This window comes from Mytilus galloprovincialis, chromosome 4 (genome assembly GCF_965363235.1).
Source record: "Mytilus galloprovincialis chromosome 4, xbMytGall1.hap1.1, whole genome shotgun sequence".
NCBI classification, from domain to species: Eukaryota; Metazoa; Mollusca; class Bivalvia; order Mytilida; family Mytilidae; genus Mytilus; species Mytilus galloprovincialis.
The window spans coordinates 1,519,713-1,663,891 of NC_134841.1; the positions used below are offsets into that span (position 1 = coordinate 1,519,713).

General features: G+C 32.9%; 3 protein-coding genes and 2 long non-coding RNA genes across 9 annotated transcripts; all 5 read left to right on the plus strand.

Annotated features, from left to right (window-relative positions):
• Positions 1–4,257: 4,257 nt before the first annotated feature.
• LOC143070453 (uncharacterized) lies at positions 4,258–11,028 on the plus strand. Its single transcript, XM_076244736.1, has 3 exons — positions 4,258–4,369; positions 8,182–8,443; positions 10,753–11,028. The coding sequence occupies exons 2-3, from the start codon at positions 8,183–8,185 to the stop codon at positions 10,972–10,974; spliced, it is 483 nt and encodes a 160-aa protein (XP_076100851.1). The 5' UTR covers positions 4,258–4,369; position 8,182; the 3' UTR covers positions 10,975–11,028.
• A 2,169-nt stretch (positions 11,029–13,197) lies between these two features.
• On the plus strand, positions 13,198–20,281 carry LOC143071096 (uncharacterized). Its single transcript, XM_076245188.1, has 2 exons — positions 13,198–13,569; positions 19,038–20,281. The coding sequence occupies exons 1-2, from the start codon at positions 13,327–13,329 to the stop codon at positions 19,809–19,811; spliced, it is 1,017 nt and encodes a 338-aa protein (XP_076101303.1). The 5' UTR covers positions 13,198–13,326; the 3' UTR covers positions 19,812–20,281.
• A 16,054-nt stretch (positions 20,282–36,335) lies between these two features.
• On the plus strand, positions 36,336–43,194 carry LOC143071092 (uncharacterized). 4 transcript variants are annotated; one of them, XR_012976787.1, is made up of 4 exons: positions 36,336–36,417; positions 39,020–39,261; positions 41,092–41,310; positions 42,362–43,194. XR_012976787.1 is itself a non-coding variant. In XM_076245186.1 (4 exons), the coding sequence occupies exons 1-4, from the start codon at positions 36,909–36,911 to the stop codon at positions 43,102–43,104; spliced, it is 1,275 nt and encodes a 424-aa protein (XP_076101301.1). In that variant the 5' UTR covers positions 36,861–36,908; the 3' UTR covers positions 43,105–43,194. The 4 variants fall into 4 exon arrangements, 2 of the variants coding, with proteins under 2 accessions (XP_076101301.1, XP_076101302.1); XM_076245186.1 differs by lacking the exon at positions 36,336–36,417 and adding an exon at positions 36,861–36,979; XM_076245187.1 differs by lacking the exon at positions 36,336–36,417 and adding an exon at positions 37,054–37,142.
• A 4,954-nt stretch (positions 43,195–48,148) lies between these two features.
• On the plus strand, positions 48,149–64,289 carry LOC143071094 (uncharacterized). The gene is made up of 5 exons (XR_012976789.1): positions 48,149–48,352; positions 51,852–52,081; positions 54,034–54,243; positions 58,798–59,007; positions 62,832–64,289. It is a non-coding gene; the product is annotated as an uncharacterized LOC143071094 (long non-coding RNA).
• Positions 64,290–71,169: 6,880 nt separating this feature from the next.
• LOC143071095 (uncharacterized) lies at positions 71,170–83,303 on the plus strand. 2 transcript variants are annotated; one of them, XR_012976791.1, is made up of 5 exons: positions 71,170–71,328; positions 75,010–75,248; positions 76,990–77,196; positions 78,889–79,098; positions 80,297–83,303. It is a non-coding gene; the product is annotated as an uncharacterized LOC143071095 (long non-coding RNA). The 2 variants fall into 2 exon arrangements; XR_012976790.1 differs by lacking the exon at positions 71,170–71,328 and adding an exon at positions 71,334–71,454.
• The last annotated feature ends 60,876 nt before the right edge of the window (positions 83,304–144,179 follow it).

A 144,179-nucleotide genomic window follows, 5' to 3' on the forward strand; every position in this document is an offset into this window, starting at 1 on the left:
AAAAAAATAGAAAAGATTTTTCAATTTCACATTCATTAGCCATGATGTTCAGTGGTTGTCATTTGTTGATGTGACAGACAGTTGCTATTTTGTCTGCTCTAATTAAAATGTCCTAATTCAAGCCAGCAAAATAGTACTTCTAAAGAAATGGCTATTTTACCGGCACCACCAATGTAGTGAATTTGTTGGCGGTGCTGGAAAAATAGAAAACATTTTATTTTGTTGGCATGAGGTAAGCAAAAAACAACTGTTTAAAAAACACATGTCATTCAAATACTAGTAACTGACTATAATTTCAAAAGCAAGTTTAATTTGAATAATTTAAAGTATTGAGACTTCAAATTGTTATAAATAAATTTGGTGTATTTACTGTCTTCTGATTGGCTAAAAGAATTGGCTTTATTTTCAATGTTATCAATTTTTATGGAGACACGCCCACTCTAACGTTGTGTATTCATACCCAAACATCTGTGTACGTTGTTATTGGTATTAATATATATCTTTGAGCATTATTTTTGATAGAAATTTATTTATAATGAATGGCAATAATTTATTTTGAATTTATTGAACCATAAAATTAATTTTTGACTGTTCACATTTAACATAATCCGCTTCGCGGATTATTCAATGTGAAGAGTCAAAAATTAATTTTATGGTTCAATAAATTCAAAATAAATAAAAGCCATTCATTAAATATTGTACTCTTCCTGTAGTGAAGAGTTAGCTATTTTTAATATGAAAGATGAACAATTTGACATTTTACAACTGATTATAGATCCCTTTACTTACATGGCAATGTTAAGAAATGAAAAAAAGTTTTTAAAGTGATACAGAACATTATAGATCCAAAATGTAGACGATTATGTTACAATCTCCATTGTGAAAGGTATAGACTGTTGCAATTAGATGATATAAAGAAAAAGAAGAGAAAGTAGATAATAACATTATATGAATCCTAAGTGACGATTGGTTGTCTTTTGATACTTTAGATACATATTTTAGATTTTAAAGTATTTAATGAGTTGATGCTGCTTATATTGACATTAAGCCTAATTTTATCGTCAAGAATATGATGTACAATGTAAATAGTGTATAGTGATATTGGTGGAAGATATTTTTATTCATGTTGTGAACTCCATTACCCGGAAGAGGTGCGCCTACATTGGCAGAATATATATTACAGATTACAGTACAATGTTTTATCAAAATAATGATTCAATGATATTTTTTGCTTTTATATTTTCTTCGGCATATGTAATTAAAAGAAAGTTAAGTTTTAAACTAGTCATTTTGGGGGCCTTTTATAGCTTGCTGTTTGGTTTGAGCTATGGTCCGTGTTAAAGGCCGTAATTGGACCTTTAATGGTTTATTTTACAAATAGCACTCGGTACGGTTTCATTGAAATGAAACAATAATAAAAGAAAAAAATCGGTTTCTTACCCAACCCTGCATTCTGGCAATTTGTACATTGGAGACAAATTGCCAGAATGCAGGGTTGGGTAAGAAACCGATTAACTACGAATGTAACATTAGCGACTGTGTCTACAGTTAAATTATGTAGATATGGCTCCAGTCGATCTTAGGGGCTGCTGTCGATCTTAAAGGCTGCTACCAATCTAAGAGCTCACGTCGACCTTACGGGATGCTGTCGATCATAAGGACTCTTGTCGATCAATGTGCCGCTTTTATTGTAAAAACCTGACGCTTATATTGTCACAATGTGCCGCTTTTATTGTAACAACCTGACGCTGATATTTTCACAATGTGCCGCTTTTATTGTAACAACCTGACGCTTATATTGTCACAATGTGCCGCTTTTATTGTAACAACCTGACGCCGTTATATTGTCACAATTTGCCGCTTTTATTGTAACAACCTGACGCCGTTATATTGTCACAATGTGCCGCTTTTATTGTAACAACCTGACGCTTATATTGTCATAATGTGCCGCTTTTATTGTAACAACCTGACGCTTATATTGTCACAATGTGCCGTTTTTATTGTAACAACCTGACGCTTATAATGTCACAATGTGCCGCTTTTATTGTAACAACCTGACGCTTATATTGTCACAATGTGCCGCTTTTATTGTAACAACCTGACGCTTATATTGTCACAATGTGCCGCTTTTATTGTAACAACCTGACGCTAATATTGTCACAATGTGCCGCTTTTATTGTAACAACCTGACGCTAATATTGTCACAATGTGCCGTTTTTATTGTGACAACCCGACGCTTATATTGTCATAATGTGCCGCTTTTATTGTAACAATCTGACGCTTGTATTGTCACAATGGGCAGCTTTGATATTTTATAACCATGCATGTGTCGCTTTGATAAATTGAAGCTATATTGTAACTATGTGCCTCTTATATTTTATAACAATGTTCCGCTTATATTGTCACAATGTGCCGCTTAATATCGGACCAACGTGCCGCGTATATTGTACCTATGTGCTGCTTAAATTGTAGCATTCTGCTGCAGGTGCGCTTATTGATTGATATATATTATAATATAATATTTTAACATAAATTCACCCGATATTTTACTTTTTTAAATACTTTTAATGTTTTGTTCTACCGGGGTCTTTTGGTGTAACGGTCAATGTAATGGTCCGTGTAACACTTATTTTATAAGTCCGTTAAAAATCTAAGAATTTAGATATTGAACCGAACTTTTAAAATACTAAATAAAACATGCAAGTTTGATGATTTCGCTCTTTAAAAGTTTGAAATTACAAATTTTTTATTAGAAATATATGAAAGGACTTAAATGTATATACCTGTTTGAAATTGCGAAACGGAATAAAAACGTAATGAAACCAATCAGAACCAAAAGAAACGAAATTTACCAAAACGAAATACAACGAAAAGAATGTATTTTGAAAAACTAAATAGTATATTAAACAAGAGTCTAACTTTGATCTACCGGGAAAAATGAGAAATCTGTTTCTTTAGATTGAAAAATTAATAAGTAAGAACTGATTTTGATACACTTTGATTCTCTAGACAAATCAACATATGCAGAGATAACCTAGCTGTCGACGTTGTGATTACTGCTCTAATTTTCGTTGTCTGTACATTTGACCTTTTTTTTACCTAACTAATCGTCGTAACTAAAATTCCCTTTTCCTTTCATGAATGTGACCTACCAAATTAGACAATTACCGGGTTTGTAATACCATGAGCAACCTTACGGGTGCCACATGTGGAGCAGGATCTGCTTACCCTTCTGGAGCACTTGAGATCACCCCAGTATTTGGTGGGGTTCGTGTTGCTTAGTCTTTAGTTTTCTATGTCGTGTCATGTGTACTATTATTTGTCTGTTTGTCTTTTCATTTTTAGCCATGGCGTTATTAGTTTATTTTCGATTTATGAGTTTGACTGTCCCTCTGGTATCTTTCGCCCCTCTTTGGCAAAAGAGTAGAACAAACTCAATTGTAAGATTTGAGTAAACTATCCAACCAAGAATTTCCTTTTGTCTGTTATGACTAATAACTTCGAACTTCGCTGTTATCTTTTGAATAATTGTGATTTATCCAAACAGTTTCAAATAAATCATTTTTTTTTGGCAAAAGTTTAAGGATTTTGTTGATTTTGTTTTGTTTTGTTTTATCCCGTTTAGCACTTTACATGTGCCCCAAAATGCGATAATGATAATCGTCCGTTTTCTATCTTTAATACCTTAATCAATTTTCATAAATCGAAATGATCAAAACTTAACGTTAGGTATAGTATCTATAAAGTTTACTATAAAATTTTAAAACGAATTTTAATTATTTGATGAAATTTTCTAAATAATTCAAAATAATAAAAAAAAAATTGAATGTTGATATTTGAAATCTTTGATCAAAAATTAAAAAAAAAAATAACAAAATTGAAAACTTTTTAAACGTAACCCATAGTTGTTAACATCCTTGCCTTTTGGTTTCTGGTCGATAGTTATCTTATTTGCAACGACAACACATCTCCGTATTTGTATACCAATGTAACATATACTTGTTTTTCAAAAACATTGCCAACGAATAAACTCTCATAAGTCACTTAAGTGTATAAAAATATTTGATTATTTCATTCTTAATAATATAAATTATGTCTTTAAACCAATTTTGTTTTTCAAATTAAACCATTAAATATTTTTATGATGCATCGTTCCATAGAACAACAGATGTTGATTATAAGAAAACAAAATGAATGAATCAGTATAAACATAAACATTTAAAAGATGGGTAAATAGTTCAAAGTGATCACGATCTCGTGTGGTGCATGGCCATAGGGATACACAGATTTCTGACCTAACCTGTCAGGAGAAGGTATATAACTACAAGAAGTTACATACGGGTGTTATTCCAGATCTGATCAAAACAAGGTAAGCTTTCCTAAATGTGAATTATATACTATATTAGATATATTTATTTATTAAGTAAATGCCAATAGATTGGACAAATTTAAAGAGATACAAAATAAAAACACTTTTCCAAAGTTTATCAATAAGAATTTTACAGTGGTACCCGTACCAACAAAAATACAAAACGATAAACATAAACAAAAAAAAGATTTTATTTAAGAATTAGGACCTTTTCGATTATTTTCCGCCGCATATCATGGATATTTTCGCAATATAAAATTATGTGTTTAATTTTAGTAGCAATAGCTTCTGAAAGGCCGGCAGGCCTTCGTTTTGAGACTTTAACTCTTTACCATTCGGCAAAAATTGCACTATTTTTGCCGCAGAGGAATGATCAAATTTCAATCATTCATAACTTTCTTGTTACTGTTAGTAGACTTATCAACTAAGACTTTTTATAGAAAACAGTTTTTCAGTATTATTAATGAAAGGTTTGTGATTTTTTTTTGGTCATGTTTGATCACGTGATAATCAGTCCAATGTCACGTGACAACAACAAAAAAATCGGAAAATTATAAAATTTCGATTCAAAATGTACTTTTTTTGTAGTTTATTTATGGAAATAGTATCAACAGAGCATTCAAATACAATGTTAGGAATAACATCTCCACGAAAAAGAACCCTCAATGGTCTATTTATGTGAGAAACAGCAATTTTTATAGCCAAACATGCTATGTGGTGATTTGGGTCAAAATTGCTATTTTCGAGCTTTTGGGGTAAAAAACGTAGCTCAACTGTGCAACTGAAGTGCATCCACACTTTTATCCCCACAATCATTTAAAGGGCAGAAAACCAAATATCTGGCAGCCTCAGCATCCCTTAGTTACCGATTTGTAATAGATTATCTTAATATGTATGTCTCTATTATTCTATAAACGACTGTAGCTAAAAAACAGACAATTTACTTTGTCACAAGGAAAAAAGCATTTTTAATTTGAAATTAGAATTAAATTAAAGTCAAGTCGAGATATTTAATATTTGTGTTGGTTTTTTTTAACCGTACATTCACCATTGCGGGATGCGAACTCAGATCGCTTGATTACTAGCCTTAGACATGTTAGATGCATCCCCTCAGCTACGGAGGCAGACAGTTAAATTCGATTAAATTCATACTTATTTTCAATGTTATTTATAATATTTATTTATAAGTTGACCATTAACATACAAATATTAGATTATAATAAGATACTAAGAAAGACGTCAAAACTGCATTTTTTTACATTTTCAAAACAACACACAATGTGGAATGGTGTGTGAACCCGGAGAGAATAGGGAAGAGGGTGGAAAAGGGGGGGGGTACTTATGATTTAATGTCAAAACCAAGTAACACAAGTAGTAAGAAATGCATTTTATTTATACTATTTGGCCTCTGGCACAACAAAATGCACGTTTTAAGTGGTATTGGCAGAAATTCTAAGAAATAGTTGCTGAAAGTTACTGACATATTGACAATGTTAACTGTTTGTATCCGTTTTTCGTAGAAACTAATCATAAGAAAACTTATTGAACCTTCATTTTATAAAGCTCAAAACATAACTGAAAGAAAACAATCCATTAAGAACCGATTTTTGCAGTTTATAGAAACCAAACACAATGTTTCGATAATTCAAGATTTACACAATCCTAAAGTTTTTTCTACAAAATTTTAGCAGATTTTTAAAAAAACGACGATAGTTTAATTGCTTTATTTTACCATAAAGATCAACCCCAAAATACACAACTGGCGTTTTAATGTGTAGCTGAAACTCACAGGTTTCATTTAAGCCCTTGGTGAAATCTGTTGATAGTCAAATGACAGAGAACTTAAGGTTTTAATCTAAATTTTACGCAAAAAAGTGCTTATGACCCGAATTCGGGTCATAGGAACGGTAAAGAGTTAAACATGGATTAAAAGTAGGCATGTAGAAAGGTCATACATGTACAATTCATGATATACCTAGTTTCTCTGAAGGCAAACAAATCACAGCAATGCACATAAAAAAGTTGATGTAAGTCGTAATTTCATGTAGTAGTATAAAAAAGTAACATTAGAATTGATTGCTTCTTTTTGAAATAAAATCAACATTTGTTGCCAGAATGAATTCTATAAGCAGTAGTTGTAATTTTTTTTTTTTTTTTTGCATAATCTCTACTGTAAACCAACTTATTTTCGCGAATACCTTTTTTTTTCGCATTTACTCCTTTCTAGTCAACTTCTTGGTGATTTAACTTCCCGATTTCAAATTTACTAAGGAAAGAATCAGCTTTTGTAGGACTCTAAAGTGCGATGGTAATCTAAAGTGCGATGGCCACGCAAAAGTGCGATGGTCTACGCTAAAGTACGATGGTGTATCACGCTAAAGTGCGACGGCTGTTTGTTTGTTAAAGTCCGATGGTTTATCATGCTAAAGTGCTACGGCTGTTTGTTTGCTAAAGTACGATGGTTTATCACGCTAAAGTGCGATGGACTAAAAGGGTAATGTTAACGGGCTTAAAGTATTAAAGAACACGGATTTAAAAAAAAGTCTTCTTGCGAAAGCTAGTACAAGGTTTTATGACATATTTGATAGGCTTTATAATTACCGGTAGGCTTAAGTGATCATTGTTTTAAATTATGAAGAACGACCTCGTAATAATTGCTAAAATGGTAATTTAGGTGTGACAAAAATTAATATATCCTGTATATGTTTTTTTTAATTCAGGCCGGTATCACATATTTGAATAATTGGTATAGCTTGCCGTTCACAAAGTCTATCAATAATGTGAACATCTCCTCTCAAAGTCGTCATTGTAAATTACAAATACAAAATTCGTTCTAATTTTTTGGCAGACAAATATGATTTACGCATGGAAACATGACGTACCTTTATTTTACCCACTTTAATTTTCATTAAAATCGACAATATTTGAACGGGGACGGCAAAGTAAACTGCAACATAAACAATGATTTCAATGTATCCGTTCGCTTCAAATAGAAACAGGATAAAGGATGCTTATGCGTATACTTTTGTATCTGTATAGTAAGATGGTCGACTGCAGGACAAAAGTCCTTCTCCTAGCACCGAAAAAAAAACCCACATTTGTTTCAGCCGACAAAATACGGTTATACGTTGTTAATCAAATATTCTACATTTATCTTTCGGCATGTTCATTTTTTGTTTGTATAAAAGACTGTTCACGTCATAATCCATTGTACGGTTATTAAGTCTATACTTTTGTGGACCATCGCATTTTAGCGTGTGTAGGCATCGCACTTTATCGGAGACCATCGCACTTTATCGGAGACCATCGCACTTTAGGGTGACCATCGTACTTTAGCGTCCCCATCGCACTTTAGAGTCCTACATATGTATGCGACAATTTATATTTGCGATATTTTACTACTCGTGGACGTCGCGAAAATAAATCGTTCGCGAAAATTAGTTGGGTTTACAGAAAATATAAAAATTGAATGTGTATTTTGCAGTGTTTATCAAATCACTTTATTTTTTGACAGGATGAAGTTTATACTAGCATTAGTTTTAACTATTTTTTTTGCACAAACAATAATACTGTAAATCAAATTATTTTCACGAATACTTGATTTAACTTTCCGACTTCAAATTCACAAAGAAAAGATTCAACTTTTATATATTCCGCACGATTTATATATTTGCATTATTTTACTACCCGCGAACGTCGCGAAAATAAATCGCTCGCGAAAACTACGTTTAGTTGGTTTACAGCAATTATAAAAATTCACTGGGTCTCATTGTATTTTGTAGTGTCCATTAAATCATATTTTGTTTTGACAGGATGAAGCTTATACTAGTACTAGTTGTAATTATTTTTACAACACATGAATGTCAAGGTAGACGACCTGGAGGAAGGCATCCTGGTGGACCAAGACCGGATGGTGGTCGTCCTGGTAGACCCAGACCAGATGATGACGAATCTACTGATGAGTCCACTGTGAAGACATACGATGGAGACTGTTATCTCAATGTGGAAGAAGATATGAATGCAGACGAGTTTGAAGTTGTTTTCAGATTCAATCGGCCAATCAAAAGTCTTAGTGTAAGTTCAGATTTTAAAGCATGTTAAAGTATAATTCTGATAAATTGATATACGAATACGATGACGAATAATCTATTTAAAAAAAATCAATGGCTAATACAGAACATGTTTTATTATGATGATTATATAAAAACAGACAGAATCCTCAACATAAACCACACCACTTATATTTATAAAAGTAGTAGAAACATCAATGTTATTGCTAATGAATTCATGATAAAATTGAGAATGGAAATGGGGAATGTGTCAAAGAGACAACAACCCGACCATAGAAAAAAACAACAGCAGAAGGTCACCAACAGGTCTTCAATGTAGCGAGAAATTCCCCCACCCGGAGGCGTCCTTCAACTGGCCCCTAAACAAATATATACTAGTTCAGTGATAATGAACGCCATACTAATTTCCAAATTGTACACAAGAAACTAAAATTAAAATAATACAAGACTAACAAAGGCCAGAGGCTCATGACTTGGGACAGGCGCAAAAATGCGGCGGGGTTAAACATGTTTGTGAGATCTCAACCCTCCCCCTATACCTCTAGCCAATGTAGAAAAGTAAACGCATAAAAATACGCACATTAAAATTCAGTTCAAGAGAAGTCCGAGTCTGATGTCAGAAGATGTAACCAAAGAAAATAAACAAAATGACAATAATACATAAATAACAACAGACTACTAGCAGTTAACTGACATGCCAGCTCTAGACTTCAATTAAACTGACTGAAAGATTATGATTTCATCATATGAACATCAGGCACAATCCTTCCCGTTAGGGGTTTAGTATCATACCATCATAACATATATGAGAAGAACATAACCCGTGTCATGCCAACAACTGGTTTTTGAATAAATGTGTTTAGTTCCGATGAAAAGACCCTATAAGTGAATCAATATTAACGCCAAGATATGCAATCTTTAATGACCTGACAACAGTATCGTAATTTACTACAACAGTTGTTATGCCCCACGTAGGGGAATTGTGTTTTAAGATCGGTGCGTCCGTCCGTTTGTCCCGATTCAGGTTCAAGTTTAGTTTTTGGTCAATGTAGTTTTGATGAAGTTGAAGTCAAGTCAACTTGAAACTTAGAAGTGCTATGAACACATTCTTGGTTTCTTATTGGTTTTAATTATTAATTACAAATTAAAGCCACACTATTGCAAATTATTTCACATTCACACAAAAGAAGCCAAATATATCTGCATGTTTTCTGTATCAGAAAGAGACAAAGATACCAGAGGGATATTCAAGCTCACGAGTCGAAAATAAACTGACAATGCCATAGCAAAAAAAAAACAAAAAAACGAAAAATGACCAACAGACAACAGCACACCAATCAAAACATAGAAAATTAAAGACTGGGCAACATGAACCCAACCAAAACCCGGGGTGGGTGGTCACAAGGGCTCCGGGACTGGGCAACATGAACCCAACCAAAAACTTGGGTGGGTGGTCACAAGGGCTCCGGGACTGGGCAACATGAACCCAACCAAAAACTTGGGTGGGTGGTCACAAGGGCTCCGGGACTGGGCAACATGAACCCAACCAAAAACTTGGGTGGGTGGTCACAAGGGCTCCGGAAGGATAAACATATCTTGGTCCACTTTCACACGTGTATCTATTTCTTTTAAATTGATACATATATAAGGCCATTAGTTTTTATCATTTTACATTGTCATCTCGGGGCCTTTATAGCTGACGATGCGGTATGGGCTTTGCTCATTGTTGAAGGCTGTACGCTGACCTATAGTTGTTAATTTCTGTGTCATTTTGGTCTCTTGTCTTGTGCGAGTTGTCTCATTGGCAATCATACCGCATCTTCTTTTTTTATACTAATTATCAGAATCTATAATAACTTGCCATATTCAATTTTAGAAACAAATTTACAAATTCTGTTTTAATTATCATTGTCAATCGACCCTGCTAAATGGATATTTATGAACACTTATTGTTAGCTTGCATATCTTATTTGTTTAGAGTTTGACTTAACAAACGACATTCAATCATGTCATTAAACAAATAATATCAATATGTAGTGGAGTACAACAAAGTTTCTAGTAGTGGAGTACAACAAAGTTTCTAGTAGTGGAGTACAACAAAGTTTCTAGTAGTGGAGTACAACAAAGTTTCTAGTAGTGGAGTACAACAAAGTTTCTAGTAGTGGAGTACAACAAAGTTTCTAGTTAACTGCTATATGAAATGATTCACTCTGAGCTCTAAGATATTATATATATAGATTTGATGTAACATTTTTTTATTACGATACTCAAATTAATTGAAAGCCGTATGTGTTTATCTAATTTGCTATTCAGCTTGGAGGTTTTACCATTAAAGATTCTAGCCGTAATAGGAAGTTTATCTTGACTAATTCTGATCCTATTTCTGCCGGCTCGAAAGAGTTTCAGTACACAGCTGAGTATAATGGCAGACGACGACCTCGTGGTAGATGTGGGTGTAACAGAAGACCAACCGTTACAGTGAGTCCACCAACAACAACAACCGAAACACCAGTCGGTCCACCAGCCCCTGCATAAACAACATGCCGATAACCGGACTACAAATCTAAACATTAAAATTAATCATTGATATCTAATTGTTCAGTATTTTTTGTTTTTAAGTGTGTTAATTATTTATACAAAAGATAGCTATTGTTGACAGATATTTACAGAAAATAATAAAACAAACAGTAGTCAATTCAAACTTTGAATGTTTGACATCAAAATTAATAGGGGTCTGTTTCACACCAGGCGCTTTATTCACAAAACGATTGATTTATGGCTAAACTATATTGCGTGGGAACGGATCCTTTCTCAATCTTGGACTGAATTTAAATTTTAGCTTACAGATTCAAACATTATTAGGGGTCTTGGTCTTTTCAAGTTACACTTTTGGTAAAGGTTAAACATTTGATGCAGAGGATATTACCAGGAAATCAATACGTTCGCGACACTCATTCAGTGTATCAATTGATACAGTCACTATGGTTTTGTTACATCAAAGTAAGTTCGGATTTTCTTCCCATGGGTCATTATCAAGCCAAGTTTGATAAACATATTGTCTATGGTTCACTGATCGGGAATCCAAACGATGACACCAGTACACCCGATTTGCATCTTTCCTATTTTAAGCTGAGATCGTCCTGATTCGACATCGTCACAACTCAGATAGCTCTTTGTAAGGAGGAAGGTGAAGGTAGTCAAAGATCAGAATTTGTATAGCATGAGTAATTTATTTGATATTTAATGTGTAAACGAGCCTTTAATTCAGTGGTTTCCGTTTGTTGCTGCGTTGCATGTTTGTTTTTCGTTCATTGTTTTGTACATACATTATGATGTTGGTTCTAGAATTGTTTTCAACATGTAATTTCGGAGCCTTTTATAGCTGACTATGCGGCTTAAATTATCGTTGACTATACGGTGACTTATAGTTGTTTATTTGTCACTATGTCTCTTGTAGAGTGTTGTTTCTTTGACAATCATATCACATCTTCTTTTATATATTAACGAATTTCTCAAAAAATATATAACATTCTTTTAATCGATATTGATTGATTTGTCTGTACTGTCTATTTTAAAGACATTATTGATTATCAATAATTTTTAAACTATTTTTTGTGGGGTTTATTTCTTTATTTTTTGTATTCAACTGGTTGAGATATCATGTGTCCTAATTGTTTGGAAAAGAAACGCAGCAAGGAATAAAGTACTGGCAAAACTAACTAGCTTCATATAAACGTATGACACCAATTGCACAGAATAGGTGTGTCTAGAATCATGTTCACTTGAGATCTAAAGACCGAGAGCCAAATATATGAATCAAATAGAAAGGTACCAGCAATAAAAAAAAAAAAACATAATCATAACAGCCTTTTCATCTTAGCCTGAGGAAATTTAACTTTATTTTTCGTTCAATAACATTTTTCATAAACTAAAAACTGACTATAAGACAGACACGTGTGTGTGTGCCATAACCCATGTCAGGAACCTCCAGTTTAAGCAGTAATGCTAGTAGTTGATCATAGTTAACGTATTGTTTACATATAAAGATAGCTTTCCGAACCATTGAGTCACTGAAGTGATCCCACGCTTGTTAATCATATTCATTTAGCCGATTAGCATATACAAGCATCAAATTGTTGATAAAATCTGAAGAAGGAATTTTAAAATTAAGAAGATGTGGCATGATTGCCATGAGACAGCTCTCCACCTTAGACCAAATGACATAGAACTAAAGGCCACCGTTCAGCAATCAACAATGAGCAAAATCCATACCACAAAGTTAGTATTTTACTTCGTTGTGATATAGTTGTGAGTAGATACAATGTCGATTTCTAGTGATGACTAGTTATGAAGGTTTTTGGTAGATTGGCGACTTCATTACATATTCCTTGTATGCTGTATTTGGTCAAAGCAGTATTGTTGTTATTCTAGAACGTTGCGATGAGTTGTTGGACCCCCCCTCCAAAAAAATACCGCAAAAAACTTGCTTCTTTGTATACACTGATGTGTGTTTTTATCAGTCACATTTTTTGTCCTTTGACGAAACTGATGGGGGAAGCACTTTCGGAAAAAAATGTCATGCCTTTATTATGAGCATTGATTACAAACTGAACAATGAACAATGTTATCTTGTTGTCGGAGGAGCGACAAACAAAAACAGCTCTCCTATTTTTTTTTTAATATAGTATAACTGTAAGGTACATCATAATAAAATTAAACCACAATTTATATAAAAGTCCTGTCGTTACAACATACAGTGAATTAAATCCGGGATATTTCCCCAAGAACTACATGTGGCGACAACCCGTGGTTTCCGATTAATCTAAAGTTTGTTATTATTTAAAAAGAAACAAATTTACGCAACACACACTTTCATTGAATTACAGAATGAAGTTTATTTTGGTGCTTTTAGTAGCTTTCACTATTTTGTTTGTATGTGATGGACAGCGAGGGTGGTGGCGACGACGGTGGAGTGGTCCTACAAGGAGACCAATTTGTCATGCACATCCAGTTCATAGATCTACAACGTCAATGTATTGGAATTGCTGTTATCTTTGGATAACTGAACCAGTTGATGAAAACGAGATTACATTAACCATCAATTTCAAACAACCGATTGTAGAACTTGGCGTAAGTTTATAAATTAAATAGTAATATAATGGATAGTTAACAATGATGAACCATTGCGTCAATGTTAGTACTTCCACAGATAAGTTAATATGGTGACCGGATGCGGCCATTTCGCCTTTTCGCGTTTTCGTGTTTTCTCCTTCCACTTTTCCAGACGAGAAATCGAGAAAGCTAAATCGAGAAATTGAGAAATCGGGCAATCGGGAAATCGAGAAATCGAGAAATAGGGAAATCGAGAAAATATAGAAAGCAAAAACGCGAAACACAAAAACGAAAACGCGAAAACGCGAAATGGATTTCTCGATTTCGCGTTTTCGCTTTCTCGATTTCTCGATTTTCCGATTTCTCAATATCTCGATTACTTGATTTTTCGATTTTTCGATTTCCCGATTTCTCAATTTCTCTATTTCTCGATTTCGTTTTCTCGATTTTTCGATTTCCCGATTTCGCATTGGAAAAGTGAAAGGAGAAAACACGATTTCTATATTTCTCGATTTCCCGATTTCGCGTAGGAAAGTGAAAGGAGAAAACGTGAAAACACGGCCATTGTATACCCAAAAAACACAAACAATTTTTGGAACATGGTATTATATGTAACAAATGCAGTCAACAGCAATTTTGACGCCAATCTACCAACTGTATAGTTACTACTACTGAAATCTTTATCACTGTCCCTGTACTGGTACCTAAGTCATCAGAAAATAAAACAACACCACAGAACAAATCAATTACACTACAAATCGTAAATAAATGTTAAACATCAAGAAGCTGTTGTATTTGTAAAAAATGCGAGGAAATGCCCTGTTACATGTGTTGTGTGGTTGTATCACAAGGTGTTTTATGACCAACTGATGTCAGATTTTGTCGTCAGGTTAAAATATATATGATCTTGTCTTATAGACGACAAAACCTTAAAGACCAGGACATATTCAGATTGTGAAAAACAGCATCCCATTGTTCGATATTATTTGACTTTCATCAAGTTACGTGTTATGTTTCCTTATGCGCATAAGAGGTGTTAACAATTAGATAAAATCAATATAAAAAGTTATATCAATCTGCTCTACCACCCTATCATCTATGTGTAATTAAATGTATTATACTTAGGAGCAGATCCAGTCATTTTTAAGAGGGGTTCAACCTAGGTGAAAGGGGGCTCTTAATATATGTCCCTGTTACATCGTTGACATGTTTAACATCGCGATGTATTCAATGTAGTTACGACATCGTGTTTACATCGCGATGTATACGATATGAACGATGTTAACACAAAAATAAAGACTTGGTTTACAATATAAACACGATAGATATTGAATCGTTATTGTCTACAACGCAAGAACTCTTTATACTGTAAATTGTCTTCTTTTAGTAATGAATAAAAAGTATTGCTTTAAACAATTTTTTATACGTAAACGGTTTGTTTTGCCTGATTTATTTTCTATAATATATTCAAAAGTAGGAGGTTCCGCCTTTACATATGTATGTGAACTGACAATGCGCTTATCGCCATTATTGAGGCTTGTTTAGGGGGGTATCAATATCCCATATCCCATTAAGTTTTTATCCCAATATCCCGTATCCCTATAATGTTTACCCTTAATATCCCAATAAATAGTTTTACAAATATCCCATATCCCTAAAACTATTTTGAAATATCCCAAAAAATCATTATAAATTCATTCCCAAGCCCATTTTTTTCCTCATCATCACAACGTCAACAATTTTGACTCTGGGAAAACAAACTGTGTTAAAGGAAGTTTAGTGCATACTTCTAGTGCTAAATAAGAATATAGTCAATATACAATGTATGTGTCCAAAAGATGAAGTGTTCCATCATAGAGCCTTGTATAACAATCTCTTTTTATGTGATGTTAACGATAAATTTAGCGTAAGGGGTCTAATTTCAGACTTTTTTTTAATTGTTCAAACCTTGATGCACATGACTGTAAAATATAATTTTGATAGCATTCTTCTTTCATTGATAAGAAACTTCATCCTACACGTTAACCTATGTTGGAAAGAACAGAAGGACTCAACCCTGTCTCTTGTCCGAGATTGCTCTGACATCCAACGGCTGTTTTGCCAGACAAGCTGAGACTGTGGGACGTCAGAGCACGTCCATATCAAAAAGTGGATATTTAGCATGCAAGTTCAATAACTCAAAATTTAACACAAGAAAGCTTTCTGCTAATGTACCTACAAATAGAAATACATCTAACAAAAACAGAGAGTGGACGTGACCGAGTACTTGTACATCCCATCAACAAAATGACACTAAGTACAGATCTGAGAGTACTTGCAGTTACTGACAGCTAGTTCAAAGCCAATTACAACTAATAAAAAGTAATGCATCTGAGACTATATTATCAATCATTACACATCCAGCATCCAATGGCACGGTAAACAACATCTCCGTAAAATTGAGGATGTGATATCCCGTTTGAAATAAATTTTCTACAGGTAGAACCAAACTTCAAAACCAAATCTAGAATTAAGTAAAGATTTTAAGTGATTTGTGGTAACGAAATCCCTGACTTAATATTATTTACCAGTAATACAAAGATTTCGTTCATTAAAATCCAAAACGTTACAACAGACACGGGCATAGCGCAGGTGTTGTGATGTACAAACACTGTAAGATAGTGCCAAAGGAACACCACCATCCAAAAAAGGAAAATTAACAATAAGGAACGAAGTACGGAAAGCAAATACTTTTAAAATTATCAGTACATATGATCATATAAATATCGAAAATACATCAATACTTGGGTTTGGATTACGGGGCGCCTTATGGGACTCTTGTGGTCAGTTTGTACAAAATTCAATTCTGTCATAACAAAATCATTTTTGTCTTACAAAACTATGTGCTACAGACTTGTTTTGTGAGAACTTCAATTTTGTGATGATAAAATTCATTTGTGTAGACAAAATTCATTTTTGTCATGACAAAATTCATTTTTGTAGACAAAATTCATATTTGTTATGACAAAAGTCAATTTTGTCTAAAAGGTATGCAAATATATGCAAATATAAACATATTTGCATACAAAATTGACTTTTGTTACCTGATATGGAAATTATATCACAAAAGTCAATTGTGTGAGGTAAGATTCAATTTTGTGAGACAAAATTGATTTTTGTGAGACAAAATTAACTTTTGTGAGACAAAATTGACTTTTGTGAGACAAAATTGACTTTTGTCAATTTTGTTGAGACTAAAGTCAATTTTGTTAATTTTGTTGAGACAAAAGTCAATTCTGTCAATTTTGTTGAGACAAAAATCAATTTTGTTGAGACAAAAGTCAATTTTGTTAATTTTGTTGAGACAAAAGTCAATTTTGTTAATTTTGTTGAGACAAAAGTCAATTTTGTCAATTTTGTTGAGACAAAAGTCAATTTTGTGACGACAAAATTCATTTTTGTGACAACAAAATTGACTTTTATGAGATAAAATTGACTTTCGTGAGACAAAAATCAATTTTGTTGAGACAAAATTCAATTTTGTCAATTTTGTTGAGACAAAAGTCAATTTTGTCTCACAAAAGTCAATTTTGTTGAGACAAAAGTCAATTTTGTCAATTTTGTCAATTTTGTCAATTTTGTTGAGACAAAAGTCAATTTTGTCAATTTTGTCAATTTTGTTGAGACAAAATTCAATTTTGTCAATTTTGTCAATTTTGTTGAGACAAAATTCATTTTTGTCAATTTTGTGTAACAAAAGTCGATTTTGTATGCAAATTAGTTCACAGAAACCAAACTAAACTAATTTGAATACAAAATTGACTTTTGTCGCCCAATTTTCAAATTAGGTAACAAAATTCAAGTCTGTGTAACAAAAATGAATTTTGTCATGACAAAAGTGACTTTTGTCCGCTGATAGATAATTTTGTATGGCAAAATTTTAAATTTGTAGTATGATACAAATTTTGTTAAACTGAACTTATTTTTGTTGAACAAAAGTCACTTTTGTCCGTACAAAATTGAATTTTGAGTACAAAACCACAAGAGTCCCATTCGGCGCCCCGTATGGATGACTTTTAAATAAAACGACAATTAACTCAATTAAAATTAACAAAGCACTAAAATGACCTTTAATATTAAACTTTTTGGGGCAATTTTATCAAGTGAGATGTAAATATTTCTGTACTTAACTTTTAAATTCCACTTATTTTTTTTTCATGTTAAAAATTCAATATCCTTATAAATGCATCAATATCCCATATCCCATTTACTTTTAGGACAAATATCCCATATCCCTAAAATTAAAATGGCAAATATCCCGTATCCCAATATACCCTATACAAGCCTCATTATTTACCCAAATCATGTCAACGATTGCTATAAAATTGTCTTACTTCCCCTTGTTGAAAGGACAAACCTGATCATATTATTCATGGTGTAGATTTTATTTAGCTTTTTGATTTTGATAAATTTACGTAAAATGTTATGCTATTCATGGTATAGCTTTTTGTTAAGCTTTTTGGTTTTGACAAATAAACGTAAGGGACGACATCAAAAGCTCAATGTAGGATAAAAAACTTAATTCTTTTTTCACTGACCCCCCCCCCCCTTAATTAATTAACTTAATTTGGGAAAAATTGATTTACCAATAGGGATATATGTAAAAATCCATTTTAAATATACAAAACTTGCAGAATTTTAACCCCCCCAACCCCAAACTATTTGATTTAAGTTTTTTTTATCCTACATCGATCTTTTGATGTCGTCCCTAAAGTATCATGCTTATCATGATGTAGCTTTTTATTTAGTTTTTGGTTTTGGTAAATATACATAAATTATCATGCTATTCATGAAATAGCTCTTTTTTAAGATTTTTGTTTTTGGCAAATATACGTTAAGTATCATGCTATTTATGATGCACCTTTAATTTTTTTTTTCTGGCAAATATACATAAAGTAACATGCTATTATCTTTTTATGGTGTAGATATATATATAAAGAAGATGCGGTATGATTGCCAATGAGACAACTCTCCACAATAGACCAAAATGACACAGAAATTAACAACTATAGGTCACCGTATGGCCTTCAAAAATTGAACAAAGCCCATACCGCATAGTCGGCTATAAAAGGCCCCGGAATGACAATGTAAAACAATTCAAAACAAGAAAACTAACGGACTTATTTGTGTAAAAAAAATGAGCGAAAAACAAATATGTAACACATAAACAAACGACAACCACTGAATAACAGGCTCCTGAATTGGGATGTAGGCACATACATACATAATATGGCGGGGTTAAACATGTGGGATCCCAACCCTCCCCTAACCTGGGACAGTGGTATAACAGTTTAGCATAAGAACGAACTATGAAAATTAGTTTAATTATTTGCTCTGTATTTAGCTTTTTGGCAAATATTCATAAAAACCATGTGTTTGATCTTTTGTCTGAGGTTCTAGGATTTTGAAATCAATTGTAATACTTTTATTTATTCTTTTATTTTAAGGTGCCAGGTTTTATTACAAAAAGGTCAGTTTGCAGTGAGAAGTTCTTTTTAACCAATACGAGACCTTTACATGCTGGTTTTAATGAAGTTCAGTATAAAGCAGAGTATTATGAGGATGAACATCATCCGATTGACGGAATCTGTAACTATAGATACAGCTGGAGACATCAACCGTCAACCATTTCACCGACATCGGAAAGACAAGGAGATAGATCAACAACTGTAACATCAACAGAAAATAACAGAGGCCGAGGATCCACACTACCATCTTTCACTATGACAACTACCTTACCCCCCACGACAACGACACCCGTACTTCCAACAACGACAACCGTCCCACAAACTACAACGACAAACGTGCCTCCGACAACAACAACCGTCCTACGAACATCCACGACAACCGTCCCCCCGACAACAACGAGAACCGTTCTCCCGACGACAACGACATTTTTCCCTCCAACAACAACGACAAGAGTTCTGCCAACAACCACAACATCCATTTCTTCAACAACAACGACAACGACGACCGTTATCCCAACAACAACGACTACCGTTCCCCCGACGACAACAACAGTTCCACCAACAATAACGACAACAGTTCTCACAACAAAAACGACGACGGTACCAACACCACCAACAACAACCGTTCTCACAACAACTACGACAACCATACCCCCAACAACAACTGTACCACCAACAACAACAACCATACCTCCAACAACAACAACTGTACCAACAACGACTACCACAAGAAAACCACCACCACCAAATTAAACTTTTACTTTTTATCTATAGATTCAGCCTCATTTGCTTGCATAATTTACCATTAACAACTATATTAGAGTTGTTAAAGACTTACAAACCTATTTAAACTGCTATTTTCTTTTTTTTTTTAAAGTAAATATGCTGTATAAATCATGTAATTTTTGTGTTTGTTATAACTATTTTGCAAAGTAGTGGTATTTTTTAACTTGAATTGTTTCAGTAATTTTTATATATACATTGTACTTATGAAGTTTCTATTAATTTTTTAACTTCAATAGTGTAAAAGTACAGAATAAATTTGCAAAAAATCGAATGATGTGGGTGAAATGACCGATGAATATCCTGTACATTACTAGTAAATGACGGATTATGAGCAGGATTTTATTTTTAAAAAGTCACGTGTTGCATTTGGATTAATATATCACCAGTATAATTAGTATTCAACTTAATGTAAGAAATGATTAAAATTGTTAATATAATGGTGACATTTAATTTTTCAAGGACAACTAATGGTGACAGTTGTTTTTCAAGGACAAATAATGGTGACAATTGTTTTTCAAGGACAAATAATGGTGACATTTGTTTTTCAAGGACAAATAATGGTGACATTTGTTTTTCAAGGACAAATAATGGTGACATTTGTTTTTCAAGGACAAATAATGGTGACAATTGTTTTTCAACACATTGTTGGTGTGTATTGATACTTACAGCACGTTGATGATAGATTGTTGATGTTTAACGCTACATTGATCTCGTTGATAATTGATCGTTAATGTTTAACGCTACTTTGATCTCGTTGGTGATTGTTTGTTGGTGTTTAACGCTACATAGAGCTCGTTGATGATTCATTGTTGATGTTTAAAGATACATTGAGCTCGTTGATGTATCATTGTTGGTGTTTAACGCTTTATTCAGTTCGTTGATGATTGATTGTTGATGTTTAACGCTACATTCAGCTCGTTGGTGATTGTTTGTTGGTGTTTAACGCTACATTGAGCTCGTTGATGATTGATTGTTGATGTTTAACGCTACATTCAGCTCGTTGATGATTGTTTATTAGTGTTTAACGCTACATTCAGCTCGTTGATGATTGTTTATTAGTGCTTAACGCTAAATTCAGCTCGTTGATGATTTTTTTATTAGTGTTTAACGCTACATTAAGCTCGTTGGTGTTTAACGCTAGATTAAGCTCGTTGATGATTGATTGTTGATGTTTAACGATACATTGAGCTAGTTAATGATTGTTTGTTGGTGTTTAACGCTACATTAAGCTCGTTGGTGTTTAACGCTACATTCAGCTCGTTGATGATCGATTGTTGATGTTTAACGCTACATTGAGCTCGTTGATAATTGATTTTTGGTGTTTAACGCTACATTCAGCTCGTTGATGATTGTTTGTTGGTGTTTAACGCTATATTGAGCTCGTTGATGATTGATTTTTGGTGTTTAACGCTACATTCAGCTCGTTGATGATTGTTTGTTGGTGTTTAACGCTATATTGAGCTCGTTGATGATTGATTGTTGATGTTTAACGCTAAATTAAGCTCGTTGGTGATTGATTGTTGGTGTTTAACGCTACATTCAACTCGTTGGTGATAGATTGTTGGTGTTTAACGCTACTTTCAGCTCGTTGATGATTGTTTGTTGGTGTTTAACGCTACATTGAGCTCGTTGATGATTGTTTGTTGGTGTTTAACGCTACATTGATCTCGTTGATGATTGTTTGTTGATGTTTAACGCTACATTCAGCTCGTTGGTGTTAGTTTGTTGGTGTTTAACGCTACATTCAGCATGTAAATGATTGATTGTTAGTGTTTAACTACTCATATAAAATAAAGTGTGAATAATAATGATTTGTTACAGTCATCGTTCAGATAAATATAAAGAGGGGACTTGTGCAACTAAGCATTTGATGTTTTAAATAACTAGTTTAGTTCAACCTCCTGAATGCTCAAGTGATTGTTCGCTGTTCTTTTTAGTTTAGTTTAACCTCCTGAATGCTTATAGGATACATTCAGTGATCTTAATCTTAATGATACATTGGTGTCACAGACTGTCTATAGTGTGGTGTGTTTGTTGTATTACTGATTGATACTTAAAGTCTTATATTCTCATGATCGTATTGTGATGGCTCACCATTGTATCAAGTTTGGGGAGGATTGAGCACTTAAAAACATATATACGCTCATCAAGTTCTCACTACGACCATACTACGAGTTATCCGATTGCAACACGATCTTACCACACTTCTACTGCGATTATAGCACGTTCTTATTTTTTATATTACCACGTTCATACCGCGATCTTACTATGTTATCAGCAATAACGTCAACATAGTGTTCCATAGCAATACAGTTCCACTCCTTATATTTCTGATTAATACGTAAGATTTCCCGGAAACAATACAGTCATGCCACCAAAATCTACTAGAACACGTGGACGTGGTGGTAGGAGTTGATGTAGAGGCAAAGGGAGCTCTGATAGTAACGAATCCTGTTCAAGTAGAGATGTAGGACCGACCAATCCAACCTAAATTACAACCTATTGGTGGACCATAAAGCTCAAATGACGATATTTTAGTGAACGATAGCAGAGATGACACAGATGTGTCAATAGATATAGGAAGATGTGGTATAGGTGCCAGTGAGACAACTCTCCATCCAAGTAATATGACATTAGAAGGAATGTCTAAATGTACTTGCACTCTTCTCTGAAATTTTCTTTCCTATATACCTTATGTTATATTAGGGTATATATGGGGGAAAACTGATAGGAAGATGCGGTAAGAGTGTAAATGAGACAACTCTATGAAAGGCCGTTCATGTCAAAAACCCGATAAAGTAACGCGTTAACATTTAACGCGATAAAATCACATTTAACACGATAAATACAGTTTTAACGCGTTTAAATATTTTTTAACGCGTTATTTAATTATTTAACGCGATAAGCACAAAACTACAAACAATTACCGAAAATACTTTCATCTTTCGCCATAACAACGATTTAAGACGTCAGATTTTACTCGAAACTTACTAAATGCAACTGTAACGCGTTAAATCCAACTTTAACCCGTTAAATGCAACATTAATGCGTTAAATGCAACTTAAACGCGTTAATTAAATGAATCTTTAACTCGTTACCTGCAAATTTACAGCGTTAAAAGATAGTGTAACGTGTTTAAAGCAACGTTTGATTTAATTTAAGCTTACTTTTCATATGTATATATATGGACTGATCATGTTTATAAAAGGCCATCTAGATTTAACATTTGTTAACCTGTCTTTACACTTCGTCTTGAATAAATTTTGTTTATATGTCAGGTTTTTCAGATACTTTACTTGGTCTTTTTTGCATCTTTTGATGTATATATCTGACATTAGGGTTTACCATAAATGGTAGTTTGACGTATACTTGCATAAGTCTCTACAAGTGATTTCCTTTTCTGCAGATGGTGAAAACATGACATATCTTTACTATATCTATCAACCATACCTCAGTTAAACATTACAATCGGATATTGTTACACGGATGCCTGTCAGATAACCGAGGCTTTTTTTTTAATTCTGGCGTCATTGATGAGCGTCATTGATGAGTCTTATGTAGACGAAACGTTCGTCTGGCGCAAATATAAAATTTCAATCCTGGTATGTATATGAATTTATCAGCTAGCAATCGTGTGCGAATTGTGAACATGTTTAAAACAAGAGGCTCTTACATGCACTATTTGTATTAGAGAATGAGGTATTAACTGTTAGAGAATGCCATCAATAGAAGGATAAATTTATGAAGTAGTTTTTTTATCCAACTTGAGACGTCGAGCATCTAGTAAACCAGGCCCAATAAGGTAATGAATATGTGCCAAAAGTAAGAGGATGACCATTTGATACCCATTGGGGAAGGAGGATGTTATTCTTTATTTTTACTACTTACTAAGTCTTTTTTTTCCGCCACGCAATCATTCATTTTTCAACATTTTTACCTCTAAATACTGCGTTGTTCTGTAATATGGCATGTTCGGAAAACAGACTATTTACCCCCCCCCCCCCCCCTAAATTGAGCGCTATTATAAATACCCTTCCTGTAAAGCTAAAAAAGACTGTCTCTCTCTCGGTCCGTTTTTCTGTCCGTTATCAGTCCTGAATTTTGTTCAAGGTCATGAGAGTCTTTCTGATATTGTTCGACTCTAAACCCATTGTTTTATTTTGTATTTACATTGAGTCATAGAACAAATTTATTCGTTCAGTGTATCTTCACTAGTTTGTTTAATATGTCATTTGATTGAGTAAAGCCATTTCAGTTGATATTTTAAAGTGTGTCTTCCTACGTTGTGATATTACACTATTGTTTCAAGTTCGATAAAGGTTGGTGCCTATTAAAACGTTTAAACACACTGCATTTGTTTGTGCACCTGTCCTGACTTGTCCTAAGTCAGGTACCTGGTACCGTGATTGTCGTTTTTCGATGTGCTTCATAAGTGTTTTTCATTTTTTTGTTATAGATTAGATCGTTTTCCTGTTTGAATGATTATACACTGGTCTTTTTTAAGACCTTTTTTACCTTGCTGTTCGGTGTGAGCCAAGCCAACATGTTGAATGCTGTAATTCATTCCCGAGTGTGCTAAAATGTAATCGTCTTCATTGGTCTTCTTGTGTTTGTGGTGGTATGTTTCATTTGAAGCACTTGATTTTGGTAGTATGTTGTTCAAGATACCTGTTACAAATAGGACATTAGAACTTGTATGGTTTTCAGTTAACAAACCGCGTTTGCTATTTTGAAATCTTGTTTGTTAAAGAGAATGGTTTAATCGTGAGAGGAAGACGAAATGTAATATCTTCATTATCACCGTGTACATTCAGAACGCTTGATTTCCAATGATATGGAGAGTAATGCTTACTTTAAGATTCCGGAAATATACACAAGAAACTAAAATTAAAAATCATACAAGTCTAACAAAGGCCAGAGGCTCCTGACTTTGGACAGGCGCAAAATCGCGGCGGGGTTAAACATGTCAAGTTATGAGATCTCAACCCTCCTCCTATACCGCTAGACAATGTAGAAAAGTAAACGCATAACAATACGCACATTGAAATTCAGTTCAAGAGAAGTCCGAGTCCGATGTCAGAAGATAAAATAAAATAAATAAAATGACAATAATACATAAATAAAAACAGACTACTAGCAGTTAACTAATATGCAGGCTCCAGACCTGAATTAAACCGATTGAAAGATTATGTATTCATCGTATGAATATTACTTTTTGATAAATATTCTTAAAGTAATGAACATGCATGTTAAAGGCAATTATTAACACCGAACATTAATAAATATTTTTAAATAGTTAAAAAAAAAAAACACTACCAGGTATATTTAGGAGGTGCTTTACTCTCAGCGGACTGTATATGTAAGGATAAAAAGCATTCCACGTACAGAAAAATTGTATAAACGCATTCTTCAGAATATCTCAAGAAAGTTTTGCGTAAAAATATGAATGTCTACTCGAATTATTAAAAGTACAGCAGAGTTTCCACCATGCACTTGCACTGCACTAATATTAGAATAGTAGAATAGAATGATATACAAATGGATGCAAATTATTATTATTATATATATATACATGAAACTGTATTACCGAAATATCTAATATTTGTTCATTTTATAGTTATTTTATGGTGATGTTGTACCCTTTTTGACTTGTTATATATTATATTTTGTAGTGTACACAATAATATTACATGATCCATCGCCCTGTAAGAATAATTGTTGATTATTTATTCAGTCATTTTATTCATGAAACTGTTATATACAAATATAAATATAACATATAACAACAAATATAGTAAACTGATTTGTAGCACTACAAATACTTGGTTGTTATTTTGGTGTCATTTATTCACAATCCACGCACAAAATTGTCTCAGAAAAAAATAACATATTTATGTACATTCACCTCACTTTCAGGTACAGAAATGCGATTTTCTTTTTAGACAAGTGCTTGTAACTTGCGGTCATCCGATGTTCAGTACTTCAGTACTTTGATTATAACTTCTTTTAGTATGTGGTTATTTTCAGGATTTCGTTTTATTGTTTATTTTATTTTATTCTATCAAGTGTGATGAAAACGAATAAGCTCAATGTAAGGCAGCAACCATTTGATTTTCTGGGGGGGGGCTATGGTTTTTTTTTCTGTGCAAACTTTTTTTTTCGCCTTCGGCGAAGAACAATCTATTTTTGTAGCGACAAACCGAAGACAATTTTTTTCTTTCAATTTTAGCATTACATATAGTGGCAGCTGAGGGTGAAACAAACATTTTTTTTTACTCAGGGTCCAAAACAAATTATTTTTTTCACCAAAACCTGGAAACAAACTTTTTTTTCCAAAAAAAAACCATAGCCCCCCCCCCCAGAAAATCAAATGGTTGCTGCCTAATGGGTGTGGAATTTCGATCTTTATTTTATAATATTTAATTGAAGTGAAATATCCCGTTGCTGATCAAGCCAGACCATAATTTGACTTGTTACCGCCACTATGTCATTAGGTGTTAATACATTAATTTCAAAAACAAAAAAATATAGTCTGCATGGGAACCAATTATTTGCGAATCGTTCAATCTGAAAGAAATCGTTTCCTGAAAATCGGAAAGTAATCCTTTGCTAGAATGAGGCTAAAAGTAAACAATCTGAAAGAAAGTGTTTTCTGTGATTTTTTTAAAAAGAGCATTAATGGTTAGATTTAATAAATTTCGAAAAAATGAAGAATATCAATGAAAGAAAAATAAATATAGGATTTGAAACCCGGGTTTATTTTCAATGTATTAAACAGTTTAAGACGAAAGAAATATATTCTTTTGTTCCATCCTACAAAGTGTTGCATTTGTGGGACCGTTTATGACGTGATTTGTAGTTTTTATGATGACATGCGTTACATCTTTATCAAGAAAAATATTTCTAGTGTTCCGTGAGATACAAGAGGGAACGCCATTTACCATCTGATTTAAGTATTGTCCATCACAAAGTCGTGTCACCTGCTACTTTGTCAATATAAATCTGAAAGCAAGCGTTATGTGTATCGGAAAGCAAGCGTAACCGTCGACTGAATCGGAAAGGAAGCGTTCCGAATATACACCATGAATATCCTTCTCTTCTGTAATGTCCAGGACACCACGATAATCCAAAAGATGCGAACAGATCATAGTATTCGTTAGCAACATTATTTCATAACTACATCCAATGATATTTTAACGCGTTACATGATGTTTTAACGCGTTAAACGATGTTTTATCGCGTTAAACGATGTTTTAACGCGTTAAATGATATTTTAACGCGTTAAATGATATTTTAACGCGTTAAATGATGTTTTAACGCGTTAAAGGATGTTTTAACGCGTTAAACGATGTTTTAACGCGTTAAACGATGTTTTATCGCGCTAAACGATGTTTTATCGCGTTAAACGATGTTCTAACGCGTTAAATGATGTTTTAACGCGTTAAATGATATTTTAACGCGTTAAATGATATTTGAACGAGTTAAATGATATTTTAACGCGTTAAATGATATTTTAACGTGTAAATGATATTTTAACGCGTTCAATGATATTTTAACGCGTTAAAGGATGTTTTAACGCGTTAAAGGATGTTTTATCGCGTTAAACGATGTTTTATCGCGCTAAACGATGTTTTATCGCGTTAAACGATGTTTTATCGCGTTAAACGATGTTCTAACGCGTTAAATGATGTTCTAACGCGTTAAATGATGTTTTAACGCGTTAAATGATATTTTAACGCGTTAAATGATGTTTTAACGCGTTAAACGATGTTTTATCGCGCTCAACGATGTTTTATCGCGTTCAACGATGTTTTAACGCGTTCAACGATGTTTTAACGCGTTAAATGATGTTTTAACGCGTTAAATGATGTTTTAACGCGTTCAACGATGTTTTAACGCGTTATATGATGTTTTAACGCGTTAAATGATGTTTTAACGCGTTAAACGATGTTTTAACGCGTTAAACGATGTTTTATCGCGTTAAACGATGTTTTATCGCGTTAAATGATGTTTTAACGCGTTAAATGATTTAAATGATGTTTTAACGCGTTAAAGGATGTTTTATCGCGTTAAACGATGTTTTATCGCGCTTAACGATGTTTTATCGCGCTAAACGATGTTTTATCGCGTTAAACGATGTCCTAACGCGTTAAATGTTAAACGATGTACTCACGCGTTAAATGATGTTTTAACGCGTTAAATGATATTTTAACGCGTTAAATGATGTTTTAACGCGTTAAAGGATGTTTTTAACGCGTTAAAGGATGTTTTATCGCGTTAAACGATGTTTTGTCGCGCTAAACGATGTTTATTTCGTGTTAAACGATGTTTTAACGCGTTAAATGATGTTTTAACGCGTTAAATGATATTTTTACGCGTTAAATGATGTTTAAACGTGTTAAAGTAATGTATCGTAGCAACGCAATTGTGTTGAATTTAACGCATTAAAGTAATGTATCGTAGCAACGTAATTGTGTTGAATTTAACGCGTTAATGTGATTGATTATGACACATGTGGCCAGTGCGACGGGTATTTTATCGCGATAAACGTCTTTTTTCACCTACGGGTTAAATCCCAAACTTGATAATTGCAAAGTTTAACGCGTTAAATATATTTATTTCTTTACGCGTTAAAATCTCGTTTTAACGCGTTAAAACTGTATTTATCGCGTTAAATGTGATTTTATCGCGTTAAATGTTAACGCGTTACTTTATCGGGTTTTTGACATGATCGGCCTTTCATACAACTCTCCATCTAAATTTAAATTTATAAAAGTAAACTATTGTAGGTCATGGTACGGCCTTCAACACGGAGCCTTGGCTCACACCAAACAGCAAGCTATAAAGGGTCAAAAAAAAAAATACTAGTGTAAAACTATTCAAACGGGACAACAAACGGTCTACTCTACACAAAAACAAGAAGGATGGTTGAGCCGTTAGAGAAAATGGACAAGAAGTCATAAGTACAAAGGTCTACAAATAAACAAACAAAACCTGGAGAGATTTATTATATTTTATGTGAAAATGAGACTGATGGTCGTAGTATGAACGTAGTCAAGTCGTAAGAAGAGCGTGATGAGGACGGCAAGGGCATGGTAGAATCTTACTATGATCGTGCACAGGTCAGCCTGGTGTAGTCGTAGTAGAAGCGTAATTAGGTCGTGATAGTCGTAGTGAGGTCGCAGTAACGTGGCTGTGAGATCGTAGCGCAGTCTCTCCGAAAAGATTTACGCTCTGGTTACGATGGTATAGCGACCTTTGCGATCTTACAACGATCTTAGTGCGCTCTTACTACGCTTCTACTACGACCTGATTTCGCCACGACCGCACCACGATTGTTTTGAACATCTTCAAAGTTGGCCACGCTCATCACGATCTTGAAGACCTCACCACGACCGTGATACGACCTTACTGCGATCTACACAATCGTACTACGATCATCAAAATTTGCATTTTTTTTACAGATCGTAGTGCGATCGTGACCAAGTGGGACTGCGGTATTAGTTTTTTCATCTGATTTGTCTCACATTTTTCATGTCGAGGCCTTTCACAGTTAACTATACGGAATGGGACGACGATGGACGACGATCGCCGAGAGATGAGAGAGGCTCATTTGACCCTTTGAGCTGATTGAGCTAAGCAGTCGACCGAATCATTCGAAAAAAACTATACAATTCCAACCGGATACTATATCTTACGTTTTCAATGTTACTTTACTTTGTAGACTGCGAACATTCAAATGAAAAAAGGAATGATCGTTCGAAATCTACATGCTGTGTGTCAAGATGAATATCTTTATCAATCATCAGCTTTATGAATAAAACATCCTTAAAAGGCAAAAATGTGCAAGATTGTTATAAAGTCGATTGAAAAAAAAAACATAGCATATTTGTTAAATTGTATATTACCTTAACAAAAGACAACCGTATAATTTTATACAAAGATGAGTAGGCTTTTGTTACAATTTCCTTTCGACATCCTGTACAACTTATCATTGTCCAATGTAAAACACGCACTATTTGTCATCCTGTAAATTATTGTTCAGTGTAAAAAAAAAAGACAACAAATGTGTAGGTGTATTGCGTGGGAAATGTTGAAAAGTTAGAATATCAATTCAAATATTTATATTAAATCATGCAATAACAGAAAAGTCTAGGGTTCCCTGTCCTACGTTTTAATGACTTTTTGATTTAGGAACCCAATTTATTAACTTGTGATGGTGTTGATGGGTCGTCTTTGATATCCTTAAATTACTAACAAAATTTTTCATGATTTGCAATCAAATACACAATTTCCAAAAGGAGAGGCGACCGATATCAAAGACACATTCAATCTCATAAGTCAAGAATAAACTGAACACAAAATGGCTGAAAAATTAGAAATGACAAACAGACAAACAACAGTACTAAAACATATCATAGAAAACAAAAGGCTTATGTAATTAGCGACACGAACCCGAACAAAAGCTGGGGTTCTACACATTCTTATATATATTATGTAACATAAAACCTATCATAACAAAAATACCAAACTCTGCGGAAAAGGCAAAATTAAAAGCTCAAACACATCAAATAACTGGATAACAACTCGCATATTCCTGACTTGCAATTGGTAAAGACATTTTCTTATTTAGAAAATAGGGGATCAAACCTGATGTTATAGCTAGCTAAACCTATAATAACATGAAAATAAAACAAACAATTATTGAAGACAGGCTTCTTGCTTGCCATAGGCTTGTAGTGATTGTTGAGCGATCCAATTAGTTGAAGAGCGCTCATTTCTATCCAACAAAAGACTGTGGTGTTGTAGAAAATATAACCTAAGCATTAAAAGACAAAAGACTGTGGTGTTGTAGAAGATATAACCTAAGCATTAAAAGACAAAAGACTGTGGTGTTGTAGAAGATATAACCTAAGCATTGAAAGACAAAAGACTGTGGTGTTGTAGAAGATATAACCTAAGCATTAAAAGACAAAAAACTGTGGTGTTGTAGAAGATATAACCTAAGCATTGAAAGACAAAAGACTGTGGTGTTGTAGAAGATATAACCTAAGCATTGAAAGACAAAAGACTGTGGTGTTGTAGAAGATATAACCTAAGCATTGAAAGACAAAAGACTGTGGTGTTGTAGAAGATATAACCTAAGCATTAAAAGACAAAAAACTGTGGTGTTGTAGAAGATATAACCTAAGCATTGAAAGACAAAAGACTGTGGTGTTGTAGAAGATATAACCTAAGCATTAAAAGACAAAAGACTGTGGTGTTGTAGAAGATATAACCTAAGCATTAAAAGACAAAAGACTGTGGTGTTGTAGAAGATATAACCTAAGCATTAAAAGACAAAAGACTGTGGTGTTGTAGAAGATATGACAAAAGACTGTGGTGTTGTAGAAGATATAACCTAAGCATTGAAAGACAAAAGACTGTGGTGTTGTAGAAGATATAACCTAAGCATTAAAAGACAAAAAACTGTGGTTTTGTAGAAGATATAACCTAAGCATTGAAAGACAAAAGACTGTGGTGTTGTAGAAGATATAACCTAAGCATTAAAAGACAAAAGACTGCGGTGTTGTAGAAGATATAACCTAAGCATTAAAAGACAAAAGACTGTTGTGTTGTAGAAGATATAACCTAAGCATTAAAAGACAAAAGACTGTGGTGTTGTAGAAGATATAACCTAAGCATTAAAAGACAAAAGACTGTGGTGTTGTAGAAGATATAACCTAAGCATTGAAAGACAAAAGACGGTGGTGTTGTAGAAGATATAACCTAAGCATTAAAAGACAAAAGACTGTGGTGTTGTAGAAGATATAACCTAAGCATTGAAAGACAAAAGACTGTGGTGTTGTAGAAGATATAACCTAAGCATTGAAAGACAAAAGACTGTGGTGTTGTAGAAGATATAACCTAAGCATTAAAAGACAAAAGACTGTGGTGTTGTAGAAGATATAACCTAAGCATTAAAAGACAAAAGACTGTGGTGTTGTAGAAGATATAACCTAAGCATTGAAAGACAAAAGACTGTGGTGTTGTAGAAGATATAACCTAAGCATTAAAAGACAAAAGACTGTGGTGTTGTAGAAGATATAACCTAAGCATTGAAAGACAAAAGACTGTGGTGTTGTAGAAGATATAACCTAAGCATTGAAAGACAAAAGACTGTGGTGTTGTAGAAGATATAACCTAAGCATTAAAAGACAAAAAACTGTGGTGTTGTAGAAGATATAACCTAAGCATTGAAAGACAAAAGACTGTGGTGTTGTAGAAGATATAACCTAAGCATTAAAAGACAAAAGACTGTGGTGTTGTAGAAGATATAACCTAAGCATTAAAAGACAAAAGACTGTGGTGTTGTAGAAGATATAACCTAAGCATTAAAAGACAAAAGACTGTGGTGTTGTAGAAGATATGACAAAAGACTGTGGTGTTGTAGAAGATATGACAAAAGACTGTGGTGTTGTAGAAGATATAACCTAAGCATTGAAAGACAAAAGACTGTGGTGTTGTAGAAGATATAACCTAAGCATTAAAAGACAAAAAACTGTGGTGTTGTAGAAGATATAACCTAAGCATTGAAAGACAAAAGACTGTGGTGTTGTAGAAGATATAACCTAAGCATTAAAAGACAAAAGACTGTGGTGTTGTAGAAGATATAACCTAAGCATTAAAAGACAAAAGACTGTGGTGTTGTAGAAGATATAACCTAAGCATTAAAAGACAAAAGACTGTGGTGTTGTAGAAGATATGACAAAAGACTGTGGTGTTGTAGAAGATATAACCTAAGCATTGAAAGACAAAAGACTGTGGTGTTGTAGAAGATATAACCTAAGCATTAAAAGACAAAAAACTGTGGTGTTGTAGAAGATATAACCTAAGCATTGAAAGACAAAAGACTGTGGTGTTGTAGAAGATATAACCTAAGCATTAAAAGACAAAAGACTGTGGTGTTGTAGAAGATATAACCTAAGCATTAAAAGACAAAAGACTGTGGTGTTGTAGAAGATATAACCTAAGCATTGAAAGACAAAAGACTGTGGTGTTGTAGAAGATATAACCTAAGCATTAAAAGACAAAAGACTGTGGTGTTGTAGAAGATATAACCTAAGCATTGAAAGACAAAAGACTGTGGTGTTGTAGAAGATATAACCTAAGCATTGAAAGACAAAAGACTGTGGTGTTGTAGAAGATATAACCTAAGCATTAAAAGACAAAAAACTGTGGTGTTGTAGAAGATATAACCTAAGCATTGAAAGACAAAAGACTGTGGTGTTGTAGAAGATATAACCTAAGCATTAAAAGACAAAAGACTGTGGTGTTGTAGAAGATATAACCTAAGCATTAAAAGACAAAAGACTGTGGTGTTGTAGAAGATATAACCTAAGCATTAAAAGACAAAAGACTGTGGTGTTGTAGAAGATATGACAAAAGACTGTGGTGTTGTAGAAGATATGACAAAAGACTGTGGTGTTGTAGAAGATATAACCTAAGCATTGAAAGACAAAAGACTGTGGTGTTGTAGAAGATATAACCTAAGCATTAAAAGACAAAAAACTGTGGTGTTGTAGAAGATATAACCTAAGCATTGAAAGACAAAAGACTGTGGTGTTGTAGAAGATATAACCTAAGCATTAAAAGACAAAAGACTGTGGTGTTGTAGAAGATATAACCTAAGCATTAAAAGACAAAAGACTGTGGTGTTGTAGAAGATATAACCTAAGCATTAAAAGACAAAAGACTGTGGTGTTGTAGAAGATATGACAAAAGACTGTGGTGTTGTAGAAGATATAACCTAAGCATTGAAAGACAAAAGACTGCGGTGTTGTAGAAGATATAACCTAAGCATTAAAAGACAAAAAACTGTGGTGTTGTAGAAGATATAACCTAAGCATTGAAAGACAAAAGACTGTGGTGTTGTAGAAGATATAACCTAAGCATTAAAAGACAAAAGACTGTGGTGTTGTAGAAGATATAACCTAAGCATTAAAAGACAAAAGACTGTGGTGTTGTAGAAGATATAACCTAAGCATTAAAAGACAAAAGACTGTGGTGTTGTAGAAGATATAACCTAAGCATTAAAAGACAAAAGACTGTGGTGTTGTAGAAGATATAACCTAAGCATTGAAAGACAAAAGACTGTGGTGTTGTAGAAGATATAACCTAAGCATTAAAAGACAAAAGACTGTGGTGTTGTAGAAGATATAACCTAAGCATTGAAAGACAAAAGACTGTGGTGTTGTAGAAGATATAACCTAAGCATTGAAAGACAAAAGACTGTGGTGTTGTAGAAGATATAACCTAAGCATTAAAAGACAAAAGACTGTGGTGTTGTAGAAGATATAACCTAAGCATTAAAAGACAAAAGACTGTGGTGTTGTAGAAGATATAACCTAAGCATTGAAAGACAAAAGACTGTGGTGTTGTAGAAGATATAACCTAAGCATTAAAAGACAAAAGACTGTGGTGTTGTAGAAGATATAACCTAAGCATTAAAAGAGATATTCAAACGCATATAAGTCGAAAATAAACTGAAAACGAAAAAGACAAGTAGACAAATAATAGATCGTTTATAGTGTATTAATGTACATTTTTTGATTGAGTTAAGCCTGCCAATAGATATTTTACCGTGTGGTTTTCTATGTTGTGATGTTATGCTATTGTTTCAGAACAAAGGAGAAGGTTTGGATCAATTAAAACGTTTAATACCGCTGCAATTGTTTGCACCTGTCCTAAGTCAGAAATCTGATGTACAGTAGTTGTCGTTTGTTTATGTAATTTATACGTGTTTCTCGTTTCTCTTTTATTTTTTATAGATTTTATATAGATTAGACCGTTGGTTTTCCCGTTTGAATGGTTTTACTCTAGTAATTTTGGGGCCCTTTATAGCTTGTTGCTCGGTGTGAGCAAAGGCTCCGTGTTGAAGGCCGTACATTGACCTATAATGGTTTACTTTTTTTTAAATTGTAATTTGAATGGAGAGTTGTCTCATTGCCACTCACACCACATCTTCCTATATCTAAATAATAGTTCACAAAACACACTATACCGATTACCATTTTACGAAAATGTCAAACTGATATCCTTTGTAAATAAATCAACAAGATTATTATATTAATGATGTCTTTAAATTATACAATGACTTTGTTTATGTTGTCAGAGCAGGTTCGTTTATCAATTCATTTGAAGTGCACACATTCTATATAAATGTACATTGACCCCTAATTGATAATTGACTTGATTTACAACTAGTTTTGTTTGTTTTAGAAAGGTTCAAGTTGAATACATATCTTTCTCTTTATCATCGTTAACGTAATAATATTTTAAAATTTTCATTTTCAAACTAGGTTAAATAATTCAACGTTTAAAAGATCAAACATTTCAATCAAAATACGAAAAAAATAGTAGAAGAGAAAGAAAGAGTGAAACGGCACAAGATATACATGTAAATTTAAATTTCAAATGAACTTAAACATTGCTTAAAATTTCAAATATTAATCAATATGTATATTAAAGGATTAATGCATTTTTAATTTAGATTTCTTGATTTATAAAACATTTTGTTTCTTATTGAACTATGTTATAGACTCTCATTAGCTCGAAAATTTCTTATTTCGGAATGATGAATTCTTTTTAATCAATTTTATTGAACAACTTTATAAACTTTCCTTTCAACTCAAAAAGAAATACAAGCAAATAGTTATTAAACCCGATATTAATTTCAAAACTCAGTAAGAAATTCAACAAGCACTAACAAGAGTGACGAAAAATACAAGAGGAAAAGTCAAACTGATAGATCGAAAATAAACTGACAACGCTATGGCTAAAAAAGATAAAAGACAAACACAAATAATACTACACAAGACACAACATAGAAAACTAAAGACTTAGCAACACGAACCCCACTAGAGTGATCTCAGGTGCTCAACAAGAGTAAGCAAATCCTGCTCCACATGTGGCACCCGTGGATTTGCTCATGTTTGTCAAACATGGTAAATAGTCTTGTTCTGTACGTCATATTCGTGAAAAGGGAACGGAATTGTAGTTTCGACATCAGGAATATATCCGATGTCATCTGTGAAACGGATATTCCATAACAATCAACTTACTCAATATGGCGTCCATAAACTTTACAAAGGGATGATTTCAACTTTACCATTTTGAAATCTTGGTTTAATATATCCTTGTGAGCAGCTCTATCAAGGAAACCATGATAGGATAAAAAAAGTAAATAAAAAAATACTGAATTCCGAGGAAAATTCAAAACGGAAAGTCCCTTATCAAATGGCAAAATCAAAAGATAAAACACATCGAATGGACAACAACTTTTTCCATTTCTTTCATTTGTTTGTATGATTGACAACTTTATCTTGAGAGAATTATTTTTTAAGGTTTATTTAAATTGACCCTTAATGACCTGCACCAGTATTCACCACGAAATCCAGCGTTGTTATCTAATACTGAAATTTGTTACATGTATAGTTTCCTTCTTCCCTAAAGGATTACATTACTTTACTAAAACATTATGATTTATTACTTATCATGCTGTATTTGTTTCGTTGGACTCTAATGTCGCTAAGTATGTTTTATGATGCCTTTTATGGACAAGCACATAACTTATCATGCTGTATTTGTTTCGTCGGACTCTTATGTAGCTAAGTATGTTTTATGATGCCTTTTGTGGACAAGCACATTACTTATCATGTTGTATTTGTTTCGTCGGACTCTTATGTAGCTAAGTATGTTTTATGATGCCTTTTGTGGACAAGCACATTACTTATCATGCTGTATTTGTTTCGTCGACTCTTATGTAGCTAAGTATGTTTTATGATGCCTTTTGTGGACAAGCACATAACTTATCATGCTGTATTTGTTTCGTCGGACTCTTATGTAGCTAAGTATGTTTTATGATGCCTTTTGTGGACAAGCACATTACTTATCATGCTGTATTTGTTTCGTCGGACTCTTGTTATGTAGCTATGTATGTTTTATGATGCCTTTTGTGGACAAGCACATTACTTATCATGCTGCATTTGTTTCGTCGGACTCTTATGTAGCTAAGTATATTTTATGATGCCTTTTGTGTACAAGCACATTACTTATCATGCTGTATTTGTTTCGTCGGACTCTTATGTAGCTAAGTATGTTTTATGATGCCTTTTGTGGACAAGCACATTACTTATCATGCTGTATTTGTTTCGTCGGACTCTTGTTATGTAGCTAAATATGTTTTATGATGCCTTTAGTGTACAAGCACATTACTTATCATGCTGTATTTGTTTCATCGGACTCTTATGTAGCTAAGTATGTTTTATGATGCATTATGTAGCTAAGTATGTTTTATGATGCCTTTTGTAGCTAAGTATGTTTTATGATGCCTTATGTAGCTAAGTATGTTTTATGATGCCTTATGTAGCTAAGTATGTTTTATGATGCCTTATGTAGCTAAGTATGTTTTATGATGCCTTATGTAGCTAAGTATGTTTTATGATGCCTTATGTAGCTAAGTATGTTTTATGATGCCTTATGTAGCTAAGTATGTTTTATGATGCCTTATGTAGCTAAGTATGTTTTATGAGATTTATTAGTCTGACACTTTTACAGATTAATGATATATTCAAAATTATTTCGTCCAAATGTCATACTTCTATTTGGTTGTAAGTAATAAAATTGATTATTTTCGAAATTTTATTAATGTTTATTAAAATTTTCATACACATATTTGATATTTTATCACGTAATAAAATGATCTAAAAATAGAATTGATTATGTACGATAACATAATTTATTAGAAGAATAACAGCTCCTTGTTTGTAAGTTATAAATATATATATAAGATTAAGCTAGACATCGTTCATTATTCGTATCATTATATTAAAAATTACCAAAGATTTTTATATAATCTTGTACGACAGCCGGGCATTTGTTTACAAAAAGACTAAAATGCCAAATGAACTACTGACTTGAAGAGCATCACGCCTCAAAAAGATACCAGAAAAACAGTCAAACTCATAAATCGAAAATAAATTGACAACGCCATGGATAAAAATGAAAAAGACAAACAGACAAACAATAGTACACATGACACAACATAGAAAACTATAGAAAACTAAAGAATAATCAACACGAACCCCGTCAAAAACTAGGAGTGATCTCATGTGCTCCGGAAGGGTAAGCAGATCCAGCTCCACATGTGGCATCCGGAGTGTTGCTTATGTTAAAACAAATCCGGTAAAAAGTCTTAACTCGGTAGGTCATATTCATGATAGGAAGGAGACAAATTTCATCCAGGTTTTTATTTAAAGAAAAAAAGGTACCAGGATTATAATTCAGTACGCCAGACGCGTGTTTGTCTTCATAAGACTCATCAGTGACGCTTATATCAAAATATTTATAAAGCCATACAAGTACAAAGTTGAAGAGCATTGAGGATCCAAAATTCATAAAGTATAACCTACTGGTTGTAACAATTGGTAATTGCATTGTAAAGGATGATACCGCTTAATAAATGATAAGACAATGGTAAACACGAGGTTGGAACTGTTGTTCAGACTTTGAAAAACAAAAGTAAAGATGACCCTTATTAAATGCAAACACTGTACAAACAATGTTTAAATGCAGCATCAATAAAATAATTTGGAATAATTTTGAATCTCCATGCTAGGTCTTTGTATATGTAGAATCAATGGTTTGTTGAGTAACATTTATTGTGTTCGAACTTAACATTCGTGTGTTCTGTGTATTATTTAAGTATTATCATATTACCATTTATTGGTATACTTCTTCCATATTTTCGAAGAATTACAGGAATTTTGGGTCCACAATGCTCCAACTTCGTACTTTATTTGAACCTTTTAACTTTTTGTGATTCAAACGTCACTGATGAGTCTTTTGTAGACATTCCTCGAGTCTGCGAAACTACAAAATTTCTATCCTGGTATAGATCTATGAGTTTATTAACACCAATGTTGGCGTTTACTAGATGTTGCATGTAAGATAAAACAATTCAAAGTATAAGTAGCGAAAGAGCTAGGATGCGGGTAAGTTGTCGGTATAATATATTAGTTGCTTATGTATTACTTCTCTAATCTTAAAGCTATTTATTTTTTACATTAATTTTGTAGTTCTTTATAATGTTAACTAATTCAACTAATTCCAACATACCTGCACATACATTGTAGCATTATAGAAGATCCAGCAGATACACCAATGGACGAATCAAGCGACGATGACATCAACAAAGGTTCTGATGACATAAAGAATATTGAAAACCAGAAATATTTGCCCGTCTTTGTGGATGACGAGGTTTATCAAGACAAATTAAAACTAGCTATTGTGTTAATGCCTTTCATTATTCTTATTTTGTCGATAACTACGACGACATTTGTTAGAAAAGACGATGAAATTTCTCTGTCAGCTTCAGGTAATTAAACAAAGTATTTAAAATCAAACCTTCCCGATTGCTTTTGTGCTAGCTAAACCTCACACTTATATATGTATGATAGTTGTTTGGTAAAAATAGGTTGATTAACCCATTAAGACATAATTGGTTAACGTGGTAATTGTAAGGAGACTACAAAGCCGTTCGGCGATGCTTCAAGGTGCGCATTTTGAATTGTTTTTATCTTAAGTCTTTTTTTACAATATGGTTATCAATGTATTCAAAATTTTGAATTATATCTTATTCATTCAAATGTGACGTCATTTTGTCATTTTTTGATGATCTGTTTTACAAATTCAAATGTGACGTCATTTTTTGTCATTTTTTACAATTTCTAATATGACGTCACTTGGCGTTGAGGTTTGAACTTATTCGGATGTGTTGCATTTTGTCGGGTTATGTAATGCATTTCGATTGTTTCCTGTAATAAGTTAATACTTCAGTGTTATCATGTACATCTTTTGTTTAGTCATTTTATAAAATTTACTGTTTGCAAAAGTATAAATTATTCTAAATAAAAGGGATGTTCTGGTACCTAACAGAAAATCCAGGCCGTTTTTGGCACAACTTTTTTTTAACTTTTTTTGAGCTTTTGGTCCTCGAGGCTTTCAAACTTTTGTATATGGGCGTCACTAGTAAGTCTTTTTTGGACAAAAAGCACTGGCGTATTAAATTTTTTTTAAACTTGTTGCCTTTTGTTAGCTATTATTCGTGTGTTTCTTTGTCAATTGTGTTCTTCTTTTTATTTGTATTGTAGTCCTGTAATGTTGTGTTGTCATTTTAATGTTATATTTCACATGGCCATAAAAAAAGGGAGGTTTGGCATGCCACAAAACCAGGTTCAACCCACCATTTTTTCCTTTAAAAATGTCCTGTACCAAGTCAGGAATATGGCCATTGTTATATTATAGATCGTTTCTGTGTGTGTTACATTTTAACGTTGTGTTTCCATTATGTCGTTTGATTTCTCTTATTTTTGAGTGTGAATTCACATTACTATAAGACGTGTCACGGTACTTATCTATCCCAAATTCATGTATTTGGTTTTGATGTTATATTTGTTATTTTCATAGGATTTTGTCTAATGCTTAGTCCGTTTCTGTGTGTGTATGTGTGTGTTACATTTTAATGTTGTGTCGTTGTTCTCCTCTTATATTTAATGCGTTTCCCTCAGTTTTAGTTTGTCACCCCGATTTTGTTTTTTGTCCATGGATTTATGAGTTTTGAACAGCGGTATACTACTGTTGTCTTTATTTTTGAATTGTTGGCTCTATTATCAGAAGTGAGAAAATCGCGTAATGTATTCATTATACAAAATCAAACACACATTTAACAAACCAAAAGCACATGAACAGCGTTTTTAATGACAAAGCAGCCTAAGATGAGGTCTTCAGCACGTATCAAACGTAATCCACGTTTAAAACCGCTCCTTACACCGTTTGGAATGCAAGTTATTTAGAATATTTTGACTATTTTATCTAATATGTCGGTTTAGTTCACGCATCATTGTTAATATAACTGAATTTGATGAGACTGTCATCAAAGTGAGAGGTTTAGAGCTATAAATCCAGGTTTAATCCACCATTTTCTACATTTGAAAATGTCTGTACCAAGTCAGGAATATGACAGTTCTTGTCTATTTGTTTTTTATGTGTTTTGTTATTTGATTTTGCCATGTGATTATAGACTTTCCAATTAGATTTTTCTCTAAGTTCAGTATTTTTGTGATTTTACTTTTTATTGATACATGTCTTACATTCTATTTTTAGATAATTATATACATACTTGTAATCTAATTTATTCTAACTTTAGAAATTTCAGGATGTTCCATCCCGTTTCATGGAGAAATTTTGAGACTTTCAAGACAATTGGAAAACATAAGCGTGTTATTGATGAATGAACATGTTTCAGTTGAAGCACATGGTAAGAATATTAAGCAGCAAAGGAAGACACACACATGTGTATGTGATCAACTAAATGGTGAATTAAAAAGATTAAAGGAAAAAGTTCAGCTGTTAAATTCCTCAAAGGGTAAGCTACTATTAGAGATACAAGAGAGGCGAGACATATCCCTAAGGGATTTTCACACTCAGATGTCGATGACAAACTGACAACGCCAGCATAACTCGAAACACGACCAAAATACAAACAATAGTATACAAAACACAACATAGAATGGGCAACACGAACAACTCCATAAACAAGTGGTTATTTCAGATGCTCCCGAATAGGAAGCAGATCTTGTTCCATTAGTCGTTGAATATATAGGTCGTTATCTGTGAAGCAGATATTCAATTCGTAATGGTCAACCAACAGTCATCACGTCCTTAAGATATTTGAAGATATCACTCAAAGCTCACAACTCCGAGTCCTTAGTTTGATAGCTTCCTAGTTATTAGATACCCTCTATGAAGGAAATCACGTCAGTAAATGTAAGCTCTAGAATATCGTGTTAAATGGGAGATATACACTACAATTGTAGACGTTGTTGTAAGTTACTACAAAGAGATGGCAATTATAAAATTGGTAGGCTATAATCATATTTTCGTTGTTGTAAAGTTTTGTTCTCAGCCAACCATCAATGTCAATTTCTAATTAGGAGGCATATTTAACTGTATCTTCTGTATTCATAAAATTAATGATATATTTAATAATATTGCAATTCAAATATTCTTTTGTTGGTTTGTCTTCTGTATAGTAAATTTTGTTCAGATCATTCAAATTTAGAAATTTGTGAACTCCTTATAACTATGCATAAACCAAAGGCATTTTTTAAAAACATATCAACCATTGTAAATATATCAAAAACAAAAATATCTAACAAAGAAATGACATTTAAACACTTGACAAAAGACGTTTGAAACCAAAAATGTCCGAAAATGACTCAAATAGCATATTTTAGGTTATGCTAACAGTGCTAAAGCAAATGTCACACATGTGTTTTACATTGATTTTGCATGATAGTTTTAAAACATTTACCTGCTTGAGGGTTGAACACTGTTCATGATTTTCGACATGTGTGTCGACAATGCATTGTCTAATATGAATGAAATTTGATTTTGTTCTATTTTTCTTATTTTAGATAACAAAGACACAATTAAAACAGATAAAGATGTTTACACACCACGACAGAGAAGAAATATCAATGAACTTGCTTTCCTTTCTTCAAGTCATTATAGATTGGCTTATGGGAACCGATGTTTCACTGGTCATACGGATTACATTGATGTTATTTTCAAACTAAATCTATTTCATCCAAATGTAAATGACAATGGCACGCTATTGTTTGAATTTGGACTGGCATCAACTGTCGAATATCTGGTAAAAGACGTTTATGATAATCAAATGTTAACAGTGAAGGCTTTTAGATGTAAACATGCATTTGGAATTTGTCTAGAAGTTACAGATGAAATATCGTCAAAGATTGATGTCAGTGTTTTTAAACAAACACCAGAATGGATTCAAGGACATATCACCATGGGACTTCAAAGTTCAAGGTTCATGCTCATGTCAGAAAATCAGAATATATACATCGGAAGTAAACTGAATATGTCACGTGGTTTGGAAGTATGGCCAGTGTTTGGGATATACAATTCACATTTAATAAGCATGTCAATTAAAATTCATTCAAATAACCTCATCAGTTTCAATAGAACCAGTTTGGATCCACATCTGTTTATTTCAGATGATAACAATACAATAGCAAATTGGTATTTACAATTCGAACAGATACAAACATTAAGTTTAGAAAACGTTTATATGTACATTGAAAAAGCATTCTTTGTCATTATGCCCCTTATGTATTTGCTACGTGGTGAAGACTAGGCTGGTTAATAATTTAAAGCGATGTTCATGAATGTGCTTTTAGTTTATTAAATATGTGTATGATTTTGTTTCATAAATAACTTCATTATGCCTTCTTTCTCAATTCTCATAATTAATCCAACACTTCAAAATTTGGAAAAAATTGATACCCATATTGATTAAAAATGCATAAGAATGACATTATCAAGATGCTTAATTTCTTGATTGACAACATATTTGTTACGCTTGAAGGACATGTTTTTCAACAGACTGTCGGCATTCCAATGGGAACCAATTGTGCATCTCTTCTTGCCGACTTGTTTCATTATCATTATGAGACTGACTTACATTCAGGAACTTCTTGGGATGAAACATAAAAATTTACCAATATCTTTTAAATTTGCTTTCCGCTAAATAGATGATGTTCTCTCACTAAATAATTCAAGAATTGGTGACTTTGTTGAACGCATCTATCCCAGAGATAAAGGATACAGCAGACACAGTCTGCCTTATATGTTGACTTACATCTAGAAATTTACAGTAATGGTCGGTTAAAAAAAAACTTTACGACAAACGAGATGATTTCAGCTCCCCAACTGTGAGCTTTCCATTTCTATGTAGCAACATTACAGCAGCGCCTGCATACTGAGTATGTATCTTCTTATAGATACGATATTCCTGCGCTTGTATTTCCTAACATGATTTCCTTGACATAGGGTTGCTGCTCACAACATAAACAACATAACGGGTGTCTAATGTGGAGCAGGATATGCGTATCCTTCCGGAGCACCTGAGATCACCCCCATTTTTTGGGTGGGTTTCGTGTTGCTCAGTCTTTAGTTCTCTTTGTTGTTTCTTGTGAACTATTATTTGTCTGTTTGTCTTTTTCATTTTAAGCCATGGCGTTGTCAGGTTATTGTCGATTTTTGAGATTGACTGTTACTCTGGTACCTTTCGCCCCTCTTTTATAATGTTTATGGTAGATCCTAGTAAAACTTATGAAAATGTTTTGGAGTAGATTATATTTACTTTATTCCCGTCAGTCTTCTTGTATATGAACTGTCCATTTAATAAAACAACGTACTGTTTGTATTATTATAAAAATACGTTTCATGGAGAAATTTTAAGACTTTCAAGGCAATTTGAAAACATGAGCGCGTTATTGATGAATGAACATGTTTCAGTTGATGCACATGGGAAGAACATTAAGCAACAAAGGAAGACACACACATGTGTATGTGATCAACTAAATGGTGAATTGAAAAGACTAATAGAAAAAGTTCATCTATTAAACTCCACGAAGGATAAACTGCTATTAGAGATACAAGAGAGGCGAGACATATCCCAAAGGAATTTTCACACTCAGATGTTGATGACAAACTGACAACGCCAGCTCTAAACACGACCAAATACAAACAATAGTATACAAAACATAACATAGAATGAGCAACACGAAAAACTCCATAAACAAGTGGTTATTTCAGATGCTCCCGAATAGGAAGCAGATCTTGTTCCATGAGTCGTTAAACATATAGGTCGTTATCAGTGAAGCAGATAATACATAATGGTCAACCAACATTCATGACGGCCGGAAAATATTTGAAGAGATCTGAGAATTCTCAGTTTGATAGCTTCCTAGTTATCAGAGACCCTCTATGAAGGAAATCACGTCAATAAATGTACGTTCTAGAATAGCGTGTTAACTTGATACACTACATATGCAGACGTTCTTGGCATGTAAGTGCATAGAGATGGAAATTTCATAATTGGGAGGCTATAGTCATCTTGTCGATGACGTAAGATTATGTTCTCAGTCCAACGTCAATGTCAAATTCTAGTAAGAAGTCATATTTAACTTTATCTCACCTCCAATTCATTTCTAGGAATATGATTGGTTAAAATCAACTGCTTAGAGACCGTGTATATACCACAGTATGTTAGTAGGCGGGGCTTATTTTAATACATGGTTAGTAGTGGTTTAACATCCCTTTAAAAACAACACAGTGCTAAGGGGAAATCTTAAAGGTTTCAAAACAAGGAGAAATTGTTGATGAACGAATGAACTAAATTCATATAATAAAGCTAAAAAGTTGGTAGTGTTTACATTTTTTTTTGTATGTATAAACCAATGTGAGTATAGGTACTAAATGCAAACGGTATTGAAGGTTGGGTTACTTTGATAAGCCACTATTCGACATACCACGTTTTTATATAGTATGAAGATAAATTTATTTATTGATTGCGACTTTTTGTATTTCTTTTGTTGTTATAACGTGACTCTATATTTCTATTATGAATTACTATATACGTTGAACCACAAACGTCAAAATCATTCAATCGCGTAGTGGAATTAACTATTTGTGGATTCTTATAAATTCTATTTATAACTTTTGGACTAGTTTACATCTCGGTCTATTTCTGAAATTTATTCTCACATACTTTTGATTTTTTAACCCTGTATGCTAACATTGCCTATGTAAAATTTTAGAATCGTTTGTATGCACATTGAACGACAAATTTATGTGACGTATAAAATTTTCTGACGTCAGACACTCAAATCAATGAATGTGTTCGTAGTTAGTAGATGTTTTTGTGTTCTGTTAAATTGTTCCTTTCACAATCAGAAGCTCAAACACATCAAACGAATGAATAACAACTGTCATACTCCTGACTTGGTACAGGCATTTACTTATGTAGAAAATGGTAGATTATACCTGGTTTAAAAGCTAGTTAAACATCTTACTTGTATGGCAGTCGCATCAAATTCAATTATATTGAATCCAAGTAATTTGAAAAGCTTTCACATTACTTTGAAAGTAAGGTCTTTTGCACGGAGCCTTAGCTTTTGTTGTTCTTGTCTTTCATGTTTACTTAATATGTACTTTGTCTATAAAATGTCTTTATACTATTAGTTATTCGTTTAAAATGATTAAACTTATAACAAGATATTGTTTAATCTACCATTTTCAACATTTGAAAATGTCTGTACTAAGTCAGGAATATGACAGTTGTTGTCCATTCGTTTTTGATGTGTTTTGTCATTTGATTTTTTACCATGATTAAGGACTTTCCGATTTGATTTTCCTCTGAGTTCAGTATTTTAGTGATTTTACTTTGGACTGCTGCACCGCAATTTTTGACATTTTTACCTATTATGTTTAAATAAGAAGATGTGATATGATAGCACATGAGACAACTCTGCACAAGAGACCAACAGACAAATACTGTTTTTTTCTCATATATAGTCAAAATAATGGAATGCAATGCGACTGTCGTTCAAGGGAGAGGTTAGATAGCTTTGAAACCAAGTTTGATCCACCATTTTCTATATGAAAATGCCTGTACCACGTCAGAAATTTTAAAATTGTTTTCATTCATTTGATAGATTTGATCTTTTGATTTTGCCATTTGATAAATGACTTTCCGTTTTGAATTTACATTAGAGTTCAGTAATTTTGTTATTTTAATTTTCACTGATGAAGGGGGTAAAAGGGTTTTGGTATCTGTCCACTGATCCTAAAGTCAGGATGATTTAAATGGTTGGACATTTGGTGAACGTTCCAGCTGAAGACAATGACTGGAAAAATAAAGCATACCCTGCGCTGTTCACCTTATTAAGATTATTCCAAAGGTTTTGTACCTTCTTAACTACAGAAACACTGATCAAGATGATTTGAGAGGAATGAATCCATTTTGAACCACTCCCATTGTCAGTTTAACCAGACTTCTCATACTAAACTAGTTATTTGACCAAAATGGTTCGAATGATTTCATGCATTCTGATTTTCATTACTTATGTCACGAACTATCATTTTCGTAACCAGTTGTATGTACCAAACACACAAAAATAATTCCAAAGATAGGCATCAATCAAATGCTAGAAATTGACAATGAGGGTCGGTTGAAAACAAAACTTTACGACAAAAGAGATGATTTCAGCTTTCCAATTATGAACTTTCCATTTCTAAGTAGCAACATTCCAGCAGCACCTGCATACGGGGTATATATCTCCCAATTGATACGATATTCCCGTGCTTGCATTTCCTATCATGATTTTCTTGATAGAGGGTTACTACTCACAAGGAAGCTATTAAACCAAGAGTTCCAAATGGTGAAGTTGAAATCATCCCTTCGTAAATTTTACGGACGCCATCACGAGTTGGTTGACCGTTATGGAATAACCGTTTCACAAATGATATGTTCCTTGTGTCGTAACTACAATCCCCTTCCCTTTCATGAATGTGACCTACCGAATTAGACTATTTAATGGATTTGTAATCACATAAGCAACACGACGGGTGCCACATGTGGAGCAGGATCTGCTTACCCTTCCGGAGCACCTGAGATCACCCCTAGTTTTTGTTGGGGTTCGTGTTGTTTATTCTTTAGTTTTCTATGTTGTGTCATGTGTAGTATTGTTTTTCTGTTTGTCTTTTTCATTTTTAGCCATGGCGTTGTCAGTTTGTTTTAGATTTATGAGTTTGACTGTCCCTTTGGTATGTTTCGTCCCTTTTTTATAGTTAATAAACTCATCATAGATAACAGGATTGAAACTTTTGAACCAGATGCGCGATTCGTTAACAAAAATCTCATTAGTGTCACTCAAATACAAAAGGTTAAAGAGGTCACATAAAGTATGAAGTTGAAGAGCATTGAGGACATAAAATTCCGAATAGTTTTGCCAAATACAGACAAGGTAATTCATTGCAGAGGTAGAAAAGTTTTGTAAACGGTTGCTTTATACATATATATAATTATGCCCATATACATAACATTTTATCATACATATTGGTTTTTACATGGTTAAACAGAGTCAACATTGATGACGTGGAATACAAAATGTAAATGGGGAAACTTTTGTTTAAATTTGTGAAGTCGAAATACAAAATTTATAGAATGGAAATAGGGAATGAGCCAAAGAGACAACAATCCGATCAGAGAAGAGAACATCCAAATGACTTTTTGTTGTCTTTTCACATTTTTCCAATTATGTATTGAATTAATAAATTTAGTAAAATATAGTAAGATATGGCAGTTTTGTAGCTAGATATGATCATAGAATCAAAGTATGCATAACAAGTAACAATCGTAGAATAAGTTATTAAACTGTATAGTAATTTTACCTTGCCATACATATTAAAGGAGGTATCTACACGTATGTATTTGTATTCATATTAAACTTGCGTATCTTATTTCAATAATGAAAGAAGGAAGTAAATAGTTCATTTATGTACATACAGGAAAGATTTATGTACGGTTATCAAAACAGGTAATGTCAACAATTTTCAAAAATATTAAGGGTTTTACCTCAACCAATGTAGTTCGAATTTTACATCTTGGACTAAGGCCTTGTTCACTTTGAGCTAAATTCGGTCTGATGTTAATGTTATATACACTTCAACCAAACTCAATTACGTTCCCTTGGATTAAAATCAAAGTTTTCATTTAGTTTAAAACATGCAGTAGATTGTCAATGAAGGACTTGTGTCGGTTAAGTGTTCATGAAACAAGATTCTTTAAGACATGAATGCTTTTTTTTTCTAAAAATGTGCACACTATTAACGCTTTTACACCTCTATAAAACTACACAAAGAAGAATTCAGGCCTTATAATTACAATTTTTTAGCTAGGATCATGAAAACACGATTTCTATCACGTTTTTTTTAAATTAACCTTTGCAATTTATTGTGGGAGCTGGTGTCATCATGAATATTAAATTTTATTGTGTAATGATGTTAAATTTAGAAGGACGCGAGATTGCTGTTAGCCAATCAAAATAACGTATCAAATAACGTATCATAATGAAAATTTTAATATTTTTTTAATAAAATGTCCTGTACCAAGTCAGGAATATGGCCATTGTTATATTATAGTTCGTTTCTATGTGTGTTACATTTTAATGTGTTTCTATTGTGTCGTTTGTTTTCTCTTATATTTGAGTGTGAATTCACACTACTATAAGACGTGTCACGGTACTTTTCTATCCCACATTCATGTATTTGGTTTTGGTGTTATATTTGTTATTCTCATCGGATTTTGTCTAATGCTTAGGTCGTTTCTGTATGTGTTACATTTTACAGTTGTGTCGTTGTTCTCCTATATTTAATGCGTTTCCCTCAGTTTTAGTTTGTTACCCCGATTTTGTTTTTTTCCATCGATTTACGAGTTTTTGAACAGCGGTATACTACTGTTGCCTTTATTTTATTTACGTGCAATGTTATTATAAATACTATGAATTTCATTATTTTTCTATTTATATGACAAAAATCAGTTACCGTTTGATGAACAACATAACCCCAAAATATTGGAATAACGAACTGGAAGACGTTTCTGACTTGCAAATAAGACAATAACTTATATTTCAGATCCATGAGTGCAACTTTCAAAATATGTAGAATATTTTGATAATTTTGGTATCAAATAAAAGCTAAAGGGGTGATGTTCACTTTTCGACTTTTGATAATAACAATAAAAAAAAACTTGTTATCAATTTAAAGAAGAGGATACATATGATTTTTCCTTTATATGGTGTGATATGCCCCCAATTTTTGATGAGCTTTTTTAAGAAGTTCGTGTAGCTTAGTCTTTAGATTTTTATTTTGTGTTTTGTGCACCATTGTTTATCTGAAGGTATATCTTTGAGCCATGACATTGTCAGTTTATTTCAACTTATGATTTTGAATGTCCTTTTCGTCTCTCTGGTACCAGCAGTTATATTAAAATAGTTTTAGGATAGGTATTTGTTGATACATCAATCTTAGAAGCATTATATTTCAGTAACTACAAGTACTCTCAGATATGCAATAAGTGTATTTTTGGTTTTTGAGATTGATTAGACTGGTGGTTTTCCCGTTTGAATGGTTTTACAGTAGTAATTCTGGGGCCCTTTATAGCTTGTTGTTCGGTGTGAGCCAAGGCTCCGTGTTGAAGACCTATAATGGTTTACTTTTATAAATTGTTATTTGGATGGAGAGTTGTCTCATTGGTACTCATACCACATTTTCCTATATCTATAAAGTATCTTTAATTAGTTTTTTTTTTGTATTCTAATCAATCAATAATAAAATCATCAAAAACATAAAAAATAACTTCTTCATTCGTGCTAACAAACATTATATGATCTCAAGTAGTTAGCACCTTTGTGTTTACGTGCAGTATTATTGACATATCACATTTCTGTAAACTAGCTGTTAAATTGACATTAAAAATTCAAAAAAAGTAGGAATTTTCGAACCCATGGCATAAACAGCTTTTGCCGTATGAAAAGGAATAATGCAGAATGTTTGGATTTTTACTAAATTGGTTTGATTAGGCCCTCAACACGGTTTAATTCGATTTCTACTGATAAGTCTTATGTAGACTAAATAAAGGCAACAGTAGTATTAAGGTGTTCAAAGGTCATCAATCGATTAAGTGATAAGCATATGGTTTACAAACTATTAAAGACCTCACTTATAAACAGGAACATTGTATATTATTACCATACACATCTTATAATTAGCTTCTTTACTTAATCCGCATATTGCCTGTCACTTGTTTATTTATTTTCGTGTTTTTTTCATCAAATACTGTCATAAGATATCGAATAGTACTGGCAAATTACTGCATTCAAACTGCCGTATATACTATTGCAGAACGTATCGTCATACTTTTATGATTCCTTTCAAGAGTAATGATTAAATTATTACAGTTTGAAATGTGTTCTAGCGACATTTTTGTAAAGTTTAACTTTTTTGATAAAAACCTGTTATTACAATTAAAAATCATTTGCCTATGTTTCACTTTTATATACTGTCCCAGGATAGGGGATGGTTGGACCATACTCTGTATGAAAAGCTATAATGCCAAAGTCGCTCGTTTCTGCAGAATATACATATCAATAATTATTTGCAGTCATAATTTCTGTGGTGATTCTCCTTCACCAAATTTTTGACGTCACATTTGTACCAGATTATAGGGATTCACAATGATAAATACACGCATAAAAATAATAGCAGCACTTAACTGCAATACGTAACGCAATCGACTATTCATAGTCACAGAATATTTACAGTTACTGAATATCAGCGGAAAGATCCTTACTCGCTACATTATGTTATGCCGTCATGTGCTGTTGTTGTACGTCTGTATAACGCATCCAATAACGGCATTAATGAGAAAAAAAAACATGATTTTCGATAGACAGTGCCATTAGCATAAAATGTTGACATAGAAAAAGTGGAGGAAATCTTTATTTGTTTTTCCAAAGGTAAATTAGCGATAAAAAAAAAACTTGGTAGGTTCAATGCAAGTAGTTATCAATAGATTCATAAAATGTTACCATGATAAAACTATATTATACAGTGTTCTTTTCTTCATTCAAATAAAACATTTAAGAAAATTAACAAACTTTCAATTTTAAATTACGCAGCATTAAATTTTTTAACTGAAAAGTTAAGGTCAAATATGAATGTCACGGCGCGCGGTTTTTACAACGGTCATACAAGTGGGCGATTTAGCATGCTTTGAAACCAGATTTAGTTTTTTTTTTTTTTATCGAGAATGTCTGTACTTCGCCATGAACAGTTGTTTTTCATTTGACTCGTTAGTTGTTTAAGTATAACGTTCGATTTTGTAAGCTTTTGTGGATTTACTTTGAAATTCAATATTTTTGTTATATTTTTCGTCCTGAGTACAAGTTTTTATGTTTTTTAATTGCTAACAAGTTTTTATGTAAAGGAATATAAAATATATGGTTGATATTTCAAATATGCATTCTTTAATTTAAGAAGAATGGAGAAACAGGGTGGTAAAGGCGATGGAAGTGACATTGGAGATTGTAGTGACAACGATTTGAATAAAGGATCTGACGACGTAGTGAATTTTGTAAAATCTTCAAACCATATGTCTAACATACAATTAGTTATGGCCCATAAAATAAATTACATATGTTTTGGTACAATGGTATCTGTTATTAGCATTGTGGTAACGGTAGTAATGCTTGTCGTTATCTCAAATGGTAAGTCTGTATTCTATAATATGTGTGCGTGTGTTAATTTCATTTTTATACATATATTCTGGTTTTCGACTTTCCATACTTGTTAACATGTTTATTGTGCTTAACTACCGTTGACCTCTGGGTTACCATTGATTATACTTGTTTTACAACACAGGACACTTAAAACACAGCAATATCAGACTAAAATGGTTTTAGATTTTAAAGATCACAATCTATCTGTATTACTAGTAAATTATTTAGGCAGGGATTTCGTTACCACACATTACTTAAAACCTTTACTAAATTCTTCCATAGATATAAAGATTTGGTTTGGAAGTTTGGTTGTACCTGTAGAATACTTATTTCAAACGGGAGTGCACTTTTATGTTTACGGAAAGTTTAGAAACGATCATGGTAAACTTATCGATCCTTCAAATAAACTTATTCTAAAAGATTACCAATTTAACACTGTTATTAGATTATTGAATATTGTTTTTTTATTGGTATTAATATAGATTTTGTTATCAGTAAATTTTTAAAAAGGAAACTAAATGTTACTGTTATATGCATATACACATTCATGGATCTATAATCTGTCGCTACCTGTATCATGGTATTGCACAAGGTCATGTTTTGCTCTGACTGTTTATAAGTCTGAACACTAAATCTATTGGATTTTGCATATGTACTGATTAATAATTTAGTTATGATGCATGCTTATTTTGTATTAGTTGTTAGTGGCTTTGAAATAGCTGCCAGTAACTGCGAGTAATCTCAAAATATAAATTAGTGTCTGTTAGGAACGTCTTCGGTCGTTGTCTGTTCTATGGTCGGGTTGTTGTTTAACACATTCTCCATTTTCATTCTCAATTTTAAGTATACGGTCAAGTCCAATCTGTGCCATTTTCAACTGATTATTATATTTCGTTCTTATGTTGTACTGTTGCACTACTGTCCCAGGATAGGGGATGGTTGGACCATACTTCTGTATGAAAAGCTATAATGCCAAAGTCGCTCGTTTCTGCAGAATATACATATCAATAATTATTTGCAGTCATAATTTCTGTGGTGATTCTCCTTCACCAAATTTTTGACGTCACATTTGTACCAGATTATAGGGATTCACAATGATAAATACACGCATAAAAATAATTGCAGCACTTAACTGCAATACTTAACGCAATCGACTATTCATAATCACAGAATATTTACAGTTACTGAATATTAGCGGAAAGATCTTTACTCGCTAAATTATATTATGCCGTCATGCGCTGTTGTTGTACGTCTGTATAACGCATCCAATAACGGCATTAATGAGAAAAAATTATGATTTTCGATAGACAGTGCCATAAGCATAAAATGTTGACATAGAAAAAGTGGAGGAAATCTTTATTTGTTTTTTCAAAAATTAATTAGCGATAAAAAAAACTTTAGGTTCAATACAAGTAGTTATCAATAGATTCATAAAATGTTATGTGTTTTTCCATAAACAATCTTTATGTACCATGATAAAAGTATATTATACATTGTTCTTCTCTTCATTCAAATAAAACATTTAAGAAAATTAACAACCTTTCAATGTTAAATTACGCAGCATTAAATTTTTTAATTGAAAAGATAAGGTCAAATATGAATGTCACAGCGCGCGGTTTTTACAACGGTCATACAAGTGGGCGATTTAGCATGCTTTGAAAACCAGATTTAGTTTTTTTTATCGAGAATGTCTGTACTTCGCCATGAACAGTTGTTTTTCATTTGACTCGTTAATTGTTTAAGTATAACGTTCGATTTTGTAAGCTTTTGTGGATTTACTTTGAAATTCAATATTTTTGTTATACTTTTCGTCCTGAGTACAAGTTTTTGTGTTTTTTAATTGCTAACAAGTTTTTATGTTTTTTAATAGCTAACAAGTTTTTATGTTTTTTAATTGCTAAAAAAAAATATTGAAAGTATTCATTATTCTACAATTTTAGATGACCTACAGAATGTTTTTCAATTAACAAAAGAAATGTCAAGAATATCGAATAAGTTAGAAAGGTTATCATCGAAAATAGATAGTCATAGTTCAACAACAGATGGACAACAAACATGTGACAAAATCAAAACTAGTTATCTTTACTATGCTCTTCAAGCAGAAAACAGGAGACTGAAAGACGAACTTCAAGAAACAAAATCTACAAAAGGTAAAACATGTTTTTGTTGTTTTTCTATGACAAATGATAAGAATTGCAAAATAAGTAATATAATATAAATTAAAAACCAATTGTTCAGAGAACAATTGAAGGTCTTTCAACCAATAAGGATCTATTTTGATATGAAAATATTAAGATTCAGTTGAAAATGTCAGTTGCTATGGCTTTATGATATGAAAATATGAATTTCGAGCAAAGGTCAAAATCTAGAACGTCCAATTAAGCTATGACCTTGACCCCAATTTCAAGGTCATAAACCAAGGATCCCAAATCAAAAGACCTGTAATTAGTTAATACTTCAGCTTTATCATGTACATCTTTTGAATATTCATTTTATTAAATTCACTGTTTGCAAAAGTATAAATTACTCTAAATTATAGGGATTTTCTGGTAACTTAACGGAAAACCCTTGCCGTTTTTGGCACAACCTTTTTGATCTTTTGGTCCTCGATGCTGTTCAACTTTGTACTCGTTTCGGCTTTCAAATTTTTGTATCTGTGCGTCACACATAGGTCTTGTGTGGACAAAATACACTTCTGGCGTATTAAAATTTTGAACTTGTTGGCTGTTGTTCGTGTGATTCTTTGTCAATTGTGTTCTCCAATTTATTTATATTGTAGTCCTGTGTTGTCATTTTGATGTTATATTTCACATGGCCATAAAAGTGCGAGGTTTGGCATGCCACAAAACCAGGTTCAACCCACCATTTTTTCCTTTAAAAATGCCCTGTACCAAGTCAGGAATATGGTCATTGTTATATTATAGTTCGTTTCTGTGTGTATTACATTATTACGTTGTGTCGTTTGTTTTCTCTTATTTTTGAGTGTAAATTCACATTGCGATAAGACGTGTCACGGTACTTGTCTATCCCAAATTCATGTATTTGGTTTTGATGTTATATATATATATGTTATATTTGTTATTCTCGTGGGATTTTGTCTATATGTGTTACATTTTAGTGTTATGTCGTTGTTCTCCTCTTATATTTAATGCGTTTCCCTCGGTTTTAGTTTGTTATCCCGATTTTGTTTTTTGTCCATGGATTTATGAGTTTTGAACAGCGGTATACTACTGTTGCCTTTATTCAGTAGTATGTATGGTTCATGAGTAATATCACTTCACGCATAATTTTAAATATAAGAGGGGCAAAAACTCCCGTCTATTGTCTACGCACCCTTCCAATCAAAAATTTTAAGTTACGACATGTCGCAACTAACAATTTAGTAAAAAGAATTTGTCGAAATCTTATCAAGTTAATGAGAATAAGTGAAAATAAGCCAAAATCAAAATTTAGAATTTGACCTTGACCTTTAACCTTGACATAATTTTCATTTTTTTGGACCAAGGATCTTAAATCTAAAGACCCTAGGTCTCTATCACTAATGGTTTACCAGTTAGAAATGCAAATCACTTATATCATATATAAAAGGGGGGATAACTCTCATATGGAGTCTCCAGATAGCTTCGGTCAAAATAAAACAGATCATCCTGAGGATATAACGAGCAATTTGGAAAAATAAATTTGTCGCTTTCTTTTACGGTTGCGAAGCCTAAGTGGCCACAAGAAAAACAGTGTTCGGGGAGATAACTCTTACAAGGTAAAGGTTTTTGTTACGCGGTGTCAGTTTCAGAAGCGCATTAACTGTTTGATATCATATACCATATATCTAAGTGACATCTTGTGAAACAAAAAAACAGCGAAGGAAAAAAAAGTTGGCGGAAGAAAAAAAATAAAAATAATAATAATAATAATAATTAAAAACCAATTGTTCAAAGAACAATTGAAGGTCTTTCAACCAATAAGGATGTATTTTGATATGAAAATATAAAGATTCAGTTGAAAATGTCAGTTCCTATGGCTTTATGATGTATAAAAATGAATTTCGACCAAAGGTCAAAATCTAGAACGTCCAATTTACCTTTGACCTTGACCTCAATTTTAAGGTCATAAACATAGGATCCCAAATCAAAAGACCCTAGGTCTGTATTATGTATGGTTCATGAGTAATATCACTTTACGCATAATTCTAAATATAAGAGGGGCGAAAACTCCCATTTATTGTCTACGCACCCTTGTAACCAAAATTTATAAGTAACGACATGTCGCAACTAACAATTTAGTAAAAATAATTTGTCGAAATCTTATTATGTAATTGAAAATAAGTGAAAATAAGGAAAAATCAAAATTTAAAATTTGACCTTGACCTTTGACCTTGACCTAATTTTCATTTTTTTGGACCAAGGATCTAAAATCAAAAGACCCTAGGTCTCTATCACTTATGGTTTACCAGTTAGAAATGCATATCACTTATATCATATATAAAAGGGGGGATAACTCTCATATGGAGTCTCCGGATAGCTTCGGTCAAAATGAAACAGAACATCCTGAGGATATAACGAGCAATTTGGAAAAATAAATTTGTCGGTTTCTTATACGGTTGCGAAGCCTTAGTGGCCACAAGAAAAACAGTGTTTGGGGAGATAACTCTTACAAGGTAAAGGTTTTTGTTACGCGGTGTCAGTTTCAGAAGCGCATTAACTGTTTGATATAATATACCAAATATCTAAGCGACATCTTGTGAAACAAAAAAACAGCGAAGGAAAAAAAATTTGGCGGAAGAAAAAAAAAAAAATAATAATTAAAAACCAATTGTTCAGAGAACAATTGAAGGTCTTTCAACCAATAAGGATCTATTTAGATATGAAAATATTAAAATTCAGTTGAAAATGTCCGTTCCTATGGCTTAATGATGTATAAATATGAATTTTAAGCAAAGGTCAAAATCTAGAACGTCCAATTAACCTATGACCTTGACCTCAATTTCAAGGTCATAGACTAAACATCTCAAATAAAAAGACACTAGTTCCTTAATATGTATGGTTCATGAGTAAAATCACTTTACGCATAATTCTTAATATAAGAGGGGCGAAAACTCCCTTTTATTGTTTACGCACCCTCACAACCAAAATTTATAAGTTACGACATGTCGCAACTAACAATTTAGTAAAAAAAAATTGTCGATATCTTATAAGGTTAATGAAAAAAGGTGAAAAAACGCCAAAATCAAAATTAAGAATTTGACCTTGACCTTTGACCTTGACCTTATTTTCATTTTTTTGGACCAAGGATCTTTAATCAAAAGACCCTAGGTCTCTATCACTTATAGTTTACCAGTTAGAAATGCATATCACTGATATCATATATAAAAGGGGGGATAACTCTCATATGGAGTCTCCGGATAGCTTCCGTTGAAATGAAACAGAACATCCTAAGGATATAACGAGCAATTTGGAAAAATAAATTTGTCGGTTTCTTATACGGTTGCGAAGTAGTAGTGGCCACAAGAAAAACAGTGTTTGGGGAGATAACTCTTACAAGGTAAAGTTTTTTGTTACGCGGTGTCAGTTTCAGAAGCGCATTAACTGTTCGATATCATATACCAAATATCTAAGCGACATCTTGTGAAACAAAAAAACAGCGAAGGAAAAAAAAGTTGGCGGAAGAAAAAAAAAAAAAAAAATAATAATAATAATAATAATAATAATAATCAGAACAAATACAATAGGTCTTTCAACAGAAAGGTTGAAAGACCTAATAATAATCAGAACAAACCCTATAGGTCTTTCACCTGAAAGGTTGAAAGACCTAATAATCAGAACGAATACAATAGGTCTTTCAACAGAAAGGTTGAAAGACCTAATTAATTAAGAATATAAGAACAAATGTAATTTGCACAAGAGTGTCTATCAACTATACAATTTTGAATTAATACAATACCAATGGTAACATTTATTTTACCAACAAGAGACATAGTCAGTTATCAAAATATGTCCCTGTTGAAAAAAAGAACCTCACAACTATATGTTTCTGATTACAGCAGAACATGACCTATCCCTCGGTTCACTTCACAACCAAAACAGTGGCCCAACATTTTGTTAAAATTATCCGTCAAAATGTATAGTCCTGGATTCAGTCGGGTAAATAACCAAGCCTATTAGTAAATTTCACGTTTGTATCATTAACGGGTTAAACATGTTTTGGGACTAAGAAACACAGATGAAATCCTTAGTTGTTTTTACAAATATAAACAAGCGAAACAAAACTCCATGTGCAATAGTTATTAATAGTTTCATAAAACGTTGGGTGTTTTTTTCTTCAACAAGCTTTGCATACAATGTGAAACGAAATATATTTTGTGTTCTTTTTTTATCAAAAAACATTAATGCAATTTAACAACATTTCAATGTTAAACTATGCAACATTAAATTTGTTAATTGAGAAGTTAAGGTCAAATATGAATGTAACGGCGCGCAGATTTAAAACTGTCATTGAGTGAAAATTTCAGCATGCAATAAAAGCAGATTGAAGAATTGTCGATAATGTCTGTATTTCGTCATAAATAAGTGTAACGTTCAATTTTGTAGGCTTTTAAGGACTTACTAAGAAGTTCCATAGTTTTGTTATACTTTTTCGTCCTGAGTTCAATTTTTCATGAATTTTAATTGCTAAGAAAGATAGTTAAAAATATCATTATTCTGTTTTAGAAGACCAAAATAATTGTTTTCAATTAACAAAAGATATTTCAAGATTATCGAATCAGTTAGAAAGTTTATCAACAAAAAACATTAGTGATAGTTCAACAACAGATGGAAAACAAACATGTGACAAAATCAACACTAGTTATCTTTACTATGCTCTTCAAGCAGAAAACAGAAGACTTAAAGACGAACTTCAAGAAACAAAATCAAGAAAAGGTTGGAGATGTTTATTTTTTGTTGTAAAACCTTGACGATTGATAAAGAATTTTAAAATTACAGGCTTAGTTTATAATTCCAGAAAAAAGTAATATAATATATATAATTTAAGAATAATATAAGAGTTCTACCAACCACATAGTTTGGAAGTTATACAATACCGATGGTAACCTTTTTTTACCAACAAGAGACATTTGTTGACAATAACCTCACAACTATATGTTTCTCGTTAAAGTAGAATATGACCTATCACTTGGCGCATAAAACATCCACAACAGTTTCCTAATAGTTTCTAAAAATTGTATTACACATAAATAAATTAATACACTTCACTTCATAAGTGAGATATTTTGCTATGGGGTACAGCATCAATTGTATGAATTTAATGACATCATCCCATTAAGAAAGTGGATGACGCAATACATCTAAAGATGAGATTTATGAAGAAAAGAACAATTCCTTTTCGAACAATCGATATTTACATGAAAAACTGTGTTGTTTTTTTTTTTATTATTTTTTTTTGTAAACTATATTGTTACTGTTTTGTTTTTTTGTTTTTTTTTTAATTTTGATTTTAATTTACTTTTCTTCTATGTCCAACTATATCTTAAAAATTCATGGTCATAACCCTCAACACGTATTTATTAAATTGATAATCCTTGAATCGAAATATTTGTCTCTGTTTGTGCTTTCCTGATGGTTTATTTTATTTTATCAAAACACATAATGCATAATCATGATAATATACAAAGGTATATAAATTATTCTTTACAATGCAGATAATACAATGTCAGATAATTATAATTAAGTTAATTTTAACAATTCTTACAATTACTAATTCTTAAGAACAGTTTGAGTTTTCTGCTGCAAACTAATTTGTCTATGTTTTTTTTTTTTTTTTTTTTTTTCTATGGTAAAATTTTGAAGAAGAATAAAAAATTGATAGAGAAAAATAAAAGAAAAAAAATCAAAAATTTGTCAAAAAAAATAATTTACAAGTTTGAAATTTTAGGGGAAAAAACAAGAATTGGTCATCTGCGGTTTACTCTTTATATTACTGCCATTATATGGTATCTGATTCAAGAAAGATGGAAAGTAAAGAGCCAGATTTATAGGTTAAATTAGCAAATTTTAAAAACAAAGGTCTCATGTACTTGTGTGGTTGTTCTCAGTATAAACACAGAAAGTGCCAGCTATTCCATTCTTTTTTAAACTGTTCTTGGTTTTGTTTGTAAATAGCTACAGTTTTTTCAGTACAGTACAGATCATTTAACTTATGTTTGAGTGCCTTAAGTGAAAGAATTTTTTTCAAACATCGACTTGGATAAATATAATATTTAATACATAGTAATATCTTATTTTGTACAATACAGTTTCCAACATCAAAAATACCAAATACAAAAGTCTTACAATTATAGTTAAGTGTTATGTGTGCTGTAGATGAAGTCCATGTATCAAAATTTTCTAACAAAATTTGTACTTCTTCACATTCCCACAATAAGTATATAATGGTTTCTGGTTGTATATTACAAAAAGTAGAAAGAGGGCTTTGTACAAGTTTTATCTTTTCCAGGAAATAATTTGTAGTAAAAACTAAGTGGTTTATCCTGTATTGGAACCACTGTGCTCTACTATTTGTAGTAGTTTTAAATGGTAGTGTATAAAAGAGGGACGAAAGATACCAGAGGAACAGTCAAATAAGTTTCACTTCATCATTAGTGACACCAAACTTTTCCATAAATTTCTTTTTATTTGTTGGTTCCGTAAGATTTTTCTCAATATGAAGTACATATCTTTAGAACCTTTTTTATGTTTAAAAAAATCTTGATATTAGTAGGAATGCTTGGGTAACGATTCTTAATTGGAAATGCAGCATTACATGTTGTGAATACTGTTTAACACAATTTATTAAGCCATAATATTTCAGAAAGTCTTCCAACAGACTATTGGAATCCCAATGGGTACCAATTGCGCTCCTCTACTTGCAGATTTGTTTTTATATTCCTATGAAGCAGAATTTATCCAAGGGCTTGTACAGAAAGGAGAAAAGAAATTAGCCCAGTCTTTTAATTTCATCTTTCGGTATATTGATGATATACTGCTTCTTAATAATAATAGATTCAGTGATCACTTACATTTAATATATCCAAGTGTACTTGGAATTAAAGATACTACCGACACAGATAAATCTGCTTCATATTTATACCTTTTTCTCGAAATGACTACTGATGGTAGGTTGAATACCAAAATTTATGACAAACGCGATGATTTTAATTTTCCTATAGTCAACTTTCCATTTCTGTGTAGCAACATCCCAGCGGTACCAGCATATGGAGTATATGTGTCTCAATTGATACGTTACTCTAGAACTAGCTCAAAGTACGTTGATTTTGTTGAACGAGGAATACTGCTTTCTCAAAAGTTCCTAAGACAGGGCTATGAATCAATCAAATTAAGGTCATCATTCAAGATATTTTACGGTCGCCATCATGAGCTGATTGGCCATTATGACAAAAGTGTGTCAGAAATCATATCTGATATTCTTCCTCAGTCATAATAACCTTCCATCATTACCGAACTGAACAAAGAAATAACACGACGGGTGCCGTATACGGTGCAGGAAATGCTTACCCTTCCGGAGCACCTGATTTCACTCCCGGTTTTTAGTGGATTTCGTGTTGTTTCTTAATTATTATTTATAACTGTTGATGTAAATGTCCTTTGGTTTGTGAGTCTTTGTTTATTCCTTGGTTTTGATTTTTATTGTCTGTATGAATGTGATACACGTCCTGGAATTTAGTCAGAGAAAAATTTTTCTCCAGCTTCATCTTATAAATCATTTACAATGTGTACACCTTTGTCATACCAGTCTTTGTAGAAAACAACATAATTTTCTATTTTAATTTTCTCATTAAACCATAAAAGCATATTCAAAAAATATTCCCATGTATATTCAATATTTAATGCAACAACTTCTTTCCAGGCACTCAAAACATCTTTTCAAAATGGATTTGTGCATACATTCCTACTTTCTCTATGTTGTTGACACTTGTTTTTTTCTATTAAATCAAAATCGATCCCATAGAAAGCAAGAGTTTCCTGTCATTTTTCTATTATTGATCAACCTTCTAACTCATGTACATTTCAGTGATTTTATGAAAGGTTTCAAACTAATCATTTTAAGACCCCTTCAAAATAATCTTTCACTAATGTTTCTCTCTTAATTTTACCAACTGGTTTTTGCCAAACAAAACTATAAAACTAGTTTTCAAGTTTTTGAATAAATCTGGAGTCTGGATTTGGCAATGTTGAAAACAGATGGATAAGCTTTGGTAATGCCAATGTTTTAACCACTGTAATACGCCCAATTGGAGTTAAGTTTCTCCATTGTTTTAAAAGAGATTCAATCTCCAATATTTTTTTAAACATAATTTAATCGTATCATCTTTGATAAATCTACATCAAAGTCTATTCCAATGTTTACCCCATGATAAGTTTAAGCTAGTAAAAAGTTCATTCTGACTGTATTTCATACTGCCAATCCATACAACCTGGGTTTTACTGTAGTTAATTTTTAAACCTGAGATTTCCGAAAAATAATTAAGATCTTTCATGCTTTCCATTCGAGATTCTTCAGATCCATCTAAAATAATAGCAGAATCACCAGCAAATTGAGACAAATATTGAATTTCTTACCCCGCCCTTAGCTACCAGCAAACACTGGTAATCGTATATATATAACTTTACACGGTTGTGTATGCTCTAATTAATACTTGTTTGTATTAAGTTTTTAACTGTTAGATAAGTTTTCATTTCTTTTGCAGATTCAATAACATGTGCAGACATTGATAATGAACCGAACCAACAAGGAGGGAGAGAAGAACAATCTAGATTTAGCTGTAACTCGGTCTCAAGTGCAAACAGCGTTTATGGGTGGATTGTCGCAAATAGAAGCTTATCATTTGGCAGTTCTGATAATTTTAATATAATAATAAAATTTGAATTATTATATCCCGAAATACCTGATAACGGTAAAATATTATTTGAGTTTGGTCTTACGACTTTAACTGATCACTTAAAATCCAATAATCCAGCCATAATTGTCAGAGGTCAAAGATGTGAAAAAAAACCTGGAATGTGTCTTTATGTTAAAGATAATGCATTGACAAGACTGGAAGCCCATGTTTTTGAACAGATATCGGATTACTTTCAAGGGCAACTAACTCTTGAACTTCATAAATCATATTTTGTTTTAATGTCGAACCAGAAAAACATATATATTTCAAATATGCTTAATCTTTCCTCTAAAGTGGAACTTTTGCCTGTGTTTAGATTTTACAATACCCACCTTATTTATATATCACAAACAATTTTTTCCGAAAACAAAATAATCTTCAACAGAACAACCGGTGACCCACATTTATTTGTATCTGGAGAAAATAATACGATATCAAATTGTAAATTGTGGTTTATAAGAACTAGTTTTTCTGGATGGGATGTTAGTATTATGCTCAGTGAAACTACTTTCTTCATGGCTTTTACAATTTCAAGCTGCTTTATTATGATAAACGACACGTCTAAAAATAGTTTTGTTCAAACCTTAAGTACTATTTCTATTATAATTTCATTAATTCTTTGTATACCTCTTTCATTGTATTACCTCTACATTAATTGGTCATTGCATTTGAGTTTTGTAGCCATCATGTTTATTTGGCAAATACTATGGCTAAAATACGGAACCTCTAACAAAGATCCCGTAGGTAATTTTTTATTTATTTTATTTTATTCTACGTACTTTGCGGTCTTTTTTAAAAGATCAGATATGTTTTATTTAATATTTTATTGAAAACTGTTATTTATTCATATCAGTATAAAAATCCAAAATAATATAGATTTGCGATACATAAACCATATTGAGAAAATAGGAAGGGATGGAGTGGACACCGCCAATTTAAAAGCAATAATTACCGTTATCTTTGTATTACGGTTATAATTTAATCAGAGATTTCGTTTCAACAAAACGCTTCAAAACTTTTGCTAGATTCCTTCATAGATATAAAGATTCGGCTTTTAAGATCTGTTGTACTTATTCCAAACGGGATAGCATCTCCTAACTTGTTTACTGTTCCCAGAAATTTGGAAACGATCCTTACAAACTAATTGATCCTTTAAATAAACTTATTTTAACAGGTTACCAATTCAACACTGTAATTAATCTTTGAACATTTTTTTTATAGGTATTTATATAGAATTTGTTATCAGTAAATTAAAAACAAACTAAATATTATAGTTACATACATATGTTCTCTCATGAATCTACAATCTGCCGATACCTGTATCTTGGCAATGCACAATGCCATTTTTTTCTCTAACCGTTTATTACGTCTAGACACTACATCCGTCGGATGTTGGATATGTACTGATTGTTAATTTAGTCTTTTGTGCATGATTAGTTGTTATTGGCTTTGAACTAGCTGTCAGTAACTGTGAAAATTTTCAGATATGTATTTAGTGTCTTCTTGTTGTTGGGATGCTCAAGTACCAGGCATTTTCCAATCTGCGTTTGTGTTTGATGTATTCTATTTGTATCCATCTTATAAGTTAAAAAAAACTCATCATAGATATAAGAATTGAAATTTTTCATTTACGCCTAACGCGCGTTTCGTCTACAAAAGAACTCATCAATGACGCTCGAATAAAAAATAATAATTACAAACGCTATATAAAGTACGATTTGAACAGCATTAAGGACCAAAACTCCTAGACGTTTTGACAAATACAGCTAAAGTAAAAGCCTTAGTGTTCCAAAATTGTAAAGTTTTGTAAACAGTAAATTATAATTATGACCATAGCTATGATAAGTCATGTCAATACACAAATGCTTACTACTGGGATGGTGATACCCTCGCGGAAATAAAAATCCACCAGCAGTGGTATCGACCCAGAGGTTGTAAATAAATTCATAAATATTCAACGATTTGAATTTAAGCCTTTTCAACTGATTTATATAGTTCGTTCTTATGTTGTACTGTTACACGACTGTCCCATGTTAGGGGATGATTGTACTGTATGTACTATGCTCTTTGACACATTCCCCATTTCCCCATTTTGTATGCGTCTGTCAAAAGCCAGGAGCCTGTCATTCGGTGGTTGTCGTTTGTTGATTAGTTTGATTTTTGTTTTTCGTTCATTGTTTTGAACATTAATTAGGCCGTTAGTTTTCTCGTTTGAATACTGTTGCATTTGTCATGTCGGGGCCTTTCATAGTTCTTTTTTATATAAAAAAAACCCCAACTTTTTTAAGCTTATTTTGAAAAGTATTGTCGGGTATTTTCCACGGGAGGCACATGAGGAATTGTTTCCGCACCCTTTGCACGTGCAGATCTAAACTAAATGTTTGTCATGGAAGGCTAGGTTATATTTGTATTAAAGGAAAAACATACTAGGTCAACTCGTAAAGGAACAATCGTTGTCTTTGGCAAATAAACAAATTCAAACTTAATTAAAATACACACCCTTCCCTATGTTCTGCTGACATTTTTATGAAGGAACCTATACTGTTTACTTATTAACACAAAAAATCGTAAAGTAATAACCTCCAAAAATAAAAATAAAATGCCAAAAACAGATATTGCAAATATGTTGTTAAATAAATGGATACTGTTAACAATGACATCCCCTGCCCCTTCAAAAAGGGGAATGTAATTAACCACTCCCAAAGGCTATGAGGATATTAAAGAAATTTTATTTAACAAAGTTATAACTACCATCTTTAGAAGCATTTTCCTAAATTTTGAGGGAAAACTGGCATTTTTTTTTATATTTTTTTTTTATTTTCATTCATGGTTAACTGTGTATATTTTTCTTTTTATGAAATAAACACGTTCTCGAATGATCTACAATCAAATTGCTCTTTTTGTCCCAATATTTACGTCATAGAATTAAATTAAACGACATATTTGCTTCAAATAGAAAGCAAAATGTTATATTTATATTGTTTCTTAAAAACTACGATATTTCTAATTTTTCTGACATGATATAATACTGAGTAGTATCCTGAGAGTGTGTAAGTTGTGATGATATGTATTTGCCTCATTTTTTTCTCAAGATCCGGTATTTGAAAAGTTCAGCACACAAAGAAAAAATCTTCACGAATATTACATTTGGTCTGCTGCATTTCATTCCTATCTTACAAAAGGATGTATTCAATCCGGTTTGTTTTTGGTAGTTATCATGAAATAGTATATTCAAATGCTTATCAACTAAATTCATTCCTTGCACAAGACAATAACTTTTTTTTTATCGTTCTGTGAATGAATTGGGCATTTTATTTTGTTTGTTTGTAAAACCTTATAATAGTATTTCAGGATAACTAAACGCTAAGCTATTGTATGTCAGAATGAAAACAAAAGAGAAAATGTGCAAACCTACCATGAATAATTATAAAGAGTGATTATATTGGTACTCTTATTCTATGCATCTACTATGTTTTAAATTGTACGAATGTTCGATTATAAGACTCTGATTATGATTGTATCCAGTCAGTGTGAAAGGAAATTAAAAGAGTTACATGTATTTATTTATATTTATTTTATAATATGAACAATCTGTTACTATGAGCCATCATATTACTAGCTATAGATAGACAAAATCCTCTTAAGTTTTGAATTTCGACGGTCTCTCCGAAAATCATGCAACAAAAGCAGTAGTTTCAAAGATGATTTGTGTTTCTATAAATTACTTTCACTGCTATTTGAAATGGAAATTAAAATTGACAGACTTAACAATGACTTTGAATTGAACATTGCAAAATAAAGTCATTAAAACGCAATTATTACTAATATCTCGAATTCTAAATACTTCACAAGATATAACTGTCTCAGGTGTATTAATTTTACTTGTCACCAAAATTGATATAATTTCTGAAAAATGAGTACTAGTAGTCTCATCGGCTATCAAATCATGGAATTCTATGTGACTGTCATACAAGTGAGAGGTTTCGCTAGTTATACAACTTTGTTTAACCTACCGTGTTTTTCATAAAGAAATGTCTGTACAGGTCAAACCATTTGACAATTGTTTCCCAATCGTCGAATATGTGTGAGCTTTTGATTTTGCCACTTGATTTAGAACTTTCCGTTTTGAGTTTTCCTTTGATTACTGTATTTTTTTTATTTTTACTTTTCATTGCCGAAGGGGGAAAAGGGTTTAGGTAAAACATTTTAAACAAGTCCACTCATCCAAAAGTCAGGAAGATTAGAAGGGTTAAGTATTTCGTGAACTTTCCGACTAATGACGATAACTGGAAGGTTTTGACTATTTACCACATTTAAATTATTCCAAAGGGGGGTACATTCTTAACTACAGAAACATCACCCATATCATGATCCTGATTCGAGGGTAGGGATGTATTTTGTACTAGAGCCATCAGTTTGATAAGACTTCTCATACTAGAGAATTACTAGAGACATAGTCAACTGACCAAACATAATCGAAGTCGAAATATGATATTGAGAATTGAAATGGAGTGTCAAAGACACAAACTCCCTACAAAGAGCAGAAAACATCATAATCTGACTTTGTTGCCTTCTGCACATTTTTCTAACCATGTATTTTATGAAAAAAATTGGCAAAATATTATAGTATTAATGAATGGGTGTTTTTATAATGGCCCTGTTATATGTCCAAGGTCTGTAATAATGGTCGAGGAAGTCTGTAAAGGCCTGAGGCAACGCCGAGGGCCATTACAGACATCCGAGGCCATTATTACTGACCGAGGCAAATAACAGGGCCATTATAGAAACATCCATTTCTTAATACATTTATTAACCAACTGTACTCTCTTACTCTTTTATTGACAGTTTAGTTTGAAAAAAATAATTTGTACTTCACCATGATAAAGCTTTAAATATACCAAATATCAAAGATATTAAGTTGAAAGTAGTTATGTGTTGAAAACCAAGATGAACAGTGATCCCTTTATATGGTTCTTTATAACTCTTTAATGTTTGTTACTGGTTACTAAATTAAACAAAATACAAAAAGGTATTATACTTTTTACAGCTTAATTTTATTAACTTTATTAAAAACCCTTACTGAGCTTAATACAGACAAACTGGGCATTAATACAGGGCCATTACAGAAAAACAGGGCCATTACAGAAAATATGCAATTTTTAATAAATAGTCATTTTTGGTTAATAAATAAAGATAAAGCTGCCTTTTGTAAATATGATCATAGTATTACAGTATACATAACGAGTAAAAGAGGGACGAAAGATACCAAAGGGACAGTCAAAATTCATAAATCTAAAACAAACTGACAACACCATGGCTAATAATGAAAAAGACAAACAAACAACAGCACACATGACACAACATAGAATACTAAAGAATAAACAACACGAACCCCACCAAAAAACTAAGGGTGATCTCAGGTGCTCCGGAAGGGTAATCAGATCCTGCTCCGTCGTGTTGCTTATGTGATAACAAATCAGGTGAATAGTCTAATTCGGTAGGTCACATTCATGAAAGGGAAAGGGATTGTAGTTACGACGTAAGGAACATATCCGACATCATTTGTGAAACGGTTATTCCATAACGGTCAACCAGCTCGTTATGGCGTCCGTAAAATTTACGAAGGGATGATTCCAACTTCACGATTATGAACTCTTGGTTTAATAGCTTCCTTGTGAGCAGCAACCCTCTTTCAAAAAAATCATGATAGGAAATGCAAGCACGGGAATATCGTATCAATTGGGAGAGATATACCCCGTATACAGATGCTGCTGAAATGTTGCTACTTAGAAATGGAAAGTTCACAATTGGAAAGCTGAAATCATCTCTTTTGTCGTAAAGTTTTGTTTTTAACCGACCCTCATTGTCAATTTCTAGATGTAAGTCAAGATATGAGGCTGACTTAACTGTATCTGTAGTATCCTGTTTCTTTAGCTCGATGTAATAGATGCGTTCCACATAGTCACCAAATTTTGAATTATTAAGTGAAAGAACATCGTCTATATAGCGGGAAGTAGATTTAAAGGATATTGCTAACTTCTTATCTTTCTTCCTAAGAAGTTCCTGCATGAAGTCAGCCTCATAATAATAAAGAAACAAGTCGGCAAGTAGAGGGGCACAGTTTGTTCCCACTGGAATGCCGACAATCTGTTGACAAACACGTCCTCCGAACGAAACAAAAATGTTGTCAATCAAGAAATCAAGCATCTTGATAATATCAGTTTCAGAGAATTTTTTGTTTGAATCAGAGTGATCCTTTAAAAAGTAGGATTTATCCCTCCCTAAGACAAGATACTTGAATCTACGTTGGCCATTCTTTTTTTATGAAGCAAAGCAATACCAACTCTTTCAATTTGTCTCTTAGATTGGAATGTGGAATACTTGTGTCAAGAGTAGAAAAGTCAAATGTTTTAATACTGTTACAAGATGAAAGAGAGTTAGATAGTATGTACTCTCAAAGATCTTTGGAATTTTTAAGTATACACATCTGATTCACGCCACCTCTAGAATAGGCAGTTTCTCAATAACTTTGAAGCCCGTCTTTGATTGCTGATTAAATAGATGTTAATAATTTAGAAAGAGGTTTCGTGGAGCACTTGGAAGACCCAGCAATATACAGTTGTTTGTAAGGACACTTATGTAGTTTAGGTATCCAATACAGTGATGAAAGATCCAGTTCTTCATCTTTGGTTGAAATTCCAAAGGAACACAGAACAGACCTATGATTATCCAGGATTTCCTCTTTGGTAAGTGTCGTGGGGTTATATGTTGAGTTTCCAAGTGAATTGTAAATACTTAATTCGTTTATCAAGCAGTTAATGTAATGAGTTTTACACACAAAAACGATGTTGTTTGGAGCTTTATCTGCGGGGACAACAACATATTTGTCATGGAGGCAGGATACGGGTTTTGCAACATTTGGGTCTTTAAAGATTGACGTAGCATGGGCATTGATAGACCCATTCAGTTTCTTAATTCTGATTTGTATCAACGACCTCACTGCTTTAATCCATTCGTAAAGAGTGTCTACGTCTTCATTCTCGCGCTTAGCCCATTGCCTGGCATAATCCTCAACTAAATCCATCAAAATTTTAAAGTTGTATTTCCAATTGATGGATTTAGGCTCACGATATTTCGGACCTTTCGATAACACATTTCGTAGAGAAGTGTTAGTAACAATGTTGAGGTCACCGGTAATAACGTGGCCAGCAGGATTATATGTGAATTGGGAACTAGCACAAGTGCAATCAGGAGGTTTAGACTTGAAGTCGTCAATATCGAGATCCCGCAAAACGTGTTTGTAATTGAAAATTTTAGTTGCAATAGGTTTGGTATAGGTATAAGAAATGATTGGTGCAGACTGGTCTTTGAAATAAGGAGGTATTTTCGATTGAACTAATTTATGATGAAGGATATTGCCTAAGTTGACGCCATCGAGACCTTTGTTGGCAAAGGAAAGATTAAGGAAAGATCTTTTCTCTTTTTTATCTTTGCCAATGCGGACTGGCTTGAAAAGTCTGTGACTTGCAATATCCGAAATTATAGCTTCAAGTTTGTATTGGTTTGAATGAGGGTTTGTAACAGTATATTCCAAACATAAATTGAACAGAGAATGAAGTTTTGCAAGGGGTAAAGAATAAAGTTTCATGCGAATGTGATGAATACATAACGGCTTTTGTATAAATGGCAGCAAGTCATTAATAGATACATCATGCAGAGAAGAGGATGTATAATGACGATGACCATGACTGCGTCTACGTCGAGGAGTCGAAATGAAAATATTCATCACATTCACCGAGTTACACGAAGGACTAGATAGAATACCTTTACCATCAATTTTGTCATTGCAACCATAAGGTGTCGCAGTTCCCAATTGTATAATCCAGTAGGCCTCTTTTTGTCTACGGAGAGTCGTTGAAAGATTAGGATTGTTAGACTTATGGTATATATTTTTGATAATGCGAACTGTCATAGAAACGATGGAATGATCGGGCTGATTGAAATGCTGGTATTGAATGTCGTTAGCATTGAGGTTAATGTCTGATCTATGACCGCACATACGTTTGTTTAGCCTTCCTTTCGTTTCACCGACGTATACCAATCCACAAAGGTTGCACTCTAATCTGTAGACGACATTTATCGATTTATTTACAATTCAGATCACCGTAACTTCTGGTAAAATATGACTTCTTGGTCAAAATGCTAGTGAATTCAGCATCTGTAATTACAATTGCACAAGTAAAAGTCGTAGAATAAATTTGATAAGTGTTTGGTATTCGTATGCAGATTAAAAAGAGGTATCGAGGTATTTACACATACGTATTTGTAACAACATTATACTTGCGTATCACATGTTAATATTGTGTAACGGATGTAAAGAGTTTATTTATGTAAATACAAGGAAGGATTAAAGTACAGTTATAAGCAACGGGTAACGTACAAAATTGTGAAATATATTAAGGTTTTTACCTCAACCTATGTAGTTCACATTTAATAAATCACAAACAAATACTGTAATTAGTAAATGTCAAAAGACTTAAAATATTTTACATATGTGGTAATTACTCTATTTTCGATTACTTTGAACCTTCTATACTATTTCAAAGTGAATACAAGAAAATTAATTTATATCAAACAAATTCTAGGGATATGGCCTTCGTTCATGTCATTACACTTAATGTGATATTATTCTTTTACTCAGGATGATCTTTTCATAGTCTGTAATTATAGCAATGACATATCCGGAAAGTAAGGGAAAAGGGAGTAGTATGTATTTGTCAGAATAATTCGATGCTGGTCATCTTATATATTACCCTAATATGTAGATAAGAATCTAAAGTATTTGATGGTTAAACAAACATTGTTTTGAACTTTTAACTAAAAATCTCTGTATTGATCAAGTATTTAAATTTCTAATGTTTTTCTAAATATAAATTATGTAAAAGGTACACATAAATCGATTAATTTACAAACTGTGTTATCATATTCAATCTTATTTTAAGAATTATCTAAAGATATTTTAGAAAAATAGTAAATTAATTTAAATGATAGAATTCATTGTATGGGATTTTTTTTATCCCATGCATATATTACCTTAGCCGTTTTTGGCACAACGTTTTGGATATTTTGAGTCCTCAATGCTCGTCAACTTTGTACTTGTTTGGAGTTATAACTATTTTGATCTGAGCTCACTAATGAGTCTTATGTAGACGAAACGCGAGTCTGGCGTATTAAATTATAATCCTGGTACCTTTGATAACTAAAACAAAGCACATTAATATATTTAAATGATTTAAAATGAAAATACAAGAATGAGACAAGTGAGCCTAATTATCAACACTAAAATTACTTTAAGAATTTGAAACCTCTGTTTGAATATTTATGTACTAAAACATGAAATAACAAATACATTATTGTTAATGCCTAATTGACTATTCTTTTTTAAAATTGTATTTGGAAGGCATTACCTTTACTGTTAAGTCTTTTTTGGTAATATCCATGTGACATTGCTCGGTACTTAAACAATCCATTACTAAAAAAAGTAAAATCACAAAAATACTGAACTTAGAGGAAAATCAATTCGGAAAGTCCATAATCACATGGCAAAATCAAATAACAAAACACATCAAAAACGAATGGACAAGAACTGTCATATTCCTGACTTGGTACAGGCATTTTCAAATGTAGAAAATAGTGGATTAAACCTGGTTTTATAGCGCTAATCCTCTCACTTACCGAATTATTGTTCTATGGTAAGTTTTAGTATTTTTGTCTTTCGCTATTTTTTGCGAATGTGCTTTATATTTAAGCCTTTATGTTTTCTTTGTTGACACAATTGTTTGCCTTTATGGTTATTAAGATTAACTGTTATACCATTAAATTTGACATTCATACCAATTATGTATATCAATTGTTCACACATTGTTGTCAATATGAAGGATTTTTATGTGACTGTCATACAAGTTAAAGCTTAGCTAGCTATAAAACTAGGTTTAATCCAACATTTTCCACAACGAAAAGGCTGAACCACGTCAGGTATATGACCGTTGTATTTCATTCGTTTTATGTGTTTGAGCTTTTGGTTTTACAATTTGATTGGGGACTTTCAGTTTCGAATATCCTAAGAGTTCTCTAATTTTGTTATTTTACTTTTATTCCTAAGAAGAAGAAAAAATGAATAACAACTGTCATATTCCTTACTTTCTACTTGTATTTTCTTATGTAGCAAATCGTGGATTAAACCTGATTTTATAGCTAGCTTAATCTCTCACTTGTATTACAGACGCATATAATTCCATTACTAGTATATTGACCTAAATGTGTGAACGAAATGATCAGACACAATAGATAAACATGTCAAAAAACGGGGTATAAAGTCAACATTGTTTTATATCCTTAATCACTATAAAAAAAATACTTCAACAAAGAAAAACAAAAAGGCAGAGTAGAAAAACCGACAGACAAGAATACAAATATGTCCCATAGCATAATACCACAAAGACGGGAGGTATAATAATATTATAAGTACAGAGCCAAGTCCAATAGATATCAACAAATAAAGGCAGTAGTATACCGCTGTTCAGAGTCATAAATCGCTTCAGAGATAACAAATCCGGGTAACAGACTAAAACCGAGGGAAACACATGAACAATAAGAGTAAAACAACGAATTAACCGAACACAGAAGTGCAACAAAAAAAAAGCAAACAACAATGCAACATACATAAAAACTAACTATAAGATATCAATAGCCATATTCCTGACTTGGTACAGGATATTTTTAAGAAGAAATGGTGGGCTGAACTTGTTTTTTGTTTAAATTCATAGAACATTTCGACATGTTAACAACGAATAATAATTAAAATTAATTTAGGACAGTATACACAATTTAATAAAATGCGAAATGTGTGTCTGTAATGATTGGATCAACGCAATAAAATGTAACATGCAGGTAAATTTCTAAATTTGGATATAAATCAAGATTAGGTTTCTAATCATGTTATTTGTTATAGTAACAATTCCAAGAATTTTGATATAGAATTGTGTTAGTAATACTGCAACTAACAATGTCGACCTTTCTTCCAAATCAAACTGTAATGCGAGGTTTGGCATGCCACACCATTTAAGTGCGAGGTTTGGGGTGCCACAAAACCAGGTTCAACCCACCATTTTTTTTTTAAATGTCCTGTACCAAGTCAGGAATATGGCCATTGTTATATTACAGTTCGTTTCTGTGTGTGTTACATTTTAATGTTGTGTCGTTGTTCTCCTCTTATATTTAATGCGTTTCCCTCAGTTTTAGTTTGTTACCCCGATTTTGTTTTTTGTCCATGGATTTACGAGTTTTGAACAGCGGTATACTACTGTTGCCTTTATAAAACAAATTTGCTTTACTCTAAAATCATACAAATGAACAGGCTGATTAATCATCTTTACATACGAATAGAAAATGAAAAATAGAATCACAACAATAAACGATAAAACACAAAACAATATCCGATCAGAATTACAAATAAAACTTCGTAACTAAATACTTGAACGCGGAATAAGCAAATACCGAGACCCGCATTATAGCAGTGACAATTCACACTCAGTAAAATAGTCATATTCGGGAGTAGGTCACGTTCGGTACTAAAAAGACCAGACGGCGTAAATGGTAAACCCCAATCTAAACAAAATAGACAAAACAGTAAAAGTTATAATTTACAAAGACAGATAAAAGAATAATAAAACACGTTATTAAGATGATAAACAACGTCAGTACCTAGAATATATATTTACAGACCATCGTGTATTATTTGTGAAGATGATACGAATAATTTATTTACAAGGTCTTTGTATCTTCCGATAAACCTTTTTAGAAAAAGAACGAGATCGTTCTATGACATACCCCTGGTTCTTGAACTATCTGCTCAGAAACATTTGACATTTGACAATTTCTGAGTAATATATGATTGATATCTAAAATGTCATTTATTTAATTTTAGAACAATGGAGGAACAGGCTTGTAAAAGCGATGGTAGTGACAATGGAGATTGTAGTGAAGACGATTTGTTTAAAGGATCTGACGACGCAGTGAACGTTGTAAAATCTCCAAAACATAAGTCTAACACAAACTTAATTCTGCCTAATAAAATAAAATACATCTGTATCGGTACAATGGTATCTGTTATCGGCATTGTGGTTATGGTTGTTTTGTCTGCCACAATACTTGTTGTCTCAACTGGTAAGTTGTTATCATTTTTTGTAGGTTATATCTTCTATTTTATATACCCTAAGTTCTAAGTACAATGATGTAAGACAGGTCTTACTTACTTATATTTACTATTTTTATGATAATGTTGACATAAATATTGACTTTCTGGTTACAATTATAATTAAATACTGCTATTGTAATCCCTTAAAAAATGAATCGGCCCCAATCACCGTCTTGTTTGAAATCTTTTGGGACATGCACATACATACATTATGTGGCGGGGTTAAACATGTTAGTGGGATCTCAACCCTCCCCCTAACATTGGACAGTGGCGTAACAGAAAAACATAAGAACGAACTATAAAACTCAGTTGAAAAAGGCTTAACTCAGATGGATACAAATAGAAAAATACCTAACAAAATACGCAAAAGTAGACGTGGTCGAGTACTTTAACACCCCCAAAAACAAAAAGACACGCAGTTCAGGTCTTATATTAACATGACTCAAAGTCTCAAAGTCCTTGAACAAATGATGATTAAATGCCGACACTCTAAGATATGCTATGCAATAAGTAATAAACACTAAAATGTATTGTCTGCATGTGCTCATACATTTTCCACTATATCATATTATTTTATAGACAGTTTTTATATCTTAATTATTCCTTGAACATGTAATATGCCTACAGCTTTCATTAAATGTACGCCAGATTCGAAATCTTTGTTTTTCATTGATGAGTTTCTGTTTAATTGACACACATTTGTGTAATTTCACAGCCATTTGTGATTTGGTGGTGTCAAAACTTTTTTAAACATAATCCTCCAATCATCTCAAATATTCGTGTTAAAAATACAACAACAAAAATATTGTCTAAATTTAATTCGTCCGGAACGCTTTTCGGAATGAATCTCATCTAGGACGCTCAAAGCTGCATATTGTGAAGGCCAAGGATGTGCAAGAAAGAAGAAGGAGAGATTTATGACAAAAATAGACTTGAAACGATAGTTAAATTCTTCTACGGTCAACTTTGTTTTGGGCAGTTTCATAATATATCAATTAATGAACAGCAAATAAGAAGATTGTCCGCTAGCAGCGGTATCGAATCAGTACAAAAATTATAAAACATTAACGTACGATGATTAATCGATTATGCAATGAATGGTACAGTTCCTCTATGAATGGACAGAAATCGAAAGTGAATGCTATTCCGAAGCAGGAAGTGCTAGCAATTACCAAAAGAGTGGCGAAAGAGATCAGAGGGACATTCAAACTCACAGATCAAACTAACAACGTCATGGCCAAAAAGGAAAAGGACGAACAAAAGTTAACTCTAAATTGAATAACACTGTCGTTTCGTCGGTTGCTTATTTCATACAACAATGGTGTATATACATATACAAATACGACGTAATTTTTAATACGCAGTCTCAGTAGCACAAACAGAATGCAGAAACAACAGCAGAAACTAAACGTTTTGTTTTAAAATGTCATTTAGCGACACCAAGCGCAATGTTATTTTAAATGATAAATGTTGTTTTTGTTTTCACACAATTTGTATAGACTATCATAAGAATAATTTCTTCTTTTCAACAAATATCAATTCAAATGAATTACCATTATAGATTAAATAACGTAGCTGATAAAACTTTATTAATAAGTTAATGTGAAATATTTCAGTAAAGGTTTCTAGTTTTAGAATAGCTTTAACCTCAGCTCTTGTTTATGTTAAATACAAACAAAGAAATTTTTAAATATCTCTTTTCTTTTTTAGAGGACAAACAAAATGGTCTTCAATTATTAACTGCTATTCTTAAAATATCGAATCAGTTAGACAGTTTATCAATGAAAACAAAAAGTGAAAGTTCAACAACAGATGGAACACAAGCATGTAAAAACATTAACAATAGTTATATTTACCATGTTCTTCGAGAAGATATCAGGAAACTGGGAGAACTTCAAAAAACAAAATCTAGAAACGGTAAGATACTTGTTGCTGTTAACATGTGATTCTCTACAATGTTATTTTAACGATTTTCTGTCAACAAATAGCTTTTTAATTCATAGACATATGACGGAGTAGAAAGGATCACTGCTGACAAAATGGGTATTTGAAAGTTTGGTAATTTGTAAGTTTGTCATGGATTCTTGTTCGGAGTCATTCATCTGTGTCAAAATCTAGGAAATCATCAAGATATGAAACATACCTTCCATTTTCGGTTATATCCTTAATCTTATGTTCACTTGGGTACTTTATATGAAATGTGGTTTATTGAGTGACAGAACATCATGATTAAATATCCGAAGGAAATAAAAGAACATAGCAAAATGTTATATCAGTTTGTCTTTCAGAAAGTCAGAAATAGAGTTAATATTATAAATCATACACATCAGTGAAGAAAATAGAATGACAATAGTTAAATGGTTCAGTCAGGAATATGACAGTTGATATTCATTCATTTAATTCATTTAATGTGTATGAGCTTTTGATTTTGCAATTTGATTAGGTAATTTCCTTTTTGAATTTTCCTTCGAGTTCAGTATTATTGTGATTTTTCCTTTCATCTACAATGGAAAAGCTTAATATAATAAAAGTCAGAAATTGAAACTTTAAAGACTTTTACTATTCAATATCTACAATCATCGATTGTGACCTTACCTTTTACAACTTATTGCAATTTGTATATTTGAACTGTTGAACCAATACAAATAAAAAAATAACTTTTATCGAATTGTTGAACCAAAATGAAAACTATTCATACACATATTTTATTATTTGGTAGAGAACAGCCATGCTGTCAGGATTTCACTTATTGTCTTGACATATATAATGAACTCCTATACAGAGAAGCATTACACTATTCTTACATTTAAATACTATTAAATCAGAAATTATTCCGACCAAATGTTATTGCGGTTCTAAAATTATCAACAAAATTTAGTAATAGCAATTTCTTTAAAAGCTGCATGCAGATTTAGATGCACACCCAATTGCATTATTCGCCTTAAGATAAAAAGTAAAATCACAAAAATACTGAACGCCAAGGAAAATTGAATTGGTACAGGCATTTTTTTGTGTAAAAAATTGTGGATTTAAAATGGTTTTGAAGCAAAGGAAAACTTCACAATAAATTCTTAATTTACAGTCCATTCAGACAGTCCTAAATAAACGTATAAAGACTTTAACGGACAAAATGAATTTGTAATGACACAGAAACGTAAATTTGGAAGTGACTAAATGACAATGGTTGATGGTTTTATTAATGCAGAAAATGCGACAATAATTGCAATAATTAACACTTGCACTCATGATAGTGGTTGTCATAACCTTCAGGCGTCGGATCAATTATATGTCGCATTTTAACCAGCTATCAATGATTCGAAATAATTAATTTAAGCATTAATTTTTAAATTTTAAATTTTCTTACCAAGTCAAGAACATAACAGTTGCTTTTATCTGTTTCATTGGTTGATAAAGTCCTATGTTGGATTGTGTCAGTTTTATGGACTATTTTTAGTTCTTAGTTATTATTCTTGTTAATGTTATAAAATACATAAAATAACATAATCATAAACGCATAGATATAGGAAGATGTGTCAATGAGACAACTCTCCATCGAAGTTGCTTTAAACTTAAACAAAGAAACTAACATTATCTTTTATCTTGTTTTAGATGACGAAAAGAATAATCTCCAATTAACAAAAGATATTTCAAGAATATCGAATCAGTTAGAAAGTTTATCAACGAAAATGAATAGTTATAGTTCAACAACAAATGGTTCTCAAACATGTGAAAAAAATAATACCAACTATCTTTTCTATGTTCTCCAAGAAGAAAACAGAAAACTTAAAGACGAACTTAAAACTACAAAATCTAGAAAAGGTAAGACATTTTTATTGTTTAATATTATAATACTGAATTCTACAATTATCGCCTTTGTTTCGAGTTTCTAAAGTAAACAAATAATGAGCCATTTAGTTTTGGATATTAATGTCTACCAAAAAGAAACACTTTCAGATGCCAAAGTCTCCAACAATACATATACCATAGGAAAACTCCGTTTTTAGCAATAGTATTTATTGATTTATCGCAAGTAGACGATGTAGATGATGTGACCCATAAAGCCAAGATTTTTTTGCAGAAAATCCACAAATATTTCGTTTTAAAATTTTAAACATAGATTACTCACTTGTTTGTCTATGATATGCTAGCGTTTGTTATTCACAGAAATTCCTTAAAAACTTTATATTCGGAAAAAAAATCGTACTGAGTCACTTAAGTCGAGTGCACCCTAAAAGGTGTACTCAAATTGGTCCGTATTAATTTTTTCTCTAACCAATATTTGTGTATTTAAACTTGACACATTCCCCATTTTCTTTCTCAATTTTATTATCATAAGGAAATCATTGCACGTATATCGATCACAGAATGGTCAAATGATAGAGAACAAAGTGAAAGGCTGTGGATTTTTCACCAACTACCGATAAATCGAACTTCAACTTTTAGAAAAATTAACACAAACTTCCATATACTCAAAACACATACTTTCTGCTCCATTATATACATACTTGCCGTTGTATGATGCGATAAATTAAGCCTTCGGGAGATATTTGTCAATACATTGACCGTATATTGTCTGTCTGACTTATAAAACTGAGAATAAAACTGCATGGAAAATCTCTGAATGAAATAAATAAATCCTAAATACAATGTTTATTCAAACGAAAACACTATTTCACACCATAAATCGACCGACACGTGATGAATACTTTCTAGAACTGTTCGATATGTCAAAAAGACAAGTAAATGATAAATAACACTGTCAAGAATAGAACAAATGTACCTGAGCAAATTCAAAATATTGAAACTCTTGTCCTAAACTGATAGTTCTTATGTATCACCAAATATAAATGAACTGTAACAGACTAAACGTGTGTTCAATTCAAAAGTCTGGTGTGCTATGCCTGATTTACCTGTTTTATATACATATATTTAAACGATTGCTCAGGTCTGATTTGTCCCTTATTTATTTAGTTTTTAAAATTGATGTCAAATTTTTCGAGCCTTCTTTCTTTTGCAGATTTGATAACATGTGCAGACACTGATAATAAACAGAACAAACAAGAAGACAGAAAAAAACTATTGCAAGTTAGTTGTACCTCGGTACCATGTGCACACAACATTTATGGATGGGTTTCCGCCAATAGAAGCTTATCCTTCGGTCATTCAGATCATTTTGATATAATAATACAATTTAAACTTTTATATCCAGAAATACCAGATAACGGTAAAATATTATTTGAGTTTGGTCTAACGACGTTAGCTGAAGACTTTAAATTCAATTATCCAGCCATAATTGTCAGAGGTCAAAGATGTGGAAAAGAACCTGGAATGTGTCTTTATGTTATAGATAATGTATTGACAAAACTGGAAGGCCACGTATTTGATCAGTTGTCGGATAATATGCAAGGGCAACTAACTCTTGGACTTCATAAATCATATTTTGTTCTGATGTCTAACCAGAAAAACATATATATTTCAAATACGGTCAATCTGTCTTCTAAAGCGAAACTTTGGCCAGTGTTTGGAATTTACAATACACACCTTATTAATATATCACAAACAATTCTTTCTGAGAACAAAATAAGCTTCAATAGAACAACCGTTGACCCACATTTATTTGTTTCTGAAGACAACAACACGATATCAAATTGTAAATTATGGCCTAAAGAAACAAGTTTTACTAGATGGGATATTAACATTATGGTCATTGAAATTGCCTTTTTCATTGTTTCCACTATTTTTTTCTTACTTTTTATAGCTGAAAATGGAAACGATTTCACTTTCAAAGTACTGATTTGCATTTCATGTTTTCTTTGTTTACCACTTTCATTGTATTACCTCTACATGAATTGGTTCATACATTTGGTTGTAGTGGAGAGTACTTTGCTTGGAATTTTACTTTATAATCTAAACTATAATAGTATTGAACCATATCCCATACGATATGCTATTTTAACTTTTCTTGATTCTACTTACATTGTGATCTTGTTTAAAATGCTCAGATGTATCTTTTATTTAATATTCTTTAAAAATAGCTTTAATTTATACCCATACTAACCTACATCGTGTATAATGTCGTTATATCTTACAAATATATTGATCTTTGTAAATCTTTGTTTTTATTTCATTAGGTCTTTCCACTTTTCCGTGGAAAGACCTTTTGGATTTCTTCTGATTATTATAGTTTTTTTTTCTTCCGCCTAATTTTTTTCCTTCGCTGTTTCTTTGTTTCGCAAGATGTCGCTTTGATATTTGGAATATGATATCGAACAGGTAATACGCTTTTGAAACCAACTCTGCTTAACTAAATACTTTCCCATATAAGAGTTATCTCCCTGAACACTGTTTTTCTTGTGGCCACTTCTCCTTCGCAACCGTAAAAGATTACGACAAATTTATTTTACCAAATTGCTCGTTATATCCTCAGGATGTTCTGTTTCATTTTGACTGAAGCCGAATAGAGATTCCATATGAGAGTTAGTTCCCCTTTTGTATTTGAAATTTTGAAATGTATTTTAAACTGGAAAACTATAAGTGATAGAGACCTAGGATCTTTTATTTGAGATCCTTTGTCCAAAAAAATGAAAATTAGGTCAAGGTCAAAGGTCAAGGTCATATTCTAAATTTTGATTTTGGCTTATTTTCGCTCATTTTCATTAACCTTATAAGATATCAACAAATTATTTTTACTAAATTGTTAGTTGCGACATGTCGTAACATAATAATTTTGGTTGAAAGTGTGCGTAGACAATAAATGGGAGTTTTAGCCCGTATCACATCTAAAATTATGCGTAAAGTGATATAACTTATTTACCATACATATTAGAGACCTAGGGTCTTTTGATTTGAGATCTTCAGTTTGTGACCTTGAAATTGAGGTCAAGGTCAGAGGTAAATTTGACGTTCTAGATTATGACCTTTGCCTAAAATTCATATATATACATCATAAAGCCATAGGAACTGACATTTTAGACTGATTTTTAATATCTTAATATCAAAATAGATATTTACTGGTGGAAAGACCTTCAATTGTTCTCTGAACAATTGGTTTTTAATTCATGTTGGTTTTTTTATGTCAGCATTTGTTATAGCATTTTTCACATTTTTTTATTAAGTTTGAATATGGTATTCAATAGAATTAAAGGATCAGTATGTACATTGAAAATATAGACAAAATAGTGGCAGAGGTGTCACCAGTCAGTCCGGTATGCGCTTTAAATAGAACAAAAGAATTCGAACTCTTGTGTTTAGAAGGCAGAAAAGTAAAATGAACTTTGTATACGGTTGTCATGGTGACACAAAAGTTGCTTTCAGTAAAATCATTATGAATATTTGCATTCACATTTGATTAATTTTCAGACAATCTTTGAATTTAAAGATGAAATACTTTAAATTCGGTCGAGCAGGGCGAGGGAGAATTCAAAATAAACTTAATGATTATTTGAACTGATAATCCAAATTGAAATAGTCACAGATAAAGTTGTCTAGACTATGCTCCTCGTATCAATAGGTTTTTATTGTATGTAAATTACTTCAGAACAGAACACTTTTTTAAGAAGCCACAATATCAATTGGTGGGTATAAAGTACTTGAACAGGTACCAGCTACTGACCATTGGCAATTTATTTAGTCTCGTTGATCTAATGCTGCCGGCAAGATGTAGGGATTAAGTATAATTTACGTGAAAAAAATATGTAGTTGAAGACGATACATGATAATGAAATTGATACTGTCATCATTGAGGTACACAGAACGAAATGTTATTAACAGTTACCCAAGATAAACATTCGAAGGTAAAGATATGTAGCAGAGTTTAACTGAGATAAAAAAAAAAAACACATTAAAGTTGAGAAATAAAAAAACATCAACTGCCATATTTGTATGAATAGCTGGAATGCGCTTTTCATATTGGCGTTATTGTTAGATTGCGGTAAAGCTTGTTGGATGTAAACCTGTTTTTTAATATGTGATACTTTATGTGCCGTATTGATTTGGTTTGAGAATAAATGTATACTAAGGTTTAATCATTGTTGCAATATTTATTTTTGTTACACTGAGAGTATGCTGCTTTTGTTGAAAGTTTACCCAACAACTTACTTTAAACAGATTAATTATTAACAATATAATTGCTTTGCATCACGATGCAGAGCTATTATTTGCAGTTGATATACACGCCATCTTGAAATAATTACTTATCACATATAAATTCCACAGGGACTCGGTTAGCAGATTAAAATTTTGTAAATCGATGTTTTTAATTTATTTTTTTATTATTTCCTGTCTATTTGCATGTCTTTTTAAACGTATTTAACGTTGCCATCACTATTTCTTTGTTTTCTGCCCATCGAAAATATCAAATGATTGTCCCCAAAAGCGCAAAATTATTAATCATGTTAACGAATAGAACCTTTCTTCAAACGGAGTACCATAAATCATTGACTTTTTCGTAGACACATCAATAAAATGAAGAAGTTACTTAAAATATTGACACGTTCAATGGGATTTATAAGGTTTACAAACAGTACCAGGATTTGAAAAAAGGGGGAGGGCCAGTTGGTAGGTCAACTTGGATTAATACTTTGAAAAAGTCTATTAATTTATCATACATGCATGTATTAAGTTTAATCAGAAGGCCCCTTTTCCCCATAAATACGCCTCCGATAGATAAGTGTTGTACTGCATAAATCCATGATTTGAAAAATACCAGGACGATGTCAGAAAGTCACATAATTTCCTTTATGGCAATAAAACCCGATAGTTTGGGGACAATCATTTGATATTTTCAATGGGCGGAAGGATAGGAGGATAATCTGATATTGAAACAACACATGCACTGACTGTTCATTTTTGATTGATATTTAATTTATATGAAGGATATCTTGGTGTGGCGGGTGTGGCGTAGGTATCAAGTTAGGGGACAGTACTCGTCTTTTTATAAGGAGTTATCGTTGTAGTAAGCGCATCAACCCGGAAGTTTCCGAATGACAATAGTTATCTCCCATTTCGTCTATCTTATTGAAAACGGTATGTTTGCCAGTTACGTTGCTTTCGCCGGGAAATTTGATATTCTGACACGAATGCAACTGAAGCTGCGTAAGGGTTATGTTAATTCACAAATCAAAATATGTATGTGATAGAAGAATAATTTCGGAAGAAAATGAGGGCTTTTGTAAGGTATATAGTAATTTATTAATATTTTTAATTATTTTTTATCTAAAGTAGGGAAGGCAATTCAAGATGGCGACTTAGATCCCTTTATGATTTTTCAGTATACGGATATGGATAGTAAACTGCACATTGCCAGGAAACAAAGAAATAGTGATGGCAACGTTAAATACGTTAATAAAGCAATGCAAACAGACAGGAAATAATAAAAAATAAATTAAAAACATTGATAAATTTTGATTGGTTGCTTTAATATGCGACTAAGGTACAGTAACAGCTATTGCCTTATAAATGAGATGAAGAATTACAGAATATTCTCGTCTCAGGATTAGACATCAAATGCAGGAAAATTAACTATGTGTATTTCGGGTCCGATCAGCTCTGATTAATTCACGTTCGCTAAAAAGTTATTATGCATAAATTAGTCACTGAAATTCAATATTTAAATGTCAATTATTAATACGTGTTTATTTGCTTTGTTAAAAATTGTCTTGCTGGACAATGTTCCTATACAAAATTAACAAAAATGCATTATCTGTATTTCATAACATCAACCAATCTAGGCACACCTCCAGAGTCGTGTATATTTATAAATGTTTTAATTTTCAAGAAGTTTAGTGAACAAATGGATATTTCAAGTCTAAGAAAACCTTGTTATATCAAACAGTATAAAAAAATATCCAATATTAGATCAACAAACACGTGCACACATATTATTTTAAAGTTTGATAGAGAGAAGCAGTCTTTTTTAATGGGCGTCAAGTTGGTTACCTATTCCCTATTCCCTATTCGTTACCTATTCCCTATTCCCTATTCGTTACCTATTCGTTACCTATTCGTTACCTATTCCCTATTCCCTATTCGTTACCTATTCGTTACCTATTCCCTATTCCCTATTCGTTGCCTATTCGTTACCTATTCCCTATTCCCTATTCGTTGCCTATTCGTTACCTATTCCCTATTCCCTATTCGTTACCTATTCGTTACCTATTCCCTATTCCCTATTCCCTATTCGTTACCTATTCGTTACTTATTTGATTTTTAATATCCTTCCCCCTTTTTAATTATGGCATGGAATAGTTTAATATGGCTGCCGCTACCATGGAAACGGCACAATTGTAAAAAAAAATCAGTTTTTGGTTTTTGGTGAACTGTTTGGATATGCTTCAACTCAAAATCATCATATTTTAAAACATTGTAGGTGCCCACTATATACAGGTGTTGGATGATTTTGGCGATCATTGGAACTACTATGTTGCCATGGAAACTACACCAAAATTTTCAAAATTCTCAAAATGCTCAAAACTTCATGAAACTTCACAGTAATGATGAGCAACATTGGTAGATGTGGCATTTGGAGTTGGAATTTCCAAAATAGGTCTTGTTACCATGGAAACAATGCAAAAAGGTCAAAAATTTCAAAAATAAGAATTTTGAGTAAACTGGATGAAACTTTACAGGAATGGTAACTGGCATAGGCAGAGTTGGATTTTGAAGTTAGAATTTTCAAAATGGCCGCCGTAACCATGGAAACAGCAAAAATATCAAAAATTTCAAAATGTTCAAACTTAATGAAACTTTGCAAAAATGTTACTAGACATCTGTAGATGCTCTCTTTGACTTTGGAATTGTCAAAATGGCTGCCGCTCACCTGGTAATAGGGGGAAGGGTGCCATCCGATATTGCTAGCAATTACAAATCTAGTTGTTAATACTCTTACATATGGTAATAGTTCTAAATTTGTTGAGGTAAAATGATCTTTTTATGACCTATTTATATGTGTTTGTGCTCAACCGATCCTGTTACTTCATGTTCGATACGCATTTGTTCCTTACTTGTTTTTTATACGTTCTACCTTTTAACTGCTTTATAAAATTGAGAAAGGAAATGGTGAATATGTCAAAGCGACAACCACCCGACCATAGAGCAAACAACAGCCGAAGGCAACCAATGGGTCTTCAATGTAGCGAGAATTCCCGCACCCGTAGGTGTCCTTCAGCTGGCCCCTAAAATATGCATAATAGTACAGTGATAATGGACGTCATACTAAACTCCGAATTATACACAAGAAACTAAAATTTAAAATAATACAAGACTAACAAAGGCCAGAGGCTCCTGACTTGGGACAGGCACAAAATTGCGGCGGGGTTAAACATGTTTATGAGATCTCAACCCTCCCCCTATACCTCTAGCCAATGTAGAAAAGTAAAACAATAACAATACGCACATTAAAATTCAGTTCAAGAGAAGTCCGAGTCTAATGTCAAAAGATGTAACAAAAGAAAATAAATAAAATGACAATAATACATAAATAACAACAGACTACTAGCAGTTAACTGACATGCCAGCTCCAGACCTCAATTAAACTGATTGAAAGATTATGTCTTCATCATATGAATATCAGGTACAATCCCTCCCGTTAGGGGTTTAGTATCATACTATCATAAAATATATGAGAAGAACATAACCCGTGTCATGCCAACAACTGTTTTTTTAGAAATAAATGTGTTTAGTTCCGATGCAAAGACCCTATCAGTGAATCAATGTTAAAGCCAAAATATGCAATCTTTAATGACCTGACAACAGTATCGTAACTATATCCCCTTTTAATAAGTCTATTTAAAGGTTTTGTTAGTTTCTGAGGAGAATACTGACATTTTTGTGCTTTATAAAGAATATTTCCATAAAATTTTGGATGTGAAATACCTGAACGTATAAGATGTCTGCATGTTGAGTTATATTTACGAATTATTTCCTTATACCGGTGATAAAATTTAGTAAATGTTTTGACCAGTTTGTGATATCGAAAACCCTGGTGTAATAATTTTTCAGTAATACATAAATTTCTCTCGCTAAAATCTAATACATTGTTACATACACGAGCGAATCGTACAAGTTGAGATATATAAACACCATAAGATGGTGACAAGGGAACGTCACCATCTAAAAATGGATAATTAACAATAGGAAATGAAAAATCATCTCTTTAACTTTTATCATAAATTTTTGTATTAAGCTTCCCGTTTATGATATAAATATCAAGATCGAGGAAAGGGCAGTGGTCATTGTTATCATTAGCTTTATTTAAAGTAAGTTCTACAGGATAAATTTCTTTAGTATACATACTGAAGTCGTCATTATTTAGAGCCAATATATCATCCAAATATCTAAAAGTATTGTTAAATTTTTGTATCAAATGTTGTTTTGATGGGTCTTTGCTAATTTTAGTCCGTATTTTTATGTCCGTATGTTTGAAGATGGATCTTGGTTCGACGGGATGAAATCACCGTGTTAGCGCTTGCATAAAAAAGAAGATGTGGTATGATTGCCAATGAGACAACACTCCACATTAGACCAAAAGGACACAGAAATTATCAACTATAGTTCACTGTACGGCCTTCAACAATGACCATAGCCCAAACCGTGTAGTCACCTATAAAAGGCCCAGACATGACAACCTCATACAATTCAAACAACAAAACTGACGGCCGTGTTTCATATACAAAAAAATAAACGAAAATATGTTACACAAAAACAAACGATAACTACTTAATTTCAGGCTCTTGTCTAGGGACAGGCACATACTAACATAATGTGGTGGAGTTAAACATGTAAGCAGCGTGTACATCGTTTCGGAGCATGCTATTACCTTGTTTAATTCGTTCCATCACTCGCTTATAATTCGCTTATAATACGAGTATCTTACATTGCACCTTTTAAAACATCATTTTCAATTGTTTTGTTGTCTCTGGTGGAAGATTTGGGCTCTTAGAGGTGATATAACTCTAAAAGTGCATTTGTATCTGTTCCAGCGCTCGGATAATACCCTGTTAAATATTCGTTACTTATTCGCTTTTAAAAAGTTTGTTGTACGTTTCACCTTTTAGAAAAGGATTTTTCATTGTCTCCATGTCTCTTGTGGTAACAATGTGTTCTAAGAGATGAAATTACCCTATTAGCGCGCATGTACCCGTTCCAGCGCTCGGTAAATACCCTGTTACCTATTCGTTAACTATTCGTTACCTATTCACTTATAATACGTTTGTTGTACGTTGCACCTTTTAGAAAAGGATTTTCAATTGTGTCCGTGTCTCTGGTGGTAACATTGTGTTTTTAGAGATGAAATGACCCTATTAGCGTGCATGTACCCGTTCAAGCGCTCGGTTAATACCCTGTTACCTATTCGTTACCTATTCGTTACTTATTCGCTTTTAATACGTTTGTTGTACGTTGCATCTTTTAGAAAAGAATTTTCAATTAAGTTCATATCTCTGGTGGTAACAATGTGTTCTTATAGATGAAATACCCCTATAAGCGCATATGTACTCGTTCCAGCGCTCGGATAACACCCTGTTACTTATTCGTTCCTTATTTGCTTTTAATGCACGAGGTATACGTTGCACCTTGAAATAAATCGTTTTTTAATTGTGTTCATGTCTCTGGTGGTAAGAATGTGTTCTTAGAGATGAAATGACCCTATTAGAGCGCATGTTCCCTTTCCAGCGCTCGGTTAATACCCTGTTACCTATTCGTTACCTATTCGTTACCTATTCGTTACCTATTCACTTATAGTACGTTTGTTGTACGTTGCACCTTTTAGAAAAGGATTTTCAATTAAATTCATATCTCTGGTGGTAATAATGTGTTCTTATAGATGAAATACCCCTATTAGCGCGTATGTACCCTTTCCAGCACTCGGTTAATACCCTGTTACCTATTCGTTGCCTATTCACTTATAATACGTTTGTTGTACGTTACACCTTTTAGAAAAGGATTTTCAATTGTGTCCGTGTCTCTGGTGGTAACAATGTGTTCTTAGAGATGAAATGACCCTATTAGCGCGCATGTACCCTTTCCAGCACTCGGTTAATACCCTGTTACCTATTCGTTACCTATTAACTTGTAATACGTTTGTTGTACGTTGCACCTTTTAGAAAAAGATTTTTAATTGTATCCATGTCTCTGGTGGTAACAATGTGTTCTTAGAGATGAAATTACCCTATTAGCGAGCATGCACCCGTTCCAGCGCTTGGTAAATAACCTGTTACCTATTCGTTACTTATTCGATTTTAATGCGCGGGATATACGTTGCACCTTGAAATAAATCGTTTTTTAATTGTGTGTATGTCTCTAGTGGTAACAATGTGTTCTTAGAGATGAAATGACCATATGAGCGCACATGTATCCGTTTCAGCGCTCGGTTAATATCCTGTTACCTATTCGTTACCTTTTTGTTACCTATTCACTAATAAAACGTTTGTTGTACGTTGCACCTGTTAGAAAAGGATTTTCAATTGTGTTCATGTCTCTGGTGATAACAATGTGTTCTTAGAGATGAAATAACCCTATTAGCGCGCATGTACCCGTTCCAGCGCTCGGTTAATACCCTGTTACCTATTTGTTACCTATTCGTTACCTTTTCACTTATAATACGTTTGTTGTACGTTGCAACTTTTAGAAAAGGATTTTTAATTGTCTCCATGTCTCTTGTGATAGCAATGTGTTCTAAGAGATGAAATTACCCTATTAGCGCGCATGTACCCGTTCCAGCGCTCGGTTTATACCCTGTTACCTATTCGTTACCTATTCGTTACCTATTCACTTATAGTACGTTTGTTGTAAGTTGCATCTTTTAGAAAAGGATTTTCAATTAACTTAATATCTCTGGTGGTAATAATGTGTTCTTATAGATGAAATACTCCTATTAGCGCGCATGTTCCCGTTCCAGCGCTCGGTTAATACCCTGTTACCTATTCGTTACCTATTCACTTATAGTACGTTTGTTGTACGTTGCACCTTTTAGAAAAGGATTTTCAATTAAATTCATATCTCTGGTGGTAATAATGTGTTCTTATAGATGAAATACCCCTATTAGCGCGTATGTACCCGTTCCAGCGCTCAGTTAATACCCTGCTACTTATTCGTTCCTTATTTGCTTTAAATGCACGAGGTATAAGTTGCACCTTGATATAAATCGTTTTTTAATTGTGTTCATATCTCTGGTGGTAACAATGTGTTCTTAGAGATGAAATTACCCTATTAGAGCGCATGATCCCGTTCCAGCACTCGGTTAATACCCTGTTACCTATTCGTTACCTATTCGTTACCTATTCACTTATAATACGTTTGTTGTACGTTGCACCTTTTAGAAAAGGATTTTCAATTGTTTCCGTGTCTCTGGTGGTAACAATGTGTTCTTAGAGATGAAATGACCCTATTAGCGCGCATGTACCTGTTCAAGCGCTCGGTCACAGTAATACCCTGTTTCCTATTCGTTACCTATTCGTCACTTATTCGCTTTTAATACGTTTGTTGTACGATGCATCTTTAAGAAAAGAATTTTCATTTAACTTCATATCTCTGGTGGAAATAATGTGTTCCTCTAGATGAAATACCTCTATTAGCGCATATGTACTCGTTCCAGCGCTCGGATAATACCCTGTTACTTATTCGTTCCTTATTTGCTTTAAATGCACGAGGTATACGTTGCACCTTGAAATAAATCGTTTTTTTTTAATTGTGTTCATGTCGCTGGTGGTAACAATGTGTTCTTAGAGATGAAATGACCCTATTAGAGCGCATGTACCCGTTCCAGCGCTCGGTTAATACCCTGTTACCTATTCGTTACCTATTCGTTACTTATTCGCTTTTAATACGTTTGTTGTATGTTGCATCTTTTAGAAAAGAATTTTCAATTAAGTTCATATCTCTGGTGGTAACAATATGTTCTTATAGATGAAATACCCCTATAAGCGCATATGTACTCGTTCCAGCGCTCGGATAACACCCTGTTACTTATTCGTTCCTTATTTGCTTTTAATGCACGAGGTATACGTTGCACCTTGAAATAAATCGTTTTTTAATTGTGTTCATGTCTCTGGTGGTAAGAATGTGTTCTTAGAGATGAAATTACCCTATCAGAGCGCATGTTCCCGTTCCAGCGCTCGGTTAATACCCTGTTACCTATTCGTTACCTATTCGTACCTATTCACTTATAGTACGTTTGTTGTACGTTGCACCTTTTAGAAAAGGATTTTCAATTAAATTCATATCTCTGGTGGTAATAATGTGTTCTTATAGATGAAATACCCCTATTAGCGCGTATGTACCCTTTCCAGCACTCGGTTAATACCCTGTTACCTATTCGTTGCCTATTCACTTATAATACGTTTGTTGTACGTTGCACCTTTTAGAAAAGGATTTTCAATTGTGTCCGTGTCTCTGGTGGTAACAATGTGTTCTTAGAGATGAAATGACCCTATTAGCGCGCATGTACCCTTTCCAGCACTCGGTTAATACCCTGTTACCTTTTCGTTACCTATTCACTTGTAATACATTTGTTGTACGTTGCACCTTTTAGAAAAAGATTTTTAATTGTATCCATGTCTCTGGTGGTAATAATGTGTTCTTAGAGATGAAATTACCCTATTAGCGAGCATGCACCCGTTCCAGCGCTCGGTAAATAACCTGTTACCTATTCGTTACTTATTCGATTTTTATGCGCGGGATATACGTTGCACCTTGAAATAAATCGTTTTTTAATTGTGTGTATGTCTCTGGTGGTAACAATGTGTTCTTAGAGATGAAATGACCATATTAGCGCGCATGTATCCGTTTCAGCGCTCGGTTAATATCCTGTTACCTATTCGTTACCTTTTTGTTACCTATTCACTAATAAAACGTTTGTTGTACGTTGCACCTTTTAAAAAAGAATTTTCAATTGTGCCCATGTCTCTGGTGGTAACAATGTGTTCTTAGAGATGAAATTACCCTATTAGAGCGCATGTACCCGTTCCAGCGCTCGGTAAATAACCTGTTACCTATTCGTTACTTATTCGCTTTTAATGCGCGGGGTATACAATGCACCTAAAAATAAATCGTTTTTTAATTGTGTTCAAGTCTCTGGTGGTAAGAATGTGTTCTTAGAGATGAAAGACCCTATTAGCGTGCATGTACCCGTTCCAGCGCTCGGTTAATACCCTGTTACCTATTCGTTACCTATTCGTTACCTATTCACTTATAATACGTTTGTTGTACATAGCACCTTTTAGAAAAGGATTTTTAATTGTCTCCATGTCTCTTGTGGTAACAATGTGTTCTTAGAGATGAAATTACCCTATTAGCGCGCATGTACCTGTTCCAGCGCTCGGTAAATACCCTGTTACCTATTCGTTACCTATTCGTTACCTATTCACTTATAATACGTTTGTTGTACGTTGCACCTTTTAGAAAAGGATTTTCAATTGTGTCCGTGTCTCTGGTGGTAACAATGTGTTCTAAGAGATGAAATGACCCTATTATCGCGCATGTACCCTTTCCAGCACTCGGTTAATACCCTGTTACCTATTCCTTAGCTATTCACTTGTAATACGTTTGTTATACGTTGCACCTTTTAGAAAAAGATTTTTAATTGTATCCATGTCTCTGGTGGTAACAATTTGTTCTTAGAGATGAAATTACCCTATTAGCGAGCATGCACCCGTACCAGCGCTCGGTAAATAACCTGTTACCTTTTTGTACTTATTCGATTTTAATGTGCAGGATATACGTTGCACCTTGAAATAAATCGTTTTTTAATTGTGTTCATATCTCTGGTGGTAACAATGTGTTCTTAGAGATGAAATGACCATATTAGCGCGCATGTATCCGTTTCAGCTCTTGGTTAATATCCTGTTACCTATTCGTTACATATGTGTTACCTATTCACTTATAAAACGTTTGTTGTACGTTGCACCTTTTAAAAAAGGATTTTCAATTGTGCCCATGTCTCTGGTGGTAACCATGTGTTCTTAGAGATGAAATGACCCTATTAGAGCGCATGTACCCGTTCCAGCGCTTTGTAAAAAACCTGTTACCTATTCGTTACTTATTCCCTTTTAATGCGCGGGATATACGGTGCACCTTGAAAGAAATCGTTTTTTAATTGTGTTCAAGTCTCTGGTGGTAACAATGTGTTCTAAGAGATGAAATGACCCTATTAGCGTGCATGAACCCGTTTCAGCGCTCGGTTAATACCCTGTTACCATTCGTTACCTATATAAGTGAATAGGTAACGAATAGGTAACGAAGAGGTAACAGGGTATTAACCGAGCACTGGAACGGGTACATGCGCGCTAATAGAGTCATTTCTTCTCTAAGAACACATTGTTACTACCAGAAACATGAACACAATTAAAAAACGATTTATTTTAAGGTGCAGCGTATACCCCTGCGCATTAAAAGCCAAAAAGGAACGAATAAGTTACAGGGTATTATCCGAGCGCTGGAACGAGTACATACGTGCTAATAGGGATATTTCATCCATAAGAACACATTATTACCACCAGAGATATGAACTTAATTAAAAATCCTTTTCTAAAAGGTGCAACGTACAACAAACGTATTATAAGTGAATAGGTAACAAATAGGTAACATGGTATTAACCGAGCGCTGGAACGGGTACATACGTGCTAATAGGGATATTTCATCCATAAGAACACATTGTTACCACAAGAGACATGAAGACAATTAAAAATCCTTTTCTAAAAGGTGCAACGTACAACAAACGTATTATAAGTGAATAGGTAACGAATAGGTAACGAATAGGTAACATGGTATTAACCGAGCGCTGGAACGGTTACATGCGCGCCAATAGGGTCATTTCATCTCTTAGAACACATTGTTACCACCAGAGACACGGACACAATTGAAAATCCTTTTCTAAAAGGTGCAACGTACAACAAACGTATCATAAGTGAATAGGTAACGAATAGGTAACAGGGTATTTACTGAGCGCTGGAACGGGTACATGCGCGCTAATAGGACAATTTCATCTCTAAGAACACATTGTTACCACAAGAGACATGAAGACAATTAAAAATCCTTTTCTAAAAGGTGCAACGTACAACAAACGTATTATAAGTGAATAGGTAACGAATAGGTAACGAATAGGTAACAGGGTATTAACCGAGCGCTGGAACGGGTACATGCGCGCTAATAGGGTAATTTCATCTGTTAGAACACATTGTTAACACCAGAGACATGGACACAATTAAAAATCCGTTTCTAAAAGGTGCAACGTACAACAAACGTATTATCAGTGAAAAGGTAACGAATAGGTAACAGGGTATTATCCGAGCGCTGGAACGGGTACATACGCGCTTATAGTCGTATTTCATCTCTAAGAACACATTATTACCACCAGAGACATGAACTTAATTAAAAATCCTTTTCTAAAAGGTGCAACGTACAACAAACGTATTATAAGTGAATAGGTAACGAATAGGTAACGAATAGGTAACAGGGTATTAACCGAGCGCTGGAACGGGTACATGCGCACTAATAGGGTAATTTCATCTGTTAGAACACATTGTTAACACCAGAGACATGGACATAATTAAAAATCCGTTTCTAAAAGGTGCAACGTACAACAAACGTATTATCAGTGAAAAGGTAACGAATAGGTAACAGGGTATTATCCGAGCGCTGGAACGGGTACATACGCGCTTATAGTCGTATTTCATCTCTAAGAACACATTATTACCACCAGAGACATGAACTTAATTAAAAATCCTTTTCTAAAAGGTGCAACGTACAACAAACGTATTATAAGTGAATAGGTAACGAATAGGTAACAGGGTATTAACCGAGCGCTGGAACGGGTACATGCGCGCTAATAGGGTAATTTCATCTCTTAGAACACATTGTTACCACCAGAGACATGAACACAATTAAAAAACGATTTATTTTAAGGTGCAGCGTATACCCCTGCGAATTAAAATCGAATAAGGAACGAATAAGTAACAGGGTATTATTCGAGCGCTGGAACGAGTACATACGCGCTAATAGGGGTGTTTCATCTATAAGAACACATAATTACCACCAGAGATATGAACTTAATTAAAAATCCTTTTGTTAAAGGTGCAACGTACAACAAACATTTTATAAGTGAATAGGTAACGAATAGGTAACGAATAGGTAACAGGGTATTAACCGAGCGCTGGAACGGGTACATGCCCGCTAATAGGGTAATTTCATCTCTTAGAACACATTGTTTACACCAGAGACATGGACACAATTAAAAATCTGTTTCTAAAAGGTGCAACGTACAACAAACGTATTATCAGTGAATAGGTAACGAATAGGTAACAGGGTATTATCCGAGCGCTGGAACGGGTACATGCGCGCTTATAGTCGTATTTCATCTCTAAGAACACATTATTACCACCAGAGACATGAACTTAATTAAAAATCCTTTTCTAAAAGGTGCAACGTACAACAAACGTATTATAAGTGAATAGGTAACGAATAGGTAACGAATAGGTAACAGGGTATTAACTGAGCGCTGGAACGGGTACATGCGCGCTAATAGGGTCATTTCATTTCTAAGAACACATTGTTACCAGAAAGAGACATGGGCACAATTGAAAAACGATTTATTTCAAGTGCAGCATGTTACCCGCGCATTCAAAGCGAATAGGGAACGAATAAGTAACAGGGTATTATCGGAGCGCTGGAACGAGTACATACGTGCTAATAGGGGTATTTCATCCATAAGAACACATTATTACCACCAGAGATATGAACTTAATTAAAAATCCTTTTCTAAAAGGTGCAACGTACAACAAACGTATTATAAGTGAATAGGTAACAAATAGGTAACAAGGTATTAACCGAGCGCTGGAACGGGTACATGCGCGCCAACAGGGTCATTTCATCTCTAAGAACACATTGTTACCACCAGAGACACGGACACAATTGAAAATCCTTTTCTAAAAGGTGCAACGTACAACAAACGTATTATAAGTGAATAGGTAACGAATAGGTAACAGGGTATTTACTGAGCGCTGGAACGGGTACATGCGCGCTAATAGGACAATTTCATCTCTAAGAACACATTGTTACCACAAGAGACATGAAGACAATTAAAAATCCTTTTCTAAAAGGTGCAACGTACAACAAACGTATTATAAGTGAATAGGTAACGAATAGGTAACGAATAGGTAACGAAAAGGTAACAGGGTATTAACTGAGCGCTGGAACGGGTACATGCCCGCTAATAGGGTAATTTCATCTCTTAGAACACATTGTTTACACCAGAGACATGGACACAATTAAAAATCCGTTTCTAAAAAGTGCAACGTACAACAAACGTATTATCAGTGAATAGGTAACGAATAGGTAACAGGGTATTATCCGAGCGCTGGAACGGGTACATACGCGCTTATAGTCGTATTTCATCTCTAAGAACACATTATTACCACCAGAGACATGAACTTAATTAAAAATCCTTTTCTAAAAGGTGCAACGTACAACAAACGTATTATAAGTGAATAGGTAACGAATAGGTAACAGGGTATTAACCGAGCGCTGGAACGGGTACATGCGCGCTAATAGGGTAATTTTTTTCTCTAAGAACACATTGTTACCACCAGAGACATGAACACAATTAAAAAACGATTTATTTTAAGGTGCAGCGTATACCCCTGCGCATTAAAATCGAATAAGGAACGAATAAGTAACAGGGTATTATTCGAGCGCTGGAACGAGTACATACGCGCTAATAGGGGTATTTCATCTATAAGAACACATAATTACCACCAGAGATATGAGTTTAATTAAAAATCCTTTTCTAAAAGGTGCAACGTACAACAAACGTTTTATAAGTGAAAAGGTAACGAATAAGTAACGAATAGGTAACGAATAGGTAACAGGGTATTAACCGAGCGCTGGAACGGGTACATGCCCGCTAATAGGGTAATTTCATCTCTTAGAACACATTGTTTACACCAGAGACATGGACACAATTAAAAATCCGTTTCTAAAAGGTGCAACGTACAACAAACGAATTATCAGTGAATAGGTAACGAATAGGTAACAGGGTATTATCCGAGCGCTGGAACGGGTACATGCGCGCTTATAGTCGTATTTCATCTCTAAGAACACATTATTACCACCAGAGACATGAACTTAATTAAAAATCCTTTTCTAAAAGGTGCAACGTACAACAAACGTATTATAAGTGAATAGGTAACGAATAAGTAACAGGGTATTAACCGAGCGCTGGAACGGGTACATGCGCGCTAATAGGGTCATTTCATCTCTAAGAACACATTGTTACCACCAGAGACATGGGCACAATTGAAAAACGATTTATTTCAAGTGCAGCATGTTACCCGCGCATTAAAAGCGAATAGGGAACGAATAAGTAACAGGGTATTATCCGAGCGCTGGAACGAGTACATACGCGCTAATAGGGATATTTCATCTATAAGAACACATTATTACCACCAGAGATATGAACTTAATTAAAAATCCTTTTCTAAAAGGTGCAACGTACAACAAACGTATTATAAGTTAATAGGTAACGAATAGGTAACGAATAGGTAACAAGGTATTAACCGAGCGCTGGAACGGGTACATGCGCGCTAATAGGGTCATTTCATCTCTAAGAACACATAATTACCACCAGAGACATGAACACAATTAAAAAACGATTTATTTTAAGGTGCAGCGTATACCCCTGCGCATTAAAAGCGAATCAGGAACGAATAAGTAACAGGATATTATCCGAGCGCTGGAACGAGTCCATACGCCCTAATAGGGATATTTCATCTATAAGAACACATTATTACCACCAGAGATATGAACTTAATTAAAAATCCTTTTGTTAAAGGTGCAACGTACAACAAACATTTTATAAGTGAATAGGTAACGAATAGGTAACGAATAGGTAACAGGGTATTAACCGAGCGCTGGAACGGGTACATGCCCGCTAATAGGGTAATTTCATCTCTTAGAACACATTGTTTACACCAGAGACATGGACACAATTAAAAATCTGTTTCTAAAAGGTGCAACGTACAACAAACGTATTATCAGTGAATAGGTAACGAATAGGTAACAGGGTATTATCCGAGCGCTGGAACGGGTACATGCGCGCTTATAGTCGTATTTCATCTCTAAGAACACATTATTACCACCAGAGACATGAACTTAATTAAAAATCCTTTTCTAAAAGGTGCAACGTACAACAAACGTATTATAAGTGAATAGGTAACGAATAGGTAACGAATAGGTAACAGGGTATTAACTGAGCGCTGGAACGGGTACATGCGCGCTAATAGGGTCATTTCATTTCTAAGAACACATTGTTACCAGAAAGAGACATGGGCACAATTGAAAAACGATTTATTTCAAGTGCAGCATGTTACCCGCGCATTCAAAGCGAATAGGGAACGAATAAGTAACAGGGTATTATCGGAGCGCTGGAACGAGTACATACGTGCTAATAGGGGTATTTCATCCATAAGAACACATTATTACCACCAGAGATATGAACTTAATTAAAAATCCTTTTCTAAAAGGTGCAACGTACAACAAACGTATTATAAGTGAATAGGTAACAAATAGGTAACAAGGTATTAACCGAGCGCTGGAACGGGTACATGCGCGCCAACAGGGTCATTTCATCTCTAAGAACACATTGTTACCACCAGAGACACGGACACAATTGAAAATCCTTTTCTAAAAGGTGCAACGTACAACAAACGTATTATAAGTGAATAGGTAACGAATAGGTAACAGGGTATTTACTGAGCGCTGGAACGGGTACATGCGCGCTAATAGGACAATTTCATCTCTAAGAACACATTGTTACCACAAGAGACATGAAGACAATTAAAAATCCTTTTCTAAAAGGTGCAACGTACAACAAACGTATTATAAGTGAATAGGTAACGAATAGGTAACGAATAGGTAACGAAAAGGTAACAGGGTATTAACTGAGCGCTGGAACGGGTACATGCCCGCTAATAGGGTAATTTCATCTCTTAGAACACATTGTTTACACCAGAGACATGGACACAATTAAAAATCCGTTTCTAAAAAGTGCAACGTACAACAAACGTATTATCAGTGAATAGGTAACGAATAGGTAACAGGGTATTATCCGAGCGCTGGAACGGGTACATACGCGCTTATAGTCGTATTTCATCTCTAAGAACACATTATTACCACCAGAGACATGAACTTAATTAAAAATCCTTTTCTAAAAGGTGCAACGTACAACAAACGTATTATAAGTGAATAGGTAACGAATAGGTAACAGGGTATTAACCGAGCGCTGGAACGGGTACATGCGCGCTAATAGGGTAATTTTTTTCTCTAAGAACACATTGTTACCACCAGAGACATGAACACAATTAAAAAACGATTTATTTTAAGGTGCAGCGTATACCCCTGCGCATTAAAATCGAATAAGGAACGAATAAGTAACAGGGTATTATTCGAGCGCTGGAACGAGTACATACGCGCTAATAGGGGTATTTCATCTATAAGAACACATAATTACCACCAGAGATATGAGTTTAATTAAAAATCCTTTTCTAAAAGGTGCAACGTACAACAAACGTTTTATAAGTGAAAAGGTAACGAATAAGTAACGAATAGGTAACGAATAGGTAACAGGGTATTAACCGAGCGCTGGAACGGGTACATGCCCGCTAATAGGGTAATTTCATCTCTTAGAACACATTGTTTACACCAGAGACATGGACACAATTAAAAATCCGTTTCTAAAAGGTGCAACGTACAACAAACGTATTATCAGTGAATAGGTAACGAATAGGTAACAGGGTATTATCCGAGCGCTGGAACGGGTACATGCGCGCTTATAGTCGTATTTCATCTCTAAGAACACATTATTACCACCAGAGACATGAACTTAATTAAAAATCCTTTTCTAAAAGGTGCAACGTACAACAAACGTATTATAAGTGAATAGGTAACGAATAGGTAACGAATAAGTAACAGGGTATTAACCGAGCGCTGGAACGGGTACATGCGCGCTAATAGGGTCATTTCATCTCTAAGAACACATTGTTACCACCAGAGACATGGGCACAATTGAAAAACGATTTATTTCAAGTGCAGCATGTTACCCGCGCATTAAAAGCGAATAGGGAACGAATAAGTAACAGGGTATTATCCGAGCGCTGGAACGAGTACATACGCGCTAATAGGGATATTTCATCTATAAGAACACATTATTACCACCAGAGATATGAACTTAATTAAAAATCCTTTTCTAAAAGGTGCAACGTACAACAAACGTATTATAAGTTAATAGGTAACGAATAGGTAACGAATAGGTAACAAGGTATTAACCGAGCGCTGGAACGGGTACATGCGCGCTAATAGGGTCATTTCATCTCTAAGAACACATAATTACCACCAGAGACATGAACACAATTAAAAAACGATTTATTTTAAGGTGCAGCGTATACCCCTGCGCATTAAAAGCGAATCAGGAACGAATAAGTAACAGGATATTATCCGAGCGCTGGAACGAGTCCATACGCGCTAATAGGGATATTTCATCTATAAGAACACATTATTACCACCAGAGATATGAACTTAATTAAAAATCCTTTTCTAAAAGGTGCAACGTACAACAAACGTATTATAAGTTAATAGGTAAAGAATAGGTAACGAATAGGTAACAGGGTATTATCTGAGCGCTTGAACGGGTACATGCGCTTATAGTCGTATTTCATCTCTAAGAACATATTATTACCACCAGAGACATGGACACAATTGAAAATCATTTTCTAAAAGGTGCAACGTACAACAAACGTTTTATAAGTGAATAAGTAACGAATAAGTAACGAATAGGTAACATTTTGAAAATTCTAACTGCAAAATCCAACTCTGCCTATGCCAGTTACCATTCCTGTAAAGTTTCATCCAGTTTACTCAAAATTCTTATTTTTGAAATTTTTGACCTTTTTGCATTGTTTCCATGGTAACAAGACCTATTTTGGAAATTCCAACTCCAAATGCCATATCTACCAATGTTGCTTATCATTACTGTGAAGTTTCATGAAGTTTTGAGCATTTTGAGAATTTTGAAAATTTTGGTGTAGTTTCCATGGCAACATAGTAGTTCCAATGATCGCCAAAATCATCCAACACCTGTATATAGTGGGCACCTACAATGTTTTAAAATATGATGATTCTGAGTTGAAGCATATCCAAACAGTTCACCATAAACCAAAAACTGATTTTTTTTTACAATTGTGCCGTTTCCATGGTAGCGGCAGCCATATTAAACTATTCCATGCCATAATTAAAAAGGGGGAAGGATATTAAAAATCAAATAAGTAACGAATAGGTAACGAATAGGGAATAGGGAATAGGTAACGAATAGGGAATAGGGAATAGGTAACGAATAGGCAACGAATAGGGAATAGGGAATAGGTAACGAATAGGTAACGAATAGGGAATAGGGAATAGGTAACGAATAGGGAATAGGGAATAGGTAACGAATAGGGAATAGGTAACCAACTTGACGCCCATTCTTTTTTAGAAAGCTCAAACTTGTCCCTTTTAGATTTACATATTTCAATTTTACTTGGAAAAATCAAAACATAAATTTGCGACAAAAGATTTTTCCCTTTTGCTTATTTTTTTTTTAAATTTTATTATTTTGAAGGGTTATGTTCTTTGGTTGCAGTGTAAAAGCGATTACAGAAATACTGTGACACTAGTACTACTATATGTGGATTCTTAAGAACTCAAAAGAACTTCCGGATAATTTTATTTCAAGGAAAAGTCTATCAAAACACTACGATACTACAGGAATAATTGAAAACCCGTGGTAAAGAAGTAATCTGTAATGCTTTCCAAAATATGGTACCACAAGCTACAAACTTCTTGTTTTTGGAGTATAATTAGGCATATTTTGTGGGAAATAAGTTCCAAAATAAAGTATGCTTCTCTGAAAAATAAGTTATCAATATGTTGGAGCTTTTAATTGACAAAATATATGTTGAATCTTGGAGTAAAGTTTTACAGCAGATTGTCGACAATCCTATGAGCGCCAAGTGTGCACAGTTAGTCTCCGATCGTATCATATTATCATAGGAGTGAAAGATAATACAGACACTTGTTAAACAAGATAACCAAAGAAGATAGGTCATTTAATTTCCAAGATAACCAAAGAAGATAGGTCATCTAATTTCCAAGATAACCAAAGAAGATAGGTCATCTAATTTCCAAGATAACCAAAGAAGATAGAACATTTAATTTCCAAGATAACCAAAGAAGATAGAACATTTAATTTCCAAGATAACCAAAGAAGATAGGTCATCTAATTTCCAAGATAACCAAAGAAGATAGGTCATCTAATTTCCAAGATAACCAAAGAAGATAGGAGATTTAATTTCCAAGATAACCAAAGAAGATAGGAGATTTAATTTCCAAGATAACCAAAGAAGATAGGTCATCTAATTTCCAAGATAACCAAAGAAGATAGGTCATCTAATTTCCAAGATAACCAAAGGAGATAGGTCATCTAATTTCCAAGATAACCAAAGAAGATAGGAGATTTAATTTCCAAGATAACCAAAGAAGATAGAACATTTAATTTCCAAGATAACCAAAGAAGATAGGTCATCTAATTTCCAAGATAACCAAAGAAAAAAGGTCATCTAATTTCCAAGATAACCAAAGAAGATAGGAGATTTAATTTCCAAGATAACCAAAGAAGATAGGAGATTTAATTTCCAAGATAACCAAAGAAGATAGGTCATCTAATTTCCAAGATAACCAAAGAAGATAGGTCATCTAATTTCCAAGATAACCAAAGGAGATAGGTCATCTAATTTCCAAGATAACCAAAGAAGATAGGAGATTTAATTTCCAAGATAACCAAAGAAGATAGGAGATTTAATTTCCAAGATAACCAAAGAAGATAGGTCATCTAATTTCCAAGATAACCAAAGAAGATAGGTCATCTAATTTCCAAGATAACCAAAGAAGATAGGTCATCTAATTTCCAAGATAACCAAAGAAGATAGGAGATTTAATTTCCAAGATAACCAAAGAAGATAGGAGATTTAATTTCCAAGATAACCAAAGAAGATAGGTCATCTAATTTCCAAGATAACCAAAGAAGATAGGAGATCTAATTTCCAAGATAACCAAAGAAGATAGGTCATCTAATTTCCAAGATAACCAAAGAAGATAGGAGATTTAATTTCCAAGATAACCAAAGAAGATAGGAGATTTAATTTCCAAGATAACCAAAGAAGATAGGTCATCTAATTTCCAAGATAACCAAAGAAGATAGGTCATCTAATTTCCAAGATAACCAAAGAAGATAGGTCATTTAATTTCCAAGATAACCAAAGAAGATAGGACATTTAATTTCCAAGATAATCAAAGAAGATAGGAGATTTAATTTCCAAGATAACCAAAGAAGATAGGTCATTTAATTTCCAAGATAACCAAAGAAGATAGAACATTTAATTTCCAAGATAACCAAAGAAGATAGAACATTTAATTTCCAAGATAACCAAAAAAAATAGGACATTTAATTTCAAATACAAGAATAATAATGATGTTCTTTCCATTAAATGTTGAAATAAATCATCTTGACCTAAAAATTTAAGAAACCACAGATACAGCTACTTTCAAATAGTTCATGACAGTCACTCAAATTCGACTCTCACGATCATCTCAGTACCATAATAAATGACAAAGGGGACGATTCCATTTTTTATGGCCCTGCAACAAAGTTGTCGGTGCCATATAGTTTTACCCTTGTCCGTTATTCCGTAATTCCGTAATTCTGTAATTCCGTAATTCCGTCATTCCGTCATTCGGTCATTCCACAACAAACCATTATACGGAGTTTTATTCTAAACTCCTTCAGATATTGGGCTAATTTTTGGTATGTGAGTTAACCATAATGAGTTACAGATCAAGTTTAAGTTTCGTTCCGCTCTGCTAATTTTTGTCGAAATTACGGGCTTTACACTTTGATAAATTGTTGAAAATCACAGTTATATGGAACGCTTTCAGATATTGGGATAATTTCTGGCATGTAGATTAACCAAGATGAGTTACAGATCAAGTTTAAATTGTGTTCCTCTCGGCTAATTTTTGCGAAATTTCGGGCTATGAACTTTGATAAATTGTTTAAAATCACAGTTATACGGACTTTTTTCTAAATGCTTTCAGATATTGGGCTGATTTTTGGTATGTGAGTTACTCATGATGAGTTGCAGATCGAGTAAGTTTCATTCCGCTCGGCTAATTTTTTCTGTAATTTCGGGCTTTGGACTTTGATAAATTTTTGATAATCACAGTTATACGAATCTTTTTTGTAAATGCTTTCAGATATTGGGCTGATTTTTTGGTATGTGAGCTAAACATGATGAGTTACAGATCAAGTTCAAGTTTCGATCCGCTCAGCTAATTTTTGCCAAAATTAAGGGTTTACAACTTTGAAAATTGTTGAAAATCACAGTTATTATACGGACTTTTTTTCTATACGCCTCCAGATTTTTAACTGACTTTTGACATGTGAGACTACTCTCATATTTGTGTCCACATGTGTTATTGAAATTGCAGATTTTTCAACTTCTTGACATGGGGCCATTCGTGTCGCTTTGACACACCTAGTTTAATTATGAATTCACCTCATCTATTAAGCAATATACCAACTTCGCAGGCGTATTGACTATACATTTTTCAACTAGTTCGATATTCCAAAGGGTTTGTAGCTGCAACTAATTCTTCGTTAAACGTTATCAATGTCTGAACAAAACATGAATGAGCCAAGATTTCATCAAAAAATATCTCGTCCTTTTTCTTCAGAAGTTAAATCGGAAAGTAACAAAAATTAATAGATAAATATTGTGTGTATACTTCACAAATGATACAACATGGTCTAGAGTTATGAACTATGTGCTGAGCTTGTATATATTCTGTTTACTAACTTTATAGTTTTTCCTTTATTTATCGTAGTCCTTTTGGTCGTATGATACAGCTTTCGAGATTTTTTTTTTATTTTGCGTAAAGGTTGGTCCAGAAGTACGAGTATTTACAGTGTTGTTTTTGTTTTGAATTAATATACTAGTACCTAATGCCCATGCACGTGAGGTACTTGACTATAAAAAGAATTTAATCAAAATGATTTTTTAAACAATTCAGTGTTACACAAATTAAGAGCAAACTGTTGTGATTAGTTTTGAGGATAGAAATGTTCATGAAACCGAAATTTTAAGAAAATGTCTAAATTTTCAAACAAATTTATCTTTATATTTAGCTAATGAAGGATCATGAAGGTAAATTTTGTTTTACATATTCGAATTAACTAAGTCAAGAATATGAGATCGAAACTGTATACTTTCAAATGTTGGCAAGAACTATTTTCAGAGAAATTAACTATGTAAAAATCAGTACTATTTACTTGCTGTAGCGGCATTAAGACCCCCAAATGTGTGAAAAAAATCATCTCACTTCTTTCCCCCGAAAAAATGTATCCACATCTGTGAAAAACTTATGTTGAAACGAGCCATCATACATATTCACGTTTACGGTGTGGACAATGGAATAGAAGAAAAAGTTACCATTGTCAACTGCCTGAAATGAACTGTGCTTATTTTGATCCATATAAAAATCTACTGAATAATAAAAAACTAAATAATTTAGGCAAACTGTGTAATATAAGTCAAATACTCCTATCATTTCCTTAGCCATAACTTATAAAAAAGATGTGGTATGATTGAATTTGACATTAAGACGACTCTCCCCTGAGACCAAGTGACACAGAAGTTAACAGCTATATATCACCGTACGGCCTTCAACAAAGAGCAAAGTCCGTGGCGCATAGTCAGCTATAAAAAGCCACGAAATGACAAATGTAACGCAATTCAAACGAGAAAACTAACGGCATAATGTATGTACCAAAAAATGAACGTAAAATAAATATGTAACGTAACACTATTTCGGCCTAATTTAGCACTGCTATTTGTTTAATTTTCGGTGTTCATGCTCTTTAAGTTTGCTATATGAATTTGGCCTTCCTAACTGTTTAAGTTCAAGCGCCACTGATAAGTCTGATGTAGAACAAACGCACGTCAGCTGGTGGACAGAGTTATATCCCTTGAATCATTGATGGATTTGTTTATGTGCAACTCAAACATTACTTTTAAATATGTATTTCCTAAATATGTTTAAATTGCGATTTGTAGATAAGTAATAGATAGTTTATTTGTCCCACTATAATTCAGATTGGATTTATGTATGTAGCATAACAACGGGTAATATAAACATATTAAAGTATTCATCCATTTGGTCCAGTCTTGAAATTCAAAAACATAATACAAAGTGTGTGGTTTGGTGGTCAAAAAGTTATTAGCTACTGTTTAAACGGTGCTTACTAAATGTAATATATGTTGCTACTTCTAACCCAATATATAATTGCCAATTCAACCCACATTATGTTTTAAAAAAAGGGGGGGTGCGGTATGATTGCCAATGAGACAACTCTTCACCAGAGACCAAATGAAACAGAAATTATCAACTATAGGACACTGTACAGCCTATTTCAAAACGTGTTCGATAGTCCAGAGCTTGTAGCTGGATTAGTTCTTTGTAAAACGTCGTCGAAGTCTGACCAACACAAGAACTTTATCATAGAATGGCTCGCCGGGGGTAAGGAACTAAACACTAGTCTTGTATTATTTTTAATTTTAGTTTCTTGTGTACAATTTGGAAATTAGTATGGCGTTCATTATCACTGAACTAGCATATATTTGTTTAGGGGCCAGCTGAAGGGCGCCTGCGGGAATTTCTCGCTACATTGAAGACCTGTTGGTCACCTTCTGCTGTTGTTTTTTTTTTTCTATGGTCGGGTTGTTCTCTCTTTGGCATATTCCCCATTTCCATTCTCAATTTTACTAAACAATAAATAATGAGCAACACAAAGATCACAAAAAACTAAGAGTGATATCAAGCGCTTAGGGTAAGCATATCATGTTTCACATGTGGCACCCGTCGTACGCTCATGAAAGTAAAAACCCGGTTGACAGTCTAATCCGGAAGGTGACATTTTGAGAAAGCAGGATGGGACTTTGCATATATGGTTACGACGATCGGAATTTATCCGGGAAAGGAGGTATCTGATACATGGACTTGATTTACTTGGCCTTGAAAACTAAACCTTGTTCACTGATCCCTGAAATTAGGTCGAGGTCAGACAAAAACTGTCTGACGGACATAAGAAGAAAAAAATTGACATTACAAAATATCTTGATTTTTTTTCAAGTAGTCATAATACCATGAAAATGATATCAAGGACAATTGACATATGAAAGATCGACGAAAACTATTTAACATAAGGCATCTAAATACATTTACGGAGTATGAAGCATCTAGGTCTTCCACCTTCTAAATATGAAGCTCTTTGAAAGAAGTTAGTTAACGCCGCCGCCGCCGCCGACTGATCACTATTTCTTAGACAAGCTTTCTGCGACAAAGGTTCCAAGATCGACAAAATCTATCAGTGCATAAAAACACTGTCAGAAAAAACGAACCTTAACTGTGTATCACCATAAAAATTACAAGTAGTCTTCAAGTCGCGCTCGTGCACTTTTTAAATGTTGAATCATTGAGAATACAAATGTATAGACACTGTCATTAAATGTAATTGGAAACCAAATAATTTAACTGCAAAGTAAAATCTAATTAAAATTCAATCCTTCAATTGCCCCCCAATCTAATTAAAATATAGATCTCCGATTTCGTTATACTACGTTACTACATATGAGTAACGTAATATAACGAAATCGGAGATCTATATTTTAATTAGATTGATTGCCCCCGTTCTGATAGGTCGCGCATCAATGGGCAACTCAATGATTTCAAGTTAATTTCAACTAGATTGTGCAAAGTGGTAAAAGACAACCAACCTAAAGTACTGAAACCTATCATTTTGCATTTCCCATATATCACCATAATGTACATAAGATGCATCAAATCCAGTTAACGACTTCGTGAGTGCATCTAATACGACAAATTATTATAAGTATTATTTTATAACCATAATTGTAGAAGAGGGGGGAAATATACCAGAGGGACAGTCAAACTCGCAGATCGAAAACAAACCCACAACGCCATGGCCAAAAAAATCAATCAGACAAACAATAGGACACAAGACACAACATGGAAAACCAAGTACTAAGCAACACGAACCCCACCAAAAACCGGTAGAGGGACATATGAGTATGTTTTTGTTTGTAAAACCATAATAGTATAGTTGCCAAACGGAAAGATCGACCGCGTTCTGAGAAACATCAATGTAACCCGCATGTTCTTTTATTTTGTAGTATACAGCTTCGTCGTGGTGTATTTCTGATAGTTGATAGTTAAAATGATCATAAAGCTCAATTTACACAATTTAATTTATCAATATCATATACATATACAGTTAAATAAGTAGCACAATTCATAAAGGATAAAATCTCACGATACTATTGTTCAAATGTTTTTCACCATTTCTTGTAGTTCAATAAAAAGCACTGCTATTTCTTTTTTTAGTTGTTGGATTGTTCTCTGTTCTTCGTCTGTCTGCTGGCGATTTATTCCTTCGACGTAACAATCAGCAGGATATTGACGTGATTTGTCTAAAGACAGTATTGATCTGGTCGGAAGTGTTCCTGTGGCAGATGTCTGTGATTTTCTCTGATTTTCTGTATTCAAATGTTTGTCGTCAGCTGTATTTAATTCGACACAACTAGCATTCTTTGTGCGGAAAAATCTTTTAGCAAAATCAGAATTAAGTAAATTCAACGGAGTAGAATCAGGTTTATCTTTCTTTGCCTTTTTAGATAGACACGTCCTATTAGCTTCACTGTCCAACTGTGTCTGTGACTTTTGTCGTTTCTTGCCTACTAATGTTTTTATATTAGATAAGAAGTTCCCTTTATCTACCTTACATTCACTAGAGCCTGTCAATATCACCATGCTAGCATTATCCTCTTCAGACTTCTGTTGTTGTAGTGTATCATCATCCTTAACGTATACTGATTCTGTAACACGTGATGTCTCAGCTCCTTTTCTCCGAACTGCTTTCAACTCCCTGCTTTTCGTTCTCTTCCTTTTGAGGAAATTCCTCAACCTGTCCGAGTCCCGTCTTCTTTGTCTTTCTGATTTCACCTTGCAATGTTTTCTAATGTGTCCAGGACTTCCGCAGCGAAAACAGTTTTCATCAGTTGCGTTTTCACCATCTTTATCTTGTCCACTTGTACTTTGTTCAGAAAACAAAGTACTGGTCCAGTCCACAGCATAACTGATACTTTCTCTCTTAAAGGTCAAGTCTCCAAAAGTTTTATAACTGTTCATGATAGATATTTGTCATTCAGTCTCATTTGCTTTTTAGGTAAATAAGTCCTTTATACAATTGCCAGATACAAGTCGTTTATATATTTGTGTCTGTGACTTACTCAGTTTGAGTACTCTATCTCATATGTGTCATTTATAGGTAGTGAGTAACAATCAGTATATAGAGATCAACTAATTAACGATATTTATGGTAAATGAAATTTGTTTAATAAGTTCTAATTAATCATTACGTTTGTTTAGCACGAACTTATGATTAATGTTATTCATATATTTTAAAATCGTATTCGGCTAGTTTTCCATGATTAAATTAACTAAACAAGGTTATAGGTCGTTCTTCCTTGGATTGGACAAAGTATCGTGTTTTAGCATTATCAATATTGTTTTTAGTCTCACTTAATCCAGAAAAGCGATACTGAGGAGGCACTTTTTTATATTTTTTTTTATTTAACTTTTAATGTCTAATTCCAGTCTTCCGGTAATCAATATACATATTTTTTTGTGTTATAGTACAAACGACTAAATGTATGCATGTAACAAGTAATATTTGACTGTATAATATACAAGAGTTGTCTCTCTTCTAGTACTGTTCATTGGTGTGATCGGGCCAAGAATTGTACTAATTTTAAAGAACTACCTAATGATAAGAAATATTTCTGGCTGTTCACAAATGAGCAGTTACCAACTCTCATGTGCCTAGGAAATTAAAGGTATAGAAATAAGATCCAGATGTAAACAAAATATATGAAATAATTATAATATTTTATTGTTGTAAGATTTAATATAATAGTTATATAAAACACACGTTGTGTTAGGCTCTGATCCTGTCCATAACGTTATTATATGGTATTAGTTTTCTGTTTTGCTTTTTCCAATCATATTGTGTTGATGATGCCCTTTGTGAGTTCTTGATTAGATTAATGAAATTCTTATCTTATCTTCTTATACAAATCTTACATTTTCCGTCTCTTGCATTTTTATACTCTGATATGACTATTTCTTAATAAAGACTTATGAAAACTATATAAGACGTCAGTAACTAGCCTAGAAGATACCATACTTATATTTCTAACTTTAATTTCAATAGGTGAACAAATACATGTTGTTTGCACCTGTTCTAAGTCAGGAATCTGATGTACAGTAGTTGTCGTTTGTTTATGTAATATATACGTGTTTCTCGTTTCTCGTTTTGTTTATATAGATTAGACCGTTGGTTTTCCCGTTTGAATGGTTTTACACTAGTAATTTTGGGGCCCTTTATAGCTTGTTGTTCGGTGTGAGCCAAGGCTCCGTGTTGAAGGCCGTACTTTAACCTATAATGGTTTACTTTTTAAATTGTTATTTGTATGGAGAGTTGTCTCATTGGCACTCACACCACATCTTCCTATATCTATGTAATAATTATAAATTGAAAATAAAAAGATTGCATATCAACTCATCAATAACTGATAAATATTAAAATTGTTATATATAATTATGTTATATAATTACATGTACTACAAAATAAAACAAAACAAGATGTGGAATGAATCCCAAATGGCAATGAGAAAAATCAGAGACTAAAACGAAGAAGTAAGCAAACTGCAAGTCAGATTAAGAACACAAATTACCCCTAAAATATTTTGATGTTTATTGCAAGTTTTTTCCAGCTCATTCTTTTATTTGAAATGCAATATAACTAGTATTATTTCATCAATATAAGTGAATCATCTTGTATTAAGATATATTAAGTGTCACGTCCAGGTAGATTGTGACAAGGTGACTCAGCTTCAGAGATGCTTAACTTACCTGCTTTATCAATATTCTATGAGTTTTGTAAATTAAAACTTGACACAATGACTCAGTTTTAACCAATCACATTACTCTTTGACTATATTTATTGGTTCCTGATAGAATTAGTTCCATGAAGTACTTTTATTACTGGCTAATGAAACGAATGACGCATAGGGCAGTGTAAAGCACGAACACATTATAGAATATATTTATCATCAGCTCCTATCAGGAAAAAATGACAGAAGCTTGATAACATCAGCATACATATGCAAAGTTGATGTTTCAGAATTTTGACATGGTTACCTCATATGATCTGTTGAAAGGCAACAGCTTATCATCAAGATTGACATAAAGTCAACGCCGCGGTTCAAACGAGTCGACATCTTGCTTAGTATAGTAATACTTTCCTTAGTTCATAAAATAAGTATTTTTCCAAAAAAATGTCAATTTTATTTGTCATCGAATCTAATGTTTTGACTAAAATATTTAGATCTTTCTTTTGGCCTGCAGGATTTATATTTTTAAAAATATTTCATATTTTGTAACGTATGTTGTGTGTATTCTTTCAATACCGTCTCCTTATATACAATGTTTCTGAATTTGGTCTGATATATATGTTTGTATGTTTGTGTATAACCAATGTGCATTGTCTTGGTATCAATCCTGTAATTTTGGATTTCAAACCAATAAAAATTACTTACTTAATTACTGTTTGGCTTTCTAACTTTTTTATCTGTGCGTCACTGATGAGTCTTATGTTGACGAAACGTGCGTCTGGGGTATCAAATAAGATCAAATAATAAGCTTGGTACCTTTGAAAACCATTTGCTAATTTTATAGGGCCTCAACTTGAGAAAATCTGAGTTAATGTTTGACATGTTCATTTAAGTCATTCTGATTCACAGATTCAATACTTGACTATGTTTTTTTACCATGTCCAAATGAGAGGCTGTTGTATTCATGTATTGTAAGACGTTAGTCTATAATAAAAATCGTCCTGTGTGTTATTCTTATATTTTACAACGAAGTTGATTCATTTCGTGCAAATACTATCTTTCTTTATTTATTTTTTTAAATAAAAAATAATTTGTGCTTTGTCATCTTTGTAATTGAGGTCAATATATACTTTACAGGTGTTACGTAATTCAATTTGCAAAATAGTTAACAATGAATATATTCCTGTCATCCGCAATGATATCAGATGAAAGTTGTTACCCCATAGGCGGATATCATTACGCTTTAAAAGATAGTACCCATGTATCCTGTTGTACTATAGTAACTTGATAAATGAGACTGATGTCCATGTGCTGATTTAATACTGTCGTTAAGAGGGTCCCTCTGACAGGTGCAGTATTGTACATTGTTCGTCCATTTGTCAAAGTGATGTGACCTGACCCCTAAAGCTGACCCCTACCCGACACATCTACTTTTCAAATCAGTACTGAATTCATCTTCTGTCAAAGGATTTAATAGAATACTGTATTAAACATGGTAATGCGGAACATTTGGAAATTATCTGTTTGTATTCGGTGATTTTCAACGTGATAAATAAAATTTATTGACGTTTTTACGGCCGATTATTTCGGAACCTAGTGGTGACAAGAAATTTTGATTGAATTGAAAACAAACGTTGTGTATTGTGTAGGTGATGTATAGGCTACTCAGATAATAAATATTCTGTTGAAATCTGAAAGCAAATGTTTAACCGCGTTTTCAATCATTAACCTTCTCTATTAATCTTGACATTTTTTCTGTATAAAATTCTCGTTATTTGCTAGTTACAATAGAAAAGATTAAAGAATTTAACTACCCATTCCATATGCAACTATACACCAGATACCACAGCACGAAGATCTAAACAAGAAGTCATCGTGAGGCCTTTTGATAGTGACCGCAACTATACGTATACTGAAATTAGACAAAATCCTTCTAAAGATCTAGAGGAAGGACTGTCTAATTTCATTATACGTATAGTTAGTATAACAAAACAACACAAGAAAAAACTGTAAAATTTTGGTCAACTAGTTTTGTCGAATAAACCTGTTGAATGTACGTTTATTTTGTTCTCGTTATGACTATGCATGAAATATTTGCAACTGGACTCACATTGAAATCAATTAATCACATATCAAGCGAACACTGGGGTATCTAAATATAGACATCTGTTGTAAACCAGTAAAACAAGAGCAGTGAAACCTTTGATAAAAAAGGCGTTCGTTTGGCCGTTTGTTTGTACAAAGAAGCATTCTCGTCTAGTCAGAATATGGACGTCAAATACGATTCATTATGTAGACAGAGTGCCACGATCTCTGCATTTTAAGAACTCTTGCAAAAACTGTTAATTTGGTTTCGTTTGAATATGCATAACATATTTGCTATTGGACGTTAAGCAAGCAACAATCAATACATTCACTTCCTGTAATTTATGAAATATCGATTTAGTGAAATGTATATGTTTCAGTCTAATGGTTCCATCGATGTTTCAATTCGAATTTCGTCCATAAGTATCGCTGTTTAACATTTAATTGTAGGAACTGAATCAAGATGAAAGCATAGAAGCTTGAGTTTTTCTGTCTTCGTGATTCATGTCTGGATAATTTATTCCTTTGTATTGTTTACTGATCTTTACATCTTTGGTTCATTCAATGAATCTCTGTAGATGATAAGAATTGGAACTAGAATATGTACATTCTAACCATACAGAAATTAATTTTAATTATCATCTACAACACGTTTTAATTATACTTCATATAAAAAAAGAAGATGAGGTAAGGTTTGAGCAGAATCAAACGTCTCTGATCGGAATTACCGAAGCATCACTGGAGCGGGCCTCCTCATTGGACAGTCAGCCCCCCCCCCCCCCCCTTGTAAAAATTCTGGATCCGCCATGTAGCATAATATCTTAGAAATTTCGTTCTTATCATTTTCAAAGATTTGCATTTCGGACTTCGGGAAACATTTAAAAGACAACTCCAATTAACACAAACTTTTTTCAGTTACATATTTAATCTTTTGTTATCTTTAATTGAAATTGAAAACGGAGATTCTCTTTCTAAGCTGTTGTTGTCATTTATCCAAATTAAAATATCATAAATTGGTCAATGAACCGTTTGTATCAACTAATTTGCTAAATACATTCTGAAAAAGCATTTTAAAACCTTCACATAACACTGTGTCGGGGATCATACGAGTTGATTGTATTTTGTCATATGTTTAGGAGTCTTTCTGATCATTCGATCATGGTTTTAGAATACTTACAACATTTTTAATTTTTAGGGCGCCATAGAGCTTGATTTATATGTGATAAAGATCCCATTCGGACAGTAGGTTGACCTCTAGTTACATTTTTTTGTATCGTTTCCCTTATTGATTTTTCGTGTGCATATTCTGGAGGTGTTTTCTTATACCCGACAGATGCTTATACCCATTCCAAAGTTTTCTAGACATTGTTTTAAACTTCGTTTACTTACACTTGCATGCTTTAGTATGTTCAACGTTTACAGTTGAAACAAACATAGTGAATTTTTAATGAAGCAGATTTATTTGTTCCCCTTTTTTTAGCGCTAATGTAATCGCTAGTAGGATAGTCATAGAAATCTACAACGTGTCAGTTAAAATACTAGTAGGATAGTCATAGAAATCTACACCGTGTCTTAAAATACTAGTAGGAAAGCCATAGAAATCTACACCGTGTCTTTAAATACTAGTAGGATAGTCATAGTTATCTGCACCGTGTCTTAAAGTACTAGTAGGAAAGCCATAGTAATCTACACCGTGTCTTAAAATACTAGTAGGATAGTCATAGTAATCTACACCGTGTCTTAAAATACTAGTAGGATAGCCATAGTAATCTACACCGTGTCTTAAAATACTAGTAGGATAGCCATAGTAATCTACACCGTGTCTTAAAGTACTAGTAGGATAGTCATAATAATCTACACCGTGTCTTAAAATACTAGTAGGAAAGTCATAGTAATCCACACCGTGTCTTAAAATACTAGTAGGATAGTCATAGAAATCTACACCGTGTCTTAAAATACAAGTAGGAAAGCCATAGAAATCTCCACCGTGTCTTTAAATACTAGTAGGATAGTAATAGTTATCTACACCGTGTCTTAAAGTACTAGTAGGATAGTCATAGTAATCTACACCGTGTCTTAAAATACTAGTAGGATAGTCATAGAAATCTACACCGTGTCTTAAAATACTAGTAGGATAGTCATAGAAATCTAAACCGTGTCTTAAAATACTAGTAGGAAAACCATAGAAATCTACACCGTGTCTTTAAATACTAGTAGGATAGTCATAGTTATCTACACCGTGTCTTAAAGTACTAGTAGGATAGTCATAGTAATCTACACCGTGTCTTAAAATACTAGTAGGATAGTCATAGTAATCTACACTGTGTCTTAAATACTTGTAGGATAGTCATAGTAATCTACACCGTGTCTTAAAATACTAGTAGGATAGTCATAGAAATCTACACCGTGTCTTAAAATACTAGTAGAAAAGCCATAGAAATCTACACCGTGTCTTTAAATACTAGTAGGATAGTCATAGTTATCTACACCGTGTCTTAAAGTACTAGTAGGATAGTCATAGTAATCTACACCGTGTCTTAAAGTACTAGTAAGATAGTCATAATAATCTACACCGTGTCTTAAAATACTAGTAGGTAGTATAGCCATAGTAATATACACCGTGTCTTAAAATACTAGTAGGACAGCCATAGTAATCTACACCGTGTCTTAAAATACTAGAAGGATAGCCATAGTAATCTACACCGTGACTTAATATACTAGTAGGATAGCCATAGTAATCTACACTGTGTCTTAAAATACTAGTAGGATACCCAGAGTAATCTACACCGTGTCTTAAAATACTAGTAAGATAGTCATAGTAATCTACACCGTGTCTTAAAATACTAGTAGGATAGTCATAGTAATCTAAACCGTGTCTTAAAATACTAGTAAGATGGTCATAATAATCTACACCATGTCTTAAAATACTAGTAGGATAGCCATAAAATCTACACCGTGTCTTAAAATACTAGTAGGATAGCCATAGTAATCTACACCGTGTCTTAAAATACTAGTAGGATAGTCATAGTAATCTACACCGTGTCTTGAAATACTATTCGAAGAACAAGTTTACTTTACCTGAAACCCAGCATGGTATCATACAGTATCCACAGAATTTCGTCAGAAACTCAGCAGTAAATTATAATTGATTGATGCAAGCTATTACGCAATATGTTATCTTCTGTTTGTGTTCTGGGATTTCACCATTCAGACAGATCTTGTGAGATGTAGCATAAACTGTCATAACGTTTCATCATAACGTTATTTATCATACAGAAATATATAACTTTTACTGATGTCTTTATCAATTTGGGCACATATCTTGATCCTTGTTACATCATTAGTGGAGAATGCATCATAACTTGTGATAATCATCTCTCAAAAGAAAAGGCCATGAGAACATATGCTGATATAACTACACATCTCTTACTGTGATGTACTCAAAATTAGTCTACTGTTTTCTTACTTTTATTTACTATGTTCAGAATAATGGTTGAAATCATTTTCAAGTTGAGTGGTAGATTTAATATCGGGCGTAATGAGCAAACATCTTCGTTTGTTGTTCTCGTTACTATTTCTCGACAAACCCGGAAGTAGATTTGTTACAATGCCAAAATTAGTTGATAATAATCGTCAGAGATTTATTCATAACAAATATATGCATCAACACTTAAGGAGCAAAAGTAACATAAACTGGCTCATCAATAACTCTTATAGATACATCTCTGTAAAACACGTAAGGAGCAAATGATACATAAACTGGCTCATTAAAAACTCTTATGAATACATCTCTGTATAACACGTAAGGAGAAGAAGTTACATAAACTGGCTCATCAATAATTCTTATGAATACATCTCTGAATAACACGTAAGGAGCAGAAGTTACATAAACTGGCTCATCAATAACTCTTATGAATACATCTCTGTATAACACGTAAGGAGCAGAAGTTACATAAACTGGCTCATCAATAACTCTTATAGATACATCTCTGTATAACACGTAAGGAGCAGAAGTTACATAAACTGGCTCATCAATAACTCTTATAAATACATCTCTGAATAACACGTAAGGAGAAGAAGTTATATAAACTGGCTCATCAATAACTCTTATGAATACATCTCTGTATAACACGTAAGGAGCAGAAGTTACATAAACTGGCTCATCAATAACGCTTATTAATACATCTCTGTATAACACGTAAGGAGCAGAAGTTACATAAACTGGCTCATCAATAACGCTTATTAATACATCTCTGTATAACACGTAAGGAGCAGAAGTTACATAAACTGGCTCATCAATAACGCTTATTAATACATCTCTGTCTAACACGTAAGGAGCAGAAGTTACATAAACAGGCTCATCAATAACTCTTATAAATACATCTCTGTATAACACTTTAGGAGCAGAAGTTATATAAACTGGCTCATCAATAACTCTGATAAATATATCTCTGTATAACACGTAAGGAGCAGAAGTTACATAAACTGGCTCATCAATAACTCTTATCAATACATCTCTGTATAACACGTAAGGAGCAGAAGTTATATAAACTGGCTCATCAATAACTCTTATAAATATATCTCTGTATAACACGTAAGGAGCAGAAGTTACATAAACTGGCTCATCAATAACTCTTATCAATACATCTCTGTATAACACGTAAGGAGCAGAAGTTATATAAACTGGCTCATCAATAACGCTTATTAATACATCTCTGTCTAACACGTAAGGAGCAGAAGTTACATAAACTGGCTCATCAATAACTCTTATAGATACATCTCTGTAAAACACGTAAGGAGCAAATGATACATAAACTGGCTCATTAAAAACTCTTATGAATACATCTCTGTATAACACGTAAGGAGAAGAAGTTATATAAACTGGCTCATCAATAATTCTTATGAATACATCTCTGTATAACACGTAAGGAGCAGAAGTTACATAAACTGGCTCATCAATAACTCTTATAAATACATCTCTGAATAACACGTAAGGAGAAGAAGTTACATAAACTGGCTCATCAATAACTCTTATAGATACATCTCTGTATAACACGTAAGGAGAAGAAGTTACATAAACTGGCTCATCAAAAACTCTGATAAATACATCTCTGTATAACACGTAAGGAGTAGAAGTTACATAAACTGGCTCATCAAAAACTCTTATAAATACATCTCTGTATAACACGTAAGGAGCAGAAGTTACATAAACTGGCTCATCAATAACGCTTATTAATACATCTCTGTATAACACGTAAGGAGCAGAAGTTACATAAACTGGCTCATCAATAACTCTTATTAATACATTTCTGTATAACACGTAAGGAGCAGAAGTTACATAAACTGGCTCATCAAAAACTCTTATAAATACATCTCTGTATAACACGTAAGGAGAAGAAGTTACATAAACTGGCTCATCAATAACTCTGATAAATACATCTCTGTATAACACGTAAGGAGCAGAAGTTACATAAACAGGCTCATCAATAACTCTTATAAATACATCTCTGTATAACACGTAAGGAGCAGAAGTTATATAAACTGGCTCATCAATAACTCTTATAAATACATCTCTGAATAACACGTAAGGAGCAGAAGTTACATAAACTGGCTCATCAATAACTCTTATAAATACATCTCTGTATAACACGTAAGGAGCAGAAGTTACATAAACTGGCTCATCAATAACTCTTATAAATACATCTCTGTATAACACGTAAGGAGCAGAAGTTACATAAACTGGCTCATCAATAACTCTTATAAATACATCTCTGTATAACACGTAAGGAGCAGAAGTTACATAAACTGGCTCATCAATAACTCTTATTAATACATTTCTGTATAACACGTAAGGAGCAGAAGTTACATAAACTGGCTCATCAAAAACTCTTATAAATACATCTCTGTATAACACGTAAGGAGAAGAAGTTACATAAACTGGCTCATCAATAACTCTGATAAATACATCTCTGTATAACACGTAAGGAGCAGAAGTTACATAAACTGGCTCATCAAAAACTCTTATAAATACATCTCTGTATAACACGTAAGGAGAAGAAGTTATATAAACTGGCTCATCAATAACTCTTATAAATACATCTCTGTATAACACGTAAGGAGCAGAAGTTACATAAGCTGGCTCATCAATAACTCTTATAAATACATCTCTGTATAACACGTAAGGAGCAGAAGTTACATAAACTGGCTCATCAATAACTCTTATAAATACATCTCTGTATAACACGTAAGGAGCAGAAGTTATATAAACTGGCTCATCAATAACTCTTATAAATACATCTCTGAATAACACGTAAGGAGCAGAAGTTACATAAACTGGCTCATCAATAACTCTTATAAATACATCTCTGTATAACACGTAAGGAGCAGAAGTTACATAAACTGGCTCATCAATAACTCTTATAAATACATCTCTGTATAACACGTAAGGAGCAGAAGTTACATAAGCTGGCTCATCAATAACTCTTATAAATACATCTCTGAATAACACGTAAGGAGCAGAAGTTACATAAACTGGCTCATCAAAAACTCTGATAAATACATCTCTGAATAACACGTAAGGAGCAGAAGTTAAATAAACTGGCTCATCAATTACTCTTATAAATACATCTCTGTATAACACGTAAGGAGCAGAAGTTACATAAACTGGCTCATCAATAACACTTATAAATACATCTCTGAATAACACGTAAGGAGCAGAAGTTACATAAACTGGCTCATCAAAAACTCTGATAAATATATCGCTGTATAACACGTAAGGAGCAGAAGTTACATAAACTGGCTCATCAATAACTCTTATAAATACATCTCTGTATAACACTTTAGGAGCAGAAGTTACATAAACTGGCTCATCAATAACACTTATAAATATATCGCTGTATAACACGTAAGGAGCAGAAGTTACATAAACTGGCTCATCAATAACACTTATAAATACATCTCTGTATAACACGTAAGGAGCAGAAGTTACATAAACTGGCTCATCAATAACTCTTATAAATACATCTCTGAATAACACGTAAGGAGCAGAAGTTACATAAACTGGCTCATCAATAACTCTTATAGATACATCTCTGTATAACACGTAAGGAGCAGAAGTTACATAAACTGGCTCATCAATAACTCTTATAAATACATCTCTGTATAACACTTTAGGAGCAGATGTTACATAAACTGGCTCATCAATAACTCTTATAAATACATCTCTGTATAACACGTAAGGAGCAGAAGTTACATAAACTGGCTCATCAATAACTCTTATAAATACATCAATAACACATAAGGAGCAGAAGTTAAATAAACTGGCTCATCAATAACTCTTATCAATACATCTCTGTATAACACTTTAGGAGCAGATGTTACATAAACTGGCTCATCAATAACTCTTATAAATATATCGCTGTATAACACGTAAGGAGCAGAAGTTACATAAACTGGCTCATCAATAACTCTTATAAATACATCTCTGTATAACACTTTAGGAGCAGATGTTACATAAACTGGCTCATCAATAACTCTTATAAATATATCGCTGTATAACACGTAAGGAGCAGAAGTTACATAAACTGGCTCATCAATAACTCTTATAAATATATCGCTGTATAACACGTAAGGAGCAGAAGTTACATAAACTGGCTCATCAATTCACTTATAAATACATCTCTGTATAACACGTTAGGAGCAGAAGTTATATAAACTGGCTCATCAATAACTCTTATGAATACATCTCTGTATAACACGTTAGGATCAGAAGTTACATAAACTGGCTCATCAATAACTCTTATAAATACATCTCTGAATAACACGTAAGGAGCAGAAGTTATATAAACTGGCTCATCAATAACTCTTATAAATATATCGCTGTATAACACGTAAGGAGCAGAAGTTACATAAACTGGCTCATCAATAACTCTTATAAATATATCGCTGTATAACACGTAAGGAGCAGAAGTTACATAAACTGGCTCATCAATTCACTTATGAATACATCTCTGTATAACACGTTAGGATCAGAAGTTACATAAACTGGCTCATCAATAACTCTTATAAATACATCTCTGAATAACACGTAAGGAGCAGAAGTTACATAAACTGGCTCATCAATAACTCTTATAAATACATCTCTGAATAACACGTAAGGAGCAGAAGTTATATAAACTGGCTCATCAATAACTCTTATAAATATATCGCTGTATAACACGTAAGGAGCAGAAGTTACATAAACTGGCTCATCAATAACTCTTATAAATATATCGCTGTATAACACGTAAGGAGCAGAAGTTACATAAACTGGCTCATCAATAACTCTTATAAATACATCTCTGTATAACACTTTAGGAGCAGAAGTTACATAAACTGGCTCATCAATAACTCTGATAAATACATCTCTGTATAACACGTAAGGAGCAGAAGTTACATAAACTGGCTCATCAATAACTCTTATAAATATATCGCTGTATAACACGTAAGGAGCAGAAGTTACATAAACTGGCTCATCAATAACTCTTATAAATACATCTCTGTATAACACTTTAGGAGCAGAAGTTACATAAACTGGCTCATCAATAACTCTGATAAATACATCTCTGTATAACACGTAAGGAGCAGAAGTTACATAAACTGGCTCATCAATAACTCTTATAAATATATCGCTGTATAACACGTAAGGAGCAGAAGTTACATAAACTGGCTCATCAATAACTCTTATAAATACATCTCTGTATAACACGTAAGGAGCAGAAGTTACATAAACTGGCTCATCAATAACATTTATAAATACATCTCTGTATAACACGTAAGGAGCAGAAGTTACATAAACTGGCTCATCAATAACACTTATGAATATATCGCTGTATAACACGTAAGGAGCAGAAGTTACATAAACTGGCTCATCAATAACTCTTATAAATACATCTCTGAATAACACGTAAGGAGCAGAAGTTACATAAACTGGCTCATCAATAACTCTTATAAATACATCTCTGTATAACACTTTAGGAGCAGAAGTTATATAAACTGGCTCATCAATAACTCTGATAAATACATCTCTGTATAACACGTAAGGAGCAGAAGTTACATAAACTGGCTCATCAATAACACTTATAAATACATCTCTGTATAACACGTAAGGAGCAGAAGTTACATAAACTGGCTCATCAATAACTCTTATAAATACATCTCTGTATAACACGTAAGGAGCAGAAGTTACATAAACTGGCTCATCAATAACACTTATGAATACATCTCTGTATAACACGTAAGGAGCAGAAGTTACATAAACTGGCTCATCAATAACACTTATAAATACATCTCTGTATAACACGTAAGGAGCAGAAGTTACATAAACTGGCTCATCAATAACACTTATGAATATATCGCTGTATAACACGTAAGGAGCAGAAGTTACATAAACTGGCTCATCAATAACTCTTATAAATACATCTCTGAATAACACGTAAGGAGCAGAAGTTACATAAACTGGCTCATCAATAACTCTTATAAATACATCTCTGTATAACACTTTAGGAGCAGAAGTTATATAAACTGGCTCATCAATAACTCTGATAAATACATCTCTGTATAACACGTAAGGAGCAGAAGTTATATAAACTGGCTCATCAATAACTCTGATAAATACATCTCTGTATAACACGTAAGGAGCAGAAGTTACATAAACTGGCTCATCAATAACACTTATAAATACATCTCTGTATAACACGTAAGGAGCAGAAGTTACATAAACTGGCTCATCAATAACACTTATGAATACATCGCTGTATAACACGTAAGGAGCAGAAGTTACATAAACTGGCTCATCAATAACTCTTATAAATACATCTCTGAATAACACGTAAGGAGCAGAAGTTACATAAACTGGCTCATCAATAACTCTTATAAATACATCTCTGTATAACACTTTAGGAGCAGAAGTTATATAAACTGGCTCATCAATAACTCTGATAAATACATCTCTGTATAACACGTAAGGAGCAGAAGTTACATAAACTGGCTCATCAATAACTCTTATAAATACATCTCTGAATAACACATAAGGAGCAGAAGTTAAATAAACTGGCTCATCAATAACTCTGATAAATACATCTCTGAATAACACGTAAGGAGCAGAAGTTACATAAACTGGCTCATCAAAAACTCTGATAAATACATCTCTGAATAACACGTAAGGAGCAGAAGTTACATAAACTGGCTCATCAATAACTCTTATAAATACATCTCTGTATAACACGTAAGGAGCAGAAGGTATATAAACTGGCTCATCAATAACTCTTATAAATACATCTCTGTATAACACGTAAGGAGCAGAAGTTATATAAACTGGCTCATCAATAACTCTTATAGATACATCTCTGTATAACACGTAAGGAGCAGAAGTTACATAAACTGGCTCATCAAAAACTCTGATAAATACATCCCTGAATAACACGTAAGGAGCAGAAGTTACATAAACTGGCTCATCAAAAACTCTGATAAATACATCTCTGAATAACACGTAAGGAGCAGAAGTTACATAAACTGGCTCATCAATAACTCTTATAAATACATCTCTGTATAACACGTAAGGAGCAGAAGTTATATAAACTGGCTCATCAATAACTCTTATAGATACATCTCTGTATAACACGTAAGGAGCAGAAGTTATATAAACTGGCTCATCAATAACTCTTATAAATACATCTCTGTATAACACGTAAGGAGCAGAAGTTACATAAACTGGCTCATCAAAAACTCTGATAAATACATCCCTGAATAACACGTAAGGAGCAGAAGTTACATAAACTGGCTCATCAATAACTCTTATAGATACATCTCTGTATAACACACGTAAGGAGCAGAAGTTATATAAACTGGCTCATCAATAACGCTTATAAATACATCTCTGTATAACACGTAAGGAGCAGAAGTTATATAAACTGGCTCATCAATTACTCTTATAAATACATCTCTGTATAACACGTAAGGAGTAGAAGTTACGTAAACTGGCTCAGTAAAAACTCTTATAAATACATCTCTGTATAACACGTAAGGAGTAGAAGTTACATAAACTGGCTCATCAATAACTCTTATAAATACATCTCTGAATAACACGTAAGGAGCAGATGTTACATAAACTGGCTCATCAATAACTCTTATAAATATATCGCTGTATAACACGTAAGGAGCAGAAGTTACATAAACTGGCTCATCAATAACTCTTATAAATACATCTCTGTATAACACGTAAGGAGCAGAAGTTACATAAACAGGCTCATCAATAACTCTTATAAATATATCGCTGTATAACACGTAAGGAGCAGAAGTTACATAAACTGGCTCATCAATAACTCTTATAGATACATCTCTGTATAACACGTAAGGAGCAGAAGTTACATAAACTGGCTCATCAATAACTCTTATAAATATATCGCTGTATAACACGTAAGGAGCAGAAGTTACATAAACTGGCTCATCAATAACTCTTATAGATACATCTCTGTATAACACGTAAGGAGCAGAAGTTACATAAACTGGCTCATTAATAACTCTTATAAATATATCGCTGTATAACACGTAAGGAGCAGAAGTTACATAAACTGGCTCTTCAATAACTCTTATAAATATATCGCTGTATAACACGTAAGGAGCAGAAGTTACATAAACTGGCTCATCAATAACTCTTATAAATACATCTCTGAATAACACGTAAGGAGCAGAAGTTACATAAACTGGCTCATCAATAACACTTATAAATACATCTCTGAATAACACGTAAGGAGCAGAAGTTATATAAACTGGCTCATCAATAACTCTGATAAATACATCTCTGAATAACACGTAAGGAGCAGAAGTTACATAAACTGGCTCATCAATAACTCTTATAAATACATCTCTGAATAACACGTAAGGAGCAGAAGTTAAATAAACTGGCTCATCAATAACTCTTATAAATACATCTCTGTATAACACGTAAGGAGCAGAAGTTACATAAACTGGCTCATCAAAAACTCTGATAAATACATCTCTGAATAACACGTAAGGAGCAGAAGTTACATAAACTGGCTCATCAAAAACTCTGATAAATACATCTCTGAATAACACGTAAGGAGCAGAAGTTACATAAACTGGCTCATCAATAACTCTTATAAATATATCTCTGTATAACACGTAAGGAGCAGAAGTTACATAAACTGGCTCATCAATAACTCTTATAAATACATCTCTGTATAACACGTAAGGAGCAGAAGTTATATAAACTGGCTCATCAATAACTCTTATAAATACATCTCTGTATAACACGTAAGGAGCAGAAGTTACATAAACTGGCTCATCAAAAACTCTGATAAATACATCCCTGAATAACACGTAAGGAGCAGAAGTTACATAAACTGGCTCATCAATAACTCTTATAGATACATCTCTGTATAACACACGTAAGGAGCAGAAGTTATATAAACTGGCTCATCAATAACTCTTATAAATACATCTCTGTATAACACGTAAGGAGCAGAAGTTAAATAAACTGGCTCATCAATAACTCTTATAAATACATCTCTGTATAACACGTAAGGAGCAGAAGTTACATAAACTGGCTCATCAATAACTCTTATCAATACATCTCTGTATAACACGTAAGGAGCAGAAGTTATATAAACTGGCTCATCAATAACTCTTATAAATACATCTCTGAATAACACGTAAGGAGCAGAAGTTACATAAACTGGCTCATCAATAACTCTTATAAATACATCTCTGTATAACACGTAAGGAGCAGATGTTATATAAACTGGCTCATCAATAACTCTTATAGATACATCTCTGTATAACACACGTAAGGAGCAGAAGTTACATAAACTGGCTCATCAATAACTCTTATAAATATATCGCTGTATAACACGTAAGGAGCAGAAGTTACATAAACTGGCTCATCAATAACTCTTATAAATACATCTCTGTATAACACGTAAGGAGCAGAAGTTACATAAACTGGCTCATCAATAACTCTTATAAATACATCTCTGTATAACACGTAAGGAGCAGAAGTTACATAAACTGGCTCATCAATAACTCTTATAAATACATCTCTGAATAACACGTAAGGAGCAGAAGTTACATAAACTGGCTCATCAATAACTCTTATAAATACATCTCTGTATAACACGTAAGGAGCAGATGTTACATAAACTGGCTCATCAATAACTCTTATAAATACATCTCTGTATAACACGTAAGGAGCAGAAGTTACATAAACTGGCTCATCAATAACTCTTATAAATACATCTCTGAATAACACGTAAGGAGCAGAAGTTACATAAACTGGCTCATCAATAACTCTTATAAATACATCAATAACACATAAGGAGCAGAAGTTATATAAACTGGCTCATCAATAACTCTTATAGATACATCTCTGTATAACACACGTAAGGAGCAGAAGTTATATAAACTGGCTCATCAATAACTCTTATAAATACATCTCTGTATAACACGTAAGGAGCAGAAGTTAAATAAACTGGCTCATCAATAACTCTTATAAATACATCTCTGTATAACACGTAAGGAGCAGAAGTTACATAAACTGGCTCATCAATAACTCTTATAGATACATCTCTGTATAACACGTAAGGAGCAGAAGTTACATAAACTGGCTCATCAATAACTCTTATAAATACATCTCTGTATAACACGTAAGGAGCAGAAGTTACATAAGCTGGCTCATCAATAACTCTTATAAATACATCTCTGTATAACACGTAAGGAGCAGAAGTTACATAAACTGGCTCATCAATAACTCTTATAAATACATCTCTGTATAACACGTAAGGAGCAGAAGTTATATAAACTGGCTCATCAATAACTCTGATAAATACATCTCTGAATAACACGTAAGGAGCAGAAGTTACATAAACTGGCTCATCAATAACTCTTATAAATACATCTCTGTATAACACGTAAGGAGCAGAAGTTACATAAACTGGCTCATCAATAACTCTTATAAATACATCTCTGTATAACACGTAAGGAGCAGAAGTTACATAAACTGGCTCATCAATAACTCTGATAAATACATCTCTGTATAACACGTAAGGAGCAGAAGTTACATAAACTGGCTCATCAATAACTCTTATAAATACATCAATAACACATAAGGAGCAGAAGTTACATAAACTGGCTCATCAATAACTCTTATAAATACATCTCTGTATAACACGTAAGGAGCAGAAGTTATATAAACTGGCTCATCAATAACTCTTATAAATATATCTCTGTATAACACTTTAGGAGCAGAAGTTATATAAACTGGCTCATCAATAACTCTTATAAATACATCTCTGTATAACACGTTAGGAGCAGAAGTTATATAAACTGGCTCATCAATTACTCTTATAAATACATCTCTGTATAACACGTTAGGAGCAGAAGTTATATAAACTGGCTCATCAATAACTCTTATAAATACATCTCTGAATAACACGTAAGGAGCAGAAGTTATATAAACTGGCTCATCAAAAACTCTTATAAATACATCTCTGAATAACACGTAAGGAGCAGAAGTTACATAAACTGGCTCATCAATAACTCTTATAAATACATCTCTGAATAACACGTAAGGAGCAGAAGTTATATAAACTGGCTCATCAAAAACTCTTATAAATACATCTCTGAATAACACGTAAGGAGCAGAAGTTACATAAACTGGCTCATCAATAACTCTTATAAATACATCTCTGTATAACACGTAAGGAGCAGAAGTTATATAAACTGGCTCATCAATAACTCTTATAAATACATCTCTGTATAACACGTAAGGAGCAGAAGTTATATAAACTGGCTCATCAATAACTCTTATAAATATATCTCTGTATAACACGTAAGGAGCAGAAGTTACATAAACTGGCTCATCAATAACACTTATTAATACTTTACTGTATGCATGGGTAATGATGTCGGCATAAAATGGATTCAGCATAAAAAATAGTACTTATAACGTCACCACTAAAACATAAGTACATTATGCAATTTTTGTACATTAAAAAAAACAACAGAATTCATCTTTTTGCTTTTTTGAGCTTACTATGCGGTATGTAATTTTCTCACTAATGAAGGCCGTGTGATGACCTATGATAGCAACTTCGTCATTATTTGGTCTTTAGTGCAGAGTTATTTTATTGGCAACCATACCACATCTTCTTATTTTTATATTGAAATTCAGATAGGTTGTACTTTCATTCAGTTGGAAGACGTGTTAAAGCAAATCTCGATCATTGTTCTTATCATATTTCTTAAACTAGATGCAACACAATTCTTTTTAAATTGTCTTTGAAAAGTAAGCAAGCAGAATAACTTCGTTATACAATGTGATGTCCTTTTTTATATTTGTTTGGTACTATTGCTGAAAAGATTTAACAGGACATATTCATATCATTCTGGTTTTTTTTTAATCGTACGAGAAGTTTTGTTGGATAATGAATCAAATAAACAGGAAAAGCTAGCCAGTATTTTTCGTGTCAATTTATTAGACGTATTGCTCTCTCCAATTCTTCCCATGGTCATTGCCATCATATATTTTGTCATTACCTTTTCTATGCTTGGCGAGTTTCCTGAGTTAAAATGTATTTTTTACATGCCTTCATGTTGACTAAACGTAACTGCACAAGACTACGCTTCTCATTTTTTCTCCATTCATAACATTGCACCAATTCTAATATTATTAACGTGTAATGCACAATGCTGTATAATTATAAGTGCCTACAGCATATTGACTTCTCTGTTTTATAAAGAAACTAATCATCCCCGATTCCCGAATGATTACGTTGTCTACTTTTTATCAAGCTTTTTATATATATTATATAAAGTATAAAAGTACAAATGAATGGTTGTAAACATATATTTATACTTTCATTACACGTGGTTAACATCTACTTTTATTACACCTGCTTTACATCTACATTTAGTACATGTGCGTAACCTCTACCTTTATTACAGTTGTATATCTACTTTTATTACACGTGCTTCAAATCTACTTTCAATATTTTGAAATTATTAAGAAACTTGAGGTTTCATCTCCCTCAGGCAAAGTTGACTTTAGATGAATTTGGCAATCAATTTTGTCATATAGATCTTCAACGGTTTCGGTACTTATAAATCCTCGGATTTCAAATGTTTGGCTTTGAGCGTTCCTGATGAAAGTAAATCCAGAAAAGCGCTTCGGACGCATTGAAATTATTAAACGTGTTGTTTTCAATTTTTTAGTACACGTGCGTTATATCTGCAGTGATCGGGAAGGACGTGCGCCCTGCGCCTATAGCGCATATCGACCAGAAATGGCACATATGATGATAGATATTTTCACTTCGTTTCGATACGTTTAGATATCGTCAAATGGATTTCCGATCGTTTTCCGTGCCGCCATGTGTGTGTACACAACTGTGTAATGTTCCTCCAATTATAGGAGCACCTATATATTTTGGGGACGTCTGGGGTGTTTTCCTATGGAAATAATAGAACTATGGGGTGTAACTGATTACCAAAAAAAACGTAATTAACCATCATTCATGATATGATTTTTTACTTTAAGTTTGTGAAATTTAGCTAGTACAGACGAGATTTGTTTCTAATTATTATCTTTTTATTTGGTTCAGCTTGCTATTATTTCGATTGAAAAACCCCAAAGCCTTTTTATGAATATAGTTTTTGTCTCCATAACAGGCGACTAACTGTCCTTGTCACTTTTTGGTCTTTGTCTTGTTTTGACATTTTGTAAACATGCCTTCAGCGAATTGTTATTTTGTTTTATCAATTAATGATATTCTCCACTGTTATTGTTGTCATCGTGATGAAGAAATAATAATACAAGAAGTGCAGAGAAAATGCCAGAAACGTCCTCTAATACGGAACGTCGGGAATAAGTATGGTATCGACGAAGACCCAAATTTAATGTAAACAAAAACATGAACATGAACAAGACAACAGTACCAGTAGAAACATTGTAAATAAAGGTTATCTTAAATATTGTCTGGTTTGGAAGAAGTTATTTACATTCTTTGAAATTGAAATAACAAAATCACAGGCACAATATTCATGATATTATTTAGAATCATAAAGGTAAGTACCACCATCTCTTTACCGAGATATACACTTTTTATTTTTTTTCACTGTAGTCAATTCAAATGGCCCATTTATTTGACAACATGGCCCATTATTTCTTAAAATGGCCCTTGAATTTAATTTTGAGGGGCCCTAGGCCCATAGAGAAAAAATCCTTCCAGATCACTGTATCTGCTCTTATTACACGTGCATATATCTACTTTTATTAAAGGAGCTTTATATCTACTTTTATGTACACGGGCTAAATATCTACATTTAAAGCAGGTGCTTTACATGTACTTTTTCACGTGCTTTAAATCTATTTTTATAACAAATGCTGTATTTTTACTTTATTTCACGTGCTTAATATCTACTTTTTATTTACGTGCTACACATCTACTTTTATTACACCTGCTTTATATCTACTTTTATTACACCTGATTTATATCTACTTTTATTACACGTGAATTACATCTACTTTTATTACACTACTTAACATCTACTTTCATAACACATGCTTACATCTACTTTTATTACACGTGCTTTACATCTACTTTTATTTCACGTGCTTTTCATCTACTTTTATTACACGTGCTATACATCTACTTTTATTTCACGTGCTACACATCTACTTTTATTACACGTGCTTTACATCTACTTTTATTACACGTGCTATACATCTACTTTTATTTCACGTGCTACACATCTACTTTTATTACACGTGCTTTATATGTACTTTTATTACACGTGCTTTACATCTACTTTTATTACACGTGCTTTACATCTACTTTTATTACACATGCTTTACATCTACCTTTATTACACCTGCTTCATATCTACTTTTATTACACGTTCTTTACATCTACTTTTATTACACGTTCTTTACATCTACTTTTATTTCACGTGCTTTACATCTACTTTTATTACACCTGCTTTATATCTACTTTTATTACACCTGATTTATATCTACATTTATTACACGTGAAGTACATCTACTTTTATTACACTACTTAACATCTACTTTCATAACACATGCTTTACATCTACTTTCATAACACATGCTTTACATCTACTATTATTACACGTGCTTTACATCTACTTTTATTTCACGTGCTTTACATCTACTATTATTACACGTACTTTACATCTACTTTTATTTCACGTGCTTTTCATCTACTTTCATAACACATGCTTTACATCTACTTTTATTACACGTGCTTTACATCTACTTTTATTTCACGTGCTTTACATCTACTTTTATTACACGTGCTTTACATCTACTTTTATTACACGTGCTTTACATCTACTTTTATTTCACGTGCTTTTCATCTACTTTCATTACACATGCTTTACATCTACTTTTATTACACCTGCTTCATATCTACTTTTATTACACGTTCTTTACATCTACTTTTATTACACCTGCTTCATATCTACTTTTATTACACCTGCTTTATATCTACTTTTATTACACCTGATTTATATCTACTTTTATTACACGTGAATTACATCTACTTTTATTACACTACTTAACATCTACTTTCATAACACATGCTTTACATCTACTTTCATAACACGTGAATTACATCTACTTTTATTACACGTGCTTTACATCTACTTTTATAACACCTGCTTTATATCTACTTTTATTACACGTGAATTACATCTACTTTTATTACACTACTTAACATCTACTTTCATAACACATGCTTTACATCTACTTTTATTACACGTGCTTTACATCTACTTTCATTACACATGCTTTACATCTACTTATATAACACGTGAATTACATCTACTTTTATTACACGTGCTTTACATCTACTTTTATTACACGTGCTTTACATCTACTTATATTACACGTGAATTACATCTACTTTTATTACACTACTTAACATCTACTTTCATAACACATGCTTTACATCTACTTTTATTACACGTGCTATGCATCTACTTTTATTACACGTGCTTTACATCTACTTATATTACACGTGCTTTACATCTACTTTTATTACACGTACTTTTCATCTTCTTTTATTACACGTGCTTTACATCTACATTTATTACAAGTGCTTTACATCTACTTTTATTTCACGTGCTACACATCTACTTTTATTACACGTGCTTAACATCTACTTTTATTTCACGTGCTATACATCTACTTTTATTTCACGTGCTACACATCTACTTTTATTACACGTGCTACATCTACTTTTATTACACTACTTAACATCTGCTTTTATAACACGTGCTTTGTTTCTTCTATTGTACATTAACGTTTATTGCACATACTTTACATCTATTTTTATTACTTGAACTTCATTTGTTTTTAACTCATTTTTAATCGAATGGGGTAAACCCTTTTGTCCCTAATTTGAAAGTCATCAATTTTTTCGTCTTGTGAAACTTAATCACATCAAACGCAAAATCTACAAGCTGCCAAATCATACCCAGATTCTTTATTGAACCTCAACTTTTTGTTTGACTTCTGAATGATTTTAGATACTCAGGTCAGCACACGAAACCACAAATTAGACCCCAAAACTAGTACGATTAGTTCGTCGTGTATTTCTTTTCGACAATAAATGAAATAAAAAAAAACATGTGTTTTCTCAATAATTGATATTATTTTTACAGTGTATGAAGTGTACTACTTTTTTTTTTAGAAATTTTTGGTCCTCAATATTCTCCAACATCGTACTTTATTTGGCCTTTTATTGCGAACCCAATTGAACCTTTCCATAGATTCACCTGATAGTTATCTGTCCATTTAAACTTTTGGCAGTTCTATTGTCCCATCTAACAAATACAACAGGTATTGTTCTCTGTATAGTTTATTTAATCAGACCTTTAAATTTCTTCTAAGAGAATCTATCACTCATTGATTAATCTACCTTATAAAAAAAATTAACTGCTAAATTAGATGGAAATAACATGTTTACTATTTATAAAAAACTGTATATGAGTTTGAATGTATTATATTTTCAATCTGTTGAATGTAAGCACTGATTCAAACATTAATAAAAGTTGATTTCTGAAAAAAATAAACATTATCCCTATTTCGAAAAAAAAATGATAAAAAAAACCCTAAAAATGTTGAAGTTTATGTAAGATAAGATAAGATAAGATAAGAATTTTATTAATCTAATCAAGAACCCATAAAGGGCATCATTTTACAACACAATATGATTGGAAAAAGCAAAACAGAAAACAAATACCATACTATAACGTTATGGACAGGATCAGAGCCTAACACAGCATGTGTTTTATATAACTATTATATTAAATGTTATAACAATAAAATATTATATTATTTCATATATTTTGTTTACATCTGGATCTTATTTCTAATAATGTAATTTCCTAGGCACATGAGAGTTGGTAAATGCTCATTTGTGAACAGCCAGAAATATTTCTTATCATTAGGTAGTTCTTTAAAATTAGTACAAAAAGTGATAACTTTATCAAATAATAATTTCCTCTGTTCATTATATAATGGACAATTTACTGTAAAATGGGTCTCATCTTCAATAGAATTTGATCCATGTGATAAGCAGTGATGACATAGACGTTGAGTTCTCTCTACTGTAAACCGGGAAATTTTCGCGCCGTCTTTATTTCGCGATTTACTTACACGATCCTGATTCGCGCCGTTTTGAATTCGCGATGTCCCATTGGCCTAGATAAATATTTTCATAAATGATTTGGAAAGTGAACAGCTTTACATATATTTTAAATCAAATGATAAAATCAATTAGAAATCTTTTGTTTTCGGTTTATTAATGTTAAAGTAGATTAAAAGTTTGGCATGTTTCAATGTTCGTAAAAACACATACACAATAATAGAAAAGTAAACCTAATTAAGAATAAATTAAAATAAAAAGCTGTCAGGATTAATGCTAATTAATCGATCTTTTGATCTGATTAATCTTTGTGGTAGATTCAACGAGGTGATACCTTTATTACTGATTGACAGGTGTCATTAACATAATTTTAATGAGTGTTGTTTACATAACAATATCCGTAATATTCTATTCGTTTCAGTGAAATTACTGATTTGAGTTAAAGACATAACTTTTAACATTGCTTTTCATTAAGAGATACATTTATAATTTAAATTATATATTTGTCGTCTTTAAAATCAGTGTTCTACAGTAGTCCTATAGATATTCTATTCATATACATAAATATAAGACGATGTGGTATGGGTGCCAATGAGGCAACTCTCCATCCAAGTCACAATTTGTAAAAGTAAATGTAATTAAAAGAGTTTTTCCTTGATATTTTCGCGGTCGTTTTATTTTCGCGTTTCACTTCTTACCGCGAAAATAGCGAAAATAAAACTACCGCGAAAATTTCCCTGTTTACAGTATATATTTTTTACTATATCTATCTTTCTCAATTCTAAGATCATGAGCACTTATTCTCATTTTACATATAGCTCTTCTTATACTAAAATCTTTAATTGATAAATAAGCCTCTTTTACAAAGTCAGTCTTGAGGTTGAAATAATTTTCTAATTTACTATTTCCTTGTGATAAGGTTTCAGACCTTTTGACCAACCAAAATGTTTTAAAACTATTACAAAGTTTACATTTTACAAATTTAATTAATTTATTGAGCTTTGTATCTAAATTTTGTATATCAAGTAATATATATATTAAAGCCTTCTTAAAAGTATTCTATAACTAAACAAAAACTAAAAGATGCAAATTTTCATACGAACAATACTTTTTTTTTAAAAACAAACTTTTTATGATTAAATTATTATTTATCTTGAACAGATTGAAAAAAAATATTTAATTTATTTTAATAAACATCAAATCACAGGCATTTTTTTTATGTGAAACATGTAATTTCCATCAATTTAGCAGATAAACTTTTTACTCTGGTAGATTAATCAATGAGTGATAGATTTCTCTTAGAAGAAATTTAAAGGTCTGAGTGAATCTATACAGAGAACAATACCTGTTGTATGTGTTTAATGGGACAATAGAACTGCCAAAAGTTTAAATGGGTTTGCAATAAACATTTTTTGATTCGAGCGTCACTGATGGGTCTTTTGTAGACGAAACGCACGTCTGGCGTACATGTAAAATTTCAATCCTGGTATCTATAATAATGATGAGTTTATTTGTAATCAAGAGACGATAACTGTGTTCCCGGACCTACTATATACACAGACAAATAACGCACACATTTCTAGGTATTGTGATCCTAAACTCAACATTAGAGATCGAATAGCTCTACCAAATAGGTCTATCGTTAAAACCAGGTCTCGTCTGGAAACATATTTGAAATCAAGGTTATAAGAATATTTACGCGTAAGCAAACTAGAGATAAATAAATGGTGGAGCTTGATATTGCGTACTTTCTGGGTGGATCAGAGCTACAGATAATGGACGATGTATCAACAATAGGAGTGAAAGATTTCGTGCTGTATCATAAATAAACTGTCCCGAACAGTGCATCATAATGCACTCAAAAGCATTTGCTATGATATATTTCCCTGGACCATATAGTCTACAATATTAGTCTAATAAGTAACCCTATGACATGCAAAACAATTTCAACTTGTATCAGCTATAGGAAAAAAACTTTATTTTATTTTCCATCTCTTCGAGTTACATGTATGTAATACATCTGTTTAGTTGACCTTTTTTTAATAAATTTTAACACCACATCAATAACCAATTTCGAACTTTATAGAAATCTCATTATTTTGGGTCTGTTATAAAAGATTTTAATTCATAAGTTTTTTTATCGTTAGTTCAAAGATGTTACGGAGTACAGAAAAAAAAGATTTAACATATTTTTATAATTTTCTATTTATTCAAATGTCAGAATTAGACTGTATATATTTTTTTTGTGCGGGAATGCTATCTCAAAATAGAAATATTTAGATAACGCATTGCATAGATGACTTATTTTCTCTGTGAGATATGGAATCAAGTATAAAGGCCATAGATGAAGTAACAACTGAAAGATATCAAACAATTTAATGCCGATATATCTTTGACTGGTGCAGGATATTTTCACGGATTTGACAGAAGATAGATTCTATAATTTGGTAGACATGTTAGCAATTCAATAATGATGGTTGACGCTCAAATTTATTTACAAAAAAAAGTTCTTTTTACTTCAATGTAAAACGTGACTCAGTTTTTATAAAAGTAATTTCATGATTATATATTTATACTTCAAATAAGATAAACACCAAACAATACATAACAGATTAGTAATTATTATATCAGTTACATACAGTGTATTAGTGGCGACATCTATTACGATTATTAAGGACACCCACATGCCTCATTCTCGCTTTCAATAAACATTAATAGAATTAATCAATAGAAGCAGTAGGGGATAAGACTAGAAATGTTTGCTATCATTAAAAAATCTGGTATAGAATGTTTGACAGATCAGATTGAGCACTGATAAAATACGAGTGTTGACAAAAGTTTATAATATAAATGACAAAACTGAGGGTTAAATGTAATTAAATAGAAGGCTTGACACAGGGACGTGATTTTGACGCGAATTGAAATTTGTGTAAACAAATAGAAAACAAGTAAGACTTTTGCATAGGAATCGGTAACGGAAAAGTCATATTACTGATTGGTGTTTCAAAACCCATCATAAATCATTATGCCAAATGGAGAACCATTAAGTGAATTATACTTAATCATTGAAAAAACTATACCGATTGAGTATAATCAACATAGATCTAAGTAGGTATTAAACTATACATCAAATACTTTATTCTGGAGAATAAATTGATTGGTTACAAAGGTGGCGTGTAATAAAGGAATGGCATGCATCGCGTGTGGCACTTCGTGTGACCTGAAGTTGTCCTAGATTAAGGAAGTACTGTATTGTAATAGACAATGTTAAAATATGTAATGTTCAGAAAACAAACAAATATTGAAGGTAAATGGAATACCAGATCAGTACCGTAATTCCATGTTAGAGGGATATAAGCTGTCAAATTCATTTTCACTGATTTCCTCGCATTCTTAATTTTGATTTATAATACATATACTAATATAATTTAAATCCAAATCACAAAAAGTTCAAAATGGTACAGTTAGCTAATGTATCAGAAATTCGATGACGCCATCATTAATCTGAATTAAATTTCTTTTCGTTGAGACTTGGGTTTTCCCCTGTGGTCATGTGGTGGTATAGTTATACTATTTATAAGTTCAAGACTGGTTAGTGAGAGTAGTTGTATAATGAGTTCTTGTTTTGGTTATAAATATAAATGGGTAGAATATGCACGTGAAATACTTTGGCGGTTTAAAAGGTGGGGTTATTAAACATTGCTTACAAGAAAAGAAAAAGTTACTGCGAGCAACTAAACCTATATTTAGAGTTTTGTTTTATTTATTATACCAAGGATTTAGTAAAGAAATGTTTTAAATTCGGACGAGCATGGCGAGGGAGAATTTAAGAATGTCAATAGTTGTAAGACCTGATATTTATGTAAACATTAATGAACTGACGAGCACGTGCAATCAAATAAATATGTTTGATTCCATGTCATAAATTGAAAAAATCATCGAGAACAAAGGACAAAGTGGTGTTTGCTGGTCGAATCAATCAACAAGTTATTTTCTTGGTGGTTTCCTCGTTCACATATACTTTTATTTTTCTAAAACATGGGCATGCGCTTATCTTATTTCAAGGGAATTGATGAGGTCGCATTAGGCTAAACTATTAACATCCTTTTTGTTTGACAAAATTGAATTATGCCAACTGTGAAATAATATTTTTCATATTTTTTATTTGAAAATTAAGTACCAGCTTTCTTTACCACCTATTTTCTTCTTTTGTAGTATTCTCGTCACCAGGCGCCATGGTGACAGCTTGGTCATTTTCATTCTTTCGTGTTGCATTGTCTTCATATTTAGATACTTAACCCCAAAACACATGTGCCCCAGGACGTTTAATACAAAGATGTTGATGTGAGTAAACTATCTTTGAGGTAAGACCATGGTTAAGACCATAAAAATACATATTTTTGAGGTTAGACTATGGTTAAGTCTTAAAGAGGCACTAGCTACGAGATATATAAAAAATCTAAAGTTTGATTTTTTTTTCTGTTCTATCAATAATGAAAGTGAAAAAGTAAAAGAACAATTCGCTTTATGCAGCCAAAAAGGTTCAGTTTTGTCAAATTACGCTAAGAAACATTGATAATTAGTTATTCACTTGCAAGTGAATGAGTCGCCCTCTTTAAATCCGTATTCGTGTGAACTTCAATTTAACCCCTAGCTAGAGATTGACAACGCATGCATTGTACGTGTACTGGTTATTTAAAGAAAAAGAATGTCAACAATGAAAGTGAAACTACGGTAAATCATTTGTTTACTAATTCGATGCACATAAAATCATTCTTATACGGTTAAAAACAATGAGAAACATCTATTTTTAATCTATAAAATAAAATCAAACAGACCTATAAAATCCAATTGCACGTGTTGGTTTAATCTATTGATATCTTTATTTATGTCTACATCGCTTATATGGTCATCTGAGGTCAAATCGACAGTTAATTAGATGGCGTCTGGACTTAAATACACACGAAACGAACCTATATATTATCTACCCCATGCTCTGTAAACTGTTTATTTTAGACTTTTGATAGTTTGGATAAATGTTTTACGTTGTTATAAATCAAATATGAGAATTGGAGTCAAATCGGTGACCATGAATTTGACAGCTAGTGCCCCTTTAAGACCATAAAACTAGATTTGAAATGATTATCATTAATCGATATTATACTATTCATATGTTAATGATATTTAGAATAGATTTTAAACAGCTAAACCAATTGTTCTTTTTAACAGTATGTGAGACTGGACTGTTTTTATCATACCCTCCTTCATACTATTGCATGCTGTATTGCATTTATGTCGAGATTGATGGATTGGTATCGAATGCCTACTTGTAGCCTATCTCGGTGACATATTCCTTTCAGTTACCATTCGGAAATCTATAACGCAGCTATTTAGTGATATATAAATGAGACAGTTTTAACATCTCAGACACGATTTTCATTTATACAAAACCATAACATTTTAGCTCCACATGAAAATTTGAAATCTGAGTATCTTCATTTGATTAAAATGAATATTATAATTATACAAGAACACGATGTCGAATATATCTGAAACTTTATATAATTACAAGTATTCTTTTTTTTTTCTATCGTTACTAGGCAAATACCGTACTAATAGTCTACTAGTATAACAATTTTTTTGTTTACAATTTTGATTAATTCAGTTTAAAATAGAAGTTGAAAGATGAAGGAGCCTAAAAGCAGTCACATCGTAATGACATTCATGTTTAATAGAACCGTCATAAAGAAGGGGAATTAAGATTTCTTCAAAGCTAAGTAATTTTTTCCAATTTGAATCAGATTTGATTTCGCACCTCAATCAATCAATTTTAATTTTACCATCCAAATGAAAGGGAAACTTAAGTTAAAGTATCATTTGAAGGTTTTAGGATACTTGATCCTACTTGTCAACGATATGTCTTAGGATAGGTACTCCTCTGTTACTGCTTTACATATTAATATCCCAGGTAAACTGTTTTGTTATCGAATGGTCATACATTTACATTATCAATAAATAATACATTAAGAAGCAATTGATGACAGATATTCTTTTAAGATGCTTTCTGCTACCATTAAAAGTCCATTTAGATTTTACCGCAGACATTTTATCAAAGGTGGTCATCAGAGACGTATAACCTTTTAAACATTTATCGGTTCGTAAAAATTATTCTTATAGAATGATTGAGCTATTAACATTCGTTTGACAAAGTTTTGTCAGTAACAATGAAAATGAATGAAAAATAAATATAAAAGATACGTTTACTGATGATGTGTATTTCATTTTCTAACTCTGTTTTGTGTATTTGTGTTTTGTTTCTTCAAACTAGAAGCTCTTAAGTATCCATGTCCCTCACATTGGTCTATGTGATTCTTCATTTAGCATTTTTGTCTAGACTATTATTAATCAGCACAAGCAGTGGGTTCAGTATTATCACCATCCGCGTTGGATTCGGTTTAAGGTAAGCATTTTCAGCAAGGTTTTTGGTCTAAGATGACAATAGATTGCGATTAAAATTTACTCAACGGCTTATATGTATATATATCAGGGACGAAGGATTGGCTCTATTAATGAACAATGCGTTGAAAGATGATTGTCGAGAAATTTTCTTTTTATATCCAGATTATTCTCAGATATGAAAGAAAATTATATATCGATGTACTTGTGAACGCTATAAATTTTCTTTATGGCGTTTTTTTTTTTTTTTTTATGATCACTGAAATGTTATACAATATTAAAACATTGCTAATCTAACGCTCACTATGTGCAACTATGCTCAGTAATGGAATTTTAATGGAAATTTCGACAAGCATCACTTTGTAGTTGAAGATAATGAACAAAGAAGCCATAGGATATACGTCTGAAGATAACCACATCTTAACGGAGGTACATTCGCATTATCGATCGGTCTCATTTTACTAACATGATATCACATAAAACAACACAAAAATAAAAACAGTTATAGAGAGCAACAACAAACTCTTACAGATATCAAGTTTGGGATTTATTCTCATTTTAATAATAAAATAGTAACACAGGTTCATGTTAGTCATTGATATTATTCTGGTACTCTTTTCTTTTCTTTTTGATATAGTTATTATTCTCTTTGCTCTTTGCTATTATTCTGTTTCTCTTTGCTTTTGTTCTGTTTCTCTTTGCTATTGTTCTGTTTCTCTTTGTTATTGTTCTGGTTCTCTTTGTTCTTTTGCTATTGTTATGTTTCTCTTTGCTATTGTTCTGTCTTTCTTTGCTGTTGTTCTGGTTATCTTTGCTCTTTTGATATTGTTCTGTTTCTCTTTGTTATTGTTCTGGTTCTCTTTGTTCTTTTGTTATTGTTCTGGTTCTCTTTGTTCTTTTGTTATTGTTCTGGTTATCTTTGCCCTTTGCTATTGTTCTGGTTTTCTTTGCTCTTTTGATATTGTTCTGTTTCTCTTTGCTATTGTTCTGGTTCTTTTTGCTCTTTGTTATTCTTCTGGTTCTTTTGTTATTGTTCTGGTTCTTTTTGCTTTTGCTCTTTGATATTGTTCTGCTTCACTTTGCTCTTTTTCATTGTTCTGATTAACTAAGCACTTTGATATTGTTCTGGTTCTCTTTGATATTGTTCTGATGTTCTGGTTCTCTTTGCTCTTTGCTCTTTGATATTGTTCTGGTTCTCTTTGCACTTTCCATTGTTCTGATTCTCTTTGCTCTTTGAACCTGTTCTGATTCTCTTTGCTCTTTGAACCTGTTCTGGTTCTCTTTGCTCTTTGTTATTGTTCTTTTTCTCCTTGCACTTTCCATTGTTCTGGTTCTCTTTGGGATTGATCTGTTACTCTTTGTTATTTTCCCTATTGTTCAGTTTTGTCATATTTTCTGGTAGTCCTTCTTTTTGTTCTCTTTTTCTATTGTCCTATTATTCTTTTCTATTTCTTTGCTCTTTCATATATTTGTCTAATTATTTCCTGCTGTTCTCTGCTCTTGTTCTGCTACTCTTAACTATTGCTTTGTTACAATTTACCATTTTCTGCTGTTTCCTATTGGTTGGTCCTTTCTTTCTTTATATTTTCCTTTTATTCTGTTACTCCTTCTCTTGTTTTTGGTACTTTTTCCTAGTGTTCTGGAACTCTTTCCTATTGTCTTGTTTTGCCATTATTCAGATACTCTTTATCTTGTTCTATTTCTCTTTTCTTTTTTTTCTTCATCTTATTCGTTCTGTCGTTTTGTCGGTCTTATATAAGATTTCAGTTCGGATTAAAATTTATTTGAACTTTCTTTTCGCATAGTTTTTTTTTCAATGTTTTAATTTTGTCATTCCTATTTTATGTATATGAGAATATGTAAATATACATATGAACACTATAAATCTTATTTATGGTGAGATCTAATTCTAAATGATGCAACCTTATTCTTTATTATCTTAATAACATTACATAATAACATACCATTCACTAAGCTGGTGTTTTTAAGTGCGATTCTGCATTAATTTGATATTTTAATGGAAGTTCTCGATAAGCATTAAATTACCAGAACAGAGTATTAACACGTGGTAAATCCAGAGGGTAACTGACTAATGATAACCCTGTAAAACATTCACGTCATCGATTGTAGCCACGAGTAAAATTATTTACGTGTGAAAGTGTAGGATACTGACAGTTATGACAAAAGCGTAGGTTTCAATTTGGCTGATACATAAAATTAGACAAAAATATAAACCAGAAAACATCTAGATGCAACTTATGGATTACAAAAATAAGCAAGTGTCTATATGTCACCGTAGTTGCTAAATATTATCACAAGGTCTATATAATACCAAAATTTCTATCAATTAATTTCTAGATATATACAGGATATATAATTACTCTAAATAACGGCATGTACTAAAAGGTGGAGTGGAGTGCCTAAATAACAGCACAACAATGTAAAGACAATCTATCTAATCTGCAATCAATTCAATCATCATGCCTAATATATCATGTTTTGTGTTACATCGCTTGATTCTACTGACGAGGAAAACACTAGGCCACCGAAAGCTGAATTTTCAATTTATTCTAGGTGGCGAGTGGTCTACAGCGTTGGTTATAGTTAAAATGCAGGCGATGTTGTTTCGCTATCTCAATTGCATGAGTTCGAATTCCGGCGAGGAAAGAACAAAACTTTGCTTCCGAAAATTTGCAGATTTAATATTGTTGTGCTGATATTGAGAGTCATTATGAACATAATATGTGTTTTCAGCCGTGTATTAAATTCACTGGTAATCCAATGGATGGATCTGTCATGGAGTTGTCACTTATATATATACACAATTATTTTCTAATTTACCCATCAATGTTAGATCTGCATATTTGAATTGCTATTATGTTTTTCTTCCCTGAGCGGGAATCGTTTCATCTTCTGCAACATCGTAGCAACTGCATTTTCACGGTGTTCAGCGCCCTAGACCATTCAATCAATTAAAGCTATGGGTTGAATTATTGTTGTAAAATTTGTTGTATAAAATTGAGAATAGAAATGGGGAATGTGTCAAAGAGACAACAACCCGATCATAGAACAGACAACAGCAGAAGGTCACCAATAGGTCTTCAATGCAGCGAAAAACTCCCGCACCCGGAGGTGTATATATGTTTTATGTAATTTTTTTATTTTGTTCGTCTTATTTTGCTGTACGACATTGCAGATTATTATGATTATTTTCACTTTAAGTTTCGGCCTGATTCATATGCGAAATCAACATGGGATTACGGACTTCTTCAAAGGAACATTAATAAAACAGTTTACTGAACAGTTTACAGCACTTTGTAGTTAATCCACAGGCTTATGTAACTAATGCAAAAGTTGTGCTCTCACGGTTGTAGATAATTGATTACTATCTGAAAATAGATAGGTAAAGTGATAGGTATTTATAACCCAGCACTACAGACATGGAAACTTACAATGCTTTGAAATTAAAATTACTAGAGATTTTTCTATGTAGAGTTCTTTTCGCTAATATTACACGACTTCATTCATTTTA

Bases quoted from the DNA above. Each gene is read 5' to 3' on its own strand.
- LOC143070453 (XM_076244736.1), top strand. From the start codon at position 8,183: ATGAAGCTTATACTAGTACTAGTTGTAATTATTTTTACAACACATGAA. The intron at 8,444-10,752 runs GTAAGTTCAGAT...TTTGCTATTCAG, and splicing joins GGCCAATCAAAAGTCTTAGT to CTTGGAGGTTTTACCATTAA.
- LOC143071092 (XM_076245186.1), top strand. From the start codon at position 36,909: ATGATGCCTTTTGTGTACAAGCACATTACTTATCATGCTGTATTTGTT. The intron at 36,980-39,019 runs GTATGTTTTATG...CATACATTGTAG, and splicing joins TCGGACTCTTATGTAGCTAA to CATTATAGAAGATCCAGCAG. The intron at 39,262-41,091 runs GTAATTAAACAA...TTCTAACTTTAG, and splicing joins AATTTCTCTGTCAGCTTCAG to AAATTTCAGGATGTTCCATC.
- LOC143071096 (XM_076245188.1), top strand. From the start codon at position 13,327: ATGAAGTTTATTTTGGTGCTTTTAGTAGCTTTCACTATTTTGTTTGTA. The intron at 13,570-19,037 runs GTAAGTTTATAA...TTTTATTTTAAG, and splicing joins AACCGATTGTAGAACTTGGC to GTGCCAGGTTTTATTACAAA.